General features: G+C 37.1%; 1 protein-coding gene across 1 annotated transcript; it reads right to left on the minus strand.

Moving 5' to 3' along the window:
• Positions 1 to 8,420: 8,420 nt before the first annotated feature.
• SEPTIN7 (septin 7) lies at positions 8,421 to 119,133 on the minus strand. Its single transcript, XM_064380456.1, has 13 exons — positions 119,081 to 119,133; positions 85,444 to 85,546; positions 55,831 to 55,937; positions 45,910 to 46,010; positions 44,926 to 45,060; positions 38,351 to 38,468; positions 35,726 to 35,818; positions 34,331 to 34,427; positions 32,139 to 32,190; positions 21,022 to 21,147; positions 15,554 to 15,689; positions 10,499 to 10,638; positions 8,421 to 9,478 (listed from the first exon to the last, which is right to left on the minus strand). The coding sequence occupies exons 2-13, from the start codon at positions 85,451 to 85,453 to the stop codon at positions 9,439 to 9,441; spliced, it is 1,155 nt and encodes a 384-aa protein (XP_064236526.1). The 5' UTR covers positions 85,454 to 85,546; positions 119,081 to 119,133; the 3' UTR covers positions 8,421 to 9,438.
• Positions 119,134 to 144,179: the final 25,046 nt, after the last annotated feature.

Genomic DNA, 144,179 nt, shown 5'->3' on the forward strand with positions numbered 1-144,179 from the left:
TTGCTTACCGTTCAGCCTGTTAACAGGTGTTTGTTCGCGGGCCCCGGGGAACAGTGCGGCACTACCACCCCTATCCACGGGGTCCCTGCCTTACTTTTCTGGGACTGCAGGCCGCAGGGAGATTCTATGCTTAACCCCTGGGGGGATGCACACTCTGTGGACGCTTTCTTCATGGTGTGGTGTAACATTCTGTTTCAGGAGTCTGTTTCTTTTGTAACATTCTTTTTTGTTTGTTTTTTAATTTATTTATTTTACTTTAGGTGCATACTATATCTGACATTTCTCCCCATGTTATTCCTCCCCACCTCCCCTCCCTCCCTACCCGCCGCTGTCTCTCCCCTACCCCCCCCAACTGCCCCCAGTGTGTGATGTTCCTCTCCCTGAGTCCATGTGTTCTCATTGTTCAACAGCCACCTATGAGTAAGAACATGTGGTGTTTGGCTTTCTGTTCTTGTGTCAGTTTGCTGAGAATGACAGTTTCCAGATTCATCCAAGTCCCTACAAAGGACACAAACTCATCGTTTTTTATGGCTGCATAGTACTCCATGGTGTATATGTGCCACATTTTCTTTGTCCAGTCTATCATTGATGGGCATTTGGGTTGGTTCCAGGTCTTTGCTATTGTACACAGGGCTGCAATGAACATATGTGTGTATGTGTCTTTATAGTAGAACAGTTTATAGTTCTTTGGGTATATACTTTTGAACAGGGTTTTTTTTTTTTTCCTTGTGTATCTGTTTTAGTTCCTTGTAGATTCTGGATATTAGCCCTTTGTCAGATGGGTAGATTGCAAAAAATTTTTTCCATTCTATTGGTTGCTGATTCACTCTAATGATGGTTTCTTTTGCTGTACAGAAGCTCTGGAGTTTAATTAGATCCCATTTGTCTATCTTGGCTTTTATTGCCAATGCTTTTGGTGTCTTAGTCATGAAGTCCTTTCCTATGCCTATGTCCTGGATGGTTTTGCCTACATTTTCTTCTAGTGTTTTTATGGTGTTAGGTTTTATGTTTAAATCTCTGATCCATCTGGAGTTAATATTAGTGTAAGGTGACAGGTAGGGGTCCAGTTGCTGCTTTCTGCACATTGCTAACCAGTTTTCCCAACACCATTTATTAAACATGGAGTCCTTTCCCCATTGCTTTTTGTTGCCAGATTTGTCAAAGATCAGATGGTTGTAGATATGTGGTGTTTATTCTGGGGTCTCTTTTTTGTTCCATTTGTCTACGTCTCTGTTTTGGTACCACTACCATGCTGTTTTGATTACTGTAGCCTTGTAGTATAGTTTGAAGTCTGGCAGTGTGATGCCTCCGGCTTTGTTCTTTTTGCTTAGGATTGTCTTGGCTATGCAGGGTCTTTTGTGATTCTATATGAAGTTTAAAGTGTTTTTTTCCAGTTCTGTGAAGAAGGTCATTGGTAGCTTGATGGGGATAGCATTGAATCTATAGATTATTTTGGGCAGTATGGCCATTTTCACGATATTGATTCTTCCTAACCATGAGCATGGAATGTTTCTCCATCTGTTTGTGTCCTGTCTTATTTCGTTGAGCAGTGGTTTAACATTCTTAAGACTCCTCCCTATATAGAGAAAAAGACTAGATGGCCCTGAAGTATTTTTGAAACAAAATAAAATCTGACTGCTGAATCCCAGAAGCCCCCAGGGGGAGCCCACTCCCCACGACCATCGAGGAGGTGCTGCCACCTTCTGTGGCAACGGCCACGGCCGCTGCTGACCTTCGGAGGGCAACCCCGTGGATTCCAGTTCCCTGTGACCCTCGGAGAAGGGACCTACAGGCGTGGGGCAGGGGGCAGCTATGCTCACGGGGAGCCCGGGGCCCTGCGGAGCGGTGGCCGCCAGGGGGCGCGGAGCAGTCCTCTCTCGCCAGCGCCGACAGCGGCCACGCCTGGGCGGGCCGCCTCCATCTCCGGAATCCCAGGGTCCACCGGGAGGTGGTCAGAGCAAGTCTCAGCGAGGGCAGGAGACACCTAGAGCCCAGGCCGGGGTCCAGAGCTGCTTAGGATGTGGGGACGGAAGCCTGAGGGTTTAGGTCTTTACGGGGCCCTCAGAAGGGGACACTGATTTTGACCACACCTGATTTTCTGCAGACTGTGATGCTGCGCTAAGAAGGGTCCCTCTCAGGAGGATGCTTCCTGCCTGTTTCTCTGAGGCCGCGCCGTCCTGGAAGGCAGAAGCATCGTGCACGCAAATGTCCCATGCAGATTGGGCACTTGCACCCATGCCCCCGATGGCCTGGATCTCAGAGGAGGGAGGGAGAAAAGAATAAGGCTGCCCCACAGAATGGCAGGAGAAGTGAACTGGGAACCTGAACCCTAGACACGTGCCAGTCCTGCTGCTGATTCCATCCAATCAACCCACAGGGTCTATTGGCACCAAAGGGGGCCAGGCTCAGGGACACTGAAGTGACCTCCTTTAAATTCATTTGAAGGAAAATGCAAGCACAACAGCCTAAATTGGGGGCTTTGGACTTAATACAAAATGCAACATATAGAAATATGAATACATACTGAAAGATAAGGTAGCTAAGAGCTCTATACAAGTTTTTAAGTCTTATTAAAAGTTCACTAAATTTCATCACATTTTGATCATTGTAATGTTATTACAGGAGAGTTTCTAGGAAATACAGAGGTATTTAGTATAAGGGGCATCAAGGCTGCAAATGACTCAAAAATAGTTCAGACGAAAAAGTGTTTTTGTAAATTGTCTGAAATTATGCCAAAATATTAAGTTAAAAGTTTACTTAAGAGTCTGTAAATGGGGGAGGGGCATTTGGCAATCTGTTGGGGGTGCCAGCACTGGGATGAGGGGCAGCACGTGCTGGGATGTAGGCTTTGTGTGCATGGCCCAAGGAGTAGGGGCCAGTGTAAACCTACAGCCAGGCTGGGCAGCAAGGAGGGGTGGAAAAACGTGGAGTCTCATGATGGCCTGCCTGCGTGTGAAGAGGAGTATAGGATGATAGCAACACAGGCAAAGCCCCAGGATGGCTCACCTGTTACGCCTGGAGCTGGTGCATGAGGTTTGGGTGAGTCTGGTTCAAAGGCCCAGGTTGGCTGCAGAAGTGGCACCTTATTCATCCAGTCCCTGGGGGGAAGGCAGATTTGCAGGCTGTCGGAGGTGCTGTGTGGCTCACAGTGGTTCTCAGGGACCACATCTGTACCACCCTCCTTACTGGGACTGTCAAAGTTCTTCCCTGAGACTTTCCAAACTCTAAGGCAGAGGAAGAGATCTCATTTCTTTTCTCTGGTCCAGAAACTATAAGGGATGTAGGCTGGCCTGTAGAGACATCTGGTCTGAGTGGGGAAGAGGCAGAGGAATAAAACATTCTGCATGATGCATCCTGGAAACCTGCACAGAGGCTTGTGAACCTAAAAATGATGTATTTGCTGGCTTTGTTCATGTTGGTACAGAAGCCTATAGAAACACTTGCATATTTAGGCAGGATGTAAATGGAAATATTCACTATAGCATTATTTGTAATAATTAACAGATGTCTATTACCCAGAAAATGGATAAAGTACTCTGATAGCCACCTTCTAGCACTCCCGCTCTTGTACAGCCCCCTCACACATTGAACAGGACTAAGCTGCATTAGCAGTAGGATATTGGGAAATTATGTGTGTGACTCTCAGAGCCGGGTCATAAAAGCCATGTGGCTTTTGCCTTGCAATTTCTTGGATCACTTGCTCTCTGAGAAAGCCAGCCACCATGTCACAAAGCCACTCAAGTAGCCCTGTGGAGAGGTCCATGTGGCAAGGGGCTGAGGCCTCTTAACATCAACTTGCCAGTGATGCCAGTGAGCAGATCCCCTAGCCCCACTGATGCCCTCAGTTGACTGCAGCCTTGGCCAACATCTTTATTGCAAACCCTGCCAGACCACCCACCCAAACCACTTAATTCCTAACCTGCACAAACTAAGATAACGAATGTTACTGTTACAGATTATTGTGGTTTAGATTTTGTTGTCAGACTTGAGGAACATTTATTGTGGAACAATGGATAATGAATACAAATGTTACGGAATCACACAGTGAAATTTACCTTGCTTGTTTTTAAAAAGAGGTGAAAATGGCCATATCATAGTATTCTCATGAGCTTTAGTCTAGAATCTATGTGAATGCTCTGTGTTTGGCACACAGCCAGGACTCCACAAACACTTGTTGGGCAGGAAACAGAATTGGAAAAGCACAATAACAAGTGTTTGTGGACACTTTTGGAAGGAATCAAAATTGGAAGAGTGTAACAAGTGTTTGTGGAGCCCTTATTTTCCTTCCCAAGTGTGTTCTCTCTCCCTTGATAGGCAGGTATTTTTCCCAGTTTGAACATTGTCTAAAACATTCACATGTGGTGGGATGAGTTCATCAGTTCTTACAAGTTGGAGAAAGAAAACCGATCTCCTTCTCAGGACATGAACTATAATTGGGCCAATCGTACCTGAAAGGAGACTACAGAAGGTGAATTTTCACCAGTGGTCTCCATTCCATTTTCCAAGCACCTGACTCTTAGGGGTGGGGTGTAATTAGGCACTAATGAGGTAGGGATTTGAGAGAGAAAAACCCCAATTTGCATTCCTGCCACCTCTGCCCAGAAACACAAAGGTCTAAGGAAGATTTCATTTGTGTCTGGGTGAGGGAACTGTGTTCCCCAAATATTGATTACAACATTTAGTTTTGTTTTTCATCAGGCTAAGTCAGAGATTTGTATAATCACATAGATTTATCCTATGGGAAAAAAATTAAAATTGGACAGCTCCCACTCCATCCCACCGATATGTTCCCTGACTTCTGAAATGCAGGGAGAAAAGCTCACACTAACACCGGGGTCCATGCCAGGGTGCTCATTGCTTCACCCACCATTTGCCAAGCTGCTTAAAACTACTGGCTTATCCAAGACACAGGGAACTTCTGTGCTGCGCTAGAGTAGAGCATATATTTAAATATGAAAGAGACCGTTAAAAACTCAAAGACAACAGAATTAAATGAGGGGTAAAAAAGTTGTATGCCTTTGCCAGAACAAGTTAGTTTGGTATCCCCATACTTGGGAGAGAGCCAGCCCCTCACTCAGGGGAATCTGTGCTCTACTTACTTGCAAATATCCCAGTAAAATGCTGCTCCCTTGCAACAGACTTGGACTATAGGGAGCTAAGCGGGGTGGCCCACCTCAAAGAGAACAAAATAAAAAGGAAGTTTGTTGGTAGCGTCTGACCATCCCCCCTCTGCTAGCCTCCCCATCTATGCCACAACTTCACAAACCTCTGCTCTCAGAGGTGTCAACTACTCCCTCTTCCCATCCCCAAAGGATTTCAGAAAGCCTGAGTAGCATTAGATTTCAGCAGGCCCACAAACAGCATCTAAAACAGAGGTTGTGTGTGGCCAATAGGGTTTCAGGCTACCCTTTGAGAGCCTGGCACAGAACAAGGTCTGCTTTCACTTGACCCTCCTTTGCTAATACAAGGCTGTTTGGCTGCATCCAGAACCCCATGGGGCAAGTGTTCAGGCCAAGAATAGTCTTCATTCTTCCCATGAAACTTTCAAATTCTTCTAAAGAACACAGGAAATTGTCAGCCCTTATTTTCTGCTGAAAATGGCCGACACTAAACTTTGAACATTCTATGGATTAATCCCAAATTATGGGAACAAAGTTGGCCTGAAAAGCAGCAAAGTTTTCATTAAAGATGACTCTGATAAACTATCTCAGCGTTACTTACAAAGACTATTTTATAACTCCAATTACTAATACCTTTCTTCTTCTGACCAAAGTTACCTTATTTCCATGGAATTAACTGCAAAAGACTATCTCTGTGCACAAAGAAGCAGATCTAGAGACTTCTCATGGCACTGTGCACATTCTCGAGGTCCAGACACCTTAATGTGTGCAGTCACAATGTAATCCTCACTCCAAACCAGCAAAAAAGGCATGTGGCCTATTTTATAGCTGAGGAAACAAACATCCAGAAAAGTTAATGTGCCTAATTCACAGTTGGGGTCTAAACTGAGACAATTAGTGTGTCCAGTGCTTTCTGCTTCTCCAGGCTGCCTGGTGGCCAGGTGCCCCTATTAATCAGGGAGCATCTGCTCTGTGCTAACAACTCTGCAGATGATAATGCTTCAAAATGTGGCAGTGTAGCAGATCAGGTGCTAGTAAGGCCCTGGTGTCACCAAGACCAGTTCAAACTTTGATTCTGCGAGTTACCACCTGTCTATTGAATAAGTTACTAAACATTTTAAACCCTGTTCCCTCATCTGCAAAAGGATGAGGAAATGGGAGGGTTTAAAATGTTTAGTAGCTTATTCAATTATTAGATAACGTATTGTTATCTTAATAATTTAACCAAATTGTTATCTATTAGCTATTAAATGAAAACACACATACTACTTAGGTTACTGTCGGAAACAGAACAGTTACAGGAAGTTATTACAAAAGGGGCAGAGAAGATTCTGAATGAAGTACAAGGATTTACATTTGCAAGCTTTTTATTAGTAAGGACTTCAATTTACTGGTGTGGCAAATTTTCCTTTCAAATCAAGTAGGTCCCCACAGCAGTCTTCACTAGGACCTTCCTTGGTGATTCAATGGTAACTATTAACTATCCACATACTACCTAGACTGACAGCCTCCAAAGTGGAGAGTAATTCATTGGAGCTTGGGAAAAGAGTGCTAACCTTTTTATTTCACTCTTTCAAATTTTGCTTCATAATGTTCACATTAGTGCAGCAGTACATTTGTTGACATTTTTATTGATCAATACATGTAATTATGGACACATGCTAAAAAATATTTTCATAAGGACACAGCATCAGGTTTGGAGACTATGATGTAGATAAATTTTTGAGGCAACATTTTGCTCCTGAGCATTCGTGGCTGTCAAGCCATCTTTCCTTTTATTCCCCTCACCTACCATATCTGACTTCTACTCCTAGATTAGTTTCTCCACAAGGATAAAACATATTAAGATATGGTGGGTCAGAATGTGCAGGTGGTGACACCCAGCGAAAGAGTCAGAGAGGCACGGGTCTGTATCTCCTCAGCTTTTGAGATTACAGCCTGAACTACACAGAAATAAGCTGTGTCTACTTTATTTCACAACTTGCTTGTGAAACCTGATGAGGAAGCAATGAATCCACTAGGTGGCAGCAAAACTCTACCCACAAGGTGCTCAAGTGGTTCACTGGTATTGTTAGTGTTTACTTGGTCAGCCCCACTTAATTAGCAGAAAGACAGTGGCTAACAGGATACTTCTTTGATTACATAATGCCTCGGACAGTGAAGAACAGACACTGCCATTTTGCCTTCTACAGGCTGGCCTTTCCTTAGGCCTACCTGAATTTTACGTGTATTGTGAATGATCCTTTCAGAAATCCAAAGGCCAGATAGCAAAAAGGGCCTTCTAATACAAGCCTGCAGTCAACAATCAGAATACCTCGTAAAGTTATATAGATCCTGTATCAGATTCAGGTGAAACCCTGGGCATGCCATGGATAAAGACTTCTGAAAGTTTTCATTAGGATGGTAGAATAATGAATTTATCTTATAAACACAGAATTTTGAAATATTTCACAGAAGCAGTAGTACTTCACCAGTTAGGCAGGCAGTCTACATAAATTTTTTATCTTTGCATTCTCCAAATTCAGTAGGTTGTTCTTAACCTCCCTAAAACCAAACATTTTTGGCTAGAGGTGTTAACCCAATCTCTCAACACAAAAACTGAAATAAAAACACCCAAACAACAATCTCTGCTACTGATTTATAATTAGTCCCTCTGCTTACGTCATTAATTTTTCAAAGTAGATAGGGTAAAACATTTCAAAATAATAAACTGGGCTACACTAATTACACTTAAATTATCCATTATGTTAAAATCTGTATCATTTTGACCTTGAGAAAATACCTAAGCTGAATGAGTTAGAATCTGTTCTCAGCCTGTAATCCCAGAACTTTGGGAGGCTGAGGTGCGTGGATCACCTGAGTTTAGTAGTTCGAGATCAGCATGGGCAACATAATGAAACTCTGACTCTACAAAAAATACAAAAACTAGCCAGGCATGGTGGTGCATGCCTGTAGTTCCAGCTACTTGGGGGCTGAGGTAGGAGGACTGCTTGAGCCCAGGGGATTGAGGCTGCAGTGAGTCATGTTTGTGCCACTGCACTCCACCTGGGCAACAGAGCAAGACCCTGTCTGGAAAAAAAAAAATTGTTCTCAGAAAAATAAGCATACAAATGAGAGACAGAAATGCATAGAGAGATATGGTATCTCTTAAATTAGAAAATCAGCACATACGCATTCTAAATCAGACAAGCATATAAGAGATGTCATTAGAGAGGAGGCAAATTCAAGTTGAAAAGTTTCTTCCCAAACATAGTCTACTCTTGTACATCAATTGTAGAATATTTAAGACCCCACACTCCATTACATCACAACATCATTTATTATGTGAATTTTTTACAATACAAACAAAAAATACAGAAATGCAATATATGAATACAGCTAAATGCAAAATGGTGACTTTTTTCTCTTCAAGAGGCCATGATTCCCATTTCTAGTAAAATAAAGAGACTGCATATAGGTAGAAACAGGTTGGTCATTAGCTTCACAATTTTGCCTAGAAATTATCTATAAATGCATTTTTCCCCCTGCTACTTACCATAAAGTGTAAAAAGGGAGTTAAAGGAAAATGTTGGTTCCTACCATATGAAAGATGCTATATTCTATTTTAGCAGGGCCAATATATGGAATATATCTAAATTAAAATGTTTATTACAAAAATGAAGCAGTAATGAGATTCTGGCTAAAGAGGGCACTAAATGAGAATAATATATATTTAAAGAATCCAAAACAAACAAACAAAAAGAGGTTGTTATAAAAAAGCTCTAGGTGCACTGTAAGCATATAGGGTTTTTTTTTTTCCATGTGTATTTTTAAACAATGGAAGTGTCAAAAAATAGGGTCAACTGTGTTAGACTAAATTACATTATTGTATATGCTGCACTGAATGGAACCTTTGTATAATAATTATCATAGAGAAGCATAGTTTGCATCATATTATGGCAATTCATCCTCCGTGAAAACCTTCCAGAGTCCTTTTATTTTGGAATATCCTGTAAACAATCAAACCACCAGAACATGATTGTACAACAGTAAAATGTTCTCTTGCATTAAACTGAAGATATCTGTTTAATAAAAAAAGAAAAAGAAAATGTAGGAAAGGTACTTAGAGCTGTTACTTTCTAAGTACACAACACCCTAGACAATTCAAGGCATCTTAATCTCCATCAAGAACAACAACAAAAAATAATAATTTTTGTCATGCTGTTAAATCCATCATTATGGATAAAACTGGTGCAAATTGGTCAAACGGATCCAACAAACACTGATGTCCAAGCTGGCATACTGGCAACTAATACGTAACTGGTGGTCAATAGAGAGTTTAAAAGATCTTCCCTTTCTTCTTGTTCTTTTCCAAGGTTCTAAAGGATTAAAGGAAAATAATCAAGATGAGTAACCATTTTATAAACATCATAGACAACATGGTAACAATAGCTAATCCAATTACAACTATGCTGGATTTTGAGATACTACTTTTTCATTTAAAAAGTCATAAAAGTTAGAAGTAAACAACTAAGACAATGTTAATCTGTAATAGTATTTTCTTAGACAATCAAATATTTGACAAAATTCCAGGATAAGCAGTAAAAAATATGGCAAAACCCCCTTTTAATATACAAGAGCAATTCCTCCCAAATGAAACAGCACAAACAAAACTATCAACTGGCATTAAACAGGGTGTTCTTTTCCCCCACTATCATTTGCATTCTGAAGTGCGATTGTTTTTACAAATCTATTTTCTTCTTCTTTGGGGAAAATGTTAATAGTAGGATAGTGTAGTAGAACAAATGTCTAATCTAAAAATGTTTAGTAGTGAGGATAAATTATAGAATCCTTATAGGAATGCCACTTTTCAGTTTTGAATGAAACTCTTAAAAGAAAACCAAGGTACAAATATTATTGAATTTTATATAAATTAAAAGAAAGTAACTGATTAGCTGTATTGGAAATTAAATATCTAACATTTTGTCTTAAGAATTTTATCCTAAAAACATAATTCAATAAAATTAAAACATACCCCTAAATATGTAATACATTTTGAAGCAATGTTCCCTTTGTGTGCCAAAAATTGAAAACAACCCTTACGTCCAACAATTGGGGGGAGGAGATAAGAAATCCAATTATGGTGAGTTAACTGGGGAGAATGTTATAAAGTTGCTGAATCATAATTACTAAGTCATGGAAAATATACTGAAAAAATACTGCTATGGTACACAGACTATCCATCCACATAAAAACATTTATCCATAAAAACCATTGTGTTTGGAATGCATAATGGGAGATGACTTTTTAAGTGTTATTTTAATGTTTTTTAATTAAGTAAGGAAAACAATTCTTTAAAACATTAATGTACACATTCTTAGTAACCTGCTATTAGTTACCTTGAAGAGTTCTGTTGTTCTAAAATACGCTGTTGAGCTTCCCAGTTTGCTTTCTCATCCTCAAACTGACGACGTTTTTCCTCTAATTCTTTGTGCTGTGCTTCCAAATTCTTTTTCATTTGCTCATGGCGCCGCTGGAGCTAAATCATAGCACAATATATAAAACAAAACTATTTAAGAAATCAGAAGCAGAAGTATGTTTCATCCAGACATCCTAATGGTAAGAGTATGAGCACTGAATAGTCCTGTTGTAAATTCAGAGTACTACCTGGAAAGCACTGTCAAGGACTCTTCCTACTTTAGGACCTGCCACCCAAAAGGCCAGTGACCTAAGACAATAATCTTGGGAAACAGGGGGAAAAAAAAGCAACGAACTTAACAGTGTGTAGTACTTTGTAATGGAAAATTACTATCTTATTTCCTTTTTCTTTAATCACAAATATGTTGGAAGCTGGGCAGTGAAGACATCACTGTTCTCATTGTACAGATGAGGAAACAGTTGCAGAGTCTAAGTGGCGTGCCCAAGATTGCTAGCCATAAAGTGGAAGAACCAGGACTTGAATAAGCCTCCTAATTCCAACTTTAGAAAGCTGAGACAAATGAAAAGCAGGTAGTTTAGGACCCTACAAGCTCAAAGATGCCAGTCAAGTACTCTGAATTCTTGTAAGCTGTGGTTCTCAGACACTGGTCCTTCATGCAAATCACCTCGGATGTCTGTTAAAAATATTGAATCCTGGACCTCACTCAGATGTACTGAATTAGAATATCTGGGTGTTAGCTCTGGAAATGTGGGTTTTCAACAAGTTACAGTGATTCTAATGAGGAGTATTCTAATACTCCGCTGACTATTGATGCTGTAAAGAATGCTGATTGAGAAGTGGGAAACACTCATGCAAAGTAACTGCAGAAGCTTTAAGTCCAAGAGATCATTAGATAAATAATTTCATTTAGGCACAAGTCAATCCATTTCTGAAAAAAAGTCAACAAATTTTAAAAATCAGATTAAATCCTACTATGCCAAATACCCAAGAACTATTCAAAACCTTCAGTTATCCAGGAATTATGTTCTGTTAAATATTTTACTACACTGGTGAGTTAACATCTTGAATTTGGATTATAATTTTGCATACAATTTTTCTTTTTTGCAAGCCCAAAGTGACTTCAGATTTATTCCTATTGCAATTATTTCATGCAATTCCTACAAAACAAAATCACCTAAGACACATTTAAGCAAACATGAGTTAAATCTGAGATGAAATCTTTCTGATGACAGCAAACAAGTTACTAAGAAAATGTTAGAAAGTAGGAACATAAGAAAATGTCTCTAGTTATTTTTTTTTAAAATGCAAGGGAATCACATATACACAATTGAGAATAGTAGTTACCTGTGGGAATAAGAGAGCCCTTGGGACAAGCACACAGGGTCTTCAAATGAGTTGATAACGTTCTATTTTTTAAAGCCAGGTGGTAGGGTTACAGTGTTCATCATTCTTTAACTTACATTTATGTTACATGTAAGTAATTATTTTTTGTGTTAACTGCATGTAGATAAAGGTATAGGTCACAATCTCATTCTTAAGCAACCTATGGGGTCAGATGCCTTTCAAACTTCAAAATTTTTTCAGTTATTAAAAAGACAACATTGCTTAGAAAGGAGTATATACTATGTTTATAAAATACCTCCTGGGCTATCGGGCAACAAGAGAATGAAATACATTACTTTTTTTTTTTTCAGTAAAATATATAAATATTCACAATATGTAGGATTAAAACTCAGTTCATGTTAGGTTTTGCAGTTTTCAGAGTTTTTTCCATTCTGAAGTTGTGATAAGCACGACTGTGGACCTATCTAGTGCTTAACAGCAAACTTAAAAATTAACTGGGTTCAAATGCTGGCTTACTAATTTATCCTTTTTTTCATTTAAAGGAGAGATGGGTAATAATATCTGCCTTACAGGGCTGTGGTGTGCACTAGATGACATAATACATGAAAGATGCTTGGCGCTATGGCTGATGTACTGTGCTGCTAGGTATTAGTAGCTGTAACCCAAACAAGTATTTCCAGCACAATGGATTTAAGGAGAAACTGTATTAAACAAAGCTAAAAGGGTTTCTTTACCTATTTATGTAGTTACATGTATCATATTTACATAATATATATCATATATCATATACATGATGATTTGCAAACTCATTACCACAGGGATGTTGGTAAATACACTCTGAATGTGGTTTCATAAAAGACAAAGAATCTCGAATGGGCATGCCTAATTCTGTAATGGCTTAGAGTCTTAGTGGGAACTTGGCCCAGAGCTCTTCACAGGTCCTTTAGATGTTAACATTCCATCCTTTAAAGAGTAGTTAAAACTATCTTCACCATTCACAGTAATCAATCATGAAAATTCCCAAAGGGTTCCTTGGCTACAGGTTCACAATTACTTGTTTATAATATTTACTTTTAGCAACAGGCCCTAAAATACATCCACCTCAAATATAAGTTAAACTTTTAGATTGGCAATGGAATCTGAGTGTGGAGATAATGTAGTAGATTCTTGATTATTCCTGTTTTTCCCCTCCTTTGGATATAGATTTTCCAGATTGTATGTGAATTACTGAAGAGGCAGAGATTCAATGCATATATTTAACAACAGGCTGAACTTAATCTCCAAAATGTCATGTTAAGAACATTAATTATTCATTTATAATGTAATAGCAACAGCTAAGACAGTAATTCTTGATTGGGGGTGTGTGTGCATATAGATTTTCGTTTGCCCAATGATAGAAGGGCACTGCTATTAGCATTTAGTGGCAGTGCCAGGGATGCTGGTCCTATAGCACTCAGCGGTCTCAAACCAGGAGGAATTATTCCATACCCTCGCTAAATTAAACTCACAACAAATATAACAACAGTGAAAGATTTTAATAAGAAATTACAAGAAAAGTCCAGTAATGTAAGAGAAATTATGTGGCAGAATAAAAACATTTCCTTGAAATTATTTAATACTTTCTTATGCCATGCATTCTGTTTACTCAATGGATTAGAGTGCTTTTGTTATGCTTTTAGTCAAAAAGTTTCTGCATTTTATGCAGTACTTACAAAAGCAATGAAATCAACTGTAAGAAAGTAACAGAAGAGATCTGAATCTCTTAATATACTTAGATACAAATATTGTATTATTAGATACAAATATTGTATTAGTGAAGCCACATAAAACACAGGGATCTTACTAAATTTTATCATTGACAATTGTTTTAAAAATGTTTTATATTACTGTTTTATATATATATAAAATTTTGAGACAAGGTCTAGCTCTGTCACCCAGGCTGGGGTGCAGTGGCACAATCATGGCTTACTACAGCCTAGATCTCTCAGGCTCAAGTGATCTTCCTGCCTCAAACTCCTAAGTAGCTGGTACCATATGTGCATGCCACCGTGCCCAGCTATTTGTTTTTTTTTTGTTTTTGTTTTTTTTTTGAGACGGAGTTTCGCTCTTGTTACCCAGGCTGGAGTGCAATGGCACCATCTCAGCTCACCGCAACCTCCGCCTCCTGGGTTCAGGCAATTCTCCTGCCTCAGCCTCCCGAGTAGCTGGGATTACAGGCACGCGCCACCATGCCCAGCTAATTTTTTGTATTAGTAGAGACAGGGTTTCACCATGTTGACCAGGATGGTCTCGATCTCTTGACCTCGTGATCCACCCGCCTCGGCCTCCCAAAGTGCTGGGATTACATGTTTTTTTAAATATTTTGTAGAGACTGGGTCTTGCCATGTTGCCCAGGCTGGTCTCAAACTCCTGGACTCAAGCAATCCTTCTGCTTTGGCCTCCCAAACTGCTGGGATTACAGATGTGAATTACCACACCTGGCCTTCATCTCACATATTTAAAAAGAACTTCTTATTATTTTATGGGTTTTGTTTATTTTTTGAGACAAAGTCTCCATCTGTCACTCAGGCTGGAGTGCAGTGACATGATCTCAGCTCACTGCAACCTCTGCCTCCCAGGTTCAAATGATTCTCTTGTCACAGCCTCCCAAGTAGCTGGGATTACAGGCACCCACAACCACACCCAGCTAATTTTTGTATTTTTAGTAGAGACAGGATTTCACCATATTGGCCAGACTGATCTCAAACTCCTGACCTCAAGTGACACCCGCCTCAGCCTCTTAAAGTGTTGGCATTACAGGCATGAGCCACCAGGCACCACACCCTGCCTATAATTTAATTGTAACAAATTATGTTGAGAAAACTTCATACTGAAATCACTGATTTATTTTGGGTTTACCCATAGTTTTTTTCTACCATTCTCAAACATCTATCAAACTAACTGCTCTATGGATTCTTATGTTAAGTTTATCTTTTCCTCCACCTTTTCTTTCTTGCCACCTATTGAAGGAAATGTCTCCAAGGTCTTTTTGATTAACAGAAACTAAATGTATAACTCACCATCTAGAAAGGTTTCAAGACAGTAGATATGTCTGCTGGGATGTTTTGTCATTACCCTGGCCCAATGTTGTAACACTAGGAATTACCTTGACACTACATTATAAATGAGGCCCAACCTGTTAACAAAAATGTCACATTAACTAATTTTCTCTCCTTTAACTGTGTGTAATTTATCCAGGCATGTCTTTAGTTCAATAAAGGTTATTTCCCTCTTTTTCATTCATATAACAAATAAGTCTGGCCAATTATTATTATCCTAACACTAGTTTTTATGCATATATTTACCCTCGACTCTCATCTTCAGTGTTGTTATGCCACCATTTGGAATGGCTTATAATTTTATTTTTCACAACTCAAACTTGTTCATTATAACTTTAATATTCCATTAGGTATTCTATTATGCTGTCCTATCTAATATTCTATGCCCAAACACTTACATATTAAAGTATACATTATTTTATTATAAACACAGTGCTTATTTCTCCATTTTGTTATGCTAGGGTATTAATTTTGAAAAAATATGTATAAAAAGGTTATATCTATAAATTTTATTGAAAACACTATTTAAAAAGGAACACAATGTCTAATAGATGGAATGTTAGACTGATTACCTCAGCTTCAGAGTCCTTCAGTTTTTGAACTTTTTCTTTGACCTTCATCTCAAACACCTGCTCCATCTCCATCTCCATCTTCTTCATTTTAGCTACATGCTCCCTTCTTTCTTCTTCCATTTGTGCCAGAGGGCTCCTGTCATGAATATTAAAGGTAATCATTAAACGTCTGTGAATAAAAATTGTAATACAGAACTATGAAACCGGTGATAAAAACAAATGAGATGCTATATATGTATGTATGCCATTATTAATATATTTATAACCTAGAACATCTTTCCATATTTCATATATAAAACTTGATTATAGAAAAAATCTAAAAAACAAAGATGTTCTCTAAACCTACTGCATATCAAATCTAAGGATGATGACATAAATAAACTGTAGAAGGAAAATGGGAAAAAAATTTCCAAAATACGTTCACAGAATAAAACATTAGAAGAAAATCATTTAATTTTGTTCTTTAAACAAAATTTTAACATGAAAAACAGAAAATGGGTAATGAAGTTAACATTTAGAGTATTTTTAGTTTTACTAAAATTTCAAGTGTTACAATCTCTTTTAAGACAGCTACTGACACCACAAAAATGAACAATATTATAACTTATTTTGGTAACTGAACCAATATGCTGGAAACAACTACTAGTCAATACCTAGAGCACTATTTAGGTATACAGAATATTTCTAGGCCCCTTACGATAACTTCAATGCTCTTGAAAATTCATTCCACTTAACTCAAATATTTCACTGTCTTGTTTTAAAGATGTTCAGTGATTTAAAACACACACACATACTTTAGAGATAATCAGGGGCAAATATTTTGTTAATTATTTTTCAATGCCAAAAAAATAGATATAAGCATAAATACAAAAATCGTTCACTCTGTTGACATTAAAGTTCATCGACTCAAATCTCTTTGTACAACCGTGTTCAAAATTTTCACACAGATATATTTACAGGTGGGCTTTAAGTTAAGGCTAATATACTTACAGAGATATAAAGAATGCCAGAGTACTTAGTGCTTTCAGCCCAGGAGCAGAAAGATAAGTGGGCTCTTTGCTTTGAGAACCTCTGAAAATTATTCAATACCCTGGGACAAATTAAATGAGGCAGGCCCCTCTTTGACTTTGTTAATAAAGTATGTTTATTTTGCCTCCATAAAAACAGGCTTTGACCAATGAGGTATATGTTTTAAATGGGTAAATTTTATTGTTATACACTAATTTTAAAATAAGAATTAACTCATCGCTTAAAAACAAAAAAGACTTTGGATTTCAACCATAACTTTAAGGCTAGTCATTTTAACCCTGATTTGACACACACTCATTATGGTGACTGTTCTCCTTATTCAGCTAAATATTTCTGACCATCATAGTAATTTTCTTTTCTATCAAGGAAGGAGGCAAGACAGCTAGATAGAAAATGTTAAAAACAAAACAAAAAGGACAGAAAACTGGCTACCAGTTGTTTTTTTGTTTTTGTTTTTTTTTGAGATGGAGTCTTGCTCTTGTTGCCCAGGCTGGAGTCGAGTGGCACAATCTTGGCTCACTGCAACCTCCACCTCCCTGATTCAAGTGATTCTCCTGCCTCAGCCTCCCAAGTAGCTGGGATAACAGGCGCGCGCCACCATGCCCGGCTAATTTTTGTATTTTTAGTAGAGATGGAGTTTCACCATGTTGGCCAGGCTGGCCTCGAACTCCTGACCATGTGATCTGCCTGCCTCGGCCTCCCAAAGTGCTGAGATTACAGGTGTGAGCCATTGCACCTGTAGTTTTTCTTCACAAAAAGGAAGAACAAAGACGTGATGTAATGCTATGATTAAGATGATCTATTTTTGCAATTATGTAAATTCAAATAAAATGTTATTTAACTCAAGGGTATTTTTTCACTAAAAAGAAAACTTACTTCTACATACAAACCTGCCATATATTTTTCCAATTAACCAATGAATCAAAAGTTCTGAAAATGAAACTAACCAGACATATTAATTTAGAACAAGAACCTGCATTTTAAAAGTAGAGTCAGCTAAAATACATTTTCAAGTGTAAATACCATTTTTTCGTTAAAAGTTGATGCAATCCTTCTTAATAATATATTCTTCATATTAATGGCAGGTGTTTTTAATATAGATGCCTCTGATCTCTTGAACACACACAGTGTCAGTGACTGCCCCAAAATGGCATACCAAATGTGTTTTTGTGTTTGCCAGCAATCTTCCAGTGAAAGGGTCCAAAGCTTTTGTTAGATTTTCAAAGAGTCTATATAATTCCCACTGTCCCCTAACACCCAAAAATCTTTTTTAGGATCTAGAAAAGAAATCATCTAAAAATGATTTTTTAAATTCCTAACTTAAGTAACTGAATATGTGTATTTAAGCAACTTAAGATTATCCAACAATATAATTGTGAATGTAAATACAGTAAATCAGAATTCAGACAGAATTAAATATCTATTCCTACTTATATAACTCACCTACAAAATGTTTATTTTACTTTATGCTTGGGAAGGAGTAGGTAATTCTGCCACCTAAATTATTATTTATATAACTCTAGGGGGAAAATAAGAGACTGCAGAGAAACATGTAATGACGTTTCAAAATCTTTTAGGAAGGGCATGGTGGCTCATGCCTGTAATCCTGGCATTTTGGAAGACCAAGGCAGGCAGATCACAAGGTCAAGATTTCGAGACCAGTCTAGCCAACATGTGAAACCCCATCTCTACTAAAAATACAAAAACTAGCCAGGTATGGTGGCGCAGGCCTGTAATCCCAGCTACTCGGGAGGCTGAGGCAGGAGAATTGCTTGAACCCAGGAGGCAAAGGTTGCAGTGAGCCAAGATTGCACCACTGCACTCTTGCCTGGCGACCAGGTAAGACTCTGTCTCAAAAAAAAAAAAAAGTTTAGCTTATATTCTAAAACGAAAGTGAGATTAGCACTTAGTGAAGCATACATTGCCAAAGATCACAACTAGACATTTTCAATAGGTTCACCTTCCATTCCAAAATTCTTGCAACTCTCAACCCCACTCCACTACCACTGTCAAAGGATACACTGCTATGGAGAGTGGCATGAGAGCAATACAAAAAGAATATTAAAAGAAGCCTAAACTCACACCTGATTACTTCACTTAAACATTAGTCTTTCTTTTCAGTTATTCATGGATATGTACTATAAGGAAAAACACCTTACATCAGCTAAAGCACCTAAGCTGTTAATAATGATTTTTAAAGAAAAATTTAACAAAAATGTTTTTTGAAATTGCTAACATTTTCAAGACAATGTAATACAACCAATAGCTAAAACTTCTAAGTGATTTCTTTCACATTCAGTACGTGTTATTCAATGAAGTAGTAACAAACTAACTTATCAAATCATATCAAGTATCTATTCCAATTACAGCCATTCTCCAGTTGGCTTAATCTTCTAAAATATTTACTTTCCTACTTATTATTAACATAAAATAAAATATTATGCTAGCTCCTGGGGCAATTAGCTTTTTAGCAATGCAAACGTTTCTTTTTTTATTTGCATAGGCAAAGTATGGTCACGATTCCTCTCTTTAAGAGATATATTTCCAGTAGATTTCTACTTTTTAATGTTTTCACCTGGGATATAATTTAACTCACTATCCACACAGAATTTTGTATATGCAGACAAAAATTTAATGCTACTGTAAAGTTTACTATTTGAATTACCTTACCTGCATCCAACAGCACTACTTTAAAAAGCCTTATATTTGAGATATGAGAATAAACAATTCCTTATGTCTATGACATAACAAATGTTTAAAAGAAAATATTGAATAAGTACATATATTTAACAAAAAATATGTACTGGTAGTATTTCTTTTAACATACAAAATTATCAGTAGCTTTGTGTATGTGTTTCTTTTAATGAGTTAAAAAGTTCATCGCTAATGATAATGAGTTTAAAGTGAATTAGGATTTTATGAACAATATTCACTATGATGGATCCTTACATTTTTGTGCCGAAGTTGCTCAATAAACATTTTGCTAAAAAAAGATAAAAAGCCTTCCTTTTGTTCACAGATTGAAACTTACTCAAACAGAATCTTGTATTTTAAATATTTAAGAAGGGACATTTTTCTATTCCATTATAAGGAATGTTAAGCACTATGGAAAACAGTATAGCTACTTTGAGAACTTGTCTTTCTCACTTATATAGCTGATCCTTCAGGATTATCATCTAATGGTAGATAACACCTAGTGCAAATGCACATCATTTAAAATGGTTTTGTAATACAGCTATGCACTATGTAATGACCTTTCAGTCAACAAAGGACTGCATATATGATGGTGGCCCATAGGAACTGAAAAATTCCTATTGCCCAGTGGCTTCTGGATGATCTTGACCCTGAGTAGGCCTAGGCTAATGTTTAAGTTTCTGTCTTCGTTCTCACACACACCAAAAAAGTTGTAAGTGAAAACAAGAACTTTTACAATAGAAAAATCTTATAAATATTATAAAGATAATATTTTGTATATCTATACGATGTGTTTAAGTGTTACTACAAAAGTTTTTTTTAAAATTTAGATTATAAAATAAAAAGCTACAACAAAATAAGATTATTGAAGACAAAGAAAAAACTACATTTAGTATAGCCTAAGTGTATAGTGTTCATAAAGTCCACAGTAGTGTATAGTAATGTCCCAGGTCTTCATATTCACTCACCGCTCACTCACTGACTCATCCAGAGCAACTTCCAGTCCTGCAAGCTCCATTCACCAAGCGCCTTATACAGGTATGCCATTTTTAATCTTTTATACTGTACTTTTACTGCACCTTTTCTATGTTTAGACACACAAATACCATTATAACTGTCTATAACAGTACAGTACAGTATAGGAACATGCTATATAGGTTTGTAGCCTACAACCAATAGCTATACCACATAACCTAGATGTGTAGAAGGCTCTACACATTTCTCAGAATGTATCCCCATTGTTAAGTATGACATAATTATGATCTTCAATAATGACAAAGTTTTAAAAAGCAGGGCACAGACATGGTTACCAGCTTCCTCACGCATCTTTTTTTCAATCCCAACATGAAACCACAACTTGAGATAAGCTCAACAGGGCAAAGCTACACACTTAGTAGCCACTTACACCCCTCTAACACCAAAAGAAGAAACCCAAACTCCAGCTAATTTACTCCCTGGAAAAGGAATACAGGAGGAAACCAAGAACAAATTCATCTAAATATTCCTTTTGTTAAAGCCTGTCCTTTGTTTCCACATAATCTGTAAGTGAAAACTCTATCAAAATGGTTCATTCAAAAAAGCTTCTACTATTAACAAACCTTAACAATATAAATTTATACTGTTGTGGATAGAGAACATTATCCAAATTTTCTACTGAGTAGCCAGTAGAAATTTAATGAAAATGAAACAGTATGATTGTTGACTACAGAAATAATACATTTTTTGGAGGAAAAAAATATACTTACTTAGTCAGCTGCCCCTTATTCTTGTTGTTATCAACTCCATTGTAAGTCACAGCTGCCAGTTTTCTGCTTCTGTAGTTCTCATAGTGAACATTATTAGTAACATCTTTCAAGTCCTGCATGTGTGTTCTGTCATAAATAAACAGCAAGAGTTTGCTTCTATTAATAGCTAGGGATAAAAAAGCTAAAAAGCTTTAATATAAATTCAAAATTTTACTAAAACAAAAATTTCAGATTTAAAATGAACAAAAGATGGAAGGAAGGTGGCATTCACCTGTTTTCATTTACACTCAAAAGTAGACCAATAAAAAATGAGCTAACTTGACACCAAATTTAGATTCCAAATGAGATTTTAAGACCCATAAATCCCTCAAATACCAAATGTATTGGTAGTTCTACATGAAATATAGACATTTACAGAACTCTCCTTTCTATGAAAGAGTATTCATCTTTATAGTATCTATTTAAATAGCAGACAAAAGAGTGTGGATTAGCTACTACTGAAGCTCATAAAGTCTAATAGAAACTGCCTTTCTATTAGCAATATTTCTTTTTTTTTTAATTGCATTTTAGGTTTTGGGGTACATGTGAAAAACATGCAAGATTGTTGCATAGGTGCATAAGTGGCAGTGTGATTTGCTCCCTTCCTCCCCTTCACCTATATCTGGCATTTCTCCCCATGCTATCTCTCCCCAACTCCCCACCCCCCGCTGTCCCCCCCACTCCCCAACAGACTCCAGTGTATAGTGCTCCCCTCCCTGTGTCCATGTGTTCCCATTGTTCAACACCCATCTATGAGTGAGAACATGCGATGCTTGATTTTGTTCTTGTGTCAGTTTGCTGAGAATGATGGTTTCCAGGTTCATCTATGTCCCTACAAAGGATGCGAACTCATCGTTTTTGATGGCTGCATAATATTCCATGGTGTATATGTGCCACATTTTCCCTATCTAGTCTATCATCGATGGGCATTTGGGTTGGTTCCAGGTCTTTGCTATTGTAAACTGTGCTGCAATGAACATTCGTGTGCATGTGTCCTTATAGTAGGATGATTTATAATCCTTTGGATATATACCCAGTAATGGGATTGCTGGGTCAAATGGAATTTCTATTTCTAGGTCCTTGAGGAATCGCCACACTGTCTTCCACAATGGTTGAACTAATTTACACTCCCACCAACAGTGTAAAAGTGTTCCTATTTCTCCACATCCTCTCCAGCATCTGTTGTCTCCAGATTTTTTAATGATTGCCGTTCTAACTGGCATGAGATGGTATCTCAATGTAGTTTTGATTTGCATTTCTCTAATGACCAGTGATGATGAGCATTTTTTCATATGTTTGTTGGCCTCATGTATGTCTTCTTTTGTAAAGTGTCTGTTCATATGCTTTGCCCATTTTTGAATGGGCTTCTTTGTTTTTTTCTTGTAAATCTGTTTTAGTTTGTTGTAAATTCTGGATATCAGCCCTTTGTCAGATGGGTAGGCTGCAAAAATTTTTTCCCATTCTGTTGGTTGCCGATTCACTCTATTGACTGTTTCTTTCGCCATGCAGAAGCTGTGGAGTTTGATTAGGTCCCATTTGTCTATTTTGGCTTTTGCTGCCAATGCTTTTGGTGTTTTGGTCATGAAGTCCTTGCCTATGCCTATGTCCTGAATGGTTCTGCCTAGGTTTTCTTCTAGGGTTTTTATGGTGTTAGGTCTTATGTTTAAGTCTTTAATCCATCTGGAGTTAATTTTAGTGTAAGGTGTCAGGAAGGGGTGTAGTTTCTGCTTTCTGCATATGGCTAGCCAGTTTTCCCAACACCGCTTATTAAACAGGGAATCCTTTCCCCATTGCTTGTTTTTATCAGGTTTGTCAAAGATCGGATGGTTGTAGATATGTTGTGTTGCCTCCGACGCCTCTGTTCTGTTCCATTGGTCTACATCTGTTTTGGTACCAGTACCATGCTGTTTTGATTACTGTAGGCTTGTAGTATAGTTTGATGTCCAGTAGTGTGATGCCTCCCGCTTTGTTCTTTTTGCTTAGAATTGACTTGGCTATGCAGGCTCTCTTTTGGTTCCATATGAAGTTTAAGGTGGTTTCTTCCAGTTTGTGAAGAAGGTCATTGGTAGCTTGATGGGGATAGCATTGAATCTGTAAATTACTTTGGGCAGTATGGCCATTTTCACAATATTGATTCTTCCTAACCATGAACATGGAATGTTTCTCCATCTGTTTGTGTCCTCTCTTATTTCGTTGAGCAGTGGTTTGTAGTTCTCCTTAAAGAGGTCCTTTACGTTCCTTGTTAGTTGTATTCCTAGGTATTTTATTCTCCTTGTAGCAATTGTGACATGGCAGTTCATTCTGGATTTGGCTGTCTTTAAGTCTGTTATTGGTGTATAGGAATGCTTGTGATTTTTGCACATTGATTTTGTATCCTGAGACTTTGCTGAAGTTGCTTATCAGTTTCAGGAGATTTTGGGCTGAGATGATGGGGTCTTCTAGATATACAATCATGTCGTCTGCAAATAGAGACAATTTGACTTCCTCCTTTCCTAATTGAATACCCTTTATTTCTTTTTCTTGCCTGATTGCTCTGGCTAGAACTTCCAGTACTATATTGAATAGGAGTGGTAAGAGAGGGCATCCTTGTCTAGTGCCAGATTTCAAAGGGAATGCTTCCAGTTTTTGCCCATTCAGTATGATATTGGCTGTCAGTTTGTCATAAATAGCTTTTATTATTTTGAGATACGTTCCGTCGATACCTAGTTTATTGAGAGTTTTTAGCATAAAGGGCTGTTGAATTTTATCAAAGGCCTTCTCTGCATCAATTGAGATAATCATGTGGTTTTTGTCTTTGGTTCTGTTTATGTGGTGAATTACATTTATAGACTTGCGTATATTTAACCAGCCTTGCATCCCCAGGATGAATCCTACGTGATCATGGTGGATAAGCTTTTTGATGTGCTGTTGTAATCGGCTTGCCAGTATTTTATTGAAGATTTTTGCATCTATGTTCATCACAGATATTGGCCTGTAGTTTTCTTTTCTTGTTGAGTCTCTGCCGGGTTTTGGTATTAGGATGATGTTGGTCTCATAAAATGATTTGGGAAGGATTCCCTCTTTTTGGATTATTTGGAATAGTTTCAGAAGGAATGGTACCAGTTCTTCTTTGTATGTCTAGTAGAATTTGGCTGTGAACCCATCTGGACCTGGGCTTTTTTTTGGGTGGTAGGCTCTTAACTGCTGCCTCAACTTCAGACCTTGTTATTGGTCTATTCAGGGTTTCGACTTCTTCCTGGTTTAGGCTTGGGAGGAGGCAACTGTCCAGGAATTTATCCATTTCTTCCAGGTTTTCTAGTTTATGTGCATAGAGTTGTTTGTAATAATCTCTGATGATGGTTTGAATTTCTGTGGAATCTGTGGTGATATCCCCTTTATCATTTTTTATTGCATCTATTTGGTTATTCTCTCTTTTCTTTTTTATTAATCTGGCTAGTGGTCTGTCTATTTTGTTGATCTTTTCAAAAAACCAGCTCCTGGATTTATTGATTTTTTGAAGGGTTTTTCATGTCTCTTATCTCCTTCAATTCTGCTTTGATCTTAGTTATTTCTTGTCTTCTGCTAGGTTTTGAGTTTTTTTGATCTTGCTCCTCTAGCTCTTTCAATTTTGATGATAGGGTGTCAATTTTAGATCTCTCCTTTCTTCTCATGTGGGCACTTATTGCTATATATTTTCCTCTAGAGACTGCTTTAAATGTGTCCCAGAGATTCTGGTATGTGGTGTCTTTGTTCTCGTTGGTTTCGAAGAACATCTTTATTTCTGCCTTCATTTCATTGTTTATCCAGTCAACATTCAGAAGAAAGGTGTTCAGTTTCCACAAAGCTGTGCGGTTCTGGGTTGGTTTCTGAATTCTGAGTTCTAACTTGATTGCACTGTGGTCTGAGAGACTGTTGGTTATGGTTTCTGTTCTTTTGCATTTGCTGAGGAGTGACTTACTTCTAATTATGTGGTCAATTTTAGAGTAGGTGTGATGTGGTGCTGAGAAGAATGTATATTCTGTGGATTTGGGGTGGAGAGTTCTGTAAATGTCTATTAGGTTTGCTTCGTCCAGGTCTGAGTTCAAGTCCTGGATATCCTTGTTAATTTTCTGTCTTGTTGATCTGTCTAATATTGACAATGGTGTGTTGAAGCCTCCCACTATTATTGTGTGGGAGTCCAAGACTCTTTGTAAGTCATTAAGAACTTGCCTTATGTATCTGGGTGCTCCTGTATTAGGTGGATATATATTTAGGATCGTTAGCTCTTCTTGTTGCATTGATCCTTTTACCATTATGTAATGTCCTTCTTTGTCTCTTTTGATGTTTGTTGCTTTAAAGTCTATTTTGTCAGAGATGAGAATTGCAACTCCTGCTTTTTTTTGCTCTCCATTTGCTTGGTAAATCTTCCTCCATCCCTTTATTTTGAGCCTTTGTATATCCTTGCATGTGAGATGGGTTTCCTGGATACAGCACACTGATGGGTTTTGGCTTTTTATCCAATTTGCCAGTCTGTGTCTTTTGATTGGGGCATTTAGTCCATTTACCTTTAGGGTTAATATTGTTATGTGTGAATCTGATCCTGCCATTTTGATGCTAGCCGGTTGTTTTGCCCATTGGTTGATGCAGATTCTTCATTGTGTTGATGCTCTTTACCATTTCATGTGTTTTTGGAGTGGCTGGTTCTGGTTGTTCTTTTCTATGTGTAGTGCCTCCTTCAGGAGCTCTTGTAAAGCTGGTCTGGTGGTGATGAAATCTCTGAGTACTTGCTTGTTCACAAAGGATTTTATTTTTCCTTCACTTATGAAGCTTAGTTTGGCTGGATATGAAATTCTGGGTTGAAAGTTCTTTTCCTTAAGGATGTTGAATATCGGCCCCTACTCTCTTCTGGCCTGTAGGGTTTCTGCTGAGAGATCTGCTGTGAGTCTGATGGGCTTCCCTTTATGGGTAACCCGACCTTTTTCTCTGGCTGCCCTTAGTATTTTCTCCTTTATTTCAACCCTGGTGAATCTGATGATTATGTGCCTTGGGGTTGCTCTTCTAGAGGAATATCTTTGTGGTGTTCTCTGTATTTCCTGGACTTGAATATTGGCCTGCCTTGCTAGGTTGGGGAAGTTTTCCTGGATAATATCCTGAAGAGTATTTTCCAGCTTGGATGCATTCTCTTCGTCACATTCAGGTACACCTATCAAATGTAGATTAGGTCTTTTCACATAGTCCCATATTTCTTGTTGACTTTGTTCATTCCTTTTTACCCTGCTTTCTCTAATCTTGCCTTCTCGTTTTATTTCATTGAGTTGATCTTCGACCTCTGATATCCTTTCTTTTGCTTGGTCAATTCGGCTGTTGAAACTTATGCATGCTTCGCGAAGTTCTCGTGTTGTGTTTTTCAGTTCCATCAATTCACTTATATTCCTCTCTAAGTTGTCCATTCTCGTTAGCATTTCGTCAAGTCTTTTTTCAAGGTTCTTAGTTTCTTTGCATTGGGTTAGAACATGTTCTTTTAGCTCACGGAAGTTTCTTACTATCCACCTTCTGAAGGCTGATTCTGTCATTTCATCACACTCATTCTCCATCCAGTCCTGTTCCCTTGCTGGTGAGGAGTTGTGATCCCTTGTAGGAGGAGAGGCGTTCTGGTTTCTGGTGTTTTCATCCTTTTTGCGCTGCTTTCTTCCCATTTTTGTGGATTTATCCACCTGTCGACTTTGTAGTTGTTGACTTTCTGATTTTGGTAAGTTTAAGTCTGTAGCAGGAGAACTCATAAACCCCCCTTTTTTCCCCCCAGGTGTTCTGTCCCAGGGAGTCAGGGCTTTATGAGTTTCTGCTGTGCTGCTGCCATTTTCCCTGCCCACAAGGAGGCAGCCTAGTGACTCTCAGCCTGCAGAGGCTTCGCTGAGCTGCTGTGGGCTCCACCCCGCTGCTGTGTGAACTTCCCTGCAGTCCTGTTTATATGGGTGTAGTTAGAACTGCTTCCGCTATGTTGGCCCGCCTCTGTAGTGACGGACTCTCTCTGTAATGGCGGGTTGCCTTGACGATGGCAGGTTGCCTGGCCACTGCAGGCTGCCTCCGTAATGGCGGACGCCCCTCCTCCACAGAGCTGGACCGTCCCGGGTTCAGTTGTGCTTGCTGTGAAAGTCTCAACCCAAAGCGTTTCCAATTGCTGTTTCTTTGTTTTTGTTTTTGTGGGGGTGGGACCAGCCGGGCCTGGTCACCTGGTTCCCTGCCTCAGCGCCTTTTGTTTTTTAGTTGAACGGTCGGTTCTCTACCAGGTGACCTGGTCACCTGTTGAATAGGCACCGGGATCTGTGTGATTTCCCATGCGGCGACCCACTGCGCTGGCTGAAACCGCGGCTCTGAGATTCGTGGCGCTTTTTTGCCCGGGAATCTCCTGGCCTGGCTCCCTGCTTCAGCTCCTCTTGCTGGCTAAGAGGGGACACAGTCTCGTTTCCTTTGCCCTGGGAGCCGCTGTGCCGGCTGAAACCGCGGCTCTGAGATTCGTGGCGCTTTTTTGCCCGGTAATCTCCTGGCCTGGCTCCCCGTTTCAGCTCCCCTTGCTGGCTAAGAGGGTACTCATTCTCATTTACTCTGCACTGGGAACCGCTGCACCAGGGCACAGGCCAAACAGCCGCGCCGGCCAAAACAGCCGCGCTGGCGACTCGTGGGGCTCCTCCGCCTGTGAATCTCCTGGTCTGTGGGCAGTAAAAATCCGTCTGGAAATGTGGCGTCCACTCACCCTCTGTGCTTTCACTCGGACCTGCAATCCTGAGCTCCTCCTAACCATCGTTTAGCAATATTTCTAAGGTAATATATGAGTCTTTATGTAATACATAATACATTTTGGATTACATATCGAATTGTTTTCAAACTAGGGAATTTTAGAGTAAATTTGTTTATTCAAACTGTCTAGTGAACGTGGTATTTTGGTTAAACAAATTTTTGCTTACAGCATTTCTGTCATATATAAATCAATATAAGAGGAATCTACAATACATATGAGATGATGTCATCATTATCTAATAATTCAAGACACTAAAGATACCCTTAGCTGCTGTATGGGTATTATTTACCAATGTAGTGTTTTTGGATATACATGGTATGGCAATACTCTATTTGTCAGTCCTCCTCATCATCCATTCTGTATCAAACTTCCTATATCTGCCATCATTCATCTTCACCACTTTACTAAAACTCCCTTCTGGGAGACAAACATAAAGGTGTACTGTTGGCAGGGCGCAGTGGCTCACACCTGTAATCCCAGCACTTTGGGAGGCCGAGGTGGATGGGTTACCAGAGCTCACGATTTCGAGACCAGCCTGGCCAACATGGTGGAACCCCGATCTCTACTAAAAATACAAAAATTAGCCCGATGTGGTGGTGGATGCCTGTAATCCCAGCTACTTGGGAGGCTTGAGGCAGGAGAACTGCTTAAACCCCGGACATGGAGGTTGCAGTGAGCCAAGATCATGCACTGCACTCCATCATAGGTGACAAGAGCGAGACTCCAGCTCAAAAAAAAAAAAAAAAAAAAGGTGTATTGTTGTACTTATCATTCCTTATACCCAGAAAACCTTTACTGTTACTTCACAATCCAGCTTCTTGAAACTCTCCCTTTGTGAATAAAATGTGATATTCAATCACTCTGATTCATTTTGTACTGACATTTCCATGTAATTCTCTGCTAGTTCACTCTCCTTAGTCCTAAGTCTGGGTTTTCCAAAAATCTCATCTCCCAGACTCTGTCCCTTGATAAATCCATGTTCTCTTATAGCCACAACAGTTACTTCTAAAGCTCTACCACTCTGCTTCAGGCAAGTTAGGCAGCTCCCTACTCCTGGCATATCTGGTGGTTGAGATTGAACAGTTCATACTAATTTGTCAATCTCTCATGAAAGAGTTCAACTGCTTTGGAAACCTTTTTCCCAGGCTTGACATCAAAGCATTCCAACCATGGCCATTTTCTCCTTGGTTGTCATTCATTTTTGTTACAAGTATATGTCACAGGTGAAATCATACCTCTTCAACTATAAGCTCCTCTTTAGAAGGAACATGCCATTACCTTTTGTGTCCCAATGCAGATAGCAGATAACATGAACTTTAACAGAATTGGTAACTCAAGATTGAAGCTGAGATACAACAAACACTTTTTGGAATAAATTATTGTTACCAGTTTCTCTAAGTGGAGAATAATAAGAACAAACACTTATGCCAATATAAAACAATGTTTATGTAATTTTTTTTTTTTTTTTTTTGGATACAGAGTCTCGCTCTGTCAGCCAGGCTAGATGGAGTGTGGTGGTATGATCTTGGCTCACTACAACCTCTGCCTTTCAGGCTCAAACCATCCTCCCGCCTCAGCCTCCTGAGTAGCTTGGACTACAGGCAGGCATGCACCACCATGCCCAACTATTTTTTCTATTTTTAGTAGAGACGAGGTTTCGCCACGTTGCCCAGGCCAGTCTTGAACTCCTGAGCTCAAGCAATCCTCCCGCCTCGGCCTCCTAAAGTGCTGGGATTACAGGTGTGAGCCACTGCACCCAGTCTAATTTTAATTATTATATATTACATTCATCACTGCATCACTGAAAAATCATTAAAGGTCCTAAGGAAGAATACTTACATGAAATGCTTGCATGAATATGTAAAATAAAAGTAAGGTGAATTTACTAATTGTTAAGCTATTTTTGTGTCATCTAACATTTTAGATAATGAATGATTTTCCCGTTCACTAAAATCACTAAAGTCTTCTATATGACTACGTAATTCTGATTTTTTCAGGTTATAAAAGTCTTTATTTCCATTGAATTAAATATGCTTTATCCTTTTATGATTCAACCCACTCTTCCATTCTCAAAATAATTTGGTAATTAGCAATACAGCTTTCCTCACAGTTTCAGGAATTTGTCTCTTCCATTTCCCATTGCTGATACCATAACTCTTTGTTCTCCTTTTGTTTTCTTTCCCTATTTGAATTCTCAAACACCCATCCCCACACCTGAAAATATTTGTATAGTTTTCCTCCTTTCCATTGACTTCCTTGGTTTGCCTTGGAGTAAGTCAGTTCTCTTAATTAGCAAACACTTCTTTGAACTTGCCTCTTTCTTAGAAGCAATCACTATTCTTAACTTTGACCTGCAAGATTTCAATTACTTGGGATTTACAGACATCTGCAATACTGGTATTGTATTTCCTTCAAGTATTTATTAAATATCCACTAGGTGCCTTTGTCTTAAAGACATGAGCTAAATTAAATATACATCTTTTTAATAATATGTAACTTTAGAATTTTTAGGCATAAAAGTCTTACTGCTCTGATGTATTAAATCTTCCTGCAGGCAAGGTCAATTCGCTCTGTAATGCTTATACTAGGGAGTCCCCTCACTAGCTGCCAGGCTGTGAACCTTCAAATATTCAAACTAGCCTCTTGGCCATGGGCACAGTGGCTTATGCCTGTAATCCCAACACTGTGGGAGGCTGAGGCAGGTGGCTCACTTGAGAGGTCAGGAGTTTGAGCTGTCTCTACTAAAAATACAATTAGCCAGGTGTTGTGGCACACACTTGTAATCCTAGCTACTCTGGAGGCTCAGGCAGGGGAATTGCTTGAACTTGGGAGGCAGAAGTTGCAGTGAGCCGAAGATTGCACCACTGCACTCCATCCTGGGCAACAGAGTGAGACTCCATCTCAACAAAGTAGCCTCTGGTTCTACAGTGTTTCAGGTATGCAGGCAATTATTGATTGTATACTTTTAAAATACAAAAGAAAAAGTTACAGAATCCCACAGTGTCAAGCACTGGGCAAGTACCACAGAAGATTTAAAAACAAGAGGAATGCAATGGTAATTAATATTTATTAAATATTCTCTACCTATATACTGCCTTGGCAGATTACATTATTTTTCTTTTGAAGTCACACCTTAGGAACAGAAGAGGCAGGAAACAGTTCATAATAGAGCCTGAAGTGTTATATTCTCAAAACCCAGAGGATGACCTTCTCATGCATTTGCTCTTCTCCCACTGAGGCCTGGCAACCCCATCTGCTGAATTAACCCTATCATGTAGTTCACAATTACATGCCAATTTCTTTAATTTCAAAATTCACTCTCATCTATATATTGTATTTCTTGAGGTAGCAGTTTGACTCTTTTAAATTCTCCCCCTCACTTCTCTCTTGTGAGAATGACATTCTTGTTATTCCATGATTTCCAATTATTATCCATATTTATGTTACTACCTTTCCTTAAACAGCTAAAGAGATTCTTATGTTTTGGGAAAGTGCACAGAGGTATGAAAATGAATAGCAATCAACTTAAGACAGACATCTAAAACTGGAGGTTACAGAGGATGTGGTAAAGGCATAGAGAAGCAAGAGACAGAAGTGGGAAAAGCGGAGTGAGGCAGAGAGGAAAGAATGTGTCTCAACGTGAAAACACTGAGGATCATTTTGATGCCCTTTCTTTTCCTTACCTACTAATGTCTCTAGTCCTATTATACTTTTTTTCTTCATGATTTCCTCTCTGATGCTGCTTTTCTAATTCAAGTCCTGGTCCTCTAATCAGGATGGCCTCAGTGTCCTGCTCCAATAGGCTTTCCTTCTCTTTCAGCAGGTGTGCAAGACACAATTTAGGAATTTTTTTCTCACCTGGTAGGAAAATTAGTTTTGTTCGCTATGTTTCATTACATAAAAAATGCCCTACTCACCAGCTACCAGGCTGTGCACCTTTTAACATTCAAATTCTACCTTTTGACTCAAAACTAGCCTTCCCTTATATAGTTTCCATAAGTTTTTCACATTAAGAACAAGAGCCTCTTCTATTTCACTTTCCATAGTTATTTCAGTATTAAACCTCAACACAAAGTATAATGATAAAGTGATGAATTTTCCTATGTATCCCTCGACACACAAATTATTTTGTCACTTTTGCTCACGGCTTCAAAACCTTGGAGAAAGAATCTAAGTTGTCTACATGTAGTGCTTACTTCATTGCTAGACTGAAGATATAAATTTAAATTAGCTACATTTATGGAAGACAAAAAGTAAATCTGTCCAACCTAACTTATTTAGGGAAAGAAAATCTTATGCTATTTCCATCATTGCTTGCACTTACCTTATCAACATATTTCTTAAAATTGTAAAATCACAATGTTCACCATTTTCAACTGTAAGAAAAAAATAGATCGCATGTATTATGTTTCACTAAACCTAGTCTTTTCAAAAAATATTTCACAGGAACTTAGGGGGTAAAAACAATGAGGGGAAATGCAAAACAGCTTAGATCAATTTTTTTGAGATTTAACACTAACATACTGCTCAATGTAAGGGCATGACAGAGAAGTGTACTATATTATTGCCTTATTGTACTTTAATCCTCAGAAAGAGATATGTAAACCTAACAAAACGAGTTCTCCAGAAAAAATTTTGAAATTTTGAAAGGGGAAATCATGTATTTTCTCATTATTGGTAGAAAATATATTTATTCTATAATACATTTAAAAAATTCAGTGGTGTGAGTGAAGGGAGAATCACCCTTAGAAAAAATCTTAAGGTAAACAAAATGAAAAAGGGAGCCAAGAACTTTAAGGTTCTTTATGTAAAAGAATGTATTACAAATAGGAATATTACTTGGGAGTAGAGGGGTAAACTACAAAACAGTGATGTAAATCAATTTCTCCAGTGCATATTTTTAAGGGGTATGTAAGTTCTAAAGCCTCAGCTCAGCAACTGAAAGTTGTCTGGGCATGATAGAGCTGGGAACAAGTTACAGCGGTCACTGGTGGGAAAACTGCTGATAAGAACAGTAACTTGAAACAATATCCTAAAAATTAAAGAATTGTTCAAAATAAACCAGGGGCAGTGGTGTGTGCCTATACTGATGTGATGTGGGAAGAGCATGATATGAGAGGATCACTTGAGCTCAGGAGTTTGAAGCCAGCTTGGGCAACATAGCAAGACCTTGTCTCTTAAAAAAAAAAAAAAAAGTTCAAAAATAATAGCAACAAATAGATAAAACAATCATGTCTCAATTTTGGTTTTGGCTTACTATTATACAGAAGATTAAATATCAGATTAAATCAATACAATAAACCTATTGCCAAGAGGATTTCTGAGGTTTGGTGTTATAACTCAGATTTTATTGGAATTTAAAACTCCTTACTTAACCCTTAATAATTTAAGAGAGCAGGTTTAAAAAACAAAACAAAAAGCTCTTTACAAAACTAGTAAAGAGGATCTTTTACTGATGAAATTTTTTTACTCTAAATATACAGTGTCAAAAAGGGCAACTTTTGCATTGAGGAAGGCAGACTGTGAATGTTTTAACTAGGTGTATAAATTTTTCAATCATTCTTGAAGGTCCATGACACATCTGACATTCCAATAAAAATGACTGGCCTTTTTTCCAAAATGTTTGATTCCAGAAGGTTCATTACATCTCCTGGGAGCAAACTTTGGGCCCCAGTAAAGAACTCCTGAATTTTAAGTTATGTTTTCTTTTTTTTTGAGATGGAGTTTTGCTCTGTCGCCCAGGCTAAAGTGCAGTGGTGTGATCTTGGCTCACTGCAACCTCCCCCTTCTGGGTTCAACCAATTCTACTGCCTCAGCCTCCCAAGTAGCTGGGATTACAGGTGCCCACCACCACCCCTGGCTAATTTTTGTATTTTTAGTAGAGATGGGGTGTTTCACCATCTTGGCCAGGCTGGTCTTCAACTCCTGACCTCGTGATCTACCCACCTCAGCCTCCCAAGGCTTGAGCCACCATGCCTGGCCAAGTATGTTTTCAAATAAGGAAACAGAAATAGACTTAATGATGAGGTGGGGATGTCAGCCAGGGTGGGGCAAGTAGAGTATCTCTTATTTGAAATGCTTGGGACCAGAATCGTTTTGGATTTGTTTTGGAATTTTGGAATATCTGTGTTATACTTACCAGCTGAACATCCTTAATCCGAAAATCCAAAATTCAAAATGCTCCAATGAGCACTTCCTTTAAGCAGCATGTCAGTGCTCAAAACATTTTAGATTTTGGAGCAATTCACATTCTGAATTTTCTCTTTAAGAATGTTCAACCTATATTACAACTTTAGGACTTAACACATACTTGCTTGACTTAGTAGGATACAGGTTCAAAAAATATGAATGTACTTAAGAGGAAAATGAAACTTCAAGAACCTGAAATCAGTACTATCCTTGAAAATCTAGAATATATTAATGCAGTATGCATATTGTACTACTTAACTATAAATAAAAATTTTTAATCACAGTTTTGAAATCTTATTGAAAGTCATTCACTGAAGAAAACCTTACCTTCAGCAACACCCCAAGGATACTGCCTTCCTCTGACCCTTTTGCCATTAACTTCAATGATAGTATTACTACCTACCACAGCAAGAGGTAAACGGTCCTATAAAACAAAGTATTCTTGTTCAAATACAGCTATGTAGTCCTCACAAATTCAAGAATAAAAAAAGTTACATTACTCAACAGATTAGCAAAAAAAAAATTACTTTGATGGTTTCTGCATTAATTTTTATAGGCCATTTAACAAATATTTAGTAAATTGCCATCACATGGTATTACCACCAAGGTAAACAATAAATAAAATTAAATTTTCTCTTTACAATTAAGAATATTCAAGCATACACTGGTCAAATTACTTACTAAAAATCACTACAGAAAGTTTTCCCATACTTGGGAGAAAAAAGGTAAAAAAATATACTGGCATTTAGGGAAAAAAAAAAGGAGGCTAGTGACTAGCCTGCCTACTTGATCACAAACCAACTATAACAGTACCTAAAGCAGAGAATAGTAAATTTGCTAAGCTCTAACTATGGAACTTCAAATCCAAGTGACTGGATTTGTATTCATTCATATATAAGGTTTCACAATTCTGTGGCTCGTGGAAATATCTAAGTAGGTATTTTATAAAACTGCAGAAATTCTTCATTGGCAAGGTATAAGTATTTCATTATTCCAAGATATCTGCCTACATAATGCCATTATTCAGTATACCATTTTTAGATGCAAAGTACTTAGAAAACCATGATACATTAAAATATAGAAAATTATGCTGATATGAATTTTTAGTTGGTTATTATTTTTAACTGAAACATAACTGTACATATTTGTGGGGTACAGTATGATATTCTGATACCTATATATAAATATGTAATGATCAAATTAGAGTAGCATATTTACCAACCCAAACTTATTTTTCTGTATTGGGAATATTCATAATCCTCTCTTTCAGCTATTTGAAAATATAGACTAAATTACTGTAACTACAGCCACCCTACAATGCTCCAGAATGCTAGATCTTATTCCTCTTATCTAGCTTTAATTTTGGTTGGTTTTTATAAACACAAAATAAATAGATCTTTGGTGATTAAAACTTAACAATCAATTCTTTCCTTTCTCATCACTTGTTTTTTAAGAGGGAAAAAAATTATGTAATATGAAAGCCAGTTAATTAAAAGCAATTTGAAATAAGGATTGTGTTGCCTTGGTAGTTTATACAATTCCTTATTATATATAGTAGCTAATCTTCAAAGTTAACTATAAAGCTGATTCAACATTAAATTTCCCTAGGCATTTTGTAAGCCAACTACATAAAACACTGATACTTTTGATCTTTTCTGTGGATGTCATAGTATGTTTTTAAGGCTCCAAATTACTCTAGTGTATTTATAGGGATGAACCTACCTTTATCTTTTTAACAAGTTTATTTTCTTCTTCGTCATCTGTTTCTGGAAATTCATATATTTTAATTTTATGTTCTTGGATTTCTTTCATTATCTAAAATAGAAGAATTAGTCAGCAAAAGAGCACCATACATAATTAGTATATTAGTCTTATGTTCATTACATGCTTCTTAGATTCCTATATGGGTCCCTGGTTCCAGATCCTTTACTGATTTTTAATGATACAAAGTTGTAATGTAAAATCAAAGTACTATGCTGGTCTTTTTTTTTTTTTTTTAAACTGTAAAGCTGATCTATAAACACCAAATCCAATTACTTCAGAAGTGTTACAGTTATATAGCTATCATACCAAATGAGTTTCGAAAAAGATGTAAAACTCCAGAAAGGGATTTCTCTTACCGATTTCCACAATAATGACTTTAGGTCATTTATTTACAATGACTAAGATTCTTCCTTTAGATATAAGTTCCCATTTAGTTTAATAAACGGGGCTAAAAATTTTTAGTAGAATCTGGCGAAAGTAAAACTAAGTACAGCACTGGCCCCTGCACACTCATCAGAAAAATCCTTAGATGTAAATATGCATACACACAAATTGAGGAGCAACAGGTATAAGAATAGGAAAGGACACAGGGAGAAAACACACCCTAGAAATTAGGAAGCTCAAGAATTAATAAGGAGAATGCAGAAAACTAAACAAACAACTTATTAATAAACATCAGAAATGACCTAGTTCAAATGAAATTATCATGTCCAAAATCATTCCAAATCTGAAACAGAATACAGACATCCAAATAATTTTCAACTACCCATCCTTATTTGAGCCCATAATAAACCAATGGCTAATATACCTAAAACTAGCTTCCCTGCCTATACGTATATTTTGGTGCAACTTTCATGGCAGTTATAAAAGGACCCTGAACAAATTGTGTTACATGGTTATTATATTAGACAAAGACAAACAGAAGCAAAAAAAATGTCACTGGAAAAAAATAGGACCACACATCTTTTACAATTAGGGTATGTACACACACACACACATATATACACATATATATAATGTGTGTGTGTGTGTGTGTATATATATATATGAATAAAACACAACAAAAAAGGCAACAAATACATGATCAGGAGGAAAACAAATAATAGTAGCTAGCTCTAAAAGCAGTGGTTTTAGTCAGAGGTTTTATATTAAAATGTCCTGGGTACAACCACTAGAATGTGACCAATTTGAATGAGCCCACTTCATATTAATCTTGTTTACCTTTAAGTTATAAAATCCAAATTGAGATACAGAATAAAAGAAATGTATTTTATGATAGCATTTGAAACTTAAAAATAGCACATTACAAAATAAAAATAGGAATGGGAAACTATAAAACAGAAAAATACTAGATACAGGAAAAACGATGTACTGAAACATCCTGAAAACTTATATGAATTTAGCACAACTTCAAAGAAAATCTTAACAGGCTTTTTATAACAGGTTTCAAGGTATTCTGAAATTCAATTTGAAAAAGGTGAAAAAACAAAACATTTTCTTACAAACAGGACTATATGGACAATAGAGTTAATTATAATCTGTTTTTAAGTATTATACAAAGTTGCTGTGGTTTAAACAATATACCACTGGCTGACAGTAAAGACTACTGGAATAGAAAAAGGGTCCAGAATTGACCCTACATTTCATAAAATGTCATATATAACTAACCAAACACAATTAAATTAGAAATATGTGTGACTGTGTAACAATATTATTGAGACAACTAGACATGAGTCTAGAAAAACAGTTTAGAGGTCTCTCAGCTAGTTCAGTCATACAGCATGAGACTCAGGGTCATCGGTTTGAAAAATAACTTAAACTATAAATATCCCATAAAGTACACTGAAAACAAAATTAGGATATAAGCAGCAAAAGAGGAAATAGAAAAAATATTGTGAAAATGAGAGAGAACTAAATACCCAGAGTAAAAAGAACTCATATCAAAAAATATGGGCAATACCAAGTACTACCGGTCAAAAAGACAAACAACTTGAACAGACGTTCACAAAAAGGGAAAAAGAAAAAACTTTGTTTTTAAAATGTTCAGCCTTTCTGGAAAATAAAAGGAAAAGATAAAAGGAAAAGAAATGACTAGGTACCACTTCATTCCAAAAAAGTTTTCAAAATAAAAAAAAAACAATGCTGGCAAAGTCATAGTGAAACAGATGTACACTTTATAAAACGAAATTTGTTTTATCAGGAAAGCATCATGACGAAGTAGGGAGTGGGGAGTTAAAGACCCATAAAAACAATCAGAGCCTTTGAAAGAATAATCCTCTTCCTGGGAATTCATTCTAAGAACATAATTTCAAAGAGTATGGGGAGAAACTGTGTGGGAGTGTTAGTAAATAACACTTAAAACAGCCATATTTTAAACACTGGCAAAGGATAAGGATACTATGATAATGGGTAAGAGCTCTAAGGGAAAAACTAAGGCAGAAGATTCAAGAGTTATTTTTAATACAGTATAAATGACAATACAGTAAAAAAGAGGAATGGATTGCAACACATTATACTAAAAATAGTAAAAACTGCAAATTATGAGAAGGGTATAAGCAACCTGCATTAACACATCCTGCTCACCTGTTTTTTAAACTGTTGGCATTCCTCTGGTGTGAGTGTGTCTGCTTTGGCAATAAGTGGGATGATATTCACTTTTTCATGCAAACGCTTCATAAACTCAATATCCAGTGGTTTAAGTCTGAAATACACAGTATTTAATATCACTGAATTGATCAGTTTGGGAGAACAGATTCATCACATCCCCAATACTAAATTAAATACAACGTAACTACTTTACTTACTTATCAGAAACACTCAGAAGATGTATTGGGCCAGCAAAAGTTAGGTAGAACAGGACTTCAAGAAGCACTGGAGTGACTAAGGCTTTGACTCCTGCCCTTGAACCCTGGTCACAGGATTTTGGCTCTAAAGAGGAATTGGAAAAACCAGAGAGGCTCCTAATAGAATTTCCTAGAATTATCTCTATATTTATTACTCAAAGTTTTAAAATTTTATTTATTTATTAATTTTTTTAAGACAGGGTCTCAGTCTGTTGCCCCAGCTGGAGTGCAGTGGTGTAATCTCAGCTCACTGCAGCCCACCTCCTAGGCTCAGGAGATTTTCCCACCTTAACCTCCTGAGTAGCTGGGACTATAGGTACACACCACCATGCCTGCCTAATTGTTGTATTTTTTGTAGATAGCCAGGTTACCCAGTCTGGAGAATTTTTTAAAAATGAAAAAATGGTAGTCCTCCTTCAACTCCACATTCAGTTCTTGCTACCAACTCTCTTTCTCCAACAAGATGCTCACAAGAGAATCTTCTTCAACATCCCTTTTATTCGTTACAATCTGGCTGCTGCCTCCAGTTTGCCTCTATACTTACTTTCAAGAAGGTGACTAAATACTTCCACCGTAATACTTACCATTACTTATTTTCTCACAAGCTCTTCTTCCTTAAGATATTTTTCAAGATTCCCTTAGTAAGCTAGTCCCTTAAGAGGTACATTCTTTAGAATTCCCTACCAGGCCTTCTCTTCTTACTCTACATTCAGTACAATTCTCATGACTACAATAGACTTCAATTATTTTCAGTTGGTCAAGTGATTCCCAAATATTGATACACAGCCCAGATCTCACTGCTAAGTTCCAGATTTGTGTTTACCCAGTGGATATGTTACCCAGGTGCTCCATGGGCGCATTTAAATCAAAAGCTCATCTGAACTCCCATTTTCCCTCTTCTATGCTTCCTATCTCAGTGAATGGCACTACAATCTACCCAATTACTCAACTGAAACCTAGGATTCCTCCCCTCTCTAGTCCTCTTTCCATATATATTTATGTATGTGTGTAGATGTGTATATGTATGTATATCTCCATTTCCCTTACTTTAGGCCACCAACACCTTTGGAATGAATAACTATAATACAAACCATCCATACTGAAGTCAGAGTGGTCTTTCTAAATCCAAATCTTACTGAGTCATACCATGAACAAAAATTTTATTGAAGACCAGATTCCTTAACTAGTATGGCCTACAAGACTTGTGAAGACATAGATTCTCCAGCTGACCTCATCTCTTAGCATTCCTGGCCTTTCTTTTGCCTCCTACTTCCAATGTGCCATTTTGAACTTCTTACAATTCCTTGAAAGCACCATACTTTGACATGTGGCCACAGGCTACTTACTACCTTGGCTGGAACACCCTCCATTCTCATCTTCCTTTTCTCCTTGGCCTGGCTAATTCCTATTCATCCTTTAGGGCACTGGCTCACAATCCAATTTCCACTGGGAATCAATTCTTCTCTAACCTAAGACTAGGCATATTTCGATGTGGTCACACTTAATGTGCTATACAGTAACTGCCTGCCTGCACACAGATGGTTCCTCACTATCTATGGTTCCACTTAACAATTTTTCAACTTTTTGATGGCGTGCAAGCAATACACATTGAATAGAAACTGTACAACTATTCTGTTTTTCACTTTCAGTACAGTAATTAATAAATTAAATAAGATATGCAACACATTATTACAAAATAGGCTTTTATTAGATGATTTTATTTTAAATAGATGATTTAAATCTATTTAAATAGATTTTAAATAGATGATATTATTTGTCCAACTGTAGGCTAAGCTATGATGTTTAGTAGGCAAGGTGTATTAAACGTAATCTTCAACTTAGGATGGGTTTATGTAACCCTGTCCCAAGTGTAACCCTGTCCTCTATTTGTTTCTCACATCTTCTCACTGAAATACACTCTACAGCGAGAGCCTTATCTCATTCATCTGTATCCTCAGCACTAGCATGGTATCTAGCACTTGAGAAGGTACCCAAATACTTGTCAACAAAAAAAAAAGGTAAGCTGCTGTGATTTTCCTTATGCTGTTTGGTAATTCTAAATGAAAACCAAAGTCCTCAAATCTAGACTATACTGTGGAGTAAAATTTAATGTTTTACAAGAAAAATGAAGACACCAGAAATATTTTGCAAAGGACTACCATTCTAAAGTGGTATTCCTGAACTTTTATAAAAACATGAGAAAAATGAAATAAAGGTCTCATTCTGTAATTAATTTTATTGACTAATAAATGAATTGACATTTAAAGAGAAACAACATATGAAAATTGGGGGATTAGGACCCTGAGACTAATAAGATAGTCCTTTTTACTAACAAAGATTACTGTATATACCTCACTGTGGTGGTAAAGCTGACATGCAGAAAGACAGAGATGGTGAGGGGGAGAAAGCAAACATGGAGAATTAAGATAACTGCCTCCTATTCTAATTCTCCTTGTCTTAAATCCCTTGAAATTTGACACTGGCATTCAGAGAACAGGGAGTACAATGAAAAAGAGACTTTGGATGGAATAACAGTGTTTATATTATCTGTAAACTGTGTTCTTGCCTCACTAGTGTTAACTGAAAGAACCTATCCATTTTTATTTATTTACTTTTTTGATAGGGTCTTGCTGTGTCGCCCATGCTGCAGTGCAGTGGTGTAGTTATAGCTCACCATAGCCTCCAGTCCTTCCACTTCAACTCCAGAGTAGCCAGGACTACAGGAGTGCACCCCCATGCCCAACTAATTTTCTTTTTTTTTTTTTTTGAGAGGGAGTTTCGCTCTTGTTGCCCAGTCTGGCGTGCAGTGGCACAATGTTGGCTCACTGCAACCTCCGCCTCCTGGGTTCAAGCGATTCTCCTGTCGCAGCCTCCAGAGTAGCTGGGATTACAGGCGCGTGCCACCAACACCCAGCTAATTTTTGTATTTTTAGTAGAGATGGGGTTTCACCATGTTGGCCAGGCTAGTTTCGAACTCCTGACCTCAGGTGATCCACCCACCTCGGCCTCCCGAAGTGCTAGGATTACAGGCGTGAGCCACTGCACCCGGCCCCAGCTAATTTTTTTATTTTTTGTAAAGACACGGTCTCACTATGTTGCCTAGTCTGTGGCCTCAAGCAATCCTCCTGCTTCGGTGCCCAAAACATTGGGATTACACATGTAAGCCACTGCATCTGGCCTGAACCTATCTATCTTTGAAAATTAATTTAAGTTTTGCTTCTTTTCATTAATCATTATATAAAGCACTAAATATAAATGCCATGAAATATTCAATCTCAGAGTTCTAAATTGTTACAGTTTTTCAATTTATACTCGTGACAAATTTAAACTGCTATTGCCTTATTAAGCTGTTATGTCAGATACAAGCTTGCTTATTCATCCAGTGACAAAAAAGCAGAGTTTGGTTAATCTAAAATTTTAATAAATCTTAAGGGCATTTAATATAAAGTATTAAAATCCAAATAAGATTGTATATTTAAACACAAAAGAATACTTGCTGAGTATTTATTATAATATCCCAACTTTTAAAAAGAAAGATATTTAAAAATAAACATGACAAAAAAGAAAAAAATAATAAACATGACAAGGAAATTGAGGAAGTCAACTTCTTAAATATGACCAAAACGGTCACAGAACATTTAAGTCAGTTTAAAAATTAAACTTTAGAAAAAAAGGTAGACCTTGCAAAAGTTCCATTAAATTTCAGAAGCCTACAAAATGTCAGCAACAGAAAACATTTAGTTCACATGTATATTACATTCTGGTTGAATTTTTTCCACTGTCCATTTAGTTTTATATTGGGTGGTCTTTTCGTCAACAAATTACTTTTTAAACCTTGTTTTTAAGCAACAGAAAATCCTTTATCGTTTCTAGAAGGTAAACCCATACTAGAGAGACTAACCTCTAAGTCTACAAACTATAAACAAACAACTACAGGGCAAATAAATTTTTGTATGTGTGTATGTATGTATGTATGTATTTCTAAGGGAAAAAAAATCCTAAAACTCACTGGATGACACCAATTTCTCTAAAAGTGGTAATCAATACTAGAAGGATAATTCATGTTCCAAGTCAGTTTTTAATTTTAATAACAATTACAAAATAATGAACAATGCACATGAAGCAATAATAGCTAAAATCATAAATTAGCCATGTATGCAGTTCATACTTGAAAGAGGGAGGTAGGAGGCACTGAAAAGTACACTGTTGGACCAATTTATAATTACTCTAAAAATAAGAGGCCTCTAAAAAGGAAACCTAGGGACTACCCAGAGAAGATGGAAAGACTCTGATTCATTTATTAGACTGCATGAAATTTTAGTCTATAGTGAGTAGGGTATCTGGAACTCTATACATAAAATTCAGTGTCATATTCTTTCACTTAATCCACAATATTACATACCAATGGGCAAAACTTTGGTCCATTTCTAAAAGTAGTTAAGCTGAGAAATTGTTCAAAGGTACATTTTAATATGTAAGAAATAGCAATTTTAAACATCTTACCCCTTCAGACAAATAAGAAATGGCACAAAGCCATTACACATCATTTGAATAATATAAAATTCTTTTTCTTTTAAAAAAAAACCTCTTGGCCAGGCATGGTGGCTCACGCCTGTAATCCCAGCATTTTGGGAGGCAGTGGTGGGCAGTTTACCTGAGGTTGGGAGTTCAAGACCAGCCTGCCCGAAGTGGAGAAACCCCGTCTCTATTAAACATACAAAATTAGGTGGGCACGGTGGCACATGCCTGTAATCCCAGCTACTTGGGAGGCTGAGGCAGGAGAATTGCTTGAACCCATGAAGGGGAAGTTGCGGAGAGCCAAGATGGTGCCATTGCACTCCAGCCTGGGCAACAAAAGTAAAACTCTGACACACACACAAAAAAACCCTCTCATTTCCCATGCAATTTTAAGAAAAATTTTCCCCAAGGGGATGGGAGGAATGTGATTTCATGAGAATTACTAAACTTGGAGAGGATCCAGAAGATCTAAAATAATAAAATTGGATAAGCTGACAGATTTTATTGACTTAACTTAGATTAAGATTTTACTCTGCTGGCTTTCAGGAGAAGGCCCTAACAAGTTAATGATTTAAAAATATAAATTCAAGAAGCTACACAAATACTCATAAATGGTTATACAGTGTGTTGTATTTTTAAGATTACTTTTTTTGATCCTTTTAAGTCAAAGAGTCAGTTTAGTGATTTGAATATGTAAACTTCTGAGAACACTGTAGAATAATATTAGACATAAAAGAAGAAACATTTTTACCCCACTCCAATCTGACAGTGCAAAAATATAAATATATAATTAAGGCTCCCTTCTATATCTAGAGTAATAATGAGCACTGGCCTACCTATAAAGAGGAAGAGAGAAGGGAGAAGAGAGAGAGAGAGAGCAAGAGACAGAGACAGACAGAGAGAGAGACAGACAGACAGAGAGAGAGAGAGCGAGAGAGAGAGACCAAAAACAGAAGAGAAAGGTATACTTGAAAGAATTGGTTTACACTACTGTAATGTGAGTGTCAGATGTCTTAATGCTATTTAGCCTGATGCTACTACAGTTCTTTTGGGGGAGAGATGGTAGAGTTACAATCATCAAGTGGCTAAATTATGTATGCTGAGTTACTTACCCAAAGGAAAAGATTGAGGAAGAATAATCAGAAAAATCTGCAGTTGTCAATGACACATATATGTACTCAAAATGACAGGGAAGTACAAAGAACACTAGTACAGGCTAACTATAACCAACAGAACAGTCAAAACAAATTAATGTCTAGAGTCTTAGGTCTTAAGTCCTAATAAACAAAGGGTTAGTACTGACAATATGATACCTAAACAGCACGTCTATTATAGCTAAGGTGAACAGAAGCCAAATAGATTTACTGTAGAAAGAAATGGCACAAGGGAACACTGGCATGCAAGTGTTTTGATAACCATCTCTTATGAGACTTACAATAAATAGCATCTTTGGATTTATTTTGAATATGTCTAACTGGTATGGCTGCTTTTTTTAATTTGGTAAGTTTAATTAGTGGGAAAGTGGTCAATTTGCCACACTGAGACCTCAAACCATGGTGGCAACAACTGTTTATTTCCATGAAGCAGGGAAAATCCTTACGAATGAAAAACTAAGGAGTAAAATCACTGTTAGATTATATAGGACTTAAAAAGGCTTTTCAACTCAGACACTTCTACATAAAATTTGATACTTAATAGGCATATGTACTTCACCAACTGAAAGATTACTAAAATATACACACAAAGGTAACAGTAAGCAACAACAAAAAAAAGAATCAGAAGTATCAAGGTACTGACCCATGTCCTGAAGGAGCAATGAAGTATAAACAACACTGCACCCTATTATCAGGCATCTGGCGTCTGTTCACTCGAGATTCTGCATTTAGGTAGTCCTCAAATTTACTATCAATGTAGTCGATAACAGGCTGCCAGCTATAGAATGCAAATAAACAAAACAATTAACTTGCAATTTTACATATAAATGAACTGATGACTATTAAAGGACAATAATCAATATTTTCAAATAGGCAAAACTTACCAGTGGAAGATATGTCAAGTTATTCTAAAGATTCAAAAATATAAATTATGTTGAATAAATCTTTAGTCATTATTTCAAAAATTTCCAAATGAAAGAAAATAAATTATTGTCAAAACACAGCTAAATTATTAGCATATTATTTCCACTGCTAAGTATACTAACAATACTTCATAATATGAAAATGATTATGTTCCATTTTAAATTTCAAATGAGAGATTAAATAAAAACTTCATGACGAACTTAGGAGTACTAAGAGTTGACAGAAAATTACCTCAAAAACAATGTGAATTCAAACAAAAATAAAAGTATTATTTAGAAAATATTTAAATAATTGCTTCAGACTAAAATTTCATAGTTGTTTACTTAGGACTTACAGAAAAACTGACGGTCTAAAAATCAGGTTTAAGTTAGGATTGAGATAGAATTTATACAAACGGATAAAATTAAAGTGAACAGTTTTAAATATCTTACAATAAATGAGAATTCTATCTAGCTATGTTATTTTAGAATGTCTTTAAAAAATTTTATGATAGGTATTATCTCCATTTTATAGAAAAGTAAATGGGTTCAAAGAAGTTAAACAGCTTTGTCAAATAAATGGCAAAGTTGGTATACAAACACAAGTCATGTTACTCGAAGTTTGGTGTTGCTAAGATGAGAAGTTTTAAAATGTTAAGAAGAAAAAGTTTAACCACCCCAGTATCTCAAATGCACTGGAAAGGGTGAGGACAAACCCTTCTTACCAATTACTATTATCCACTGCATCTCCAAATCCTGGGGTATCAACTATTGTGAGCAGCAACTGAACACCACCTTCTTTGATTAAAACTTTGGATTGTTCCACCTGTAAGAGTAATCGGTGCAGATGTTAATATCATACATTACACCAGTGATTTCCTACAAGGGGTGATGGTAGGGACGTCTAAGTTTATCAAAACCAATTGGGAAACTGTTAGCAAATTAAATCTACCTACTCCCATATTTTCTTTAGAATCAATTATTGTGGCCATTGGAAGTCCTGATTATTTGAAAGAAAAGCATATATACAAATAGTGTGCCAATCTCTTGGCAAATTCATACTAAGTTTATGACTCAGACTTGGTATAAAGACAGAGGAATTGATAAAATATTGATCACCATTAAAGACATGTAATACTTAATATAACTTAAAAGTGCATCTAATAATACAAATAAGCAGCTTGAGTGATTCACAGAGTTCAAATGTAATTAATCAGACAAGAACATCTAATTTACCATTTATAGTAAATGTCTTCCTGGAATATTCTCTATCAAGTTTGGCCCAAACGACTTACTCAAATGAACTTACTAACATTCCTGAATCTTTCTCAGCATGGATGTAATTACCCTTGCGTTTATATTATGGCTAGGATCCAATCCTCTTCTCAAATGTGATACTCCACATTCTGGACAATGTAATCAGCAAAAGTCCAGACAGTTAAAAAAAAAGTGTATTCTGATATGGTGAAACCTTACCAACCAACTACTGGACATAATGATAACAACAGTTCCTGGCACAAGTTAAGATATTCTGTAACCTCAAGTTCTGTATGAGAAGATGTATTATCATTCATCCTGGACATAATGTTGCTATTAAATGCAAAGTATCAGTTTTCAGGAGCCCAAGATAAAGCAAACATGGATTCAAATAAAAAGGGGAATAATTCCTCCAGAAAATGATAGGCTTTCTCTTGATATCCATTTATATCAAGTCCTTATTAAGGCTAGAGGCTCCAAGAATGTGGTAAGATAATTTACAAGACAAAAATTTGGGACACTTTTAGAGACAGCCTATTTCCTTTTGGCCTGTTTTACATATGCTAACTGATGCATGAAGAGAGTACATGTACAGACTAACACTGCTGAGCAAGAAAAGTCTGTATCCACACTAACCAATAACACTTTTTGAGATGATGGAATTGCTGTGTAGCCACCACATTGTCCAATATGGTGGCTACCTGCCCATGTGGCTACTTAGTCCTTGAAATCTGACTAGTACAAATGATGAGCTGAATATTTAATTTTATTTAATCTGAATTAACTTAAATAGCCACACGTGGCTAATGACTACTGAATACAGAGCACAGGCCTATACCAATCAAGAGTTTTCTGTTAAAAGAATTTTATTATCACTAACAAAACTTATTAAAAGTGAAAAAAATTGCCTGAGATGTGGACATACATGACTTATCTTTTAGAGAAAATGAGATGCCAAAGTCTTATCTTTTAAATTAACGTTCTTCAAACTGCTTTGATCCTGATACAAACTATCAGTGAAAATTTTGCATATCCAAAATGTATTTACCCACCAAATATATACTATTGGCAATATGAATATTAAGTATTAATATGTATTATCATTTCTCTGTAGATTAAAAAAGTTAACATCAATAAATAAGAGTTGTAATATTTTCTGATCATTCTGAGTATCAATGATGGATGCACATCATTTAGGAGATCACTGTTATAAACCACACAACTAACATGTCTATTATCAGGTTACCTTAATAACACGAGGAAAGCAACTCAAGAGAAAACAATTGGATTCATCAGTGTAAGAGAATGAGAACCAAAGGAAAAAAAAATTTTTTTTTTTTTTTAGTTAGGATCTCACTCTGTTCCCCAGGCTGGAGTGCATGGCAGATCCTAGCTTACTGCAGCTTCAAACTCCTGGGTTCGAGCAATCATCCCATTTCAGCCTCCCAAAGTGCTGGGCCAAAAAAAAATTTTTAATGATATCATCTCATCTGGTTTAGGAAGTTTACATTTTCTTTATCTGGTGATCTTCTAATCAAAGGACAACCCAGTCAAATCTAACATCTTAATATCTTGAATTCACCTCCATCTCCTTTATAAAGACAAATCATTTATTCATGGTAACTGTGGCTGAAGCAGAAATATCCAAAGTAATCATACCACTCCTTTACCTACTTACTCTTTTAAATAACATAATACTGTATACTACAGAGTGATATAATAATATAATTAATCTACATGAATCATCTCCCAATTTTACTTCAAACTATTTCTGATTCCTTTATTACTAAACAAAGCCTTCAGTAATATGCTATATACCAATTACACATTTTAACTTAACAGCTTAAATTTTAAGATATTTCCCTGTTAAAAAAAAAAATCAGTTCAATAACTTAATTACTTATTGATTTGCTAAGAGAAATGAAGATTTGTATTTTATACATTTTAAGGAATTATTTATAAAGCTTCTTTTCTTCTCTGGCCTACGGAATTCTGTGTATCCATACATGGTCAAATACAAAGAAGTCAGAGACATATGGAAAAGATCCAGAAAACATAACTGTAAACTAGTGCCATTCACAGGATTCAACTGTATCCTATCATCTGGTTTTGCAAGTATCCTCATGGGATCCATGGAAAACAAATTAGTTCAAGTCCAAGAATTTCAAACTTTTCTTAACAAATCTACTCCAAATGGCCACTTTCCCATGCACTTTCCTTAAGCAGGTCACATCAATATATTTTATGGCATCACTCAGGGTTCTCTAAGATTAGATGCAACATTTAATACCAAAAGAATGAATCAAGGGCATTTTCAACTGTTTTTCCCTGAAAAATAAATAAAACTAAAGCTATCGTCTATGTATCATCTATGTATAATTAATCTATCAAGACCTCTTTTGGCATCTGAGATTCCAGAAATCCAAGATACTCATTTTCTAATACTGAGTGTACACAATATACAAGAGTTCCAGTATACTGAAAAAAAAGGCAATGTTTATTATACAGTTTCATGTACACTAACCTTCTCTAACTTAATGTCTACATGCCATTTATTAAGGTAAATGTTATTTAATTAAGAACATAACATTTTGAAAAGAGGGTTAAAATTTTCTGTCAAGACCTGACCATTACCTACACATTCTAAAGAGGTGGCATTATAGCCAAAACTGAAAAGATTTGAATGGCCTGAGACACTCCACTTAACTCAAACACAATAACTATCTATTTTACTTATTTATTGGCTCAAAGGACAAATATCATCTTAGATGTTTCATCATGTTTCACAAGAAAAAGAGGAAGTGACCAATAGTAGGGTAGTTATGCTTAAAGAATAATCTCATCAAGACCCAAAACTACTTTATTGAGAAGAAAGTTGATCCAAAGACTCTAATTCGGCCTTCTACTCTGAACCATTCCACCCCTCATATCCCTGTCTCCTTACACAGATACGTCAAATCCCTTGCCCCTCTTATTTTCTATTAGCAACTTCCTTCCCAAAACCTTTCTTTCTTTCCCTTTCCAACTCAAATCCCATTCTGGATTAACCCATCTTTCTGTTCTCATGCCATAAAATTCATGACCTCTAATATTCCTCTTATGTGCTCCTTAGCCTCCGCTCCCATTTCCTAGTAGGGTCTCCCCAAGCCCTCTATTTTATCGTGTCTGTCACAATGCTCAGGGAAGTACCTCACATCTCCACTTCAAGATGACAGCATTCCCTTCCATGGTACAGTGTGTGTGAAATATATCTTTTTCCTAACACTAGTTTCTCAATCTGTGCTGGGGAACTGATTAATTCCCATTTTAGACTCATCTTGACCACCTTTTACACTATTTCCCCTCTATCTTCAACCTCTCATTTCTTAGAGAATGAGTCACCACAGGATATAACCATTCTCAGGTCTCTTAGAAATCATCAAACCACTCTCTGAGTCCTCTATACTCACTCCTAGGTATTCCTTCTCATCCCTTTCTTAATAGCCATCACTCATCTACACTGACTCACTTACCACTCACTTCTAAACCCACTGCCATCTTGCTACCACTTCATTAAAATTTACCTTGCCAAGGTTACCTCTACAGCACCTTACAGAAGCATCTTTCTTACTAAATCATAATTGTTTGTCCATATTTTTCCCACAATTGTGAGATTTTGAGAACTTTGTGTTTTGTAGCCCCAAAACTTAGTATAAGACGAGCATGAAAATAAGTTATGTGAATGGCTCAAAAACTATCAAAACTGGACCAATTATCAATAGGAGAGTTTACTCCTTTTTCAAGGAGTCTATCAAGTATGTTATCCTAGAGATATATGTATGCTTTCACCTTTTCTCACTTTCAAAACTTTTGCACCCACTTCACCTACAATAGTGATTTATAAAACTTCATGGACCAGCTGGGTGCAGTGGCTGACACCTGTAATCTCAGCACTTTAGGAGGCCAAGGTGGGCAGATCATTTGAGGTCAGGACTTCGAGACCAGCCTGGCCAAACCCCATCTCTACCAAAAATACAAAAATTAGCTACGCATGGTGGTAGTGCATGCCTGTAATCCCAGCTGCTGGGGAGAACTGCTCAGGAGAATTGTTTGAACCCAGGAGGCGGAGGCTGCAGTAAGTCAAAATAGCGTCATTGCACTCCAGCCTGGAAGACAGAGCGAGACTCCATCTTGAAAAGAAAAAAAAAAAAAAAAAAAACTTCACGGACCAAGAGAAGAGAAAGTTTCAAAGGGGAACAGCATCAAGTTTCCAATTAAGAAAAATCTAACACTGCTATTGCACAAAAGAATTCTCTTAACAGAATATATTAAGAGAAAATTAAAATGGACTTTAATCTCAGAACAAAATGATAGTTTATTCCCAAGAAAAAACAGATGATACCTTTCACTGACATAGAGTATGATTTAAAACTTTTCCAATGCAGGCCGGGCGTAGTAGCTCCTGCCTGTAATCTCAGCACTTTGGGAGGCCGAGGTGGGCGGATGACTGGAGGTCAGGAGTTTGAGACCACCTGGCCAACATGGTGAGACTCCGTCTCTACTAAAAATACAAAATTAGCTGGGCGTGGTAGGGTGCACCTGTAATCCCAGGTATTCAGGAGGCTGAGTCAGGAGAATCACTTGAACCTGGGAGGTGAAGGTTGCAATGAGACAAGATAGCATCACTGCACTCCAGCCTGGGCAAAGCAAGACTCCAAATCATTCATAAATAAATAAATGAAGGAATGAATGAAGCAAATGCAACAAAATTATAAAATAAAGTTTGTTACCAAACATAAACATTGTAAGCATGTTTTTCCAAAAAATTTTGTTAATCTGAGTATCTACATTTGAAACTGAAACATGAAGTGGAGCTCAAATGTTCAATTTTTTCTTTCATTTTAATCAATCTATTGGAAAAATATATATCTAAGTAAAACACAGAAGTAACATGGTACTATTTCATTCCATTTGAAACATTCTGAAAGAACTAAGGCAAAACAGACATAGAATATCCTGACAGACACAAGATAAAACCAGTTTGCAGCAGGGAAAGAACACTACAGAGCAGTGGTTCTCAAAATGTAGTACCCAGACTGGTGGTAATATATTCTGAGAACTAAAGAGAAATACAAATTCTTTGGGCCCTGCCTCAAACCTACTATAATATAGCAAGCCATGAAGAAAGGGACTCAGCAATCTTTTTTAACAAGACTTTCAGGTGACTGTTAGACACACTCAAGTTTGAGAAACACTGATACAAAAAGTTCCAGGACCAGTATCAGCTCGCATCTGGAAATGCACACATATAACTCAGGGTCCAGAGGTCCAAGATAGAAGGTTAAGAGTTAATCTTAAAGACCTTCTATCAATATTGAAAACATCACTTGAATCAGAACCACTATTTTACACACAGGAGGCTAAAAACCAGCTCTCTGTTCAGTGTACACAGCTTCTCATTCCTTCCAAGACTGTGAATGTGAATGAATAGCTCCTTTAAGATACAAGTCTCTTATAAAGAGATAATGCTCAGGGATGAGAATATGAGATCATGGTCTTTATTAAAATTTTGCTCCTTATTCAGCTACATAATAGGAGAGGGTTTTTCTTTCAATTTTTATAAATGTTTGTCTTTTGAAACTCAGGATTGTGTGTTTTTCACCAGCCTAATATGTCTGGGCTAAGATATAATACTGGTGACCACTCCCCTCTACTTTGAGAATTTATGAGCTTCCAAGGGCAGATCATCTGCTAGACTACTGGGCTTGGTAAGGAGCCAGCCAACTATTAAAAAAAAAGATTATATTATCACTTTCTAACTACATTCAGGCTTCTTGAATGACTCTAATCCTGTCCATAATATGGCATGTTCTTTCCTGAGTAAGTGGGCAAAAGAGTTTAGGTGATCTTCAAGTAGTTTACAGTATATAAAGGAATACATCTCTATGATTCTGTAAGGAAAGAGGACTTCTACAGGATTCTAGCGAGGATCAATCTAGTTTTCAAATGATACAGGTCTTCTTTTTTTTTTTTTTTTTTTTTTTTTTTGAGACGGAGTCTCGCTCTTGTTACCCAGGCTGGAGTGCAATGGCGCGATCTCGGCTCACCGCAACCTCCGCCTCCTGGGTTCAGGCAATTCTCCTGCCTCAGCCTCCTGAGTAGCTGGGATTACAGGCACACGCCACCGTGCCCAGCTAATTTTTTTGTATTAATAGAGACGGGGTTTCACAATGTTGACCAGGATGGTCTCGATCTCTCGACCTCGTGATCCACCCGCCTCGGCCTCCCAAAGTGCTGGGATTACAGGCTTGAGCCACCGCGCCCGGCCGATACAGGTCTTCTTTTTAGTAAAGAAAAGATATTTAACAATGGTGCACAGGCCTCTGTCTTAAAAATCCTGCTAGAGATATTCTCATCCTCCATTACCCCTTTGTTTTTAAGACAAGAGTTTCCAGGAAGATATCCACAACAGAAGAGGACATTTTTGAAGTATTACTTTAAAGGAAGGTAAAATGAGTTTAGACAATTTATTTTGAAGCTAGGCCAATGTAAGAATTCTAATAAATTGAGGGCCTGTCACATCTTTAACAGATGCTCACCTGGGGAGAAAATATCTGCAATATCTAAAATGTAGGAGATTATTAGTTAGGTTTTGAAAACTCTTATAAATCAGTAAGAACATGACAGAAAATATTCAGATTATTAAAACACCTTAATGAAATCTGAACAGTCAGTAAGTATAAAACACATGTTCAACCTCACTAGAAATCAAAGAAAATAAACTCAATGGCTTGGTATCTTTATGCACACACAACAGCAACGAGTGCCTAAGTCCACCAAGACATGACAAGAATGTTCCTATTAGTAAAAAACTGAAAACTCAAATGCTTATCTAAAATAAATAATAATAATACACTGATATATTCACACAATGGAGTATTACGCGATGATGATAAAGAAGAACTACACCCAACATGAGTAAATAATACAGATGTAATCTTCACTGAAAGAAAACATACAAAAAAGTACATGTATATAATGTTCAAGAACAGACAAATTTACTCTTTGGAGAAAGCAGTAAGGTGTTTATCTCTCGGCGGTATAATAGTGAATGAAACTGAGCACATGGAAGAAACTAGGGTCCTGGAAATGAACCATATATTAATTTGGGTAGTGGTTAGTTTTACCTAGATAGATGCATATCTAAATCCATAAATACCTAAGTTAAGGTATTCCTAATAGATACCCAAATTAAGAAAGTTCAAAGTTCATTTTCTTGCTTAGGATTAACATTTTCAGTATTTATCACAAAATAAATAACCATGTAGGATCAAGTTTTTAGAGCATAATTTTACAGGTAATTTTAAATCTCAAACCCTATGAAGGTTACCAAAAGAAAAAAGAATCCTAAAGTAGAAACATTAAAACGGAGAAATAAGATACTCACTTCACCAAATTACTCCTTTGGGATCTAGTTACTAAATTGCATCTTCCAGTTTGATACATGAGTTACTGCCCTGAATATATAGATTTGTCCTTCCATCCTGTGCACTGGGATGATCATTAACACTTCTTCAAATCCAGCTAAAAGCATCACTGCCTCAATGAAGCCTACTCCAGCCAAAATTGTTCACTTGCCTCCTCTCTGCTCATGTTCTATGTATTATATGAGCAGAGCTCACCAACAATATTTTTAATCAACAGTTCAGAGCAGTGCTGCCAAACAAAAATACCATGTCAATCATGTAAGTAATTCAAAATTTTCTTAGTAGCTACTTTTAAAATAAGAAAAAGGCTAAATTAATAAATTTCATTTAACCTTATACATCAGTATACAATCAATATAAAACATTATTGAGATTTTTTTTTACACAGTATTAGAAATCTGTGGTATATTTTGTATGTGCAGAACATCACAATTCAGACCACCCACATTTCAAAGCTTAATAGCCACACGTGGCTACAGGCTGCTATACTATTTAATAAAAAGTGTGTATCTAGAGTCTAGCCCCTTGCTCTACCAAGTGTGATCTATCAGGCAGCAGCATTGGCATTACCTGGGATCTTATTAGAAATGTAAAAATGCAGCCCATCTCAGACCTACTATTACAACTAAATTTAACGGGATCCTCAGGACTGGAATGCACAGCAGATACTGACAAGCGGTAAATTTGATCACATATACCTTTGGGAGTCTTACAGAATTGCAATTGCCATTCAACTATGATATCGTATTATCCCACTGACTAATATAGAACACTGTATTTAAATAACAATAGCTTTTTTGTGAATCATGTTTTCTCTACGTTGTCCAATGCAATTTTCTGCAATGATGAAGAAATAGGAACACTTTTACACTGTTGGTGGAAGTGTAAATTAGTTCAACCATTGTGGAAGACAGTGTGGCGATTCCTCAAGGACCTAGAAATAGAAATTCCATTTGACCCAGCAATCCCATTACTGGGTATATATCCAAAGGATTATAAATCGTTCTACTATAAGGACACATGCACATGAATGTTCATTGCAGCACAGTTTACAATAGCAAAGACCTGGAACCAACCCAAATGCCCATCGACGATAGACTGGACAGGAAAAATGTGGCACATATACACCATGGAATATTATGCAGCCATCAAAAACGATGAGTTCGCGTCCTTTGTAGGGACATGGATAAACCTGGAAACCATCATTCTCAGCAAACTGACACAAGAACACAAAATCAAACATCGCATGTTCTCACTCATAGATGGGTACTGAACAATGGGAACACATGGACACAGGGAGGGGAGCACTATACACTGGGGTCTGTTGTGGGGGAGTGGGGGGACAGTGGGGGGTGGGGAGTTGGGGAGAGATAGCATGGGGAGAAATGCCAGATATGGGTGAAGGGGAGGAAGGCAGCAAATCACACTGCCACGTGTGCACCTATGCAACAACCTTGCATGTTTTTCACATGTACCCCAAAACCTAAAATGCAATTAAAAAAAAAAAAGAAAATGTTCATATATGTGTTGCACAAAATGGCAGCCACTTGCCACATGTGGCTGTTGAGTACTTGTATCTGGAGCAAATGAGAAAGTGCATTTTTAATTTAATTAATTTTAATTGACTTAAACATGTGGCAAATGACTACCATACTAGACAGCACAACTCCAGGGGAATTGGTTACTATGTCACAGAGTCATCTCTAGGAGAGTTCTCAGGACAAATTTGGAAAGTTCTAGTCAAGATAATTCTGACTAACTGAACTTTTTAAAAAAATTTTCTGAAGTCATAATTACCACCTCACAGTGGCTAAGGGCAAATTTGCATCTCACCTCCAAGAAAGCATAATAAAATGTACATGTGCTTTGTGACTACTAATGTTATTCCAACTTATCGTCAGTTAACAATACTAACATCCATACCTGTACAGTCTTTTTAATTCTATGAGAAGGACCTGGATACTCTGGAGAATACAAATCTGTGAGGAACAATGAGTTGATTAATGTTGACTTTCCCAATCCAGATTCACCTAAAAGAAATAAGGGGGAATATCTGTTAAACTCACCCACTTTATCCAACCTTAGATATTCAACAGATGTATAATCAAATTTGCTTTACACAAGTACTTCTTGGTGAGACAACCAAATGACATTAGAAAATATACTACAAAGAATAAGTATCTTGTCCTCAGTTTCTTAGCTATCAAATTAGACTCATGTTTCCAAGGATCATTTTCAGCCTTCTAATTATACCACTTGTATTCATTAAAAGTAATGTATCTAATAATCTACATTTTTAACAGTAATGTATTCTCAAAGAAAAAAGTCAGTCATTATTTAAAAATCCAAGTTGGATTATATATCGCTGCTTCAGTAAAATAAAGTTTTTCATTATTAATAGGCAATAATGACCAAAAAAAGAAATCATGCAGCTATAAAAAGCAAAAATCTGCTGATACAAATAAAAATTAATCACAATGAACATCTCCATATAAAATTGCAAATCACAATAAATACTTTCTAATTTACCCACCCATCAGCCTAAATATAAGGGTGCTTTCTCCACAAACCAGAATCCAAAAAATCTTAGGTAATTACTTTTTATACTGCATCCATGAGGTAAGAGGTAGACATAAAGGAAGCTAGGGCGTGATTTCTACTCTGATCACGTACTCTTTTTTGACCCTCTATGTCTAGTCTAATATACATAGTCTAGTGTACAGTAACTATTACAAGTATACCAAAATATAAATAGCTCCAAGGTATATATACAACCTAAGGTTAAAATAAATTATAAATCATATTACGGTAATTAACATGGCATAGAGTTAAAGTATTTATTGTTAATAATTCACTTAGAGTATAGGCATGTTTAGCCTAAGTAACTGATGTCACAATATTTATATGTCTAGAAAGAATTTTTTTTATATTAGCTCTCAAAAGAACTAAGATCCTTTCCACATGGTCTGGGCTTATCCCTTTGACTGACAGCATGCCACTTTTTGTTAGATGTAAAAATGCCAAAAATGTCTTAAGTCACAGGAAAGTAACTTACAGGCTGGCCACAGCAGATTCTTTCTTAACTCTTATACTTTGAAAGAAGAAAGACTAGAATAAAACTCAAGCATTTGGATGTTATCAGAAATAGCTACAATATTTCCTTTTGGAAATATAAATGAGAATTATAGTATATACAACAATGTTTTAGGAAATAAAACTAAAAGCATGCTAATTTAAAAATTAACACTGTACTCCACAAATTTATGTTTAGAGTCCCCCCCAATTTTTATTGGTGGTGAGGAGTAAGGGAACAAGTAACGCAGGACAAATGGAAAAGAAAGAGAAAGAAAAATAAAAGTCTGCAAGGTAACACACCAAAATGTAAATCGTGGCTACTCTGAGGACAGTACAATCTGGGTGAGATTTTTTTCTTAGCTTGTTATACTTCTGGGTGCTACAAACTTCCTTCAACAGGATTCTATTATTTTCATAGTTTAAAAAGTGTTATTGAGTGGCATCGGCAAAACTCATTCCCTCACAGAAACACCAAAAACAACGAGAAACTAGTTGGATTAACCTTACAGGATCTGTGAAAAACAGGTCTATAGCAACAAAGGAAATACCCAAGTAAGAAAAAAAATATGCAAAACTTTTGTGACATTTTTTCTGTGATCTTGTCCCAATCCTTCTGCAGTTTATCTGGGTCTCCTGGAGGCAGCAAATCAATTCCCAATTCATTCTCTTCAAATGGGCGGAAGAGTACAGACCTAATTTGTAACATTTTAATCTCTCTGGTCTGCCAGAAGGACTGGTTCCTGTTTTGCCTAACTGGGTCCTCATCAGGTGAGAGAAGCAATGGGCACCATTTACGAAAGCTGCAAGGGGACTACAGTATGTAGATGTTTAGGGCATAAGACTACAGAGTGTGGATATAACAGACCATCTGAATATCCAGAAGAAGCTCTGAGTATCCATCCAGGTGAGACTCTGTGGGAAATTAAGACACTCAAAAGCAGCCATGTATACAGGAGGAATTGAAAAAGCTACCCATAGGCCTTAGGCAATACAAATGCTCAGAAAAAAAGACCTTAGGCTTTCATCTTGGGGTGATCACTAGGTTAAGGGCATGCTCAACTTATCAGCAGAGAAATGCCCCAGTAGTACATTGCCAGTCTGCAACTGGGAGAGGTGACTCTCAAATACTCAGTTTTCAGAACACATCACAAGGCATGCAACAAGATACAAGAAAACATGGCCCATTCAAAGAAAAAAAATTTCCAGAAACCATTCCTGAAGAAATACAGATATTAAATTTATTAGACAGACTTCAAAACAGCTGTCTTAACTATGTCCAAAGGGCCAAAGAAAAAAAATGAACCAAAATGAATGGAAATCAGAAAAATAAGTAAAATGAGAATATCAATAGAGAAATTATAAATGAGAATATCAATAAAGAGAAATTATAAAAAGTTATTGTGGAGCTGAAAAATACAGTAACTGAATTGAGTATTTCACTATATAGGTTCAATAACAGAACTGAGTAGGCAAAAGAAAAAAAATCAGCAAACCTGAAGAAAAGACAATTGAAATTATCAAATCTGAGCAGAAAGAAAAAAGAAAGAAGTAAACAGAGCCCAAGGGATTATGAAACAAATCAGTTGGACCTATACCCAATGGATGTTTTCAAGGAAGAGAAATGAACACAGAGATTACATGAAGGAAAAAACTTCCCAAAGGTGATGAAACTGATAAATCTACAAATCCAAGGATCTCAACAAACTCTAAATAAGAAAAGCTCACCATCAATACCAAGATAATTACAATCAAATGGTCAAAAGCCAAGACAGAGAATTTTGAAAATGGCAAAAGAGAAGCGACTCACTGCACAGAGACAGAATCCTCAAATAAGACTATAAGCCCACTTTTTGGCAGAAGCCTTGGAGGCTAGAAGGCAGTGTGATGATACATTTAAAGTGCTACAAGAAAATAACTGTCAAATGAGAATTGTATATCTAGCAAAACTGACCATTAAAAATGAAGTAGAAATAAACACGTTCCCCAATAAACAAAACCTGAGGGAGGTTCATTATCACTACACATATATTACAAGAAATACTGAAAATAGTCCTTCAGGTTGGAATAAAAGGACTCTAGACAGTAACTGAAAGCAATATAAAGATTCTGTAAAGGTAAATGCAAGGGCAAATATAAAAACCAGTATTATTATAATTTTGGTTTGCAACTTCACCTTATATTTTCTATGAGTTTTAAAAGGCAAATGCATTTAAAAAAATCACAAATCTGGATTAGTAGGCACATAATGTATAATAATGAAATTTACAACATCAAGAACATAAAAGGGAGGCAGAGCAGTGGAAATATAGTTGTTCAATGTATTTAAATTGGTATAAAAAATTAGACTGTAATAACTTAAGGATATTATATATCATCCCTATAATAACCAATGAAAATTTCTATAGAATATACAAAAAAAAAAGAAGGGAATCAAATTGTGTCAATACAAAAAAAAAGGCAGTAATGGAAGAAATCTAGGACAAAATAGCTAAAAGACATACAGAAAACAAACAAAATGGCAAAAGTTAGTTCTTTCTTATATTTACATGTAAATTCATTAAACTCCCCCAATTAAAGGCACAGAGTGTCATAATAGATAAAATGACATGACCCAACTGCCTATCTATAAAAGATACACTGCAGATCTACGAAAACACATAGGTTCGAAGTAAAAGGTTGAAAAAAGATATTTCATGTAAATAGTAACCAGAAAAGTAGAGAAGCCATACTAATATCAGACAAAATAGTCTCAGGTCAAAAACTATTATGAAAAACAAAGAAGGACTTTAAATGTTGACAAATGGGTCACAAGATGATATAACAATTAAACACACACACACACACACACACACACACACACAAACACACACAAACCCAAACATCAGAACTTTAAATTATGTGAAGCAAACACTAGTAGAATTAAAGGGAGAAACAGACAGTTCTATAAGAGACTTCAATACTCCAGTTTCAGTAATGAACAGAACAACTAAACAGAAGACAAGTAAGAAAACAGAGGATATGAACAAAACTGTAAATCAACTGAAGCTAACAGACACAGACAAAACACCGAATCTAACAACAGCAGTCTATACATTTTTCTCAAGGGCATGTAGAACATTTTTCAGGAATGACAAAAAGAAACAAGTCTTAATAAATTTTAAAGAACTGAAATCAAGCAAAGTATTTTTTTCCATCATAATAAAATAAAACTAAAAATCAGTAACAGAAGGAAATTTTTTTTGTCTTTTTTTCCTTTTGCCAGTTTTTCTACTGGCAAATATTTGGAAATCAAACAACACATTCTTAAGCAACTAATGGATCAAAGAAATCACAAGGGAAATCAGAATATACCCTGAGACAAAATAAAAATGAAAACCCAACATACCAAACCTTATGGAATGCAGAAAAAGCAGTGCTAAGAAGGAAATTTACAGTTGTAAACACTTACATCAAAGCTAGCAAAAAGAAGAAAATGATAAAGATTAGAGCAGAGATAAATGAGATTTTAAGAATAGAAAGAATACTTTCAGTTAAGATTATATTTTTTCACTTTGTATTTTTTAACTTTTAAATTCTTAACATTAACTATGTGAAGCAATGCCCTGTATACCCTGAACTCAGCTATGAGATATTTAACATATCAGGGGATATATAAATAAATTAATTTCCATCAATTCCTGGACTACTTAATCTGAAATTATGGATCAAAGCTTTCTAATTCAATTCCCAAGCAGTATTAAAATCAAGATGTACTGTTACTTCAAGAAACTTTATCCACAGTTATGAAAGTTTAAAAACTTATCAAATGTGTGGGAAAACCGCAATTTAAAGAGAAATAATTAGGTTTCCTATTTCTTTTTTAGACCAATTACAATGTGAACCATAACTACACTAATGGGTGGTCTCTATAAAAGTAAACACTGCAAACAATAAAGGGTATCATTTGGCCAAGAAAAAGATAATTTCTAACTCCAATTCAACACTGTTCCTATGAAACAGGTGTTTCTCTAGTTCTCAAATCCACATTTATGCTTGAGTTATTTCTATGTTAGGTTTTTTTTTTTTTTTTTTTTTGAGTTGGCTCTGGGCAAAGTAACCCTTTCATAACAGATTGAGAACTGCTCAATTTCCTCAATTCTAAGATACAATTTTGCCCCCCAATATTTCTAAAAACAAATGTCTCATAATCAAAATGTTAACTGGCAGTACTATTTACTTCCCTCAAATCAAATTTGATTATATGTTTCAGAGTAGCTCTTATCTTAGAATCAAGGAAGCAGGAAAATCAAAATACTTCTTCCCCTACAATCAAATTCAATTAGAAAAGCCAAATCAAGGAGACCTTAATTATTTTTTCCTATAATTGAGAACTTGACATTTAATTTTTAGAACAATTTAATCTGAACTAAAGTGATTTCTATTTCCTTCTAAATAGGAAGACCCCAAAGGAACAGAAAGAAGGCTTTAACAAAAACTTGCATGAGAAATAAGGGAAGTAACCAAGACCATCTCCCACCACCTTGGGGCTCATGAGGTGAAAACAAAAGCTCCCCCTGAAGAGAATTACAGGCTGTAGAAGAAATAGTCCTCAAAGAGCCAAGTTTCATTCAGGGTAAGGAGGCAGAAAAAATGGGTACTAAAAAGTAGTTGAGCACTCAGTCTGCTTCTTCTGGCTCTGTACCTAAGGAGCTTGGAAGTTGCCACTCCATTCAAAGCTGAACAGATTCAATCTTTAAGCGCAGGATCCGATCTTAAAGAGCAGTGAGGACACAATCCAGCAATTGCTCTTCTTGCTATTTATATTTACTCAGCTAAGTTAAAAACCTAGATCCACGGCCGGTCGCAGTGGCTCATGCCCGTAATCCCAGCACTTTGGGAGGACGAGGCGGGGGGACCACGAGGTCAGAAGTTCGAGACCAGCCTGACCAACATGATGAAACCCCGTCTCTACTAAAAACACAAAAATTAGTAGGGTATGGTGATGCATGCCTGTAATCCCAGCTGCTCGGGAGGCTGAGGCAGAAGAATTGCTTGAACCTGTGAGGCAGAGGTTGCAGTGAGCCAAGACTGCACCACTGCACTCCAGCCTGGGCGACAGAGAGAGACTCCATCTCAAAAAAAAAAACCAGATCCACACAAAGCCTTGCATACAGGTGTTTGCAGCAGCTTTATTTATAATTGCCAAGATGTGGAAGCAACCACAATATCCTTCAGTAGCTGAATGGATGTACTGTGGTACATCCAGAAAATGGAATATCACTCAGCACCAAAAAGAAATTAGCTACCAAGCCATGAAAAGACTGGATCAACGTATACTGGTGAGCAAAGGAAGCCAATCTAAAAAGAATACATACTGTATAATTCCATTCTTATAATTCCATAATTACAGTGAACAAGATACTTGAATTTTCTGTTTCCTTACATGTCAAATTACCATAAGAGTATGAACTATGAGGAATAAATTAGATAATATATGTGAAACCTAAACACAGTGCCTGGTCCACATTAAGTGTGCAATAAGTAGTTGTATTACTTTTGTGATTCATTTAAGAAAATTAGAAACACATATAAGTCTGATATAACAGAGGCAAGAATATAAATAACAACAATTTTTTTTTAATACTTAAGGCAAAAACTTAGAAACAATGGGAAGTTAGCAAATTCCACATTAAAAGACTAATAGGTCTTTTGGATATGGATAAATCAAGTGCTTAGAAAATAGAAATGATTTAAATAATATGCTTAATTATCAAACACATATATAGAAATTTCTACCCAGAAAATAAACATATTTTTGAACCCTATGGAATACTTAAATAAGCTGATCCTATGTAAGGCTACACAGAAAAATCAATCAATGCTGGAACCTACAGATCATATTCTCTGAATATAGTAAAATTAGAAATTAACAAAAAAATAACACAATCTATCTGCCTACTTAGATATCTCACCTTAACTCATCCTATGTGAAAATTACTCAAATACAAACAAAATGAGTATTACACATAAAAAACTAAGAGATCTGACTAAAGTATTCAGAGAAAACCTCATGCTTAAGCCTGAAGAAAATAGGTCGGCCAGGTGCAGTGGCTCACGCCTATAATCCCAGCATTTTGGGAGGCCAAGATGGGTGGATCACTTGAGCTCAGGAGTTCAAGACCAGCCTGGCCAACATGGTGAAATCCTGTCTCTACTAAAAATACAAAAACTAGATGGGCGTGGTGGCACACGCCTGTAATCCCAGCTACTCAGGAGGCTGAGGTAGGATAATCACTTGAACCTGGGAGGTGGTGGTTACAGTGAGCCCAGATTGGGCCACTGCACTCCAGCCTGGGTGACAGAGCAAGAGCCCATCTCAAAAAAAAAAAAAGAAAAAGAAAATAAGTCAACCATCAGGGTGGCTTTTGGTGAAACTGTACACTGGTACAGCTTTTCTGAAGAATAATTTGGTAATCTATCAAAATTCAAATCTACATGCCTTTGACCCAGGATTTCACTTTCAGAAATGTACATTACAGAAGCATTTCTATGTGTGCCTAGAAATCCAAGAAACTTAAGCACTGTTTCTAACTGTGAACATCTACCTTCATAAATAGCTGACTGTATAAATCATGATAAAGATCTTATATAGGAATATATGTACAGTATATTCAGTGATAGGGAAAAAATTCACAGAATAGTACTTACAGCATGGTACTGCTTACACACACAAAAAACTGACATGTGAATGCCTGTATAAAGGTATAAAAAAAATGCCAAAAGACTTGAACCAATTTAAGCTTATCTCTAGAGACAGGACTGGAGAAAAAAAGGAAATTCACTTTTTACTAAATGTCTTTAGAATTTAGCTTTTAAAAATAAAAATGTATATTTTACAAACTTTTCTTTCTTTGGGAGGCTGAGGGGAGGGTAATAATAAAAGGGAATATACCAAGTTTCTAATAGTGTTTATTTCTAGATGGGAAAGGTTATGAAAACATTTAAATTTTCCTTCTTTGTATATCAGTTTTTCTACAAGAACCCATAAATTACATAATTTTTTAAATTTTACCTTTTAATTCTTTAAAGCGGTTGATAATATGTTATACTACAAAGTCAAGAAGAAAGCCTGAGAAGAGGCTAGCTGCAAATACAGTAATTAGGAGTAATGGGATAAAAGTTAAGAGAAAAATGATACATTGAGTACAGTAAGAGACTACAGAGTAAATGAAAGGAAAGCATCAGTCACGGGTTACTGCAGATGCTGGCAACTACAGCTACAGACAGCTGTACTACAGGAATTCCCAATCTTAGCACTACTGACATTTTGGGTTGGATAATTCTTTTTTTTTTTTTTTTTTGAGACAGAGTCTCACTCCATCACCAGGTGCCGGGCTGGAGTGCGGTGGCGTGACCTCGGCTCACTGCAACCTCCGCCTCCCGGGTTCAAGCAATTCTCCTGTCTCAGCCTCCCGAGTAGCTGGGACTACAGGCACACGCCACCACGCCCAGCTAATTTTTTTGTATTTTTAGCAGAGACGGGATTTCACCATGTTGGCCAGGATGGTCTCGATCTCTTGACCTCACGATCCGCCCGCTTTGGTCACCCAAAGTGCTGGGATTACAGGCGTGAGCCACCGCGCCCAGCCTGGATAATTCTTCATTGTGAGGAGTGTCTTCTTCATTGAAGGATGCTTGGCAGCATCTCTGGCCTTTACCCTTTAGATATCAGTTAGCATCCCTGCTCCCCAGCTGTGACAACCAAAAATGCTTCCAGACATTGACAAATGTCCCCTAGGGGGTATTTTTCAAATTTTGAATCCCCAAATCCTTGAGCACTGATACTACTATGGATCAAAAATAATGACGATGACAGCCAATAAGTTATAAATTCTTCTGTGTGCCAGTATTTTGCAAGCATTGACATAGTTAACCTTTATAACTCCATGAGATAGACACCTCAGATTGTGTATCACTTATTCAAAATGCTTGCAACCAGAAGCATTTTGGATTTGGAGCTTTTTCAAATTTTAGAATATTTGCATTGCTCATCAGTTCAGCATCCCTAATCTGAAAATCCAAAATCCAAAAATTGGCTCCATGAGCATTTCCTTTGAGCATTATGTCAGCACTCAAAGTTTCAAACTTTGGAGTATTTCAGATTTCAGATTTTGGGATTAGGAATACTCAATCTGCATCATTATCATTACCATTTTAAGGTGAAAAAAAACAGAAACAAAAACGGAACAACTTGCCTAGTATCACACAGTTAATAAGTGGTAATGTCAGTATTTGACACTAAGCAGTAAGTTCTACTGCCTTTCTAAATACCCATTCTCATTTATTCATTAAAGACTCTGTCCCAAAATTCCCAAGTACCTTCCTAATCTGGTTAACCAGGTTGGACCATATCTGACATGGGATATTTAACCAGTATCTTCATTAACAATAATACTTAATATTTTTATTCAATAACTATAGGAAAGACACTGAGCTAGGCACTATACATGCATTCAATGACTTCGATAATTACAAAACTCTATATAAGATTCTTTACACAATTTTACAGATGAGTAAGTAAACAAAACCTCTGAGAAGTGACCTGCCAATGATAAATACCTCTACCAAGTAGCAGAGCTATAGCTCAATCTGAATAGCAAATCTCATGTCCTTAATTATACTATGCTTTCCAGATTCTGAGCAGGTGAAAGGAACATGTTTCTTGACCTCTTTGTCCTGGCTCACCCACTTAGCTTTTTTTGAGAAGAATCTCATTCTGTTGCCCAGGTTGAAGTGAGTGGCACAATCATGGCTTACTGCAACCTCTGCCTGTGGGCTCAAGTGATCCTCTCACCTCAGCCTCCCGAGCAGCTGGGACTACAGGTGCACACCACCATTTCCAGCTAATATTTTTTTAAGAGATGAGGTCTTACTACGTTGCCCAGGCTGGTCTCAAACACCTGGATTCAAGCAATCCTCCCACCTCAGCCTTCCAAAGTGCTGGGATTACACGCGTGAGCACCAGGCCCTCTGCTTTTACTGCACTAACCACAATGAGTTTCAAATGGAAAAGTAAAGGATAAAGCAATTCAAAATATAGAAGAGGAAGAAGAGAGAAACTAAGTTCAATAGGCTTTAATCTTGTCAGACTGAGTACTTCTAGCTACCCCTAGTATCAAATCACTCAACTGTCCTGAAACTAAATCATAACCTCTTTAGCAGGCTGAGAAAGAGGGGAAAAAAGAACCTTTACAAGATACAATAATAGATCTATGTCCTTTTAAGAATAACACTGATTCAGTGAATATTCTTCTAAAGTACTCAGTCAAAGCCCATTGAGCAAGCTCATACAAATGAGTTATTTATAGGTTATTGTATGATCTTAATGATTGTATTATTGTAACACATAGGTTAGCAAAATGTCATTCAAACAAGCCTGATAAAATACAGTTTATTTCTCATAAGCAAAGTCACCTTACCCAAATCATTGTGACTGTATGACATTGCTATGGGAGCTCTAAACACAAACTATTTTGTAATGAGTAAGCAGTCCTTTTACTTGGGAGCACAGTAAAATACAGCACCTGACAAATATGAAAATAGTTTGATAATATTATTCTTCTTCCCTGGAAATTTTTCCTAAAAAGTACCCTGAAGGTGCAAATTAAGTGTATTCCAAATTTTTCTGTGCTTCCTTAAGTATCACACACCTTTAACCCAAGTTATCTCATTTTTTCTTTTTCGAAAGTACCAATAATTGAAAGAAAGTAGTTGTATAACTTTGCAAAAGTCTAGGGGCAAAGATTTTAGTAGTCCATTAGAGCTTAAAATTTCCTTGAAATCTCTTATCTCAGTTCTATCAATAAATTTGTCTTGTGGCCTTGAGCAAACCCTAACTTCTGTGCGTCAGTGCCCTCAGCTATGAAATGCAAATAAAAGTAGTACCTACAACAGAGTTATAAGGAATAAGTGATCTCATTAGAAGCATACCTTGTCACAGTGGACACTTGAATATCAGTAATAGGTAACTGCAATGAAATATATCTGATTACTATTCATGTTTTCTCACATAAAAAGAAAGAAAGGACCCTAGTGCAACTACTAAGAATAAGGATCAAAGGTGAAGTAGACAGCCTGAAGAAGGGAATAAACATTTAAAACGGTGATGGAGTGGAAGGGTAAGGTTGGCAAGTTACTGACACTAAAGTGTACTGGCCTCAAAATAAATAAAAAGGAATGTTGAAAGTAGTGAAGCTATGCCTATGTTTGGACATTAATATTAATTTCTACTCACACTTTGTAGAGTAATATTTACTTCCATACCAAAATGTCAGATGGCCTATAATTACAAGACAAAATATAGCAGCCTTGTTCTGATAACCTCAAAGTTACTTATAACTACAATTGATCCTTGCTCATTGGCTTTACTAAAGGGAAGAAAATAGTGTCATTAATGCAAAACAATAGAGGAACTATAATCAGTCCTATCAACTCAAACTCTACTTAAACACAAAATCTGTGGAAAACAACCCAAATTGAATGTACTTCTGCATTATTTAGGGAAAACATTTAATAATAATAGAGTTCGGAATAATATGTATACTGGCTTAAGAAAAAATTACTCAAGATAAAAAGACTATCTGTAGCATTTCATATTTCTTTAAACTAGTATTTTAAGAAATCCAATCTTTTTTGAATGATTCAAATTAATGTCTATTTTTCATTTATTTTGATTTTGAAATGCATTGTAACAATGCCATTATCATTCCCTCATTTTACTGTAGTTTAAGGAGAAATAAATGGATTTAAAATTTTTTTGTCCTTGTTAAAACAAAATATAGTATTTACAATTTAAGGTGTTACTCTATAAAAATTATGAAACAAGAAAATTAACTAGAGTCAGTAATAGAACTTGTACTTTAACCTAATAAGCAGGTTAAAATAACCCAAGTCTTTCTTATCTTAGAAGTCTCACCCATGAAAGCCATATATTCCATCATTATTCAAGAATATCAAATTTCAAGCCTAACAATAAAACATTCATCAAATATTTGTTCATAAGATTTTGGAGAAACTCACAATAATATTTGTTTATAATAGCTAATGTCAGGTCTTCTTCAAGTCTTTAGGATCCTACAGTATTTATATTATAATAAAAGAATCTGAGAAGTCCTGCTTTAAAGATACTTGCTTATATTTGTTTTACTCAACATCTCAACTTTGTATTCATTTCTTATTAATCTCTAGATTTTCTGGGACTAAAGTAGTACCTGACACTTTATAAGTGATCATTAAATTTTTATCAAATAAATGAATGAGGAATGCAAAGATAAGATGTAGTCCTTGCCCTTAAAAATCTTAGTACGGTAGAAGAAGTAAGGTAAGATATGCAAAGGAACAACAATAATACAAGGCAGAATGTTATCAAGACCATGAATGAGATACCCCAAAGTGACAGAATTTCAGAAAACAGAAATCACATCGGCCAAGAAAGGAGGTCACATTTCAATGAGGTTCTGAAAGATGGACTATCATTTCAATAAGCATTTCAACTTTCTGGGATATCTGGAGATACAAAGGATCACTTTTACCATTTTGTAGCAATTATATAGAAAAGAAAGCAAAGGAGTTTTAGAAACAGAATTTTTAAGTCCTTTCAGAATGTTTTACCATATTAGAGTTGAGGCAAGAGGAAAGCCTGAGAGGAGCTGGTGATCACATTGTAGAGCTTTTCTACCATGTTCCTCTAACTCTTTCCTTCATTTTTCTGTCACTTTGGGGTATCTCATTCATGGTCTTGATAAAGTTCTGCCTTGTATTATCGTTGTTTGTTTGCATATTACCTTACCTCTTCTACCATACTTCCTTCATTTTTCTCCTGGGTTTTGAAATCAATTTTGTTCAAATTCAAATCCTAGTTCAATTACATACAAGTATATGACCTTGATCAAGATACTTATTTTATTAATTAAATGCACAGGGTTTGACATTTTAAAAAGCACGTCAAATGAAACCTATTATTAAGAGATGAGATAGCAATGAACTATAGTTCTTAACCAACATACATATTAGTGCCGTCTTAGGAGCTATTTCAAAATAGATGACCATATTCCATCCTAGACCCAAAGCCCAGAATATCTAGGCAAGTGTTTCCAGAAATACTTTGAAGAAGCTTCCAAAATGATTTGAAAGGTAGATGAAATTAAGAAATTCTTAGGTTCATGATGTCCTGTCTGTAAAAAAATTAAGAAATTCTAGTAAATAAAAGATGACATAGGGCAATATGCCAGATTATATCAACATTTAAAAATGGCCCAAAGGAAAAGATCCTAATAAAGCAGGTAAACCAGGAGGCAATATCACAAAAAGTGAGGAAGAGTTTCAAAGAAAAAATGGTCAATAATGCCAAATAAGTTACAGAAAAAGAGAGACAACCAGAAGGCCTTTTACTGACCTTTAATAAAAGTAGTTTTGCATTAATGAGAGAAGCCAAATGGTTAGAAATTAAGTACTGGGTGGGAAATTTTAAAGTAAGGTTTATTTTTTCCTTACATTTGGCTGTAAAATGAAGAAAGGATATCACCAAGATGTTTTGCCAAGGGAGGGCACTATTCTTTGTTTTACTTTTTAATCAACTTAATCTGGTGAAGATTTAATCTAGACCAGTCCGTGGCCTATTCGGAACCTGGCCATACAGTAAGAGGTGAGTGGTGGGGAGCATTACCGCCAGAGCTCCACCTCCTGTCAGATCAGTGGCAGCATCAGATCCTCAAAGGAATGCAAATCCTATTGTGTGCTGCACATGCAAGGGATCTAAGTTGTGTACTCCTTTTAAGAATCTAATGCCTGATTATCGGTTTCATCCCAAACCATCCCCCACCACCCCCCACCACACATACATACCCTGGCAGAAAAATTGTCTTCCACCAGCTCCTGGTGCCAAAAAAATTGGGGACTGCTGGTCTAGACTACATTTGATAGCATTTTCAAGGCATTCCATATACACGTTCTTCTGGAATTTGCTATAAAACAATTTCATCTCCTCAAAATCTATTAGGATATCCCTTAATATAAACACTGATGTACATGCTAATACTAAAAGGCAAGCTAAACAGGCTCTCTATAACCTGACCCTGCAATTATCTTGAAAGAAGTTTACTTATTCTAATTACTGTAATTGCACGAGTACTAAGAACTAAGTAACAATTCTGCTGTGTGGCTAGTAGCAAACATTCCAACCGGCCACTCAATAATTACCTCATTTGCCAATTCAAACAACTTTCACTTGGTATATGTCTGAGACTGGGAGGCACTAAGAGGTATGTTATGATCTTTCTCCCTGTACTCAGAAATAAAAGCATTCTTTATACAACCCAGTTTAAGTGGATAACTACATTGATAAATCATCATGTTACCAGAGAAATCCTTACTGCCTACTCAGAACACTTTCTTCATGATTACTTAGAAAATGATTATCCCAACTTCGTAGTAAAAGGTATTAACTGACCTAGGTTAGGGTCTGCAACATTTCATAAGATATACACCAAGTTTCTGTAAGTTCTTTTGCTAAACTGAAAAGAGTTGAAGTTGACAGTTTGGATACTGCCTATTAGCTGTCCCTCAATGTTCCTCTAAATTCTTCCCATTACCTGAAATTCTAATTGATCGTTCAACACACATTCCTCCTTAAAAATCAAGTATTCTTGTGAATGCTACTGGTCTTTCAGATCTTGGAAAAACAAAGACTTTCCCTCTAATTTCTATTTCTGGCCAGCATTAATTAAGAAAGAGTTTTAATTTAGAAGAAAATAGGGCTAGTTTTGAATTACAAGAATCAGAAAAAGCAGATTTTGCCGAAACATAGCAAAGGTCTCTACAAAAGTAGAGGGCAACTTACAACTGGCCACGGGGCACGCTAGAATGTAAGTAAAAGAGAAATATCAGGAAAGGAGATATGACTTTGCCTGGATATCTAATGGATAGAAGAGGGGAAGCAAGGTGTTGATTTCTTCTTGATTAGGGAGCATGTTCTATACAGTGGTTCTAAATGGCTTTCAAAGCAGAAATGGGTAGTTTTTAACTGTTTGAATTAGATAACCTACAGATTCTTTTAAGTTCTTGTTTTCTATATAAATCTCATATACCAAAATGTATCCCCTAAGGACCAGAAGTGAACTATATGACTCATACCAGTGATTATGTGAATTATATCTCACTGATATTTCTTTAAAAATAAATGAGTACTCGACTCAATATTGGCAAGGATAAGATACGTAAGAGCATTCACACACCTACAGAAACTGTATTAGTTGGTATGGCATTTTCAGCTAACATTCTTTACCATGCCATCTACTTTTGGGAATGAAACACACAGAGAAAAACGATGCAATTTTAACAATAAAAAAGTGTGTGTGGCTGAGCGTGGTGGGACACGCTTGTAATCCCAGCACTTTGGGAGGCTGAGGCAAGTAGATCAGGAAGTCAGGAGATCAAGACCATCATGGACATGGTGAAACCCCGTCTCTACTAAAATATGAAAAACCAGCCAGGCATGGTGGCACACACTTGTAGTCCCAGCTACTTGGGAGGCTGAGGCAGGGGAACTGCATGAACCTGGGAGGCGGAGGTTGCAGTGAGACCACACCACTGCACTCCAGCTTGGCGACAGAGCGAGACTTCATCTCCCATAAAAAAAAAAAAAAAAGTATCTGTGTGGCGGCAGGGGGAGACCTTCCAGGTCCAACAATGGGATGCAGGCTAAGCCTATTATGATACACCCATAAAAATATTATTCAGCCATTGAAAATTAGCTTTTAAAAATCTGACATAGAGCATGGCATTAGATGAAGAAAGTATACAAAATGAATATGGTATTACAGTTATGCATAAGATGCAGTAAATATAACAAAACTTAATAATGGTGATGTCCTCGCTCTTAAAATGCCATATACTCCTTCATAATATTTTTTTAATTGAAAAACATTTTATAACAAGCCCTAATTTTCATAGGAAGAAAATTTCAAGCCATGTATCTGAATTATCTGTTACATCAAAAAACAGGAGTTATCTAAATATTCAACTACATTTCAAACAGAGATATAATTCATGTTGATTCAACAACAAAAGCAAACATCCACATATTATATAAAATCAGGCTCAAAATCTCAAACTAAAACTTTTTTAAAGTTTATTAACTTTTAATAAAAACAATCCAAAATTCTATCACTGACATTAAATAACTGACACAGTCAAGGGAAAACAAGATACTCAAAAGGTTGGCAAGGAGTAGCGTTAATATTCAGCAACTATAAAATAAGTGCACCCTTCAGACTAAATAGTCATGTCACATAAAAAACTTGAGCACGATATTTATCTGCACAGAGTAGACAGGTAAAAAGTCATATTTTGTTTTTAAGAACCCAAGCTATCTAAGCTAAACCATGTTTAAAAAGAAAAAAAAAAAAAGAATAAATTTTCAGCCATCTTTTGAATCTGACTCTCACCAGAAAAGAGCTTTGCCCAGCAATCTATACTGAATTACAAAGAGCACACATTTGCCCCGAATGTTTATAATCAAAAGAGTTCAACCAAAACAAAGGTCCAAAGTAAGGATTAATCAAATATTTAGCTTATTAACTGCCACATCACTGTCCACCATACCTGCTTTCCCTTCTCTTCATTCCTGGTTTTGGACCTTAAAACTGAGTCATGAAAATGCACTAATAAAAATGTGTTTAAAATTAACATTTATATAATTTACAGATTTACTAGGTTCTTTACCTATATGGCATATATACTAAGTACATTCATATACACAACTATTTCAAGCCCTCTGTGAGGCAGAAGTAGTCACCCATAGTACACAGCATTCCTGTATAAGTATCTCCGCTCCACCACTATCCCACATGCACTATCCCTACTATCCCAACTATCCCTAAGTTCTTAGGGAACCCTACCACAGCTCTTTTATTTTTATTTTTTGTATTTTTTTTAGAAATGAGGTCTCACTGTTGCCCAGGTTCATCTCGAACTCCTGGGCTTAAGCAATCCTCCTGTCTAGGATTTCCAAAGTGCTGGGATTACACACATGAGCCACCATTCCTGGCCTTCTTTTACATTTTTAAAATCACAACACAAGGCTTGGCTTAGAAAAGACTATGTAAAACTGGGAGCGATGGCTCACACCTGTAATCCCAGCATTTTGGGAGGCTGAGGTGGGCAGATCACTTGAAGTCAGGAAGTCGAGATTAGCCTGGACAAAATGGTCAAACCCCGTTTCTACTAAAAATACAAAAATTAGCCTGGTATGGTGGCAGTGCACACCTGTAGACCCAGCTACTCAGGAGGCTGAGGCAGGAGCATTGCTTGAACCTGAAGGGGGAGGTTGCAGTGAGGCGAGATCACACCATTGCTCTCTAACCTGGGCAACAGATCAAGACTCCTCCATCTCAAGAAAAAAAAAAAAAGACTAGGTAAATATTTGTTGTGAAAAGAAAAGTGAGATTCAAAGTGATTTGTCCAAGGTCATAGAGCTTGTTTGTAACCGAATTTGAAGTTTTAAACTAGACTAAGTATGACATTCTTTTCAGTGTAATAGCTGCTGCACTTAGTATTATACAGTAGATATTAAGTTAGTTTAAATACAGAAGGCTTATTTTCATGGTGTGACAAAAACATGAGTCAAAAACATGAATATAATAAGCTCTTTTACAAAATTGCCAGAGTAAACTGTAAATTCTAAATTTAAACACAATAGTGAATTACTAGTTTCAAGGTTCTAATCGATCCTATCAGACTAATAAAGTTACCACATAAATTCAAATAAAAACTCCTATTAACATGGCACTTTAAATGTACACTACTATCACATTTATTCAATTAAATGTAATTAGTAGTGTGCATTTCCCTGGAAATTCCTTCGAGGGTAGAAGCAATCATTTTCATGTCATCTGCTTGATCAGTCATTCTTAGCACTTATACTGCTGATGTACATAAACTAAATTACTAATCATTCAATTAAAATTTATCATCTGAACCAGGACAAGCATGCTATGGAAGAGCTCCTTTATGTTATTGTTGTCATTATTTCCATCTGTAACATAATAAACAATTTATAGCCTTCTATCATTAAAAACTTTAGTTAGTTAAGAATGAACTACAGGTCTGCACATTTGATTCTTTGATATGCACAATTACCTTGTATTTATCATCTGCTTACTTAAAGAGTTCTGGGCAGTGCAAGAAACAGAAGCCCCAAAGTCTAAAACTTTCTTCCTTCTAAATATTAACCTATCTGTTTCAACTGTTAGTAAATTTGGGGGACATCCTACTCAGTTTATCAAAATATATATAAATATTATCAATGATAATACTTGCACATATATGCATATAATTTTTATTTCCAAGCTAAATTTTTTCCAGCGCTTTTTATCTCCATTACTCTTTTTTTCTATGGCAGTCTAAAATTACAATTTTACTAATTTTTCTACATTTTTAAGCATCAAAAAAGCTATTTCTTCTTTTCACATACCAACTCTATAATACAGTTAAACATTGGGCTTTAAACACTTCAAAATTATTTCAGCTCTTCTTTTCCACATTTCTTCCTAAAAATTCAGTCCAAAAGTCATTATGTGAGACTGAGAAAGGTAGGTGTACATGCTGGAGAGAAAACCACAGTGGCCCAAAACAGGGTATTAGAGCCTGCAGAATGAGGAAGTTTCTAATAGAGCATGAGAAGAATGGACGAGCATGAGAAGAATGGACTAGCATGAAATGTCTGAGTTAAACAGGATGAGGGGGCATCCACTTGAGAAGAATAGCCTGGCATGGGACACCACAGCACAAGTGAGGTAAGCAAGGCCACTGCTTCCCCCTTAATTAAACTAATGCCCATGCAATTAACTAATACATCACCTCCCTCGGGTTCTTCCCTAATATTTTTCAGAGAAGAAAGGGAAGAACCTGAAGGATGTGATGGATTAATTACAAGAGGATTCATCAAATAATTACACATATGGAGGATAATGATATCTCATCATCAGAAAGACAATACAAATACGGCAGGGATGAAAATTAAGAGCCCTATAGTGATGGACTGAAACTGGAGATTTAAGTGCACACTTACATTTTTCAATATATATACATAAACACACATATAAAAATGTACATATATAAAAAAGGGTTAATTTTAAATTTTGAAACAATTCTAAACAAAATTTACACATACAGTATATACCTTTTTTTCCTAAGATATTTGAGATGGATGCTTCTCTTTTGTCCCCCTAAATACTTTAGTATATTTCTCTTCCTCAAGGATATTCTCCTATATAACCATAATATACCATCAAAATCAGAAAATAACAAATGATTTATATAACAATATGAATCATTTTATAACAACAAATAAATGAAATACAATAAAGTATTTAGGGGGACAAAAGAGAAGCATGCATCTCAAATATCTTAGGAAAAAAAGGTATGTATTATATGCGTAGCTTTTGTTTATAATTGTTTCAAAATTTAAAATGAACACATTGTTTTCAGCACAGTAATCACTATAAATAATGACACGCGCTTTTAATTATATAAAATACGTTGTATCTATAATTTTCCATATTTTAGGTAGATAACCTCTTTGAGATTCTAAATATGCAATCTCTTTCCAGAATATAAAGACATAATAAAAATCTCAGTTATATTTCAGAATGTTTGACAAGTCAGTGAACCCATTCAGCATCCCCCTTCTATGCTAAAAATGTTATCCACAGACTTCAGTAGCTTAGCCACTGCCTTAAATTCTCACTCTTACATAGTAAAATAGACCTCCCCCCAAAAAAAACACCCCAAGACCTAGATATAAATACATGAAAATTGTTATTTAAAATGTGGGGGTCTTTTTTCAAAAACAAGGTTTGAGTAAAATTAACAAGGTTGGCAAATTTACCACTACAAAGGTCTTTCATGGGAGACAGGTTATACCTTCCCAATCTTTAAAATAATTCTAAGGTTCTGCAGTTCAGTAGTGAAACGAGTACAATATCCTGGCATAAAACCAAGTTTCAGACAAAATCCACCTGCTGTGTATAGAAAAAAATGCAATAATTGAAAACTTCCTGCCTTGGGAGAGAATAAAAATGATTTATAACACAAAAACCACTCAATCTACAAATGCTTTGAACAGAAAGATGGACTAAATATAAAGGAAGAAACTCTGACCTCCTTTAGCGCTAGACTGTAGTCATAGCTAGGGAGAAGGAGGTGATATTATTATCTCATATTTAAAATTGTATTTTAGACATATGCGATACAGTCACCTAAGAAAAGGATGGACCCACTTAACACACAATAATATTTGGCCTCCATGCCCTAAACTAGGAAAGATTAGAAATTACCCACTTATGGATAAACAAAGAGCAGTCTTCCTTGCCAAGATGAAAACTACATACTAAGTAAGTCTCCTGTGTGAGAATTCTATTTCTATCTGTAAAGAAGTTGTATTAACATGTGCTCCCTTCATGTCCTTGCCTTCCCATTCAGTGCTCTGGTCTTTTAAAATTTAATACTGACAGACTATGTGGCCTACACATTTCTGTCCCAACATCTAAGCTAACTAAAATTAACAAATACAGTATCATTTTTACTTCAGTCCACCTATCCACTCAATTTTGAGTATATTCAGTAACGAGAGAACAATTTCTCTAGGTCTGACAAATATGACCATCCTTACTGCTCTTTATTAATTTAGCCTATATACTATGAAGTTTATCTCTGGCCTCTCTGTCAAAAGAAAGGTGGATGTGTTTTTCAACCCTGGAGTTTCTTATATCATTTTCAAAGACCATATTAGGATAGAATACGTAAGAGAAGCAAAAACAATTTAAGAATTATAATTCAATGACTTACTTATATTTTTTAAATCACATTGATGACTTTTTTAAAGACTACTAAATGAAACTGGGATATTATCAAGATTACATTTCTTATACATTTCAATCCAGTCACTGCTCTTGTTACAGAACCAGAAGACTCCAATCTTTTTTTTTTTTTTAAACTTTTGAGACAGAATCTCACTCACTCTGTTGCCCAGGCTGAAGTACGGTGGCGCGATCTTGGCTCACTGCAACCTCTGCCTCCCAAATTCAAGCAATTCTCCTGCCTCAGCCTCCTGAATAGCTGGGATTATAGGCATGTGCCACGACACCCAGCTAATAGACTGCAATCTGTAAGATTGATTTTACAAGTATTTTTCCTAATTACACTATTCCATGATAAGACACTGAATTTAAGCCATTAATTCAGATTAAGAATTAAGCAAATAAAACATGAATATATGAATTACTGAAAAAAAGTACCATTTTTCTCATGAATCAGTAAATGATTAAGATAATGACATGCTTTTTAGCTATAAAGTCTCCTTTCTCTAAAATTCCATAGCATTTGGTTTACACACTTCTTATGCCAGTTAACACATTATGATTAATGTTATAGTTACATGTACACTGTTTTCCTCCTCTACGGTTCTCTTATAGTGTATTCATGTACCTTTATACTCCCCCTCAAGCATCTAAAACAGTCATAGTATCCATGGAATGAATAGCTTCACCTTCGAATATACCATAAATCTCTTCAAATTCAGGGAAAAAAATTCCTTTTTTCTTGATATATAATCTTTAGTAACATAAACTTTTAAGAAACAATTTGCTGGCCAGGCACAATGGCTCACACCTGTAGTCCCAGCACTTTAGGAAGCCAAGGAGAGAGGACTGCTTTAGGCCACAAGTTCAAGGTTAGCCTAGGCAACACAGTGAGACCCTACCTCTACAAAAAAAAAAAAAAGTTTCTTTTTTAATTAGCTGGGCATAGTGGTGTGTGCCTGTAATCGCAGGTACTCAGGAGGCTAAGGTGGGACACTCACTTGAGCCTAGGGGCTCAAGGCTGCAGTGAGCTCTGACTGTACCACTGGGCTCCAGCTTGGGCACCAGAGCAAGACCTTGTTACAGAAAGAAAAGAAGAAAATGAAAGAAAAAGGGGAAAAGGAAGGAAAGGAGGAACAATTTGCCTGTATGTGCCAGGAGCCACGAAATGTTCAAATACTTTAATCTAACAATCCTACTTCAGGAATTGTTAACAAATAAATAATAATGATACTGCCCTCTGTCTCCCAATATACATATTAAAAAACCATGTTATTTGTAACAAGGGTAGGGGTAAAAACTAACCTAATGTCCATCAGTAAAAAAGTAAATTACATAAATTACACTATATTTCAGTCTCAGATTAGAATATACATACAGCCATTAAGCATTATCATTAAAATGTTGACCAAAATTTCCATTCTGTAAATTTTTTACTGCAGCATTATTATGAAATTGAATAAAGCAAATCATTCAAATGTCAAATGATAAAGCAGTGGCATGATATAAAGATAGCCACAGCTAGAAACATTATGCAGTTGTCAAAAGTAAAATATGGAGGATAAGTGCAGCAAATGTTAATGATGAGTATCTCTTGCTACTAAGTCTTTTTTTCTTTTCTTTCTTTTTTTTTTTAGTATGTCCTATCACGTAATTCAGGAATTAGCATGAAAAAATATCCTTTTCAAAAAGGCAGGTCTTCCTTGATGACTCCAAATAAACCTCACCATGTTTATTTCTTTCTAGAAAATAGCACAATTTGTAATTATTTGATTTGCTGTTTGTTTGCCTATCTCCCTAAATTAACATAAACTCTGGTAATCTTCCTACATAAATAAACACAACATAATTGCTGTAAATTTATAACTCCAAGAGTGTAGTATTTATATAGGAAGATCAATGAACTAAACCAAAGGGTAAGAAAGAGAACAAAACCAAGCACATAAACTTTTAAAATTAAGCTTATAACAAATGGTTTTGGCAGGACTATTTAACCATTTAAAAAATAAACATCAGATTCCTGCTTCACAACTTAGATCAAAATACCATAAGGATTTAAGATTTCAAAATAAAAAATTAGTCTTTAGTCATTTAGTCTTTATACTTAATATACTTCTAATAACCTTGAATCAAGCAAGAAGACATTAAGGACAAAAACCATGAAGAAAAAGACTGAGGTTGGGCATAATGGCTCACACCTGTAATCCCAGAACTTTGGGAAGCCAAGGCGGATGGATCGCTTGAGCCCAGGAGTTCAAGACCAGCCATGGGCAACATGGCGAAACATCATCTCTACAAAAAAAATACAAAAACAAAAAATTAGCAGGGCACGGTGGCACACAACTGTAGTCCAGCTACTTGGGAGGCTGAAGTGGGAAGATGACTTGAACCCAGGAGGCAGGGACTGCAGTGAGCCAAGACTGTGCCACTGCACTCACCTGGGTGACAAAGCGGGATGGACGGATGGAAGGAAGGAAGGAAGGAAGGAAGGAAGGAAGGAAGGAAGATCAAGCTAATACAAAACATAACACACAAAACATTCTGGAAAAAAACTGTCAATGCCTACCAACAACAAAATAATAATAATGCCCTCAGAGTACCTACCTACCTACACTTAAGGCAAAAAAAACTTTTTTTAATAAATGAGAACATACCATTTATAAAAGAAACAATACTAAAGATAAATAAACATAAAAAATAACTAGCAATGGCCAGGCACAGTGGCTCACAGCTGTAACCCCAGCACTTTGGAAGGCCAAGGCAAGTGGATCACCTGAGATCAGAGTTCAAACCCCATCTCTACTAAAAATACAAAAATCAGCTAGACATGGTGCTGCAGGCCTGTAGTCTCAGCTACCCAGGAGGGTGAGGCAAGAGAATTGCCTGAACCTGGGAGGCAGAGGTTGTAGTGAGCCAAGATTGCACCACTGCACTCCAGCATGGGTGACAGAGCAAGACTCAGTCTCAAAAAATAAATAAAATAACTACCAACAATAAAATACAAATGAAAATATATACCACACTTTAGCATTTAGATTAATATCCAATGTTGGCAGTATTCAGGAAAAAAGGTGCTGTCAACAGTTGGGGAGTGTGCAAAATGGTACACAACCTGTTTTAGGGCAATTTGGTATTTTGTATCAAAACCTTTAAAATAATGCATCAATCTTAATAAACACAGCAATTCAAACTTCTAAAGCTTTATTATTCTAAGAAAATAACTAAAAATGCAAGCAAAGATATAACTATAACCATATTATTATAGTATTAATACTAGCTAGCAACTTTAACTGTCTTGAATGATCAAGTATGATATAGTCAACCTATACAGCCCATTAAAGTCTACAATTTGACCAATAGATAGGTTATGAAAGAACATAAGATATTAAAAGATAATCACAGTTTAACTGCAAATTTAAAAGGCAATCATAGAACATTACAGATACATATAAACAAGAATACTACATGTTCCTATACTAAAGAGTTATCAATGGGTGACAGATGACAGATAAAACGAATATTTATTTTCTTTTTTTTTTTTGAAAGAAAGAAAGAAAGAAAAAGAATAAAGAAGAGGAGGAAAAAGGAAGAGAAAGAGAGAGAGAGAATGGGAGTATTGCTTTCTTGCCCAGGCTAGAATGCAGTTTAGTAATGGGTATTGAAAACCTCTTTTATACCAATAATTATACTTGATGTAAACAGGAAGGAATAAGGGAAGAAAATAACAAACGAGCAGACAACCAATATTTCATTTAAACCTATGAAATGCTATGCGATTACTGAGTAGTGATTTACTTCCAATTATGTAGTCACTTATGGAATAGGTGTGAGGTGGTAATGTATGTTTTATGTATTTGAAGTGGAGAGTTTTATAAATGTTTATTAAGTTTACTTGTTCCGGGTCTGAGTTCAAGTCCTGGATGTCCTTGTTAATCTTCTGTCTCGTTGATCTATAAAATCGTTAGCTCTTCTTGTTACATTGATCCTTTTGCCATTATGTAATGTCCTTCTTTGCCAATTTTGTTCTTTGTTACTTTAAAGTCTACTTTATCAGAGGAGAGAATTGCATCTCCTGTTTTTTATTTGTTTATTTTTACTCTCTGATTGGTTGATAAATCTTCCTCCTTCTCTTTGTTTTGAGTCTTTGTGTATCGTTGCATGTGAGATGGGTCTGGATGCAGCATAGCAATGGGTTTTGGCTTTTTATCCAATTAGAATATATATAACTTTAATACTAGCATTTGATGCTAGTATTAAATATTTATTTTCTTTCTGCTTTTCTGCATTTCTCAATTTCTGATGAAATATATTAACTTTATTTTTTAAGTGCTTTAAAAAATACACAGATCTAACAGTAGAAGGAATGCACAAAATTAAAACAGTGGATATGTGGAATTATGTGATTTTCTTTTTCTCCTAAACTTTCTCTTTGAATTACTTTAAGACAAAATTCACCATTTTCAAGTGTATAATTCAGTGATTTTTAGTATATTCCCAATGTTGTGTAGTCATGATTGCTTAAGTTTCTATTATTAAAAGCAAAATAAAAACACAGAGCTCAAGGAAAAATTTTAAAATCATTAACTCAAAACATTCCAAGGAGTCAACATCTTAAAAATACCACAAAATGCTGATAGGCCTACATATAAAATGAGCCAATATTATCTTTCAATTTTTTCAAATAACCTGATAAACTGATATAGATATTATTCTATCAATTCAAACATCAACAGGTAGTGGGGGAAAATGACAACTAGGATAGTCAAAGTATATCCTATCACTAACTAAATACCTCCTAAACTTTCTCTGTTAAGTCATATACCAAAAAAAAATTATGATAAAATCTGAATCCCAAAAATTGGCTAAACCAACATGCTCTAAGTTCTCTCCCAATGGAAAAAAAAAATGGAAATGCCAATCTGCAACTAAAGATATGTAGCATACGTCAAATATATTACTAACATATCATTAAATTTTTAAAATTCTGTATCACAAAAATTTTGCAAGTTCAAGATTACAGAAATGACTGAATTTTGGATTCTATCTTTCTAGAATTCAGAATAATAGGTTTAATACTACCTGTTTTAAAAAATGTTTCAAATTAGATAAAGCAATCTACAGTCTTCTGAGTTCTGCCTCCATGAAAATTTCTAGTAAAAACAGGATATTACAATTAAAATTTTATTCTCTATCTTAGTTAAGTCTAATTAGGGAGCACACTAATGACAGTCAAGTTCCAAGCCAAACAGGTTAGACAACTTCACTGAATAGAGACCTACATATCTTCATTATGTGATGTGCCTAAATTTTTAAAGATTCAAAATCAAGAATTCTAATCTCCCCATCAAATTGCCAAGCAGGGTCTCCAAAATCCTGGATAGTCTACCTTTCCAGCCTTATTTCTAAGTGTAAAGTTACATCTTAGGGATCAGATCCTAAAGTCAGTGTGCTGTGAGAAAATCTTTAAAAATTACTTATATCATCCAAAAAGCACAATTATATACAAGCTAACAACGTATCTTCCTCCTGCACTAAAACAGATAACTGTTTCTTTGAGCACATAAAAAGTGACTGGTTTGTGTTTAGGTGCCCTGTTGTCACCAGACTTTCAACAAAGTGAGATGTTCACACTATCAAACTATGTGGAAGCTGATAATGACTAGGGGAACAGCAAATGTACCTCTCCCACTTCACACCCACTCTAGGCCAGATATTCATTCCAGTGGACTAACAGGAAAAATTACTCTTACCATTTAGGTTCTCTAGTTCTCATTCTCCTTCATTCTCTCTTTCATTTTTTTAGGGAAAAAAGAACATCTAGTCGAATTCATCTAAGTTCAAGGCATATTGGATGTACTCTTATAAACACTGCACTATACCCAGTATCCCCAAATGAGCCTCTGCATGGTGGTTAAGAACATACCAGACTGAGCAGCAGACTGGGTTTGGCTGACTGGGTTTGGTTCTGCCATCTGCTAGTAATGTGACCATGGGAAAGTAACCTAATCTCCCTATGTCTCAGTTTCTTCATCTCCAAAATGGGATAACAATATCTACTTTATAGGACTGTTGTTAAGAATTGTCAGTTAGTAGATAACGTATATAAAGTACTTAAAACATTGCCTGGTACATAAAAAGTTATGTAAATGTTGGCTATTTTTCCCCCAACTGGACTGCTCCCTCAATCTTGGCACCAATTCTATCCTTCAAAAATCTGTCCTAATGCCTCCCTTTTCAAAATAAAGCAATAATAAATCTCTAACCAAAGGCAAACTCTCCTATACCCTTAAACTTCTATGGCTCTTAACTTTTGTATGTTTCTACTGACTCATATTTTTATGTGCTTTATCTTGTCATATAAATCAGAAGCTCCTTTAAGAGAGAAAATATGGGAATACACAGCATGCCTCTTTGATACAAATAAGTCATTCAAGTAACTACTCAGTAAATATTGCTTATGAAGCAAGATTATTAGATAAAGGTTTTCCAACAAAGTACAGAGTTTCATTAAAAAAAAATCTGTTATAGATTCTCAGTTGATATCAATGTGTAAGTTGTAAACAAAGAGTTGTAATGTGGGAGTCAAATTTATTCTGAGTTTAGATCTCAAAAATGAGGATTTAGCTGATAAGGAATAGCTTGAAGTTTTTAAGTCAGGAATATTAAAGCAAGGTTGGTTTTAGCTTTCTATGATTTGCAAACGACGCTGTTAGATTCAACCTAAAACCTATAAAATAAATCAACGTATTAGATACTTACTTAAAAAGTGACTATGTGTTAGCCACTACAACTATATAGATTAAAAGATTTAATATCTGTACTCAACACATCTATTCAAATGTAGTTAATTAAATAATGTTCAAGGCTCAGTGGGAAAACAGAGTACGGATATTAACACTTGAAAGTAAGGATATTAACACCTACTTTTCTTTAGCCTCAGTTGAAGTGTTATCATTAGGAAGAGAAAAAAGAAAAGCTGAATTTCACAAAGGGATTAATTAGAAAAGCTAGTAAGCAGTATACACGTAGAGATTAAATATTTCCTGTAAAAATCAAAATCAGATGAGTATTCCATTTTTTTTCATTTGGAAAAATGCCACAGAGATTTTAAATCAACTCTCTGTTCTTGATCACCAGACATTATCCCACTAAGTATATGTTCAAAGAGTTATTCTTTAAACTGAAATTCTAATGTCAAAAGAAATTTTTTAAATTGCTACAGTTCTCCTAATGGACCTATGAGGTTTTCTCATAAGTGAAAAATATTTGTCTACAGTTCTTCACTTAAGATTATTACTATTACAAATGTAAAGGTAAGATTCAGTGTTTCTTCATATAATGATGATGTTACCAAACTGCAAAAGAAAAGGTATGCTCTTGCATTATTTAATCCCTCTATCTAGACCCACCTCTACTCCATAGCACCAGTTTGCAAGCTAGATATACTATACTTCTACTTAACAGGAGATACATAGACAAGAAAACCAACTCTATAATAAAGTATGAAATTTGCAAATTTTGTACCATGTTTTAACTGTGAACTATTACAACATATACAACTTCCAAACAGCCACAAACTGACCAACAGGTAAAATACTGCAGTCAGTAAATAAAATATTCTACCTCCCAATAAGGAGTATTTCACAGCTAGTTCAATTAAACTAATTCAGCACCAAAATAAAAATACCAAACATTAAAATATAATTAACAAAAATGTGTACTACCTAAAAAGTCCAGCATCAACTCAATTTTCTCCGTTAAAGATAGCTAATCCACTACCTTGCAATTCACCTTCTTAAAACAAGTAATAGAGAAATACAACAAAGTTGCACTATACAATATTCATAACTTAGGTTCTAAAGTCAGTCTATATGAGGTGAAAATACTGTATAGTCATTTAAGAATAAGACTGTCATTGAAGATTACTAATCTTACATATGGTAAAGGCACAGTATGTTTCTTCATATATAATAATGATGTTACCAACCTACAGCCAAAATTATCCTTAACAGTATCTTCAAATGGACTACAGGCAGGGTAAGATGTTCATGGGATAAAACACAAAAGAAAACTGAGACTAAATTAGAGAATGAGGACAGTCATGTTTTACTCACTCCAGTGCTTACATTCATTATGATTCAATAATTGCATTATTATGATCCTCTATCCCAATTTTCTTTTCAAAATTCAGAGCACAATATGTTAAATGCTTATATGATACTCCACTATAGCATATAAGCTAGAAAACAAAACTATACTGGAGTAATAAGTAACCACCACCTGCTATTTTCTTTTGTAGCACTATCAATTGAAGATAACTTCCCTAGTGCTCCAACACTATTATCTAGCACTTCTCAACTTTTAGTTTCTGTCTTAAAAAAGACACAAGAAGACATAAATCCCATTATACCACTGAGTTAAATTTTAAAATGTATGCATATAAGAGAAAATATAACATATGATCACTATAGATATCTGTGCTAGTATTTTCTTAAATTTGTTCAGAGTTGATTAACAGTTTAAAACTTAAACCAAAGTTCCATTTTAGTAAGAAATTGTATCTTACCCACTACCATAAGTGTGAATTCAAAACCTCTCTTCACCGATTTTCTGTATACTTGATTTGGGAGATTGGCAAATCCCACATAGCCTTCAAGGTTCTTCTGTTGCTGACAAAAGCAAAAAAGGGCCAAGTTACTCACGTATCAACAATGCTATTCTGTCATACACTTCAAAATCCCTCCATTAACCTATTTTAGAAAATTATACAAACTCACTCCTTCTATGGCATTATCAATAAAACTATCAAATAATTCCTAAATGGACAAAATTATTTAAGCATGAGTTGATTGACAATATAATGGTTAATTATAAAAATCCAAAGGAATAAAATAAACATTAAAGAAACCTGCCTTAGAGCAAAGATTTCAATTGACAGTTAAGTTAGTGACAAGATGACTGACCAACCAACTAAAAAAACAAAATAACAAAAAACTTTTCACAATAAAAAAATTCAAATCCCCTTAATATCATATTAAGAATCCTTTTTAATTATCTCTTTTGATCACACTAATTACCACAGGTATGAGATTCTTGAAATTTGTCATCTTCTTCATGAAACGAAATCAAAATGTTGAATTTAAAGCAATTTTTAAAAATAAATTCTTGAAGGCTCTTGTGATCAGTGTCAACCAGCTACAGTATCTTTCAAGCTGTTATGCCAGGTCCATTATGTCACTTCAAGGTTTTACATGATCTTTATTTTCAGGCTTATCCAGGTTTTAAAGTAAATTATAACTTCATTTTCTATTGGTTTTTGATTCTTAGATGACCTCAACAATAGTTTCATGAGTAATTCAAAGAAATCTACTTCCAAATTGGTGTAGTAAATAAGTCTGATTTTTAACTTACCCATGGGTGAGAAATAGTGTCCATTGTTAAAACTATCTGAATAAGCAGTCTTATTGGTTAATTTTACTTTAGAGGTAGTCTTATTTCAACATTAAACAATAATAGCAAAAAGAGGCACACACTCTTTTAAAAGTTTCTGCCACATTTAAATTCTCATTTAAAAAACACTCATGAGATCAAAGCATCAATTCAATACACCTGGATTTAACAAAGAACAGAAGTCTACAATGTTGACTAGTAATGTAGCTAAATATTCCAGCCATAATCTTTTGCCCTTTTGTTCATTCATAAAAACTCTTAAGCCAAATTTAAAAACTAAGCCCATTAAAATGAAAAGCTAACTGTAAACAATGATTAGGAGACTAAACAGAATCCAATATTTTTAAGTCAAATATATGAAAGTCTGCTATGAGCAAAGTTAGAAATACGTATTAAATCTAAGGTTTCCTTGGCTCATATATTATCCAATTTTAAGTTAAATTTAAGTTAACTGAGACTGAAAAAAAAATCTCTGTATAAATTATGTAGTATACTCACAGCTACTTTGTAAAGAACACATTTCCATCATTCCAGTGTTCCAGATTCCAACAGAAGAAATCCACAGAGGAACAGTAAACAAAGAATTCCAAGAATTGTAATGATATATTCAGTCCAAACAGGAGAGGCAAATTCGTTGAAACACAGCAAAAGACAGAGAAGGAAAAAAAGTTACTTACATGTAACTCAACAAATTACAAAGAAATTAAAGGCAGATTTTTTTCCAAACATGTCAAAGTAATATTTTTTGTGTGGGATATAATGTCCAGTGAACTTAAATCCATTTTCAGCAACTGTTCTGATTAATATAAAAAAGGAAAAGGCCTATTACTGCACCCTGTATATGAAGTCTTATAGAAACAGTGGAAAAAATATAAAAGTATAAAATTCCAGGAAGGTATACAAGAACCAAGTTTTAAATTACAAGAAGAAAAAAATGTGAATTTCATGCAATTTTGCTTTGTCAGTCACTGGACTAAGAAGCCCAGATCAGACAAATGCAAATGTCTTTTTAAAAATCTTTTTATACAATGCTGTATTTCAAGTTCTATTAATTAAACTAAAGTCCAGAATTTAAAGAACCATAGACATGTAGATATAGGAAAAGGAAGGAAGCTAAAGATGATAAGCAGAAACAGATGAAAAAATGAGACAAAGGTGAACTGTGAAAACTGAAAGGCAACTAATGAAGCATAGAAAATAAAATAGATAATCCTTGGCCAAAGTGTTTGTACATTTTTAATACTGATACAAATCTATGAGTTATATCACAACCCGCTTCAAACAATTGAGTCAGTTTTATAGTTAAAAGTAAAAGCCAAAGTCTCAATAATGGCCTACAGTGATTCTCTACCTTAGCAGCATCTTAGAATCACTTGGGGGAGCTTTTACAAAATCCTAATGCTCCAGCTGCACCTCCAAATCAACTAAATCAATCTCTGCGAGTGAGACCCATCCACCAGTATTTTTTAAACCTCCTCAAGTAGTTCCAATATGCACCAATGCTGAAAGTCACTAGCCAACAAAGCCCAGCAAGATCTGGCTCTACTCTTACTTCTGGCCTCATCTCCTGCTACTACTCTTCATCCTCTTGCTCACTTCTCTTCCTCCAACACTGAATCCCTAACTACTCCCCAAACATACAGGGCATACTTTCACTTCATGGCTTTTGCACTTGTTGCTTTCCGTATCTAGAATTGATTATTTTTATTACTTAAATGTCACCTTCAAAAAGGCCTGCCCTGATCAACTTATTTAAAATTACAACCCCACTCCTCGCCTTAGCAGTTTGCTGCTTGCTGTATGCTTCTCCTCAGCTCTTAACCACCATCCAACATACATTTTACTCATCTTGTTTACTGTGACCTCCAACCAGCCCCCAATGTAAGCTCCATCAAGACAGAGACTGAATGAATTATATAAATTGCGCATCAAAGAAAATGTATTCAGAGAGAATACAGTATTTTAAACCGTACCTTCAAGGAACCCATCAGATAAAAGGCATAACAAAAATGCCTCAGAGTCTGTCCTTGTTTCTTATTCACTGCTTTATCCACAGCAACAAGAACAGTCTTTGGCACACAGTACTATTTTAGAATTGAGAAAAGCAAGAAAGCATTCCAGGCAAAGGGGTGGGCCCTAAATTGGGGATAAACATGATATTTCTAAGAGTAAAAAGAAGGTTTGTGAACTATAATGAAGTGAAGTAGTGGACAAGGGGATGAGTGACAGGAAACGAGGTCAGGGAGGCAGGCAGGGGCCAGATCATGTGGGACTCAGCCAAAGTAGGAAGTTCAGATGTTATTTTAGGCATGATGGGAAGCCACTAGAGGGTTTTTCACAGGCAAGTGACCTGATTACTACTTTAAAGATAGCTCTCGGCCATCCACAGTGGCTCATGCCTGTAATTCCAAGACTTTGGGAGGCTAAGACGAGAGGACTGCTTAAGCCCAGGAGGTCGAGGCCTCTGAGCTGTGATTATGCCACTCACTCCAACCTGAGCAACACAGTGAAAAATTTCATGGTTGGTTGGTGCTGAAAAATTAAATTTAGGACTCATCACGATACAGATACTATTGAAAAAGAACTGGATTCCCAAAGACAGACTACAGACAAAAAGAAGGAGGTTGTGACAAAGCCCTGGAGCACTCCAACATTGAGAGGTTAGGCAGAGAAAGATTGGCAGTGGAGATAGAAAGAAAACCAAGACCATCTCAGGGATGGAGGATTCATTTAACTATGTTGAATGCTACAGACAAAAATGCCATAACAGACATGCTGATAAAATTTGGAAATAAGGTCACTGTTAACTTCAAAAACAAAAGCAGTCTCAGTAACATGATGTCAAAGAAGAGTAACTAGGATGACTTTCAGTAGACAATTATTTGCATGTAACTATTATAATAAATAACTTTAATGTTTTTTAATAAACTTAAACATTTTATCAGTTCCCCCATATGACTGATTTCCCAGAGGGAGAGAACCACGTCATAGTCATCTCTATGTCCTTGGCAAAGTGCTGACACACAGTAGGTATTTTAAAAATCTGACTGACAACTCTTTCAGGAAAATATCTTCTGAGAAAGCAACTGTACAAAGACAAAAGATTGGTTTGGCTCTGCTAAAAACATATTATCCCAAAATTCATATAAAAGTGTCCTATCAGATACAAAAATATGTCTCTGAAGCTACCTGGCACAAAAATACTATTTAGAAAATATACTAATAACTTGGCTAGGCATAGTGGCTCACACCTGTAATTCCAGCACTCTGGGAGGCCAAGGCAGGTGGATCTCTTGAGGTCAGAAGTTCGAGACCAGCCTGGCCAACATGGTAAAACCCTATCTCTACTAAAAATACAAAAATTAGCTGGGCATGGTGGTTCCAGCTACTCCGGAAGCTGAGGAAGGAGAATCACTTGAACCTGGAAGGCAAAGATTGCAGTGAGCCAAGATAGCACCACTGCACTCCAGCCTGGGCAACAGAGCAAGACTCTGTCTCAAAAAAAATAAAAATAAATAAATAATTTAATACTAGTTGATTAAAACATATAGACTTCTCCTATCTTATAAGAATGTTTCTATACTCTAAATTCTAAAATCAACCATAGTCTGTATTTCAGAAGACTTAACCACCCACTGATTCTTTTCCTCCACAAATGTTCACGGTGCCAGTGTAAAATATCTCTGGATAAGGAAACATTATTTATAGATGTGGGTGATACAATGGTAGCATTTATAAGCATGTATAAATAAAAGTATATTCACCCAAAAATACCCCCATGTCTTTAAAGTATTCATTGACTTCAAACTTTAGTCATATAAGGAGAAACACTTATCAAATAATCTTTTCTAAAAGCCTATCTGCTAGATATGCTTCGCAAAATCTTTAGTTGCTAAATCTACATGTTAAAATGCATAGCTAAGAAAAATCAAACTACAGTAACTCCACTGCTTGATGGAAAAATCAGCTTAAATACCGTATCCCATAACTTTAGTTCTACCCTTCCAAGATTAAGTAAGTTCAGCACAAATATATTCAAAGAACAGCATGTTTCAAACAAGTTCTAATAGATAGCTCATTGAAACTCTTTAAGAATCTTTACATTCTCTTGCCATCTGTTCTTATTCCAAAGAATAAAGTTGCCCAAATCTTGCTATCTAAAATCCCATTACCATTTTTAAAGCTCTGAATGCCAATTTTCAACAAATTTTCCAATAGATAAAAATTGTCCAATAGAAACAAAGCAGCAACTTATTTTGGTATGTTTTTTGGTAACAACACAAAATTGATTTTTGGTAACAACACAAAATTGATCAAGGGGAATTGTAACAGAATGGAAGCCTGATAAAAATCAAATTTGAGAAAAACACAATCCTAGAAGGAACTACAAACCTTCAACTTCCCACTATCATTACAAAATGAGATGTTTAATAAAAAACTAAAATGATTAGGAATTATAATGTACACCCCAAATTACCTTAATATGCCCAAATTCTATTTCTCCCTTTAGTATGTGCAACTTAAACATCAGGCTACAAAAATCCAAGGTTTACATTAATAATTTTATATTTCAAAAATAACATTTTATCTTTTCTAAATAACTTCAAGTTCAATCCGACTCCCTTTGGATTTTAAAATATATATATTAATATACACACACTCACATATATATAGCATATTGTTTTATACACTGATGAAAATATTTGTTTCTCCTAAAGGGTAATTCTAAATATGAAAAACAAATACAGACTACAAAAGAAAAAGATATTAATGCAGAAGTTTACTTCTCAACTCCTTGATATTCCTAACAAAAGCCTTATATCATACGCAGATTTAAGTGTCTGGTACTTGCTTAGTAGAATTCCTACCATCTCTCACATAGCCTAAGGAAAAGGTAAAAGAACTTCACTTGCCATTTAAATGTTTTAAATATTTTAAGTATAACTGGTCTAAAAATGCCTAGATTCTAGATTTAATATAATATGAAAATGAAAATATTATAAGATTACATAGGCATGTCCTAAATACCAGTTTTTAAGTTCCTCATCCCTCAACTATTTTAAAGGTTCATGATCTATTTGGCATACCCCAGCTCTCCTCTTTTTACTGATATGAACAACTGGGTACTGACATAACCAACTTTTATTTTTTTAATCCTATTCTGGATTCTCAGTTAATCTGTTGAAAAGATTCTAATATTTAACTCTGTGAATACATGTAAGAATGAGATAACTTAAAATATAAATCAGTTTTTCTTTGCTCTGAACTTAGAATTCAGATAACTTTCTAAACATACTGACCTCATTCCCTCACTCATTCATTCAACATACTTACAATATGCCAATCATATATGTGTGTGCTAGTAATTAGGAATATAAAAGCTAATAAAAACAAGGTCCCTGCTCAAGAAGCTAAGAATCTCATAGGGAGGTGAGGTGAGCTAGAGGACAATTAAAATAATTCAGTGATAAATGCTATGATACAGGAAACCACAGAAGGATCTATGAAAGCAAACAAGGAAGGGTGTTTCATCCTATCCTGGGATCAGATCCTTTAGATCCTAAAGGACTAGAAGACCTTAATTTGATGAGAGATGAGGGTGGGTGCTGGAGAATATGGGTCTCAGGCAGATGAATTATTAACTGCAAAGACCCAAAATCAAGAATAGAGTATGGTACCTTATGGGAACTACAGCAGTTCAATACACACATTTTTAGGATCAAGGAACTATAGCTAAGGAGAGTTAAGCAAAAGCCAGATGATGAAGGACTTTGTTGGCCACACTTAGAAACTTAGACTTCATCTTGAAAGCTTAGGAAGAGCATTAAAGACATGAAGAAGAAGAATGCACAATCACATCAATTTACATGCAGAGTCACATTCATACTTTAGAAAGTTACTACTGACAAGGACATTGATGATGAATTGGAGGAGAAAATGGTAGTAATCCCAAGAGCTGCTCCCCTTGCCCAGGGGAAAAATAAAGACTTGAACCAAGACAAAGGCAGTAGGGATGAAGAGAAATATAGGTTAGAACTCTACTATCCATTAAGGTAGCCACTAGCTACATGTGGCTACTGAGTACTTGAAATGTAGCTAGTCTGAATTAAGATGTGCTACACGTGTAAAATACCATAGTTTGAAGACTTCGTATGAGAATAAGAATGAAAAATCTTATTAATAATTTTATACTAATTGCATGTTGAAATAAAATTTTAGATATACCAGTTATATAAAACATAAAACTAAAGTTAGTTTTACCTTTCTATTTTTACTTTTTAAATGTGGCTATTATGAAAGCTTAATCACATATGTAGCTTGCATCAAATTGCTATTGGACAATGCTAGGTTAGATATTAAAGAGATGAAACGACAGATCTCTGTAACTAACTTGTAGAAAAGTGATATAATTCAGATTTCTTAATTTAGGTTTCAGAAATTAGATGAATGGTGAGTACCAATTGTTAAAAGTAGAAATCATCTGAGTTACGGTGCTAACTGGACTTTCAGAAAACAGATGTCTAGTAGGCAATTGCATATATAAAAGTTAGAGGCCAGGCGCGGTGGCTCAAGCCTGTAATCCCAGCACTTTGGGAGGCCGAGGCGGGTGGATCATGAGGTCAAGAGATCGAGACCATCCTGGTCAACATGGTGAAACCCCGTCTCTACTAATACAAAAAATTAGCTGGGCATGGTGGCGCGTGCCTGTAATCCCAGCTACTCAGGAGGCTGAGGCAGGAGAATTGCCTGAACCCAGGAGGCGGAGGTTGCGGTGAGCCGAGATCGCGCCATTGCACTCTAGCCTGGGTAACAAGAGCGAAACTCCGTCTCAAAAAAAAAAAAAAAAAAAAAAAAAAAAGTTAGAAATGCTAGAAACATCTGGCTTAGACAGATGTTAACATTTTAAGTAATCAACATTTAAATGCTATCAAAGCCATGGATATGAATTCAAATACAGCATACAGAGTAGGAAGCAGGCCAAGAAGGAACACCAACATCCCATCATAATCACTTAAACAAATCTAAGAAAAGAAGAATTAAAGAGTTCACAGCAGCATTTCAAAGGACGTCAACTGCAGCAGCCCACTCAAGAAGTGGTTAACTATATCAAATGCTCTGGAGCGGTCAATCTAAGGATAAAGAAAAATCTACTTACTGTTATTGGGAACCACTGACAAAGCTGTATCAATGGAAAGATAGGGAAAGAAGCAGACTGGAAATAAATAAGCAGAAAAAAACTACAGGAAGTTAGTATAAGCAATTATTTTTTAATGCTTACCTTTGAAAAGAATAGAAGCCAGAAAATACAAGGTCAAGAAAGAGTTTTAAGCACTTTAAAAAAAAAAAAGGCAGATAGTTATATTTATGTAATGCTAATAGAAAAGACCAAGCAGTAGATGAGCAGCTGAAGAGAGGAAGTAAGGACACCGATAACATTTATGGAATGAAGGACAGGATTTTCCCTAAGCACCAGAGATAAAACAACTTGCCAGTCCCCAAAAAGGACAAGAGAAGTAGGGGATTTTAAGAGGTAAAGATGTGAAACGACAACCATAAGAATAGAGAGAGAGAGAGACTAGGAATACATAGCGGCCATCCAAGCAATTTTGTCCACTTAGTTAACGCTGAAGACCACAAATCTTTGAATGTATCCCTGAAGCCATGTGATCTTTTCCTCCAGTAGCAATCCATAACTTGAGAAACTTGTGGGAGTCATTTGAAACCGTTATTTTGCAGGAAGGGTACACAAAAGTACATGATCAAGAGAGCTGACAAATACAATTGAAGCAATCCAGTGAATGAAGATGGAGAGGCTCAAGGATGGAAGGCAGGAAGTAAAGAAGACAGTAAAAAAATCTAAGTTGTGGTTAGAATGGGCTATACAATTAAGATTTTAGATGAGGAACATAAGTTGCAGATGGTAACCCCATAGGGTTATTTCTTTTCTTTTTTTTTTCTTTCTTTTTAAATATTTTCTCTTCCCACCCATTCCCCCATAGAGCTATTTAAAAGGATGGCTCTCAGATGAGACAGAGAAAGAGAAAAAAGGATGGCTCAAACACAATCAAGAAACTGAGGCTAACTTATTGAAAGTGTCTTACACATGGGCCTAAAAATGTCCCAGAATGATGATGGAGCTTGGAGCATAAAGAAAAATTGAGTGTTAGATGTCGTATTTAATATTAGAACAAAACAAGGGTGTAGTAACTGAAAATTTTAAGGAGGGGTAGAAAACACTGCTGCTAAACAGTAAAACTATAACGAAGCAATTTCTTTTTTTGTTTTGTTTCATTTTTTTGAGACTGAGTTTTGCTCATCGCCCAGGCTAAAGTGCAATGGCGCAATCTCAGCTCACTGCAACTTCCACCTCCTGGGTTCAAGTGATTCTCCTGCCTCAACCTCCCAAGTAGCTGGGATTACAGGCACATGCCACCACACCTGGCTAATTTTTGTATTTTTACTAGAGACGGTGTTTCACCATGTTGGCCAGGCTGGTATCAAACTCCTGACCTCAGGTGATCCACCCACCTCGGCCTCCCCAAGTATTGGGATTACTGGCACAAGCCACTGTGCTCGGCCGGAAGCAGGGTTCTTTTTTAGGGAGGATGTCTTAGAGTCTAGACCAGTGCTATATCATGGAAATATTAGGTAACCACATATGTAATTATAAATATGCTAGTACAAGGATCCCCAACTTCCAGGCCATGGACTGGTAGCAGCCCGTGGCCTGTTAGGAACTGGGCCACACAAGGAGAGGTAAATGGCAGGCAAGTGAACAGAACTTTATCTGTATTTCCAGCCTCTCGTATTACTGCCTGGCTCAGCCAGCTGTCAGCTCAGCGGAGGTATTAGATTCTCATTGGAGCGTAAACTCTATTGTGAACTGCTCATTCAAGGGATCTAGGTTGCACAATCCTTATGAGAATCTATTGCCTGATGATCTGTCACTGTCTCCCATCACTCTAGATAGAACCTCATCTCTTTAAGAAAAAAAAAAAGCACAAATTAAAATGAAGATTAGGCCAGGTGTGGTGGCTCACTCCTGTAATACTAGCCCTTTGAGAGGCTGAGGTGAGTGGATTGCCTGAGCTCAAGAGTTCAAGATCACCCCAGGCAACATGGTCAAACCCCATCTCTACTAAAGTATAAAAAATTAGCTGGGTGCAATGGAACACACCTGTACTCCCAGCTCCTTAGAAAGCGGAGGCACAAGAACTGCTTGAACCTGGGAGGCAGAGGCTGCAGTGAGCCAGGATGGTGCCACTGCACTCCAGCCTGGGTGACAGAGTGAGACTCTGTCTCCAAAAATTAAAAAAGTAAAATGAGGCCGGGTGCAGTGGCTAACACTTACAATCCCAGCACTCTGGGAGGCCGAGGCGGGTAGATCATCTGAAGTCAGGAGTTTGAGACCAGCAAAAAATACAAAAATCAGCTGGGCATGGTGGCACACACCTATAATCCCAGTTACTCCGGAGGCTAAGGCAGGAAAATCGATCAAACTCAGGAGGCAGAGGTTGCAGTGAGCTGAGATTGCACCACTGCACTTCAGCCTGGGCGACAAAATGAGACTCCGTCTCAAAAAATAAATATATAAAATTTTTTAAAAAAATGATTATTAGTGCCCAGTACTAGGTGATGATGTGGAAAAAGACACTCTCCTACATGACTTTTGGAATATAAACTTAAACCACTGACCTAAAGAGCAATTTAACCACGTGGACCAAAAACTGAAGTTTTTATTCTCTTAAATTCAACAAATTTCACTTCCAGCAATGGATAGTCTTGAGAATCATACATAACTAAGATAAAAGAATATTCAACAAAGCACTGCTCATAATAGTAAAAGACTGTAACAATTTTTGATGCGTTCTAAAGACAAGTGAAACAAAAATTGTATTACAGTACCTTCATATATTAAAATACCAGGCAGCTCTTAAAAGTAAGGTTTTAGAAAAATATGCATGGACAGATAATGATATACCGACTAGAAGAAAAAACATTCTTAAACACTTGTCACAGGAGAACATCAAAGAAATTGGTGGAGTAAATACTTCAGAAAAGTATCTGCTTCATTAAAAGCAAGGAGAAAACTGACACAAATTGTCCAAATCAACTTACTTAAAATTCTGGAAATTAACCAGAAGTTTGCAGGAATCCAGGTAATGCTTATTCAAGAAAAAGAGCTGAACCTTGGTAAAAACAGCAGTTCTTGCATTTTAACTTGCCCATTCTCATCTCTTCTCCACCTCTACAGTATCCCTGAAAACCAACAGCACACAATCATCGTAAAAACCCAGCAGCCTGGCAGCAACTGGGAAAAAACAGAACAAGCATGGAATGCCTTCAAAGCCTCATTCTCAAAGTGTTATCATTATTTGATGTGTCTGGTACTTCCCTGGAAAGGCCCACTCACAAGTAACCACTAAGATAACCAAGCAGAGACTTCAGTGACAACATACGGCAAAAATTAACTTCACAGAATTAGTTCAAAAAGCAACTAAGAAAGGCCAGGCGCAGTGGCTCAGGCCCATAATCCCAGCACTTTGGGAAGCCAAGGCGGGCAGATCATGAGGTCGGGAGTTCAAGACCAGCCTGGCCAATATAGTGAAACCCTGTCTCTACTAAAAACACAAAATAGCAAGGTGTGGTGGCGCATGCCTGTAGTCACAGCTACTCAGGAGGCTGAGGCAGGAGAGTCGCGTGAACCTGAGAGGCAGAGGTTGCAGTGAGCTAAGGTTGCACCACTGCACTCCAGCCTGGGCACACAGAGTGAGAGTTTGTCTCAAAAAAAAAAAAAAGCAACTAAGCAAATAAAAAAAAAAAAGAGCAATAACAAACCCTGCAGGGAAGAGAGAGTCTGATTTTCAGAGCTGGCACACTGTATTATTTAAAATGTCTAGTATTTAAGAGAAAATTATGAGCCTTGCAAAAAAAAAAAAAAAAAAAAAAAAAAAAAACCCCAAAACTGCATGGCCCATATACAGGGGGAAAAAAGCAAGTCCCTGAAAAAGCCCAGACATTAAACAATACATTAAACCTGCAATTTTAGATATGTTCAAGAACTAAAGAAAAGTCAAATAAACCAATGTCAAGTATGAAAACAATGTTCATCAAATAGAGAATATAGAAAAAGATAATTTTTAAAAAATCCTAGAGTTGAAAAATGTAATAAATGAAAGAATTCACTAGGGAAGCTCAACAAAAGATTGGAGCTTGCAGAAAAATGAATCACCAAGCCTGAAAATCTTTTAAATAACATGAATCAATTTAGTTAAAGGAAGAAAAATGAATAGAGCCAGAGACCTACAGAAAAAAATTACACATCAAGTAGGGGAGGGAAGGAGAAAAGGGGTGGGTGCAGGGAGGAAGCAACAGAATGTATATTTGAAGAAACACAACTGAAAACTTCCCAAATCTGAAGAAAAACATTAGTCTCCACATCAAAAGCTCAACAAACTGAATAAGATAAAATCAAAGAGACTCACACATCATAATCAAACTGTCAAAAACCAAAAATAGAGAATCTTGAAAGCAGCTTGTAAGAAGCAACTATATGTACAAGAGACTGTAACTAAGAATAATAGCTGACATCCCATCAGAAACCACGGAGGCTTGAAAGCATAAGGATAACATATTCAAAACGTTGAAAGAAAAAGACTGTCAACCAAGTGAGCTATGATTGTGCTACTACACTCCAGCCTGAATGACAGAGACTGTCTCAAAATAAAATAAGACTTGAGATATAGAAAACATAGCAAAATCACAGGTGTAAATCATATCACTATTTAGATTAAATGTAACTAGATTAATGTATTTTGCTGTTTCAGGTATAATGGGAATCCAATCAAAAGGCAAAGAATGGCTACATGAATTTTTAAAAGTAAGATCCACCTATATAGTGCCCACATGAGACAGGTTTTAGAATCACAAACACAAAGAGGTTGAAAAAAAGGACAGAAAACAATAAAGACAGAGCTGAAGTAGCTACACTAATATCAGAAAACACAGACTTAAAAGACAAATATTGTTACCACAGACAAAGAAGAGTATTTTATACTGCTTGAAGGACCAATCCATTGGGAAGATATAACAATTTTAAGCACATATACCTCTAGCAAAGGAGTCCCCAAATTGCACAAAGCTAAGAAAATCAAAGGTAGAAATAAAACAATTGAATAGCAGTAGCTGACTTTCAACACCCTACTTTCAATAACAGGTAAAACAACTAGACAGATAAAGAAACAGCAGAAGACTCAACACACTATAAACCAACTAGACCTAACACATAGCTTTATAACACTCCACTCAAAGCCAGCAAAATATATTCTTCTCAACTGCACATGGAATATTCTCCAAATAGACCATATGTTAGATCACAAAACAAGTCTCAACTTAAATGGGTTGAAAATCATACAAATTATATTCCTCATCCACTAGAGAATGGTGTTAGACATCAACTGAAGAGAGAAATTTAGAAAATTTACACATTTGTGAAAATTAAACACTACACTCTTTAAGAATCAATGGGTCAAAAACTAAATCACAAGGGATAGTGGAAAATACTTCGAGGTGAATGAAACTAAAAATACAACAAACCAAAATGCATTGAACACAGCTAAATCAGTGCTTAGAAGGAAATTTACAGTTTTAAATGCCTGTATTAAAAAGAAAGATCTCACATCATAACCTTCCATCTCAAGGAACTAGAAAAAGAGCAAACTAAACCCAAAACAGGAAAAACAAAATAAGGAAATGATTATTTGAGCAGAAATAAGGGAAATATATAAAATGGAAACATTATCAAAACTGTAAGTTGGTTCACTGAAAAGATCAACAAAATTGACAAAACCTTAGTTAAACTGACCAAGAAAAAACACAGAACATTACTGAAATCAGGAATGGAAGAGGGGAAATCACCTTTCAGAAATAAAAAAGGATTACAAAGGAACCCATAAACAATTCCATGCTGACAATATATCAGATTATAACCTACAGGAAATGCAAAAATCTCTAGAAAGACATAAACTACCAAAACTGACTCAAGAAGCAATAGAAAATCTGAATAGTCCTATAATAGAGTAGTAATAAAACACACACACACACACACACACACACACACACACACGCACGCACCAAAAAAACAAAAACATGAAACTTTCCACGACGCCCATGCCCAGATGTCTTCACTAGTAAATTTTATCAAATGTTTAAAGGTTGTACAATCCTTCAAAAACTATTCCAAGAAATAGAAGACAATACTCCCCAACTCATTTTATGAGGCCAGTTTTACTCTGATACCAAAACCAGACACATCAAGTGAAAACAACCAGTCAACATCTTATATGGATGCAAAAAACATCAACAAAGTATTAACTAGCAAACCAAATCCAGCAATAAAAAGGGATTATACACTATAACCAATGGGATATATTTTAGAATGAATTTTTTTTTTCTTTTGAGACGGAGTCTCACTCTGTCACCAGGCTGGAGTGCAGTGGCACAATCTCAGCTCACTGCAACCTCTGCCCCTCTGCCTCCCAGGTTCAAGCAATTCTCCTGCCTCAGCCTCCCAAGTAGCTGGGACTACAGGCACGCGCCACCACACCCAGCTAATTTTTTTGTATTTTTAGTAGAGACGGGGTTTCGCCATGTTGGCCAGGATGGTCTTGATTGCTCGACCTTGTGATCCGTCCACCTCTGCCTCCCAAAGTCCTGGGATTACAGGCATGAGCCACCACACCTGGCCAAATATGCTGTTATTACATATGAAAATTCATCAGTGTATACACTAAATTAAAACACACACACAACAAACACATGGTCATCTCAGCAGACACAGAAAACACATTTGACAAAAATTCAACACTCTTTCAATGATAAACACACTTAACAAACTAGAAATAGAAGAGAACCTCCTAGGCAGGGCACAGTGGCTCATACTTGTAATCCCAGTACTTTGGGAGGCCAAGGCAGATGGATCACAGGTCAAGAGTTCAAGACCAGCCTGGCCAATATGGTGAAACCCCATCTCTACTAAAAATACAAAAATTAGCTGGGCGTGGTGGTAGGTACCTGTAGTCCCAGCTACTCGGGCGGCTGAGGCAAGAGGATATCTTGAACCTGGGAGACGGAGGTTGCAGTAAGCCAAGATCATACCATTGCACTCCAGCCTGGGTGACAGAGCAACACTCTTGTCTCGAAAGGAAAGAAGGAAAGAGGAAAGGGAAGAGGAAAGGAAAGGAAGAAAGAAAAAAAGAAGAGAACCTCCTTAACCTCATAAAGAACATCTCAGGGAACCCAAAGCAATGATGAAAGACTGAATGCTTTCACTCTAAAATCAAGAACAAGACAAAGATGTCTACCATTGCCACTTCTAATCAATACTGTTCTGGAGGTTCTAGAAAAGGCATTTGGTAAAATAAAGAAGTAAAATGCATCTAGATTGTAAACTAATGTAAGGAGTATTTGCAGGTGATATGATCTTATAAATAAAAAATCCAAAAGAATCTACTAAAAAAAACTACAGGAACTAATAAAGCTACATGATATTAAGATTGACGTACAAAAATCAATTGCATTTCTATAAAAAAATAAAGAAAACAGTTCCATTTGCGATAGCATCAAGAATAAAATACCTAGAAATAAATTTAACAAAAGGAAATGTCTTATACATCAGAACTATAAAACTGTTGTTCAAAAAAACTGAAGATCTAAATAAATAGAAGATATTTGGGGTTAATGGTGTAGAAGACTTAATAGTGTTAAGAAGGCAATATTCTTCAAATTGATATACAAGTTCAAAGCCATGGCTATCAACATTCCTGCTGGCCTACTTGTAGACATTAGCAAACGAACCCTATAGTTCAGATGGAAATTCAAGGGAACCAGAATAGCCAAAACAATTTTGAAACAGAACAAAGTTGGAAGAGTCACACTCCCTGATTTCAAACTTACTGCAAAGTTACAGTCATCAAAACAGTGTGGTACTGTCATAAGGACATATAGATCAGTAAGAAACAAATGAGAATCCACAAATAAACCCTTACATTTATGGCCAATTGTTTTCACAGAAAGTTGTCAAGACAACACAATGGAAAGGCTAGTCTTTTCAACAATAAGTGATGAAACTACTGGATAGCCACATACAAAAGAATGAAGTTGGATCCGTATCTCACACCATACAAAAAATTAGCTCAAAATGGATCAAAAACCTAAACATAAAGGTCTAAAACTATAAAACTCTTAGAAAACATGGGTGTAAATTTTCATGAGCTTGGATTAGAAATGCTTTCTTGACTATGACATCAAAAGCACAAGTAACAAGTAGATAAACTGGACTTCATCAAAATTTGAAATGCCTGTGCTTCACAGAACACTATCAAGAAAGAGAAAAAAAGAGAGATCCAAGATGGCTGATCACTAGCAGCTCGGGATTGTAGCTCCCAGTGAAAGCGCAGAGAACGAGTTGGATGTCCACTCAGAGACCTTATTACAAAGTCAGTAATTACAAAGATGACAGATGGATAAATTTATAATGAAGGGAAGAAACCAGCCTAAAAAGGCAGAGAATACTCAAAATCAGAACGCCTCTCCCTCTAGAGGGGATCACAGTTCCTCATCAGCAACGGAACAAGGCCTGATGGAGAACAAGTGCGTTCCATTAACAGAAGTAGGCTTCAAAAGGTGGATGATAAGAAACTTCTGTGAATTAAAAAAGAACTTGTTCTAACCCAATGCAAAGAAACTAAGAACTTTGAAAAAAGGTTTGACGAAATGCTAATGAGAACAGACAAGTTAGAGAGGAATATAAGTGAATTAATGGAGCTGAAAAGCACAATACGAGAACTTCGTGAAGTAAGCACAAGTTTCAACAGTCGAATTGATCAAGCAGAAGAAAGGATATCAGAGGTCGAAGACCAACTTAATGAAATAAAACGAGAAGACAAGATTAGAGAAAAAAGGATAAAAAGGAATGAGCAAAGTCTCCAAGAAATATGGGACTATGTGAAAAGACCTAATCTACGTTTGATATGTGTACCTGAATGTGACGAAGAGAATGAATCCAAGTTGGAAAATACTCTGAAGGATATTATTCAGGAAAACTTTCCCAATCTAGTAAGGCAGGACAATATTCAACTCCAGGTAATACAGAGAACACCACAAAGATATTCCTCAAGAAGACCAACCCCAAGGCACATAATCGTCAGATTCATTAGGATTGAAATGAAGGAGAAAATACTAAGGGCAGCCAGAGAGAAAGGTCAGGTTACCCACAAAGGGAAGCCTATCAGACTTACAGCAGATCTCTCAGCAGAAACCCTACAAGACAGAAAAGAGTGGGGGCCAATATTCAACATCCTTAAAGAAAAGAACTTTCAACCCAGAATTTCATATCCAGCCAAATTAAGCTTCACAAGTGAAGGAAAAATAAAATGTTTCGTGAACAAGCCAAGTACTTAGAGATTTCACCACCACCAGGCCTGCTCCACAAGAGCTTCTGAAAGCAGCACTACACATATAAAGGAACAACCAGTATCAGCCTTTCCAAAAATCTATCAAAAAGTAAAGAACATTAACATAATGAAGAATTTACATCAACTAATGGGCAAAACAGCCAGCTAGCATCAAATGACAGTATTAAACTCACATATATTATTATTAATCTTAAATTTAAATCGACTACATCCCCCAATCAAAAGATACAGACAGGAAAAAACCAAAACCCATCGGTATGCTGCATCCAGACCCATCTCACATGCAACGATACACAGACTCAAAACAAAAGGACGGAGGAAGATTTACCAACCAAAAGGAGAGCAAAAATAAATAAATAAATAAATAAAAAGTAGGAGTTGCAATTCTCGCCTCTGATAAAATAAAATAGACTTTAAAGCAACAAAGATCAAAAGAGGCAAAGAAGGACATTACATAATGGTAAAAGGATCAATGCAACAAGAAGAGCTAATGATCCTAAATATATACGCACCCAATACAGGAGCACCCAGATACATAAGCCAAGTTTTTAATGACTTATAAAGAGACTTAGACTCCCACACAATAATAGTGGGAGACTGTAATATCACATTGTCAATACTAGACAGATCAACAAGACAGAAAATTAACAAGGATATCCAGGACTTGAACTCAGACCCGGAACAAGTAAACTTAATAAACAGTTACAGAACTCTCCACTTCAAATACATAAAACATACATTCTTATCAGTATCATATCACACCTATTCTAAAAGTGACTATATAATTGGAAGTAAATCACTCATCAGTAATTGCATAGTATTTCATAGGTTTAAATGAAATATTGGTTGGCTGCTTGTTTGTTATTTTCTTCCCTTATTCCTTCCTGTCTCCATTGTTAAGCACAATTATTGGCATAAAAGAGGTTTTCAATTCCCATTTTTATACTGCATTCTAGCCTGGGAAAGAAAGCAATACTCCCGTTCTCTCTCCCTCTTTCTCTTTCTTTTTCTTCCTCTCCTTCATTTTTTTTTCTTTCTCTCTTTCTTTCTAAAAAAAAGAAAAGAAAGAGAAAAAACACCTTTGGAAATGTAGAAAATATCTGCAAGTATTCTATCTGATAAAGGACTTATATCCAGAATCCATAAAGAATTCTTACAACTGAACAGTAATAAGACAACTTGATTAAAAACTCAGCAAAGCATTTTAATAAACATTCCTGCAAAGGTGTACAAATTACCAATAAGCACATGAAAAGATGTTCAACATCATTAGAGAAATGCAAATTAAAACCACAATGATACCATCTCATACCCAATAGAATACTTTTAAAAGATAGGCAATAACAAGTGTGGACAAGAATGTGGAAAAATTGGAACCCTCATACATTGCTGGTAGAAATGTAAAATGAGGCGCTGGGCGCGGTGGTTCAAGCCTGTAATCCCAGCACTTTGGGAGGCCGAGGCGGGTGAATCACGAGGTCAAGAGATCGAGACCATCCTGGTCAACATGGTGAAACCCCGTCTCTACTAAAAATACAAAAAATTAGCTGGGCATGGTGGCGCGTGCCTGTAATCCCAGCTACTCAGGAGGCTGAGGCAGGAGAATTGCCTGAACCCAGGAGGCGGAGGTTGCGGTGAGCCGAGATCGCGCCATTGCACTCCAGCCTGGGTAACGAGAGCGAAACTCCGTCTCAAAAAAAAAAAAAAAAGAAATGTAAAATGAGGCAGCTGCTTCGGCAGTTTGGCAGTTCTTCTAGAGTTAAACTAGAGTTACCCTATGATCCAGCGATTCTATCCCTAGATATATATCCAAGAGAATTGAAAATTGTATGTCCACACACAAGCTTGTACTCAAAACATTCACAGAAACATTATCCATAATAGCCAAAAAGTAGAAACAACCCAAATATCAACTAATGAATGAATAAATGAAATGTGGTAGTATATATACAACAGAAAATATCCAGCAATAAACTGGAATGAAGTACTACTGAGGCATCCTACAACACAGACAAAACTTGAAAACACTGCTACTAAGTGAAAGAAGCCACCACAAACAATCACAGTATATGATTCCATTTATATAAAATGTCCAAAATAGACAAATCCATAGAAATGGCAAGTAAATTAGTGGTTGCCAGGACAACACAAGAGGAGGCATGGGGACTGATCATTAATGGCTGTGAGGTTTCATTTGGGGCTGATGAAAATGTCCTAAAAGTAGATAGTGACAATGGTTGCACAACCCTCAATACATAAAAGAACACAAAATCATACACTTTCAAGGGGTAAATTTTATGGCATGTAAATTATCTCAATAAATCTGTCATAAAAACAAGCACTGCCGGGCGCAGTGGGGCTCATGCCTGTAATCCCAGCACTTTGGAAGGCCAAGGCAGGCAGATCACAAGGTCAGGAGTTCAACACATCCTGATCAACATGGTGAATCCCTGTCTCTAATTAAAAAATGCAAAGAAATACCAGGTGTGATGGCGTGAGCCTGTAATCCCAGCTACTCAGAGGCTGAGGCAGGAGATTCACTTTAACTCAGGAGGCAGAGGTTGTAGTGAGCCAAAATCACGTCACTGCACTCTAGCCTGGGTGACAGAGTGAGACTCCATCACCAAAAAAAAAAAAAAAAAAAAAAAAAAAAAGCATGTACTGTACACTACCTTTCACATATAAAGTGTTGTATCTCCTTTCTCACACATATCTTCTCATATGTGCAAAAAGATAGTCACCAAAAAAATCATGAGATCCATTACCTCTATGGATGTGTGGAAAAGCAGTAGAAAAAAAGGAGAATGAGAACAGAGTAATAGAAAGTTGAGAGGAATACTAAATTAGTCTATTAACTAAGTTAATCTATTAATACCATGGTAATTTTCCATATATTCCCATTAAAAAAAAAAAATCAGCCAGGATGTGAAAAGAAATAGTAACAAATAAAACTAACTGTATTTCAAAAGAATGACATGAAGACACTGAAGGGGGTGAAACAGAAAAGAACATAATTAACTTTGGAAAAAAGTATTTTGATTAGTATAAGGTATTAGTATAGCATATTAACAGTATTAGTAGTGCATAAGGCTAAAGACAAAAAAGTATACACAAATGTTATACTCTAGCAAGTAAGTATATTACATAGTTCTGAAGTTACATCTATGTGTACAATAGAATTTTACAAGTATAGAAATAAATTGTAGATGAAAGCCAGGTTTTGAAGAAAGGAGTTAAAAGGAAAAGAGAAAGGCTAGACTGAGCTCTGCATTAATAGATTGGAATCGATGTACCAGTATAAATTCATGATTTTTAACATACATATGCATATATTTTTACATATACAGAAATATAAATGTATATAAATTCATATATTGCCTGCCTCCATCTGCTCAAAACACCTACTAGAAGCAGTGACACCCCAATAGTAATGAGCACTTTAGTGCCCAGATCTTGGTTTCTAATCACTATTCTCAAAGAAAGGATGCTGGACTCCTTAGACAATGGTTGACTCCAAGGGTTAAGCAGGAAAAATATAAGATGAACCAGAAAGCAAAGAAGTATCCCCAAAAATGATGGGGATAGGCTGAAAGGATGAATAAGAGTCAACCTGAAAGGGCTTTCAATGGACAACTGAACAATAAAACAATGAAAAAATAAATAAATAATTGAACTAATGAGTAAATGAAAGAGTTCTTCCTTACAATAGAATCCCAATTTTAAAATGCAGTGTAATATAAACAGAAAATCACCAGTAACACAAACAGCACAGTAATAACTGCCACAAGCAAGAATCACTGACAGATATTAAAGTCAGTGGGTAAAAATATAATGATAAAGAGGGTATTTGCATAATCCAACAAAAAACTAGTATCTAAAATATAATAAGAACCCTTGCAACTCTTAAGACAAATAGCCCAATTTAAAAATGGACTAAAGATTTCAACGGACCACCAAAGGTGACAAACAGATGGCATATAAGCACACAACATCATTAGTTATTAGGAAAATACAAATTAAAATTACAATAAGTTATCTCTACAAATCTGTAAGAATGACTAAAATTAATAGCAGTGACCATTCCAACTGTTGGTGAGCACAGGGAACAACCTGAATTCTTATTCACTGGGGATGAAAATGTAAAACGTTACTAACATATTGCAAAATAATTTTGCAATTTATTTAAAAATTAAACATACACCTACCATATTACTTATCCCAAGTGTTTACCAAAAATAAATGAAATGCTGTGCCACCATCATTACAGCTTTTTTAAAAGTTTACAGAAAAAGCATGAAAGAAAATACTCTGCAACTTTTAACAGTTAACCCAGTGGCCAGCACAAAGCAGGTACAAAATATATACTAAACGCATGAACCTGACTGTTGCAGTTCTAAACTAATGACTTAACAGCAATACTACCAATACTTAACATCAACGTTACAGTAATAACATCAATACATTACTGATGTTAACGACTTAATGTCAATACAAATTTAACATTTGAAATAACAGAATGTTATTTCAAAAAGTTCAAAAGCACTGATATACTACCAAATGTGAAATGATCAATATCCCAAGTTACTCATGATGTCATGGTTGTTTCCCAATAAAAAGCTTCCCAGAATGGGTAGTTTTGATATGGGCCTTCCTTAAGAGATGATAGGACTTCAAGGCAGGTACAGACATCATAAGCAGAAGCAAGGCCTGGTACAGTGTCTCATGCCTGTAATCTTGGCACTTTGGGAGCCTGAGGCAGGCAGATCACCTGACTCAGGAGTTTGAGACCAGCTTGGTCAACATGGCAAAACCCCATTCCTACAAAAATACAAAAAAATTAGCCAGACGTGGTGGCACACATCTGTAATCCCAGCTACTGGGGAGGCTAAGGCATGAGAATCGCTTGAACCCAGGAGGCTGAAGTTCCAACAGTGAGATGAGATCACACCACTGCACTCCAGTCTGGGTGACAGAGCAAGACTGTTTTCAAACAAACAAACAAAAAAAGAATACTGAATATTACTCATTGTAAGTAGGAAAAGGTCGAACCAAGGAGATCCTAAAATGATAGCCTAAAAGTTTTTAATATAATAAAGATTCACAAGGCAGTATAAGCACAGCTAGCTAGAAATCTGAATTTCAGTATCTGCTGTAACTTAGAATTGTGTTCTGGTAGGTAAATTACATACCCTTTCTGAGCCTTAGATTGGGATAATGTCTTGATGAGGTTACTTGTAAGGTATATGTAAAACTAATAGCATAAAGGGTTTGGCACTTCATATACAGTAAGTACAGTAAATGATAGTTGTTATAGTGGTTGTGCTACAGATGATAGCTATTATTAAGGCCTCCGGACTTATATCTTGCAGAAAAGTGATTCCCAAACCTGGCTATAATCAGAAGAATATGGGGAGCTTCTGATGAAAAATAGAAACCTGGGCCCCAGTCTAGAAGTAGGGAATTAAATCTGGCTGATAGAACCCAAGAAATAATATTTTTAACAAGAGCTCTAGAAGCCAATACTATAAATAATAGGTATTTATTTTACTATAAATAATAGATAATTTATTTTGTAAAAGTAGTGTTTTAGGTATAGTAATCTTAAAAATTTTATTAAATGAAGTGAGAAGAAACTGGAAGCCATAAGAACAATGAGGAAACTAACCCTATGGGGGAAAAAATGGTCCTTTGTCCACCTTAGCTAGACTCTCATTGCTAAATGGAATCCACTAGCAACCAACTAGAACTAGAATACACACCCTTAATTAAAAAGCAATGGAGCCTCCCAAAACTTTCAACATAGATTCAAATAAAAAATGTTTCCATTAAGCATAAAACCCCCTCTTCCCTCAACATTTCCCTTAGCCCTGGCCAGTACTAATGTTGATGGTACATTTATATCATATACCATGCTATATTTGCACATCTGTATTATTTCTGCATGTCCTCTGTGTTGACCAAATGTTTGACTTTCAAAAACAAAGAGGCTTCAACTTTTCAGCAAATCTAAAATTATTTCAAAATAAAAAAAAAAAAGGTGTGGGAGGGTGGCCTATATCTATGTGATTACCTCTCTAACAGTACAGCAACATGCACTAACACAAACTTAAGTATTTTTGGTGGGTCTACTTGCCAGCTAAGTCATTCTAGTTATCTTTTTTGCCCACAGTTGAGGTTGAAGTTGAGTTAGCCATCTCCCTAAATGCCTTTTTTTTTTTTTTGAGACAGTCTTGCTGTCACCCAGGCTGGAGTATAGTGGACTGATCTTGGCTCCCGGCAACCTCCACCTGCCTCAGCCTCCCAAGTAGCTGGGATTACAGGCACCACCACCACACCCAGCTAATTTTTGTATTTTTAATAGAAACAGGGTTTCACCATGTTGGCCAGGCTGGTCTCAAAACTCCTGACCTCAAGTGATACGCCTGCCTTGGCCTCCCAAAGTGCTGAGATTACAGGTGGTATGAACCACTGCCACTGTGCCTGTCCCTTAATAAGAAAACTTCTAAGCCCCACCTCCCACCTAGTGAGTTATAGTGTCTTCAAGCCTGTTAAGCATTAGAAATGTTTCCAATTCTGGTCCAGGTTTAGAACCACTAATATCCCCCTAATTACAATCTACACACACACACACACACACACACACACACACACACACACACACTTTTAGTAAAAATTAACTTACAAATGACTGAAATAATTTATTTTCCCCTCCTGGTTAATTTAAGTTAATCATAAAAGAAGCCAAGTTTACATACTAAACTTTTATTATTACAAATACTTTAAAATGTTGATATTTGAAAGTACATTAGTTCCTGGAAATTTTTTCCTTGTATAGATCACCTCACACCTCAGAATGCTACATGTAATAAATGAGGTGGTACTCTCCTTATTTTTTTAAAAAAAGAATATAAACAGAAAGAATTAAGATAAAATTACTATAAGAATTTTGCCTCCTCTTACACAACAATGATCTCACTCAAAATATTTACAGTATTCTCTAAAACTGAAGGACAATACATACCAAAATCTTCTTCAAAAAGAAAGAACTCGGCCAAGTGTGGGGCTCACACCTGTAATCCCAGCACTTTGGGAGGCCGAGGCGGGCAGACTGCCTGAGGTGAGGAGTTCAATACCAGTCTGGCCAACATGCTGAAACCCCATCTCTACTAAAAATACAAAAAAATCAGCCGGGCGTGGTGGTATGCACCTGTAATCCCAGCTACTCGGGAGGTGAGGCAGGAGAATTGCTTGACTCAGGGAGGTGGAGGTTTCAGTGAGCCTAGTCACACCACTGCACTCCAGCCTGAGCAACAGAGCAAGACTCCATCTCAAAAAAAAAAAAAAAAAAAAAAGAACTCATTACAATCTGAATGGACAATATAAATATCTAAAGATACAAAATGTCACTCCTGTAAAGAAACACTAGCATAATGCTGAGTCTGAAACAACTGCTGCTGTGAAATGTTACCAGCAGAAATTTTGAATAAGTCGACATTTTAATACTACCCAAGAAACTGGAGACCTCACTCTGTATAACTTTGAAAGACAAGAAAGTTTCACACAAATCATTTATTCTAATTTCCTTCAACTCTGTTCACAAATTCACTTACTAAACATAAAAATTCAAAGCACAAATGAATACATTTACACTTATCTGAAAATGTTTATATTGTGTCCTGGATGTCTCTCCTAGTATTGAGACCCTACAAGACATCCTGCTTGGATGTCCCACAGGCCTCTCAATTCCATGTTTTAAATTACCTATTTCAAGAAATAGCATCTACTCATCTACCTATTCACTCAAGTCAGAACGCTCAAATATTCTGGACTCATTACTTACCACCCACATTTTCCCTAATACTTCACAACTATACCCCCTCATGCCCTTTGTCACCAACCTGCCTCTGACCAATTTTTAATCCTAAACTGCTACATTAACCTCCCTCAATTTACTGGCTCCACCTAGTGCCCTGTCCAACTCTCCAGAGAGAATTATCATCGTGATTCTTATGATTACCACTTTTCTTTTAAAGGCTTCAATAAATATTTTTAAATCCTCAGCATAGCAATACCAGTTGCCTGCTTACCTCTTCTCACCTCATAACCTGATACTAACATGATTTCTCAGTCTAGAATAAGTAAGTATCTTTACTTCTTCACCTCCTCTATCTAATCACTCCTACCGACTTTTAAAGATTGACCTTCTCCAGTATGGAAAAGGTATCCTGCTTTAAACTGTCACTGTATGCTCTACATACCCTTATATCGTATCACAAATTTTTTACTAAATACTAGCCAGTTATGGGGATACAAAGGTGAACAAAACACAGTACTAGACTTTAAGCACAGTGGAGGCAGAAAAATAAAGTCAACTGCAATATGGTCTGATAACTTTTTTAAGCTAACACCTGAGTGTTTATTATATGCCAGGCATCATGCTAAGGATTTGCCATGTACTATCTCAGTTACTTCTCCAATAACCTTATGATTTCCACTGTACGGAGAAGGAAAACTGAAAGTTCTGTTATTTGCCCAAGGTTCAAAAAAACTTTAGAACTGAGATAGGAATCCAAGTCTGACTCTAGACCCGAAGCTTTTAATCACCATGCCTCTATTACTACTGCCACAAGCATTTAATTCAGTTTCCCCAGTGGCCAGCACACAGCAGGTACAAAATGTGTATTTGTTAAATAAATGAACTTGATTGTTGAAGTTCTAAACTAATGACTTAACAGCAATATTACCAATACTTAACATCAATGTTATGGTAATAGAACATCAATACATTATTGATATAATGACAATGTCAATACTACAACTTTTAAGTGGTAGTCTCCTGCTTCAAAGAGTTCAAAAGCTAAAACTGTTAGTGTATTTGTTAAATACACTAACAAATGTGAAAAGATCAATATCCCAAGTGACTTATCATGTCATAGTTGGTAATAGCAAAATACTGGAAATGAATGTCTATCAGAAGCAGACCTGTTAAACAAATCATAGTCTATCCCATATCATGGTTTATCCATATGCTATGGTCTCAGTGTGTTCTCCTAAAATTCATATGTTGATACTTCATCACTATATGACCTTATAATACAGGTGCTTGATCCTTTTGCCCCTTCTACTTACTATATTAGGGAGCAGCATTTGTTCCCTCCAAAGGAAGTAGCATTTAAGATGCCATCTTAGAAGCAGAGACACCCAACCTGCTGGCACTGTGATCTTGGACTTCCTAGTTTCCAGAATGGTAAGAAATAGACTACTGTTCCTTATAAATTACCCAATCTCAGGTATTTTGCTGGAGTAGCACAAACAGACTGAGATATCATATAACAGTTACGCAGCTGTATAAAAGAATACGAATGCTCTTTATTTACTGACATGGAATAATCCAAAGTACACTCATTGGAAAGAAACAAGGTGGGAAACAATGTATCTTATGCTACCAACAGTGGGGGCAGAAAGGATATATGCTTTTAACTTCAATATGCAAAAAACATCTTTGGAAAAACATACAAGAAATTGTTAATTAACATAGGATGCCTGAGGAGTAGGAAACTGGGTGACTTGGGGGTAGAAGGAAGGAGATTTCACTGTATTTCTCTGTTTAACCTTCTGAATTTTGAACCAAGTGATTATATTACCTATTTAAAAAAACTCCCAATAAAATTTTTAAAAAGCAATTTTAGAAATGAAAACAGAAACATCATAACATCCATGGCCATAGCTTTCTTGACTGCTATGGTGTCAAAGTGTCTGATTCTTGTTGGAGTCAAATATTGGTTAAATCAATAAGAAAAGTTTACAAAAGTTTCAAATTACCACTGCAGGAATATTTCAAATATATTTTATAAAGAATAGCATAACTGGTGGAAAATGGTTTTGATTCTCCTGAAAACAGTCAATCAGAGCCAAAGATTTTCAAAACCTCATCCAAGGCCTACCGTTTATCAAAGTGTGAAACACTACGAGAATCTGTATTCTTTGAAAAACACCACGATGATCATTTTATTTTAAATCTTATATAATAAAGAACTTATGGGGCTGGGGAGACTTTAGAAAGTTATCCAGAAAAAACGCTTTAGATGAGTCAACTGTATACATATATCAGTAAAGCCGTTAAAAAAAAATTAAAAAAAAAAACACACGAATTCATGGCTATTAGAAATCTTATCAGTGGTTACCTGGAGCAGTAGAAGGAGAATTCCAACAGGGCACAAGAAATTCTGGGATGGTGGAAGTAATCTGTATCTTGGTTAGAATGAAGGCTACAAGATGTGCGTATGCACATGTCAGCAATTCACTGAACTAAATACTTAAAATCCAGGTATTTTATCGCATTAAAGTATACAATAATCAATACAGCTACTTGATAATTTGGAAAGCATTTGGATATGTAGATTCCTGGGTCCCTCTCCCAGAGATTGCTAATCAGTGGGTCTATAAAGGGAACCAGTTAATCTGCATTTTTAACTCCAGGCCATGGTGGACCCTTCAGGCATAAAGGTCATCAATCACACTTCGGAAAATACTGACCTAGCATAATATTCCATGTCCAGTAATTACTGATCATGCTTTGCAAAAATACATAAATTAATGATAACTTAAGACAAAAAAATTAAGTAATTTTGATTCCCAAGTTTAGAAAATCTAAGAATATTGGCAGGGCACGGTGGCTCACAGCTGTAATCGCAGCACGTTGGGAGGCCGAGGCGGGTGGATCACCAGGTCAGGAGTTCGAGTCCAGCCTTACCAACATGGTGAAACCCCATCTCTACTAAAAATACCAAAATTAGCCAGGCGTGGTGGCGCACACCTGTAATCCCAGCTACTAGGGAGGCTGAGGCAGGAGAATTGCTTGAATCCGGGAGACAGAGGATGCAGTGAGCCGAGATCCCACCACTGCACTCTAGCCTGGGCGACAGAGCGAGGTCTGTCTCAAAAAAAAAAAAAGTGCTAAGAATATTAAGTGGTAGGAGTTCCAGGAGGAAGAACTAAGGAGTAAGATGGTTAAGAAAGCTTGTTCCTTCTTCCCCATCTCCTACAATCCTTCAATAGCTCTCCATCACGTAATTGCAGTGGTTCTCAACCATGGATGATTCTTCTCCCCCAGGTGACATTTGGCAATCTCTGCAAACATTTTTTTCGTTTCACAACCAGAGAGAGCATGTGCTACTGCTACAGCAGGGATGCTGGTTAAATATTCTGCAATGCACAAGACAGCCCTCCCCTCCCCCAAATAATTATAAAACCTCAAATGAGAAACTCTGACCTGGAGTCTCACCTCCAATGAAGCTACCAAAAGTAGTCAGTTGTGACCCAGAGTTAAATAAAACAACAGAATTAACATATTACAACCTCAGGAAAGTCCATTTTTACTTCCAGAATAGTGGGGAAGTAGGAAGGATATCATCTTTATATTTTACATAAAGCAAACACAGAATAAAATGCAAATGACACATGAATACCTGACTTAAAAAACTTCAAAATAACGTAAGCAGGAGAAGCTTCAGGCTATCCCCCCAATAATGGGGTATTTACATATTCTCCTCAGCTTTCAAAGTACAGTATTTTTAAAGTTAACACTGGCCTAAAATATAATATTGACATAAACTTTAGCATGACAATCTTTTTGTTGTTACCACACAGTCTAGCATAGTGCTATGCAAAGTACAGTCTGTGGACCAGTGAGCCAGTCTGTGAATTATCAGTTTAAGTCAGAGAAACACAGAAATTGAGAGCACAAAAAATTGGAAATTTTAACAGCAGAATAATTTACATCTATTGAAATTAATAATAAAAAATTGGGGGCTTATAATTTATCTTTCTTATTCCATTTCCACCTTTTTTTAATCTGCAGTACAGTCATGCACTACATAACAATGTTTTGGTCAATAATGGACCACATTTATGACAGTTGTCCCATAAGATTACAATGGAGGGCTGGGCGCGGTGGCTCACGCCTGTAATCCCAGCACTTTGGGAAGCCAAGGCGGGTGGATTACGAGGTCAAGAGATGGAGACCATCCTGGTCAACATGGTGAAACCCCGTCTCTACTAAAAATACAAAAAATTAGCTGGGCATGGTGGCGCATGCCTGTAATCCCAGCTACTCAGGAGGCTGAGGCAGGAGAATTGCCTGAACCCAGGAGGCGGAGGCTGCAGTGAGCCGAGATTGCGCCACTGCACTCCAGCCTGGGTAACAAGAGCGAAACTCCGTCTCAAAAAAAACAACAAAAAAAAAATGGAGCCAAAAAAATTCGTATCACCTGTGATATCATAGCAGTCATACGTTCATAACACAGAACATCATCTTTTCTATGATTAGAAACACAAACACTTGGCTGGGTGCGATGGCTCAGTCCTGTAATTCCAGCACTTCGGGAGGCCAAGGCAGGAGGATCACTTGAGGTCAAGAGTTCGAGACCAGCCTGGCCAACAAAGTGAAACCCATCTCTACTAAAAATACAAAAATTAGCTGGGCGTGGTGGCAAAAGCCTACAATCCCAGCTACTCAGGAGGCTGAGGCAGGCAAATTGCTTGAACTCGGGAGGCAGAGGTTGCAGTGAGCCAAGATACCGCCATTGCACTCCAGCCTGGGAGGCAAGAGCAAAATTCCATCTCAAAAAAAAAAAAAAACAAAAAAAACACAAATACTTACCATTACCACTGTGTCATAACTGTCTACAGTAGTCAGTACAATAACAAGCTGTACAAACTCATAGCCTAGAAGCAATAGGATACAGCCCAAGTGTGTAGTAAGCTTTACCATCTAGGTTTGTGTAGGTACAGTCTACGTCTCAATGTGTCCCCATTATTAACAATGCATAACTGTACTTTTTAAAATTATAATCTAACCTATTTTGACTGATATATCTAGTGAGTAGCAAAGCCAAGATTTGAATCCATATCTAACAACAAAGCCCATGTTCTTAATCATTACTGTTAAGATTTTGAACTGAAACTCCAATGTGTAATCCCTACATCTGGATAGCTGGAAGGCACCAAGTGTAAGTCACAAGGTCTTAGTACGTCTGGCCTAAGGCCCTTCAACACTAAAAGCCAGCCAAGCTGCCTTTTTGACCCCTCTTCCCCAAGCCCATGCTCAAAGTTTAGTCTCAGATCTCTGATGATGCAAAAGGACACAGGAAGACAAAAACAAAGAAAAGATTCATCCTCAAGGCCTAGAAGCAGAGTCACTGAATGCTACTCTTTGCTCTTTTGGAAGCCACCCTGGTTTCTGGCTATGGGGGATAATATCCTCTCCAATAGGAGAAGGCCTCAGATCTCTCCAATAATGCTAGCTACATGGAGTACAGAATAAATGAATCCAAAACAAAAAAAAGCCACATGGACTTAATAGTCTATAATTTTAAAGTCTTCCTTCCTCACACCAAGACCTCCAACCCCTAACACAAGTTTCAAAGACCTTGGATATGACTCATCCCTACTGCACATTTTGACCAAAATCCTTTAAAAAAATTATATCCCAACCCAGTACACAATATCTGAAAGAAAATTTAACTTCCCTCAAAAAAATCCGTATTAAGTGCAATGTCCTATTTTGGTGCAAAAGTAATTGCGGTTTTTGCCATTACTTTCAATGGCATCATTTACTTTCTCTTCTTAAATATTAGTAAAAATTCACGAAATTATTTCAAGACCCACTAATGGGTCACAACCTGCAGCCTTCAAAACACTGCTGTACAGTTCAATGGTTTACATTTAACAGTATGTTCTAATCTAGCAAACTACCTTAAAATTCTACTCCTTAAAAACATAATTTTTCTTCAGTATCTATTACATAATGAAGTTTATGTCTTTACAGTCCAAACTTAGTACAGAAAAAGAAATATACAAAAAGTTTTGTCTCAAAACTTAGTAAAATACATAAATTAGTTTAAAATGTTCAACTTCTAATCAAAAATTGAAGATCGCTTATCAAGTCAAAATGTGAAACACATTTCTCAGCAGGCAATTTAGTCAGGTAAGAGAATCGGCAATTCCCAGAACACAGTCTACAGTAAATATGTATATCATCAAATTATAATAAGTCTGAAACTCCTCTGCTCTACCACTATCCTTATTATGACTGGTCCCCTCATCTGATCACTCTCCATTACTGAGATCTTAGAAGCCAAAGATCTAACTCTTCTGCCTCCCTCTTTCCCCCCCATGCTTTGCTGCTGTTGTTGTTCTAGCATATTCCTCTAAATTCCCCTAGGGTCTGTAAGGAGTCCTAACTTGTCTTAGACTTGCTCAGAAGTTCCGGTATGGATTTACTTAAAATTACTTACATGGGAAAATGTGCAAATCCGAACAAACAATTTTATCACAAACTTCTGAAATATAATCTTTTATACTATGTTTCAGGTATTATGTATGCATCAAATATTTCCAAACCAAAGCCTACAACAAAAATTATTAAGCTACATTAGAAAAAAGACAATATCCTTCCTTTTTAAAAGACAAGAACTAATTAAAACCAATTTAACATAAATTTCTGTTATTTGGTGTGAACTTGACTTCTGTAAGCCTAAAAACACCTGCGATATTTTTAATAACTGTATTAAGACCTGGTTCCATCATGTTGTCCCATCACAGAATAACACAATGCTATCATGCAAATCACCTGTGTAGCTTCCACATTTATTTCATAGCCTCACTCAACTGAACAGATGAATGGGATGAAAGATTGTTTATTGCTCTCCCGCCACCGTTCCCTCCACTCCACCACAACCACCCAACCACCCCTTACTCCTTCCCTTGCAGTCTGAGGAAATAAAGAATCCAAGCAGCAGTAACTGACTTGGTCACTGTTTATATCCCCCTCCTTCAGTGTATCAGGATTCTACAAGTTTCATCTCTACCTGTATACCTGAAGTCTGAAATACTCTCCTCTCCAACTTGCACATAAATTTTAGGGGGGAAAACTGACTATACTTATCACCTGCATGTACATAAATATGTAAAACAGGTTAAATGCTTGTGGATCTAGGTTATCTGTTCATTAAGATTCTCAGAGTCACTAAGATATTCTTCCCTTTCATCAAAATAACATAGCCAGAAGAAAGAATTCTTAAAGCTGAACTATTTAGCAATCAACTTTCAAGAACGTAGTACGTTATTATTTCGGTAACTAAGCAAACACCTGAATGTCACAAATTCTTTCCTAGGACTGTAAAAACCCAAATTTGTAACAGTGTACTCTCAAACAGTAACTTAGCAAATGGAAATGTCCTAGAAAAATCTCAGTTGCTTATTTCTTACTATATACACAGCTGAAATGAAACTCAGGAGTGGAAAATGTGAATGAAATGGTCTGTTCTTTTTCCAATATGTGGGGGAGGAAAGGAAATGAAAGGGCTCCTTAAAAGAATAACTGAGAATACTGAAATATTTTCAAAAATTAATTTCCCTAAACTTTGCCACTCCACATCTCCACTCCCTCCCTTTTCCAGGGACCCTTCCCACCCTTTCCATCTCCTCTGGGGGGCGCCCTTCCCAGACATTCTCTTTCCCCTATTCCTAAAAATTAACCCCAAACACCAAACCAAACTCCCGATTCTCTATTATCAAGACTCGCCCGCCATCCACCGGCCTTCCAAGCTGCGCCTGGAGAAAGGCAACCCCGAGAGGCGGGAGAAGCGGGGAGGCGACGCGGTGACTGGAGCTGCTGCTACAGCCGCCACTGCCAACGCCTCCACTGCAGCCTCAGCCTGGTGCATCCTTCTTCCTCCCTCCCCGCCGCCGCCCTCCCGGGCTGGCCCACACAGCACCCTCGCCCGAGCGCTCACACTCGTCCCCACCCCTCCTCGCCAGGCCCACTGCCCCACGAGGGAACCTCTGCCGAGGGGGCTGTGGCCAGCGACAGGAGGAAGCGGAGCCACAGGCGCCGGCGGGCGCAGGAGGAGGCTGAGGGAAGGGGAAGGGACGGAAAGAAGCAAGGGCAGGGCTGAGACCACCCTGCTCAGGCTGCCCCGGCCGCGGAGGCCGCGGCTCTCCACCCCGAGCCCGGGGCCGGTCCGCCGCGGCACAGGAAATGTCGCCGCCTCGGCTCTCCTCACTTTCAATTCAAACTGTCACCGCCGCTGCCTCCCCTCCCCCCGGGCCCGCCGCCGCCGCGCCCCGGGCCCGCCGTCGCCCCCACCCCGGATCCCCTCGCCGCTGCCTCCGCCTCGCCTCAGGGCGTTCCCCGGCTCGGTCCAGCGGCCGCAGAGGTTCCCGGAATTCGGAGCCGCTGACCCCGAGTCCCGGCGACCCGAAGCTGAGACTCACCCATGGTGCTGCTGTTGACGCTCCTCTCCTCAGCAGCAGCGGATCTCGCACTGACCGACATCCCCTCCCCCCCTGCGCGACCAGCCCAGGCGCAGCGCAGCCCGCCGATTCTCCAAAGGCGCCTACGCCGATTCCGCGGCGTAGCCGCCGGGCGTCGCTGCCCTGCTTACGCAAGCTACAGCAGGCTGACTCCACTGGCTCTCACCCGACTCCCGCTCCCTCCTCCATACCCCCGCCCCCTCGGCCGAGGCTTCCGGGCCGAGCGGAGGCTGGCTTCCATCTCGCGAGATTACCTCCTAACCAGCCCCACCGCCTCGCTCCGTTTCGAGTATGACTTCATTAGCGTCAGCAACGTTTTGCTGTTCGGGTTTGGCCGCCATGTTTAAATTGGCCGGATTTCGCACCACTGAGGCCATGGATACTCGGGCCTCTCTGCGTGTTTCTTCAGCACTGCCTCTAAGGTTAACTGCGTTACATTTGTTGGAGAAAATACTGGGGACGCTGCAAAGGAGTGGTCGGTGGGGTGCGAGGGTGGGGTCTTGCCCGAATTAAAGATGGCCGCTGTCAGTTCGGCCCCGCGCTATTTCACGTCAAGTTTTGGAGCTGCGGGAGCCGCCCGGTTGGCCTCAGCGCCTCCTTACGGAATTGGCGTAAGGCAAAGAGGCGCGGCAGTAAGAAATAGACTGAGAAAGTGCCTCAGGGCGGGGGCCGCATCCGCCCCTCGGCTTCTAGCTACTGACCCGACGGCTTTGTGAGTGAAGGTGGACACTTCAAGGCAGGTGTCTTTGCCCCCATCCATCCGCGTTTCCTCTGCTTCCTTGACTTTCGGGGTGAAAAGTGAGGTTAGGCCCTGTTGCCCCCACCCTTCCCTCGCGCTGTCACTCTGGTGGCCTGGCACACAGCCAAGAAGTCGGCCGCTGAAGCCCCCACTGCGGACTCTGCCGCCACTTTCGTGTTGGTTCACCTTGTTGGTGCCCGGTTCGGTCTTCTTGGAGCTCACACTCCAGTTGAGGAAATGACACAGGAAACAACAATTAAAAGAGTAATAAAGGGCTACGATTGTTTCATCTTCTGTGGCGATGAATGTCGCTCTGTCATTGGAACCTTCTCCAAGTGCCTTCTAGTGAAAGCCTTGCTTCACTCGGAATAACCTATGGTCTTTTGTACATTTCTTGAACCTAATGGCTCTCTTGGTTGTATTCTTCATACACGTGTTATTTTTCCTGTTTAACTACATGTTAAGGAAATGTGTACCTGTTTAACTGCATGTTAAAAATGTGTATGTGTATTTAAGTTATGAGCACGTGCAAGAAAGTTCAGAGCAGCATGCTTATTTTAGTGCAACAATCATTGTCTACTAATAGGAGAATGGATGAATAACTGTCATTGTTGAACAAATTGACATGCACAACACTAAAAATGAAAATCAGTGAACTAAAGCTACCATTTTTCATATGGATAGGGTCATTAACATAATATTGAGGAAGAAAGGCAAGTTGCAGAAATGTATATGGCATACCGTAAATAAAAGTTTAATAATTAAAAAAAGTAAGAACAAACTAAAAATCGTATAAGGAAATCATAGATATCAAATGCAGAATAATGGTTACTTCCAGAGAGGAAGAGAAGGGAATGTAACAGGAAGGGTTCATTTGTATCTGATGTTTCTTTTCTACCAGAAGTATTTTGAAAATATGGCAAAATTAAGCTAAATAGAGGGCACAGGGGTGTTCACTTGTAATTATTTCCTTTATTGTTCTATGTACTTGAAATATTTCCAAGTAATTTTTTTAAGAAAGGAAACTTAGAGAAGCAACTTATTTTGTATCTTGATATATGCCATTTCATAAGTCTGCATTTTTGTTGAACTGCTCATAAAGTCTGTTGCAATTCATCTGCACAACCAATCATTGTTTTAAGTTTCTGAAACTGCAAATGAACGTTTTACTTTGGGAAATTTTGTTAAATTTCTGGTTTTGGAAAAAGCAGTGTAGCAAGAAGGGTAAATGTATAGCCTCTGGAGTCAGACTGCCTGAGTTCAAATCCCAACTCTACATTTATTAGGTTTGTGACCAAGGACAAGTTACTTACACTTTTCTGTGATCCAGTTTCCTCATCTGTAAACGGAGATAATACTTATAGGGTTTTGGTAAGAGTTAAATAGACTAATACATGAACACAGTGCTTAGACAATGCTTAATAAATGTTACCTAAATATAGATTATTTTAAAATACCAAATTAAAGCAAATACATTTATTAATATAATCTAATCGTCTAAAGGAAGTAAATCTTTGCCTCCTGTCTCCTTTGATAATATTTCTTTGAGGAAGATCTTTTAATGGGTACGAAAGAGGTGAATTGTGTTATTTTGTGCTATGAAAATGGATAAATTCTTAATATAAATAATATTAAATTCCTTGCCTGAGGTTTGTTCATGTTCTCATACTGACGTCACCCCACACTATGATAACTTCACTACCTTTCATTGAAAATTACATGGAGTGTTACAGGCAATGAAATAATGATATCCTGAGGAACTTTCTTTGTAGGGAGGTTTAATAGCCAATGTTCTATAATGTATATACCTGTATATATATACATGTGTGTTATGCATATTATACGTGGAGCATGAGGAAAGAATTGTATTGATTTTAAGATCTCTCTATTGCACTTTTTACTGTATTATACTTGTTAATAAAATATAGCCTAGACTTGAACCTACTGACCCAGAAACAGGTTTAAAAAAAACTGATCTGAAATTCTGGACAGATCGTGTAGATGGTTTCCACCACATATTTACAGTGTGCAAACTCAAGGAGGCCTTCAACTTTACCAAGCAATGCTTAGTTGGCTCTCTCTTATTTACCACAGCAGCCACTTCTGATTTTCTCCTTATTTTTCAAACCACCCCTCTCACTTATTCTCAAATAAGAGAATAGAAAAAAATAGAAACCATCAAAGAGGAACTCAGGCTGGGCGTGATGGGTCACGCCTGTAAACCAGCACTTTGGGAGGCCGAGGCAGGCACATCACCTGAGGTCAGGAGTTCGAGACCAGTCTGGCCAACATGGTAAAACCCCATCTGTACTAAAAAAATACAAAATTAGCTGTGTGGTGGTGGGCGCCTATAATCCCAGCTACTGGGGAGGCTGAGGCAAAAGAATTGCTTCAACCTGGGAGGCGGAAGTTGCAGTGAGCCAAGATCACGCCACTGTACTCCAGCCTGGGTGACAGAGTGAGACTCCGTCTAAAAAAAAGAAAAAAAAATCTTTATTTTATGCCTCCACACTCATAGGCCCACTCACATCCACACCCATTCTTTCAGGTGTCACAATAGATTAGGTGCCCCTCTGTCTGAGACACATATCTCTGCCAGTTCCCTGTATTCCATCACTTTGTGCTCGTTCTCTAGGTTCTCTCTCCTGCCTTCCCAGGAACTGCAGTCAATGGGTTCTTTATTCAACAAGCTTCTGGATTCTGCAACTACCACTCCACTGAAATTCTCAGCAAGGTCACCAAGAACCTCTGTGTTCAATCCAGTAGACCCTTTGTCTTGTTTTCTTTGACCTCTCTGCAGCATTTGATACTAGAACCCTTGGCCTTCTGCATTCATATCTTTTGATCTGTGAAACCACACTTTCCCAGTTTTCCTCCTAGATGTCTGTGTATTTTACCTTTTAGGACCCCCTTCTGGCTGTCAAATATCCATGAACCACAAAGTTGTGTGCAGTTGGTTTATATATCATGTTTTGTTGTAGTTGTTGTTGTTGTTTTGTTTTGTTTTGTTTTTGACAGAGTCTCACTCTGTTGCCCAGGCTGGGGTGCAGTGGCACGATCTCAGCTCACAACAACCTCCACCTCCTGGGCTCAAGCAATTATCCTACCTCAGCCTCCCAAGTAGCTGGGATCACAGGAACTCACCAGCACACACACCTAAGTTTTGTATTTTTAGTAGAAATGGGGTTTCACCATGCTAGTGAGGCTGGTCTTGAACTCCTGTCCGCCCACCTCTGCCTCCCAAAGTGCTGGGATTACAGGCGTGAGCCACTGCGCCTGGCCCTATCTTACTTTTTACATTCTCCTTTATGTGGTCTCATTCACCTCCATGGCTTCAGCCACCTAATGTATACACTGGTAACTCCTAATGCAAATTTTTAGTCCAGTTCTCTCTTCTGACTACAAATCTACATATCTTACCGTCTTCAAAATATCTGTCCTGAATGTTCCAAAACATGTAAAAAATTCCAAACTAAACTATTTTACCAGCTTTTATGTTTCTTATCTCTACATGGTATCATCAACCCAGTTTTGTAAACCAGAAATATGGGTATTATACTCAGCCCCTTTCTCTCTCTTACCTCCTACAGCCATTAGAAAGCCCTGTCAGTTTTTCCTTCTCAACTCTCCCTAATTTTCTATTTCTCTCTGCTTCATTACTATTCTAGTTAAGCCAATATCTCCTGCCTCAACTCCTTGCAGTAGCTTTTCTGACTGGTGCCTTGTTATACTGCAACTCATCCTTCACATTGTACCCTTGTACCCAGAGTGACCTTCCTTTTTTTTTTTTTTTTTTTTTTGAGATGGAGACTTGCTCTGGCCAGGCTGGAGTGCAGTGGCGCGATCTCGGCTCACTGCAACCTCTGCCTTCCAGGTTCAAGCGATTCTCCTGCCTCAGCCTCCCGAGTAGCTGGGTGCGTGCCACCATGCCTGGCTAATTTTTTGTATTTTAGTAGACACGGTTTCACCATGTAGGCCAGGATGGTCTCTATCTCCTGACCTGGTGATCTGCCTGCCTCAGCCTCCCAAAGTGCTGGGATTATAGGCATGAGCCACCGCGCCCAGCCCCAGAGTGACCTTTCTAAACTTTAACTGTGTCAATCCCCCGTTTAAAGACTTAAAATATTCCCTGAGGAAACTTGCATGACACATTCCCTCATTTCTGGATAATCTGTATCTTCCTCGCTCTAAATTCTAGTAAGCCTTGCTGCTCCACTTCACTTTCCTTTTTACACTTGCATTCCTTATCTGGCTTTTCCTTTAGCTATCATTTTCTCTAAAAGCCTTCCTTGATCACCAAAGACTAGGCTAGGTACCCTCTCAACTCCCACAGTATCTTGTGTTTACTCCTGTGGTGGTACTAGCAGCAGAGTTTTGTAAATACTTATCTCTCTTCCACTTAAGAGAGACAAGTCTAAGTCTAAACTCCTTAAAGTCAGGATCTCTTGTCTTGTCCACCTCTGTAGCCTCGGCACCTAGCCCAGGATATGGTACTCATTATTCAACAACTGCTTCTTGAGTGGTAATTGGATACTAGGCACTACTACAGTGGTTAAAGTATGGAATGGGGAAACCTCAAGGAATCTCTGAGATGTGCCAAGAGGTCAATGTCTTAATTACAATACTAAGACTCATTTTCTACCTTTTTTGTTCCCATTCTTTCATGAGCACATAGTGTCATTTTCCAGATTCTGTGTGAAGTGTGATATTGCAACAGCTTGAACGCAAAAACACAAAATAATCCAGCTGTCTTCTATGAAGCTAGGCATTAAACGGATTTGCAAAGATGTAAAGCAATGGCACTCCAAACTTTCTTTGTTGTTGTTTTGGAAGATACAGTTATTTTTCATCAAAATCCATTTTTGATGTTATCATGTAATGGTTTATTGCTATTTGATGAATTTTAATGAATTGTTTTTTTAATAAAGTAGCAATATTTTAAAATTTTCTCAGTTTCAATTTTTAATACAGTAAATATCAATAGATATATTTCACATGAAGAAAAACTGTCTGGGGTTGTCAATAATGTTTAAGAATGTAAAGGAGTACTGAGACCAAAAGTTTGAGAACTGCTGCACTAGCACATATGCGTGCTCAATGTAGATGTGTTAAATAATTAGCGGATGTCAGTTTACCAAAACTCCGGCACATAGCTACTTAATGTTTCTTAAAGATTCCTCCCAAATGCCCAGACTTCATATCTGAACAGGTTAAAAAAAAATTTAAAAACTACCCAGATTTAATATTTGAATATGCATAAGTGAAAGTATTCTTTAGGTGAATGTGCTTTGGAAACTATGGAGTGTTATGCAAATATTCTTGTTTTAGTAATTGCCTGTAACAAGTATAGACCAGCATTCTAGCTGGTAGTAGAACCAGGACTACCTATAATAATCTGAAAATGAGAATTTTTATAGCCAGCCATTTCACATTAATCTCATTTAATCCATATAACAATTTTATGAAATAGGTATTACACTTATATTTTAATTGAGTAAACCAAAGTTCAAAGAAATGAAATGATTTCACTTAAGGTCTCAACATTTTGTAAGGGTCTGAGACAAGGTTTAGAGAACTCATACTTTTCCAGTACATGAGATCTCGGGTGAAGAGATTTGTTTCCCTGTTGTACTGAATCCTATCCTGTATTTGCTGGACATTTAGTCTGGTGAGAGGGTAGGATGGTTGTTAGAATTTTCAGGTACTTTTTTACCTTTGATGCAAGAATAAGGACCAGTGAACAGTATTAGGTCTATATGAAGGTTCTGTTTGAGGGCCAACTCAGAACATGACAGTAAAAATCAGATGGCACCTCTCAGAGAACAGAACTGTCCTGTTTCCATGTTACCAAAAATTAGCAGACATGGTCAGGTTGAGTGGTGGAGGTGAAGCTTGAGACTGGCAGGTGTGCATTTTATGAAGCGGGTTAGGCAATCTGCAATATTTCACTATTAACAGTAACATCCAAGTATCCAAAAAGCCCTTGAGTGCTTTATATTCCTCCTTTGAAGGATAGTGGAAGAGGATTGAGAAATTATGTGGAAAAGAGCCATTAACTGACTACAACTTTTTTCTTGTGAAAATTAAAGATAAGTAACTTGTTCATAAAAGCTGAAACTAGTTTCCTATCAATTAATATGGTTTTTTCCAAGTCGGATTTAAAATAATGAAAACTCTTCATTCAAGATATAGTCAGCTGTCCATATCTGTGAGTTCCACACCCATGGATTCAACCAACCACAGAAATTTTTTTTAATTGCATCTGTACTGAATATGTACAGACTTTTTTCTTATCATTGTTCCCTAAACAATATAGTATAACAGCCATTTAAATTGCATTTACATTGTATTATAAGTAATCTAGAGATGATTTAAAGTATGAGAGAGGCTGTGAATAGGTTATATGCAAGTGCTACACCATTTCATATCAGGGACTTGAGCATCCAAGGATTTCGGTATCTGAGGGAGGTCCTGGAACCAATCCTTCTCTGATACTGAGAGATAACTATTACACAACAGAAATATTCTACCATTCACAAAATCTCATTTAAGTGTCATGAAATACAAACATCAAGGAATCAAGGTAAGTATGGTTTAAATATTTTTATATTTAACTTTTGAATATTTGAAAATTAATAGTACATTCTAATGTAAGTTCATGATTAAATAGCATAGTTATCAGAATAAAGTTGTGTTGAGATCAAAGAATCTAACTAAAATAGTTGACAACATGAATGTTCTGCAAATTCAGGGGAATAGATACTGACATGCCCTTTTATAGATTAAGAATCTATAAGGTACAGGAAGTCAAGTGACATTTGCAAGGCTATAAAACTAATGAACAAAATTTTTAAAAAATAAAGGCTCATAACTTTCTTTTTCTTTTTAAAAATCAAACTTCACCCCACAAATATAGAAAAGCCAAAGACATAGTAATAAAAACAAAAGAAAATAAAATGAGAGAACCATGCAGTTTGAAGCCCCAGAGATTTAAACAAACAGCAAAAATCAGAGCAAATAACTCCCATTCTTAAATTAGTCACCTCTGGAAGACTTTTTCTTTTTCCCACCAGCCAAGGAGGGAAGCAGTGCAGAAATAGGATGTTTGAATCCAGACTGCCCCAGGAGGCCGGATTTATCTCAACTTATTATTGGAGGCTCAAGGAATTTTCAAATTCCAGGGCTCCTCTGGAACCTTAGTTTTAATGCAGATAAGAGCCTCACTCCCCTCTGAAGATTCCATATCACTGGTAATAGACTGGCAGCACAGTTGCCTCAGGGACCAAAGGAAGAGAGGAAACCATTTACCTCCGTGTTCTCTTGCCAATTAGTGCCTTGTTGTAGAGCTATCCAATCTGATTACACAGTAGAAATATCACTGAACACAATACTGGAGAAAAATCCAAAGTACATAAAAGAAAATCTATTATAAGTGGAAAAGGCCATTGTTGCCAACTCCCTTTGGCATTTTCCTACCACTGACTCAGAAACTAACAGAAATAGGAAATAGGGACACATGGTTCTATGGGAAACCAGCTGCTTTCAACAACCAGACTTAGTATATTGACTTTGGCAATAATTGAATGCCTCCTGTACTAGAAGAGACTCCTGAAAGCGAACTGAATTGAACTTCAGTAATTTTATGTAGATGAAACGTGAGGTTAGAACAAGGCTATCATTTCAGCAAGCAATAAGAACCTGCTTTCTCCAAGTTGTCCTTTCTAGCTGATCTCTGATGAGGAACTATTTCCTGAAGATGCACTTCAGAGACCTCATATCCAGGAAAACAGGAAATTTGGAGAGAAAGCAAATTAGCCTGTGCCAGACTGATCCACTTGCTTTAAGCAAAGCAGTTGCATTGGATTACCATGGAGACTGACTGGTAGAAGACAAATGCTTAGTAATAGTTAAAATAGTGTGTCATTACTCCCCTCCTTCGTGAGGCTCCCAACAGCTCAGAGACTCTTTCCTGTACCATATCTCTAATCATTTGATATTGATTGGATTCTATTTTAGGGAGGTACTTAAGCATCTGATAAAAAAAAATAAAAGAGCAAATGATCGTGTTTATGATTGTTATCTATGAAGTGATCTATTTTATGCACAGAATCATGGTTATGATTTATTTATGGTTTTTGGTTGATACTCCTTTTTCCTTTATTTGCTTTCAGAAATTTGGCAGTAAATGATAACATATTGCCAGCCAAACACCATAAACAGATAAACAGATTTTATGAAACCAAAATAGTCATTTTTTAAATCCAAAATTGTAGCAATGTAGCATTAAATACTGTTGAACTGTGAATATTTCCCCCTCAAGTTCTTATTTCCAAGACTACATATGTATCCTAATAGACTCTAATATCTAACAGTTGAAAGAGGCCTTGTAATTCTAAATCAGCTACCAAATTCAAGAACTTCCTCAAATATGATTTTTAATGTCATGTATACAGCCCACAATAACAACTATTGAAACTATAAATGTTAGAGTTTGAATTTAAATGATGCAGCTGTACTGCAGATGATATGATATTACTGCCTAACTCTATGGTTCACATATGGCATGGACATAATTCCCTTTCCCTTTCACAATTTATGACACTCAAGTGAGCAAACTCTTCTGAAATTTTTGTTTCTGATAAAAGTGTTCATTTACTTGTTCATTATTTCAAAATACATTTTTGCTTTGAGATAAATGTCTGTGACATGTAGATGCTATCAATGCATGCTAGACAACTAAAATGTTTTCTCTTGTAAAATCTAGCTGTTTTTGTAAATCTATGAGCAAGCATGACCATGAGTTAGTTTGCTACGAGGCTGCAGACCCTGAGGTAGACTAAATCTTAGCTCTCTAATGCAGAACCTAGCATAACGCCTTGCACATAGTAGGCACTCAAATATTTATTTGAAATAATTGCATATATTTTGAAGGCTTATACGTGGTTTAGAAAATAGAGCAGAAAAAGCAACACCAAAAAGGGGCAAAAAAAAAAAAAGCAGAACTTGAGTACTGCAAATAGGAAGAAATTGTTAAATTATCTTCATAGTTGCTCCTTAATTTATCTCCAGCTTCCATTGCATGCACACACAAACACAATGAGAAAAAAGGAAAAACAACAGTTCCTTCACAATTTCCCCTCAGATTTCAAATCTGACAGAGACTTCTCTGTTTTTAGCATCTCCATGACAGATAAATGAAAGGTGTGGCTGACTCTGCCACTGACCACGTCGGGTCAAGAGAACAAATCCACCTTTACTTTTCGTGTTTCAGCCAAGCTGCTTCTATCCCCTCTCCCTTCTGATCGGTTCTAGATAAAGGCAGGCCTGAGTCTTAGCTTCCCAAGATATGTACTAACCTATTTGGGAAAAGTATGCACAAGCCTTCCCAGACATATGGTACGCTTTTTTTTTCCAAATTTCTTTTTTTGTGACAGTCTCGCTCTGTCGCCCAGGCTGAAGTGCAGTGACACAATCCTGGCTCACCGCAACCTCCGCCTCCCAGGTTCAAGTGATTCTCCTGCCTCAGCCTCTCAAGTAGCTGGGGTTAGAGGCACCCGCCACAACACCTGGCTAATTTTTGTATTTTTAGTAGAGACAGGGTTTCACCATGTTGCCCAGGGTGGTCTTGAACTCCTGAGCTCACGCAATCCGCCCACCTAGGCCTCCCAAAGTGCTGGGATTACAGGCGTGAACCACCACACCTGGCCCCCTATGGTGCTTAATCAACCAAGGTGAACTCTGAAAAAGAAAAGAAAAGAAGGAAAAGGTGATAAAAGAAAAACTCTCTCTTCAATCACTGGCAGATACTCTCCCTCTTCCTCTCCTTTTGTCACCAATACACAACGATTTCTAGCAAAGCAATTTTTCACTTTACATGTAAAATGATTTTCTGAAGAAAGAAATATTAGACCTTGACATCAATTATTCCAGCTACTTGCAGCTGTACCATTTTGGACATATAATTTCTTTGGGAAATCAAAAGAATGTCAAGTATGTGAAGGTAATTGAGGATGGCTGCAGAACGGAATGTAGATCCTTAAGTCACTTCAAGTTTCCTTCCTACCTCTTTCTCGAAGAAACACTTGCCTCAGATATAATGTAGGTTGAGAGAGGAGGTGTGGTCAGGAAGAGGAAATGTGTGAAGGCTCAGCTGGAAAGGGTGCGTTAACTTACTCTAGCCACTAGGTTGATCTAGGGTGATTTAATTGTCTTAATCTAAAGGCTAATATACTTAAAATGATCTACTAAAGGTGAGCTATTTACTCCCATCAATCAAAGAAAGAAATGTGGGGAAAATTATGTGGGAAAGATATTCTTGATTTTCTTCTCATTGTTTTGTGGTTTATATGATGAAAAGTGGGGATAACTGAATGGGAAAATACCTTAGTAACTTCTTCCTGTAATCTTAATGCCATGCCATGCCAGAATGAGATACATCAAAAAACAGATTGTTCACAAACCTCCAGAGATCCTTAAAATTTCTCAAATGCCTCCCAAAGTGCTGGGATGACAGGTGTGAGCTACTGTGCCTGGCCTCAAAACATATTTATATAAGGTTGCTTATTGTACCACTGATTGAAACAGCAAAAATAGTAAATAACCTAATTGTCATTAATGGGAGAGTCGTATCATAAATTGCAGTTCAATCATATAAATAGAACAGTAGACCAGGGAAGATGTCCATGGTAAGTTAAAACTTCAAGTTGCAGAAAACTATATATAGTCCGAACTGATGTTAAAAAATTATATTGTATATTGGTATATTCCTAGAAAAAGGTCTAAAAGGATATATGTCAAATTGTTAAAAATGGTTACCAACAAGCTATAGGCTTTAGAGCTGGGCCTTTCACTTTTTATTTGCCAATTTATGTAATTTGAATTTTTGTAACAGATGTGTTTGTCTCTGTAATTAAAAGTGAAACCAATATTTTAAAATTATTCCCTAAGATACATGGGCTAGACAGGTTTAAATCCTCTAAAGTATGGCAAACACTATAATAAATAATCAAAGCTACCTTCATTGAGCATTTACTGCTTATTCATTTGACAAATCTTTTTGAGACTTTATATCCCAAGCATTGTTAGACACTTCACAGATACTATGCCCTATCCTCACAAAAACTGTTCAAGGCGAGTATTACTATTTTTGTTTTCTCAGGGTAGAAAGCAAAGTTCAGAGAAGTAATTTGCAAAAGTCGCACAGCTAATAAGCAACAAAGCCCAGTCATTGGTCTGCCTTATGCTGCCTTTCTCCTATTGTGTATACGGTATAGAAATAAATTACTTTCTCCCTCCTGTTGTGTATGCAGGATATAGAAAAATTGTTATCCAATCCAGTCGCAGTGGCTCACACCTGTAATCCCAGCACTTTGGGAGGCCTAGGTGAGCAGATCATCTGAGGTCAGGAGTTCAAGACTAACCTGGGCAGCATGGTGAAACCCTGTCTCTACTAAAAATACAAAAATTGGTGGGGCACAGTGGCTTACGCCTGTAATCTCAGCACTTTGGGAGGCCGAGGCAGGTGGATCACCTGAAGTCAGGAGTTCAAGACCAGCCTGATCAACATGGTGAAACTCTGTCTCTATAAATAAAATAAAATAAAATAAAAATAAAAGTACAAAAATTAGCCAGGCGTGGTGGTGTGTGCCTGTAATTCCAGCTACTTGGGAGGCAGGAGAATTTCTTGAACCTGGGAGGTGGAGGTAGCAGTGAGCTGAGATCACGCCCCTGCATTCCAGCCTGGGTGACAGAGTAAGACTCCATCTCAAAAAAAAAAAAAAAAAAAAAAAACAGAAAAAAGAAAGGAAAAATTGTCATCCAGCTTGACATTATCTTATAATATTATCCAAAGTTTGTTACTGTATTCCCTCAGCAAATAAACTGCCACCTGTAAATTTTAAATTATATATTAATGTATCTGGTAGCCATTAGTCAGAAGTATTTGCTAGGACAATTTTTAACCCACAAGTGATATACTGATATGTAGAAGAAAATTCCATGATCTTGAGCTCTCATTGTTGGTGAGGTGAAGAGTACCAGGAGAGCCACTCTCGTTGACTCTGTTTATTGTAGGGTAGGGTGGTGCTGGTATTTGGAATACTAATAAAGCAGTGACTGGGTCTATCACTTCAGTTACCAAAAGAAAGAGGCTTTGATGGGTTGTGATCACTGATGACTGTCTTTGTGAGAAGCGTACACATATGCATTGTTCCCTGTGAAAAATGAGGACTTTGTATACATAGGCCTGTACAGTGGTATGAAAAGTACTTCTAGAGAATCTCTGAAGCAGCAGAACTCTTGATCAGCTCATCTCTCAAAATGTGATCATTTCTCTTCAGATGGCAATAGGAGCAGTTTGAATATGCTACAGCCTATCTACAAGCGTGATTTCTGGGAAATCAGCTTATCTTCCAAATCTTTCCTATCTCCAACTTTTGACATCACTGTTATTCTTTTGAGTACCTCATCTTTGTTCAAATGCAATAGGTCCCAAAAGCACAATGTTTTCATCTGTCATCAGACACGTATTCCCGAATGGGAATGGAAGTGAAGAGCATGAGGAGAGTAGGCCCCTCCTAAAGGACTGGAGAAGAAACAGGTATAATCAGGAAGGCTGTGGACACAAAGAGAAACCTGCCAAATTCCCTATGTTGCCTGAGACATAATGCTGGAAATCAAGAGAACCCTGTCAGTCACTGGAAGTTTATTTCACCCACTAGTGAGGGGAGTGTGGAAATGGCCAGATGCCCGAAGTCTTATGTGAGCAGAGCCCCTTATACTCGAATGGTCTCCCTAGCTATCGCCCTGGATGAACCTGACGAGCCTTTGCCCCAGTCCTTGTAGGCACCATGGAAGGGCAGAAAGAGCAGAGGCTTTGCAGTTAGAATAGAGTTAAGCTCAAATCACAACTCAGCCACTTACTGGCTGTCTGACTTTAGGCAAATCAACTTACCTCACAGGGCTAATTGTAAAGATTCAATGAGATGACAGAGTAAGAGCTTTGCACAGCGCCTGCTACACAACTGGGACAAAATATACAGTAGATCTTTTCAGGATCCTTGCTTAGTTACTCCACCAGAACCAAAGCCCAGCCTTAAACCTAAACCCTGGCAGCTCTGAGTCCTGACCCCTCGCCTAGATCCTGCTGAATCTTTTCTCTAGGTTTGGACCCTGTTTTCAGATTCCTTCCGGCACCAGGATACAGCTTCAGACAAATATCCTGCCTGCTTACACCTGCCAACTATACTCCAAGTTGAAGGCCAGCTTAAGTCAGACTAGGGTCTGCTGGGCACCTTAGACTTAGTGACTTAGACCAGTGGTTCTCAGCCTTTCCTGGGACTACTGCAGATTTAAATCCCTCTGCAGGTAGGGCCTGGGAATCTGCATTTTAAAATACTCTCATTCAGTCTCTAGAAGGGCCACAACACTAATCTTAAACCATTTTTGCTTCCCTGCAGAAGTTCCCAGCATGCTTTTTAACCAAGGCCTTGATATCTACTTTGCAGCTATTAGGTGCTTAATAGATGTTTGTTGAATGCTTTTTGTTAGATGATATTTTTCTCATACAAAAATAATCAGTCATGGAATTTGTAAAATAATGTTAAAGTAATGGCACATACTAGGTGTTCAGTAAAGATTGGTTCATGAATGATTAAAACCTGTTGCATTCAGGATGGATGTTGGGAGGACACTATTTGGGAGAATGCCTGTGAGTACAGAGTTCCATGGGAGCAAATGAAATGACAGTACGTGGAAGAATTTTATGAAGCATGAAGAAATATGAGGAAGAACAATGACATTATACCATCCATATCTTAGTGTCAGTGCATCCTAATTCGTTCTGGAGAGAAAGGAACTTGAGTAATCAGCTTCTCAAAGGTTACAGTGTATGTCAACAGAAAAAAGAAAAGAAAGGGGTCTCATTTACCACCAACTATACAAGTCCAATAAGGAGACTGTCTCCTCTCTCCTTTTTAATATTTTTACTTTTTTTTTTTTTTGAGATGAAGTTTTGCTCTTGTTGCCCAGGCTAGAGTGCAATGGTGCAATCTTGGTTCACTGCAACTTCCACCTCTCAGGTTCAAGCGATTCTCCTGCCTCAGCCTCCCATGTAGCTGGGATTACAGGTATGTGCCACCACGCCTGGTTAATTTTTTGTTTTTTTAGGAGAGATGGAGTTTCGCTATGCTGGCCAGGCTGGTCTGGAACTCCTTACCTCAGATGATCCGCCTGCCTCGGTCTCCCAAAGTGCTGGGATTACAGGAGTGAGCCATCACACCCTACCTTATTATTATTATTATTATTTACCTTTTATTATTAAATATTTCAAACATATACAAAAGAAGAGAGAAGAGTATCTTCTCATAAACCCTCCTATCCACCACACAGCTTTAAGAATTTCCAACCTTTTATCTGTATTGGACTAATCAAAGTAAAGCAAAATAGGGCTCAGTTTACTTTAAAAATTGTTTGAAAGGGCCGGGCAGTATCTCACGCCTGTAATCCCAGCACTTTGGGAGGCTGAGGTGGGCAGATCACGAGGTCAAGAAATGGAGACCATCCTGGCCAACGTGGTGAAACCCCATCTCTACTAAAAATACAAAAATTAGCTGGGCATGGTGGCATGCCCCTGTAATCACAGCTACTCAGGAGGCTGAGTCAGGAGAACCTGGGAGGAGTAGGTTGTAGTGAGCAGAGATTGTGCCACTGCACTCCAGTCTGGCAACAGAATGAGACTCTGTCTTTAAAAAAATTGTTTGAAAAGCATGTGTAAATAAATGTTCTAGGACTGGGTCAACATTCTTTGGGAAGATTTAGAGATAGCATGTACTCCCAGAGCCTATTTACATGTATTTTTCGACATCTGGCTAACAATTCCTCTTTGAGCGAGATGATTACAACATCCCAAACTCTGCACAATCTCCCGATGAGTGTATATAATAGAGTCACTGTACTTGTCTCTAAAAAAACAACTTATTTATTTTCAGAACTTTAGAAAATTGTGGCTGGGTTCCCATCTGGGGTACAAAGAACCAGTGAGCCCCATTTGTTGTGGTTCCTGCATTCGATGGCTCCAAATGTGCCACCACCAAGCTAGTCTTATGACAACCTAGAAGGCAAATTGGTGAGAAAGCCTGCGTTTCTGGGTTTATTGACTGTTTGTACAAAGAATCTTTTGGTGTGAAAATTTATACTCTTAGGGCAAAACATTAGGGAATGATTAGCAGTTTCATGATGAATACAAGTAATTTCTTCAAAATTACTATTATTTACTTGGTCCAACCACTTATTTAAATATATGGTGATGTTTCTTAATTACTAGGCTTAACTTCTCTATCTTTTATTTCTTTCTTCTTCATAGTAACTGATTTGTATTTTCAACTTTTAGTGCAAGGTCATCCACGAGGTGCTAAGTTGTACTCTGGCAGTAGGAACTAAACTCTTAACATTAATTAGACCATTGTTTAAAAACATATCATATCATGCTTGTTGAGTGTAGTTTCATGTTAAGCCAATTGTATTACCCAATATATATTTGTTGAGGTAGCAAGGTTGAGTGGCCTCCTTCCAGATACTTTTCTAGTGACTCATGTTTTAATACCATATTAATGTATGGCCTTCGTCATATTAAAGAAATCTCAGCTACCAACCACAGTATTTTAGGGGATTCAAATCCACATTGATAATCTTTCTAACTTTCTGAACTATTGGCTCCTTAACTTGATCTTTGTGACTTTCTCTTCATTCTGCCTCAGATCCCCTTTGGTGTATCCAGCCATACCTTAGTTTTCACCATTACTCTTAATTTCTCCACATCTGAGACTGTAAAACGTGAAAAGTTTTCTCTGACCACTACCTATCTTTCTATCTCTCCTATAACCTCGTACCTTCTGACCCACTCTTCACATCCTTAGATCCAGTCCCTTTGCTCTTCCCCCACCCACTAGTCTTCCTGGTCTCACAGGACATCATAAGGCACCTCATGAGTCCCAGGGACAACTTTCTCACTTTGCCCTCGCCTACATTTTAATGACTCATCTCACTGTTCTTCTGTCATACCTGTTCTGCCAATTTCCAACCCTAGTTAAGGAAACCATCCGTATCTTCTTTACCCTTTTCTTGGCAGCTGAGCATACCGTAACCAGGCTGACCGAATGCTCTAAAAGTTGTACTATCCAGTTTGTCTGGGAATTCAACAACACTGGACATTCATTCACTCTGAAAATCGTTACATGTTGTTTCAGTCCTCTGCAGTCTCATTAAATTTCTACATCTGCCTCTAACCTCTTTTGCCACCTATTTTACCAGAAGCTGGAGGTCATCTAATAAGAATAACTTATAAATATCATTTTGTCCAAATTATTACCTATTCACTTCATCTGAAGAAGAATTTTTGTGATTTTCTTCTGAAGACGGTGTTTTCATCTATCCTTTTTCTCTCTTCCCTTCCCATGTCCTCCTTGACTCTCCTCTATCAGTCATCTCTTTGCTTACATTTTCTAGGCCTTGCTCTCTTGCAGTCCTCCCTTTAATACCTGCAAACCATTTCTCTCCTGCCCTAAGGAGACTCTCCCTGGACTCTAATTTCCATTGTTTGTTTTTCTGTCTCTCTCCTTCTTCTTCATCCACAAACTTTAGCCACCTTGGTTTTTGTTCCCACCTAATCCTAAGCACCATCAGCCCCTGAAAAGTTCAAAAGCCAAAAACCTCTTCTTAGACCTTCTGCTCAAATTCTGTTTAAAGCAGAATTTGACAACATGGACCCCCCCTTTTCTCACTAGAACCCTTATCTCCACTGGAATTCACGCTACATTCTCCTCTCCTTCTGCCTCGCGAACTGCTTCTGTCTAGTTTCCTTTCAGGATTCCTCTTCTCCCCCCTTTAGAAAAGGCTCGTTAAATATAAGCCCTCTGAAAATTCAGTGTTCAGTCCTCTCTTTTAACTCTTGGTAATAGTCCTTTGGTAATCTCAAACTATCTTATGACTGAATTAATTGGTCTACCTCATACCTTTGTGAGAATGACTCCTACCTCTGTCCCTTTAGCCCTCATCTGTCTTCCCCTAATCAGACCCTTATTTCTAACTGGATGCTGAACACTCCACGCTGATGCATTGCAGATACTTTGAAGTCTGGTCTAAATTCAACTCATCACTCTTTACCGCCATGTTTTTGATCTTGGTTAATCAATCCAATGGCATCTCCTTCCACCATTATCTTTCAAATAAATCTTCTCGGTTCACTCCCTTCAGAAACTAACTCTTCTGTGGACTATTGCAATAGCCTGTTAAAAAGTCTTCTGGTTTCAGTTTGTCTTCCTCAAATTAGCAAAAAATAGCAAAATAACTGTGCTATTCACATGTCAAGTGATTTCTTCACATTATAGAAAGCTCTTTCTCAGCTGGGCTCTGTCGCTCACACCTGTAATCCCAGCACTTTGGGAGGCTGAGGTGGGCGGATCACCTGAGGTCAGGAGTTCATGATCAGCCTCACCAATATGGTGAAACTCCGTCTCTACTAAGAATACAAAAATTAGCCAGGTGTGGTGGCATGTGCCTGTAGTCCCAGCTACTTTGGGAGAATCGCTTGAACCCAGGAGGCAGGTTGCAGTGAGCCGAGATCACACCACTGCACTCCAGCCTGGGTGACAGAGCGAGACTCTGTCTTAAAAAAAAAAACTCTTTCTCATTCTTTGGCTTACTTGTCTTCTCTGTCACCTCGAATGTCACATTTTTGAACACTGCTCCTAGTGTCATCTTCCTAAGGTTCAGATCTGACAAAGTCACATTTCCAGTTCAAAGACTTTTTTATTCTACCCCTTTTCTCTATACTCAAAGCTCTCCATGATTTTGTCCAAATCCATCTCTCTAGTCTTTTCTCCACTTCATTCTTGCAGCCTGGTCTGTGGCAAGTCTCTCAAACAGACCAGGGTCTCAGTTGCCTTTTCTTAGATTATTGCTGCTGTCTGTTGGCCTTCCTCCTAGATCAGCTTTTGTAGAACCTCCAGAAGGCCAGAGTGGGACCCTCAAAAGTTCAGGGCCCAGGGTCAGGGATCTCATTCAAATCATTCTCTTTCAAAATGCTGTCTCCATCACCAATATCAGAACAAGAGTCACCCTGCATTATGAAACACTTGGTTAATATCTGGAACACAGAACTGACTACAGTCTGTTTTGGCACCATATGTTTGTTTCTCTTCTCCATTAGAGCATACATCTTGGAAGAGAGGGACACAGCCTAATTCATTTTCTTATCCAACCCAATGAATGTGAAGCACTTCCATTGTAGATATCTTATTGTTTATCGATTGGTTGAATTCTATATCAAGATTTGACTTGGTTAAATTTATAGAATTAAGGATGAATTTAACTTACTTTGAAGAGCAAGATTTTCATTTTGTTTTCCTCGATAATTTAGTCATTGTTGTAATATACATTTTCTTATTATAATAGAACTGTATAGAAGGAAGCAGTTAGTGGACAAAAATTCATGATATTCATCATATCAAAACAAGCCATTGGCAATATATCAAATAATAACATGTTAAAAGGAAGACACAGTGTAAGTGAAAGAATATATGCAACTGTCAAGGAAGCTTCTAATTATAATTGAACGAGATCATGTATGTAAAGTGCTTCCTCATTATCTGGTACAAAGTCAGTGCTCAGTAAATGTTACCTAATATTATTTTACAGCAGTAAAGTAGCTGGAAAAAAATAATTTCCCTTTTCCCAGGTAGTCTACATAGTTTTGTGTTACAGCTGATATTGACTTGGAATTGTATTCACCTTTTTAGTCAGAATCAGATATGTCTTTTCATAATTTCAAGAGCAAGTAACAAAGAGTAAAGCATGTAAGAAGATAGGATGATGCAATTAACCATGTGCACTATTGATGAGGACTTGGCTTCCCTCTGCACTACTTGATATTCAGTGAAATAAACAATGGTGATAATTGTCACATTCCTAACAAAGACATCTGCTAAACCGGGCAACTCAAGCAAAGCTGTTTGCTCCTGACAGCTTGCTTCAAATGTGAATGTTGCCATTAAGAAAAAATAGCATTTCTGTATTTATCACATTACCTAATATGTTATGTTGGCAGTGTTTCATCTGGAGACCAAAAGACCTATGCCTAATCATTAAATTCAGCATTCACACTTCTATATTTATATAAGGGACTGTTATAAGATCTTCAATTTTTTGTCTTGTTAATGTAAATGTGATATATCGAAATGATAAAAAAAATCCAACAGTTCAGAATGCTATCAATTGAAGGGTAAAAGTCTCCTTTTTTCTTCTCTGTACCCCTATTACTCCTCCCTAAAGATTATCTTTTGGAGTGCACGTTATGTAAAAACCACACAAAATAATAAGAAGAATCAACCAACTCTATTTTGTATATAACCTTGAATTTCAGAAAATTCTAATGTTGCATAATGCCAAAAGACAAATCACACTTGATCTTAGCCAGACGGCTGAGAAGCGATCCAAAAGATAAATCATCACATCTTTTGATTTGTCTCTATTTGTCAACTAATGTCATAACAAAAATCTACATTTCAAAGTAATGTTCCAAAGGATCCAGAAGAATGACAGCTTTACTCTCTATTCCCTCAACTGATGATCGATCACCAAGAAGTATCTGAAGCAGTATAATCCTTAGGCCAGAGTGAGAAAATCCCCTGAGCCTGAACCCCAAACATTTGAGGTTTCCACTCTGGCCTTTCTTGGGCCCTGTCCCTCTTCATGGGGTGAGGTGTCTGTGTTGCTAAGGGGATGTGCCCGCTCAGAGTCCTGTATGCCCTGATCAGACCACATTTGGAGTAACCAGGACAGAGGAATTCCTAGCTCACATCGCCTAAGCAACTTCTGTGGCTTCTTTCTCACCTCCACCCTCCCAAGGATAGGTAGCCATGGGCTGGGGACTAAGGGGTATGGAACTTTGAAGTGTCTGAGAAATCTCAATTAAAACCTGATCTTGGCCAGGGGTGGTGGCTCACACCTGTAATCCCAGCACTTTGGGAGGCTGAGGCGGGCAGGTGACGAGGTCAGGAGTTTGAGACCAGCCTGACCAACATGGTGAAACCCCATCTCTACTAAAAATACAAAAATTAGCTGGGTGTGGTGGCCCACGCCTGTAATCCTAGCTACTACGGAGGCTGAGGCAGGAGAATTGTTTGAACCTGCGAGGTGGAGGTAGCAGTGAGCCAAGATAGCGCCTCTGTACTCCAGCCTGGGTAACAGAGTGAGACTCCATCTCAAAAAAAAAAAAAAAAAAAAGCCGGGCGCGGTGGCTCATGCCTGTAATCCCAGTACTTTGGGAGGCCGAGGCGGGTGGATCATGAGGTCAAGAGATCGAGAACATCCTGGTCAACATGGTGAAACCCCATCTCTACTAAAAATACAAAAAATTAGCTGGGCATGGTGGCGCATGCCTGTAATCCCAGCTACTCAGGAGGCTGAGGCAGGAGAATTGCTTGAACCCAGGAGGCGGAGGTTGCGGTGAGCGGAGATCGCACCATTGCACTCCAGCCTGGGTAACAAGAGCGAAACTCCTTCTCGGAAAAAAAAAAAAAAAAAAAAAAAAAAAAATCCCTGATCTTTCAGGGTTTTTTTTCGGAGACAGAGTCTTGCTCTGTCGCCAGGCTGGAGTGCATGCAGTGGCGTGATCTCTGCTCATTGCAACCTCTGCCTCCCGGGTTCAAGCAATTCTCCTGCCTCAGCCTCCTGAGTAGCTGGGACTACAGGCACGTGCCACCATGCCCAGCTAATTTTTGTATTCTTATTTAGTAGAGGCGGGATTTCACCATGTTGGCCAGGATGGTCTCGATCTCTTGACCTCGTGATCTGCCCGCCTCGGCCTCCCAAAGTGCTGGGATTACAGGCATGGGCCACCGCACCCGGCCTCTTTCAGGGTTTTATGATGGTGTTCAGGCTGGTGGATTTAAGTATTTATTTAACTTTATTTATTTGCTTTGTTTATAACTTTAAAATATTTAGAGTTTTAAAGTCAACATTGGATGTTGACTTCAATATGTATTTTTGATCCAGATCCCCCTAATGTTAGGGGGTAGGCCTGATTTGAAGATAATGTTATTGTGAAGCTCATATAATTAAATGTCCTTCCATGAGAACTGTGTTTGTAACAGCTCTTTGGAATCAAGGCAAAGTAAATTTTACTCTTCAAATCACTAGTTTTTTTTTTTCTTTAATGAGTAACTTCTGATTTCAAATTATTCTGTCCCTGTTATATATCTACTGTTATTCAGTGAAGGAATATCACAGTTGAGGTAGGACAGAGATTGACTTTGTTAATCTTTTTTGAAAATACAAATTTTCATAGCTTGCTATTCATTGGGAAGAATTTCTCATATATCTACCATTTTGTACTTACTCCCCTGTTTTTTCTATCCATAAATTATCTCTCTTTCATTGATAATAAGAGTTTTTCAGAACAGAAAATTTTATTTAGGCCCACCCTCACTTTACAAAAAAAGAAACAGGATACTGTGGAAGGGTAACATGATCTTTTAGGGATTTAGGAGTTTTAGTTGTAGGAGATTAGTTCATATGGGTTTGCCAGGCTCAAATAATTTTATACTTAGAAAAAAAAAAGAATACATAGAGATACAGAAGTGGAAGATGTAGCATTTGAGGAAAAGGGTTGCTTCTCAACTATGATCTCATTTTACCCAGGGTCCATCTCACTGCTTATTTATACAGTCTTATAGGCAAGAGTTAACAAAATTAGTTAAATAGGTATTGCATTTATATGGTTAATGTGTGTATGTGTTTCTTCTCACCCTGTGTTCCATCCACTTTCATCACTCCACCCCAACAGATGGCCATTGATGCTTGTGTGTGCATGCAGGGTCTTTCTTTCTTTCTTTCTTTCTTTCTTTCTTTCTTTCTTTCTTTCTTTCTTTCTTTCTTTCTTAGACGGAATCTCACTCTGTTGCCCAGGCTGGAGTGTAGTGGCACCATCTCCACTCACTACAATGTTCATCTCCTGGGTTCAAGTGATTACCCTTCCTCAGCCTCCCAAGTAGTTGGGATCACAGGCACCCGCCACCACAGCTGGCTAATTTTTGTATTTAGTAGAGACGGGGTTTCGCCATGTTGGCCAGGATGGTCTTGAACTTGTGACATTAGATGATCTACCCGCTTCGGTCTCCCAAAGTGCTGGGATTACAGGCGTGAGCCACCACGCTTGGCCTCATGGTTTCTTTAGGCAAATAAAAGTAATTCCACAACTTCTTTTTTCAGTTAACAACATTGAAGATCTTTTTTTGTTACTTCGGAGAGAGCTGCCTTTTTCTTTCTTGAGTATTGTATAGAATTGTTCTATTATATGGCTATCCTGTAATTTATTTTTATTAATAACCCTCTTCTTCTTTTTTTTTTTTTTTTTTGAGATGAAGTCTTTCTCTGTCACCCAGGCTGGAGTGCAGTGGTGTGATCTTGGCTCACTGCAACCTCTGCCTCCTGGGTTCAAGTGATTCCCCTGTCTCAGCCTCCTAAGTAGCTGGGATTACAGGCACCTGCCACTATACCTGGCTAATGTTTGTATTTTTAGTAGAGATGAGGTTTCACCATATTGGTGAGGCTGGTTGCAAACTTCTGACCTCAGGTGATCCACCCACCTCGGCCTCCCAGTGCTGGAATTACAGGCATAAGCCACTGCACCCGGCCTTATAACCTTCATTTTAAAGAGCAGTTTAATATTTGCAAAAATTGTGAAGATAGTACAGAGAATTCCCATACACCAGGCAGGCAAATTTCTATATTATTAACATCTTATTTTAGTATGGTACACTTGTTACAATATTGAGCCAATACTGATTCATTATTACTACCTACAGTCTATACTTTATTTAGATATCCTTAGTTTTACCTTTTCCTGTTTCATGATATTATACTACATTTAGTCAGGATGTCTCAGGTTCCTCTTGGCTGTGGAAGTTTCTTGTTTTAGATGACGTTGACAGTTTTGAAGATTACTGGTCAGATATTTTGTAAAGTGTCTCTCAATTGAGATTTATGTAATTAATTTAATTTTATTTATTTATTTATTTTTGTTTTGTTTTTGTTTGAGACAGATTCTTGCTCTATCGCCCAGGCTAGAGAACAGTGACACAATCTCAACTGACTGTAACCTCTGCCTCCCGGGTTCAAACAATTCTTGTGCCTCAGCCTCCCAAGTAGCTGTGACTACAGACATACGTCACCATGCCTGGCTAATTTTTGTGTTTTTTGTAGAGACGGGGTTTTACCATGTTGGCCAGGCTGATCTCGAACCCCTAACCTCAGGTGATCCACCTGCCTTAGCCTCCTAAAGTGTTGGGATTACAGGCATGAGTCACTGCACCTTGCCTAAATTTGTTTTTGTACAAATATATTTTGTACAAAAAAATGCTCTTTTGATGGATGTTTGGCTTTTTCCCCCTAATCCTTTGCTTCTACAAACAGCGAGGTGATGAATAACAGTGTACGTCTGTCATTTCACATGTTGCAGATGTAAAGGATAAATGCCCAGAAGTGACGTTGGCAGGTTAAAGTGTACATGCACTTGCAATTTGATGTTATTGCTAAATCACCTTCCATAAGAATTGTGCTACATGCATAAGAATGCCTGTTTCTTGATAGCTTTGCCAATAGGGCATGTTGCAAAACTTTTAGATTTTCACCTGTCTAATAGAAGAAAACTAGTTATATGTGTGGTTTTAAAATTTTGATAACATTTATCTGATTATGAATGAGGATGAAGTAGTTTACATTTGGTAACACTTATTATAAATAGACTCTTTTCCATTCTATTTTTCTAAGCACTGATATATATGTGACATGTATATGACAGCTATTGATATATATATATCAGAAAGCTATTGATATATATGTGTGAGAGATATATATATATATGAAAGCTATTGATTTCTGAATAATTTCACAACATGGAGATGATTTCAGCTCAGTATCTTAGGGATGCTTGCCATGTGCCTCTATATTAGGGCTTGTATTGAATACGGAATCCTGTTTTCAAATGCCAATAGTTATTCACAGGCTAGTTTCCAAGACACTGTTATTAACCATCTTAAGAGATGTCTGAGGAAGGTTGCAGCTCTGGTTTCTAGCAAAAATGTTGTTCTGTAATGTGTTTCCTTTACTATTTTGTACCTTTCTTACTTGTGTCTGCTAGGACCTCTATTCTTCCATCATTTTTTTCTATGGAAAGAAGAGATCACCACCCAGGTATAGAAAAGTGAGCTCAGCACTACTCCACTTTATCAGCAAGCTACAAAAATGCTGCAGTCACATCTACGA

This window comes from Aotus nancymaae, unplaced genomic scaffold (genome assembly GCF_030222135.1).
Source record: "Aotus nancymaae isolate 86718 unplaced genomic scaffold, 86718_ANA_hifiasm-v0.15.2.pri h1tg000025l, whole genome shotgun sequence".
NCBI lineage: Eukaryota > Metazoa > Chordata > Mammalia > Primates > Aotidae > Aotus > Aotus nancymaae.

What these genes read in the sequence shown, in the direction of transcription:
- SEPTIN7 (XM_064380456.1), bottom strand. An exon ending in TCCTTGGGGTGTTGCTGAAG is followed by an intron (nt 32,191 to 34,330) that starts GTAAGGTTTTCT and finishes TTTTTCTTACAG; the next exon opens with TTGAAAATGGTGAACATTGT. An exon ending in TGAAGGACTCTGAAGCTGAG is followed by an intron (nt 10,639 to 15,553) that starts GTAATCAGTCTA and finishes GCTATGATTTAG; the next exon opens with CTCCAGCGGCGCCATGAGCA.